The sequence below is a fragment of the Lissotriton vulgaris genome, chromosome 3_1 (assembly GCF_964263255.1).
Source record: "Lissotriton vulgaris chromosome 3_1, aLisVul1.2, whole genome shotgun sequence".
NCBI lineage: Eukaryota > Metazoa > Chordata > Amphibia > Caudata > Salamandridae > Lissotriton > Lissotriton vulgaris.
Window position 1 is genome coordinate 881,175,197 of NC_141689.1, and position 144,179 is coordinate 881,319,375.

The 144,179-nt window shown below is 46.2% G+C and overlaps 1 protein-coding gene across 1 annotated transcript; it reads left to right on the forward strand.

The window, feature by feature from the left end:
• The first annotated feature begins 1,466 nt into the window (after window positions 1-1,466).
• On the forward strand, window positions 1,467-104,152 carry AK3 (adenylate kinase 3). The gene is made up of 6 exons (XM_086961202.1): window positions 1,467-1,843; window positions 40,681-40,800; window positions 74,277-74,449; window positions 77,187-77,305; window positions 94,981-95,877; window positions 102,128-104,152. The coding sequence occupies exons 1-5, from the start codon at window positions 1,696-1,698 to the stop codon at window positions 95,102-95,104; spliced, it is 684 nt and encodes a 227-aa protein (XP_086817328.1). The 5' UTR covers window positions 1,467-1,695; the 3' UTR covers window positions 95,105-95,877; window positions 102,128-104,152.
• The last annotated feature ends 40,027 nt before the right edge of the window (window positions 104,153-144,179 follow it).

The following is a 144,179-nucleotide window of genomic DNA, read 5'->3' on the forward strand; positions in this document are numbered from 1 at the left end:
AGCGCCTTGAACATGGAAGCCTATCATCAGCAGGTCTAGGTCTGAAGCAGCAGCTTCCGTCCGGTAACGTCTTCAAAACTGGAATGAGTTGGCCGGGCAGTTAAATGCATGGAACTGAGAGCTTGTCACTTTCACTTTATAAATTTTCCCTTTACAGTATAAACTACTTCACAACTTGTGTAGCTCACATCTTCATTGCTTTAGTGTTTTTGAACTTCATAAATTATACATTGGAATTAAATCTGCCTGGCTGTGTATGAGTTGAATGGACGTTTCCCTCATTGTACTGATTTTACTGCTTGGCTGCGGGAATCTAAAGCCCAGTTCTTACATAAAGATGTATGGATATGTCAGTCAAAACTCTCTACACCGATTCAAATGTGCTTTGTTAAACCATGTACTGTTTAACAGTGTATTCCAGAGCAGCAAACTATAGACACATGTGATGACTACAGAACTTTCCACGTCCAAGAAGCTCCCTATGTTGTTTGGGCTCTATCCACAAGGTTGATCAGTTTCACTTATAACACACAGTTATGTGTTTATGACCCAAGTACATGATTCACTAGAACAGTAAAATGCTCCATATCCACAGTTATAGTCTAACCCGTGAGCAGTCAGTAACATGATTCAACTTGGCAATTTTTAAAGCATTGCAGGCTCTATAGAAAGTGCATAGACATTTTAGGGCCTTTTCCTTTTGGCAGTTTAGCTCGTTCACGTTTCCAAACAACAAAATATGACCATGATAAATTGAGCTTTGAGAAGCTTTAAAAAGAATCCAGAAAAAGTAACAAGCATCTCAAGATAGCTAAACTTGTGCTTGGTAAAGGTTCACCAGAAATTCTTCTCAGGTAAGCTAAGTGAAATCTGTTGCGTTTGCCCTTTTAGTTACTGACCATTGTAAGCTTGTTCACTGATAGCAACCCATTTTTTTTAGGTCTGTCTATCTTTAGCCACATAATTCCACTACACAAATACACTACACTACACCACACACAATTCCAATTCAACCCACATAATTCAGCTGCAAACCACATACATCCTCCAAACCAAAACACATGGGTAAAATAAATCATCTTTTACAACGCCAATAGGTATAACTCCTACAAATGCGAGACCAATTGTATTGCAAATGCTTGTTTAACGTTCCTATGGGGAGAGGGGGCAGGGGCGGCTACGTGACCCCGGGGTGTTGGTCGTGCTGTGATAAATAATGAGTCCTGCTGCAGACAACAGATAGGCAGGAAGACATCAACCGGGAATCAGATCGCGTAGGCGATGGTGCTCCCGGGGTTAGAAGGGTAATGTTTTTTTTAATAATATTATTTCCCGTCGGGGTACGGCTGGATTTAAAAAGGCATGCATTAATATGCATCGCGTGTATTCATTTCCTGGAAGTTTGCCAGAACAACACCGCCTCCCGCAGCGTCAGAGCGGCTTGAGGAGAGACGGGGCGGGTATAAGGGAGGACAGGGCGGGGATAACGCAGGAGAGGGCGGCGAGCGGGGAGGGGAGAAGAAGAGAGCAGGGCAGGCAGTCAGGAGGGAGGGTAGGGCAGTGGCGCGCGCCTCTTGACTAAGTCCTGCACTCTGGGCGCTGGGCCAGCGGGCAGATAGCTGAGTGCCGGGTGTTGCCCTCTTGTCCGAGCGGCCTTCTGTCCCTCGGGCCACTTCCTGGCCACCTTTTGAAGTCATGGCCACTCGCATGCTGTTCCGGGCTGTGATCATGGGGCCCCCGGGTTCCGGGAAAGGCACCGTGTCCGACAGGATCCTCAAGCACTTCGGGCTCAAGCATCTCTCCAGCGGGGACCTGCTGCGGACCAACATGCAGAGGCGCACAGGTGAGGGCTGAGGGTGAGCTGTGGACAAGCCAGGCCTCTCGGACTTTACTCGGGACCAGCTGCGCGCCACCTCCCCGTGCACCCCACACCTCCCCCTGCACCCTAATGAAAAGCAAGAGGCCTGATTACACTGCGCAACAGAATGACGTTGGCGAAGGAAAGCACGATTTTAAGTTCACGAAGGGAAAGGCTTTCTTTTGTAAGGAAAGTTGCCTGGGCGTAGGATTGTGCTGCTGCAGACTCTGAGGTTCACAAAGAGTTCAGATCGAGATGGCACAGGGTGGAAGGTGGCACGAGGTGGCACAGGATGAGAGGTGGCATAGGATAGGAGGTGGCACAGGGTGGGTGATGGCACAGGACAGTGAGCAGGGAGTGCTTAGGGCTATTGAGGCGATAGGAGAAGTTGGATATGAGAGCGACACTAAGTGGAGAGGAGTGTGATAGGCCAGAGTGAACTGTGTGAGATGACGGTGTGAGAAAAAGCACTGGGGAAAGGGTTAAGTGGCACCGATGCCCGAGATCGGGCCCTTCCATTCTTCCCCAGATGCGAGTAAACCCATACCCCCCCCCCCCCCCCCCCCAACACCCTTTCTATTTGTTGGGCTGAACCTACTGAGGGCGGTGCATCTGGACAGGCGGAGCGGAGTCTCGCAGCAGAGAGCATCCATGCACCTTTGACTAGAAAGGTCGAGGCGAGTGTCACCAAGAGGTCCTGAAGAGAGGTCACAGTATTGAAAACGAGGAACCGTGCTGCATGACACGTGGACATCTCTGCCAGGATGGAGGGAGCTGACCACTCGGCAGTTTCCGGTGGACTTCAAGCTAGTTACTGCTTTCAGAGCAGCAGTGAAAATTCAGCACTCCCAGTCAGGTCGCGGCCTCCTGCAGCGTAGGACCGGTTTGAATGTTTTTTGCCAAGGCTTGTTTTGGTTTCTAGGTTCTTCCCTGGGTTCTGCGTGCAGTATGTGGCTGCACGCTGCCATCTCCCGGGACGGGAATGAGTTTTGTAGGGGTAAAAAAAACATTTCCCTAAACCATAGGTTGCAAAATGGCCCCAGGAGCAGTAAGGGTCTGAAATCAACAGGTGTCAGAAAGCTACTGAAGTCTATGTAAACGTGCATCGTGTCCTGTACGTGGAGTGTGTTGCCTTTCTTCCTGTTATCACGCCAACGTATACGATTAGTGACTGACCCCAGTACAGTGGGAAGAAGCCAGGTGAAAAGACGAGCTATATACTTATAAATTATAACAAAAGTTGAACAGCAGGGGATTTTTATTAAAAAAAAAACGATTTTACAGATTACAATATGCAGGGTTGCAGGTGGGGGATAAGGACTCCCTTTAAGAATGGACGCGCATGTTAGAACTCCGCATAGATTATTTTGTTTTGCAGTTTTATATAACGTGAACTCAACCCGAAGATATTGGAGCGCTTTAAATGAGTACCCGTTACAGTACGCGAGGACACATTCATTTTTTGCAGGCACGGGGCGAATATTTGATTTGCCCAGAATCACAGGATATTGAGTCGATGCGGAGGCTCGAACCTTGTTTCCCAGGTCCAAAGTCAGCAGTTCTGGCTCTTACGCCACAACCTCGCTCCTTATTTCCGGCGTTGCATTTATAGTGGCCGCAGAAATACCACCATCATTTGGGAATAATGATGATTGCGTTAATAGCGGTCTGTATCATGGCGGAGGAGACGCATGTTCCACAGGCACCGATGCTACATATAATACTGTACTGGAAAGAAAGACTGTATGACATCACCTCCAGCCTTTGTAAGGCAATCTGTAAGAGCCACGCTGACCTCTTCCTTTCGTGGGTGCAAAAACATATAACTGTTTTCATGCACTTTCCCCCTGGGAAACGGTCGCGTCTTTCCACACAAACGAGTTGAACAGCTATGTGACGTTGCAGATGGCGGTAAACACGACGCTTTCTTTCACATTGCTCCTTCACAAATGCGTTTTTTTAAACCTAGGAAGTAATCCTAATCATTTGGTATCAGGTTGCACAGGGGCATATATAGAGTGAGGCAACCTGCTACCAAATGCAGGCCCAAAAAAACCACAAGGGGTGGTGCCCTTGTGAGACTAAAAGTTCAGTCAACTTTTAGTCTCACTAATACATGGACCCTTCTGGGTGCTGTTACTGTGTTGCTAATCTTTCCTTCTCCTTGCAAATTAAACACATTACAATAATTTGAATCGTTTTACAACAATTGCACGGGAGAAATCCCTCGATTGCAGTTTTCGTGAACACATCTTTTTACTCTACCAGCACTTGAATGATGTCTCTTCAGTTCTTCCGCCTTAACAGTTTCTGTCACAGTTATTTCCATTTTTTGTGGCCAAAGCTGCTTGCTTGGAAGAATCATCACATGTCTTGACCGCTCATATCTAGCGGCGTTCATGCTGGATCAGTCAATGGGCAGTAACAGTTGGGTCACTGTCATAGGGCACGCGCTTTAGGTTTCCATTGTATCACCTGTTGCACTGACGCTGTACCGTGAAATACATCGCTTCACTAAAATTCATGCATTTATAAAATTAACAGATCGATTCTCTGCTTTATTGCATGGGTCTCCCACATGGTCCGCATCTTCAAGATATGTTATGGCCAAGCGCTGATGTCTTCATCAATGGCTGCTCCAAAGATCCAACTCTTTGTTTGCCATTGAGAGTTACTCCGCAGCAGGTGAGTTTCCGTCAGTACATCCTGACCCCTCACCAGCTTCATTGACTAGAGCGTAGAAAAGGTATCCAGTAAGGATGGCGCGCTCATATGTGGCGGAAGATTTCAAGGCCTGTTATCATCCTGCTATGGGCTGATACGTGCATGTCCAGAAGAAGAGCTTCTGATCCTCCATGAAAGTATTTCATATTGGTCATTGACAGAGCAGAGACTTTTTGGAAGCAGTCTCTTAGGGATGTGATTTTCCAGTTGGCTCGTCATGGAACTTTCTATCACATTTTAGCCTCCTTTGCAAATTGGCATAAAAAAAAATCCAACAGAAAACAAGCATTGGAAATGCAATAGGTCTCGCATTAGGAAAGTTTGAGCTATTGGTATTGTAAATGACACTTTTTTTATTTATGTGTTGGTTTTGAAAGTAGCAAAATTAATAGCTTTGTCAGTTACAATGTCAATAGTTTTAACTTTCACAAATGTGACACCTATAGCATTTGTAATGCAATGTGTGTTGTATTTACGTGACTTAGATGTATTGATATTACAAATAACAATGGCTTTTAATTTTGTAAATAATTAATACTTAAATAAAAGTTATTGTAATTTATAATGGCAATAGCTTAAACGTTTGTAAATAACTTTTGTGAAGATTATGTTCAGTGTATTTTATTGTGACGAAAATCCAAGAACATTGCATTTGCACCTAAACACACACAGAGCCACACACATATAGATGTGGTGGATATGGTGGTGGTGGATGTGGTGGTGGGGATGGTGAAAGTGGTGGTGGATGTGGTGGTGGAAGTGATGGTGGTGGGTATGGTGGATGTGGTGGTGGTGGATGCGGTGGTGGATGTGGTGGTGGAAGTGGTGGTGGTGGATGCGGTGGATGTGGTGGAAGTGGTGGATGCGGTGGAAGTGGTGGGTGGATGTGGTGGTGGATGCGGTGGATGCGGTGGATGTGGTGGTGGTGGTGGATGCGATGGTGGTGGAAGTGGTGGTGGATGTGGTGGTGGTGGATGCGGTGGTGGTGGTGGATGTGGCGGTGGATGTGGCGGTGGTGGTGGATGTGGCGGTGGTGGATGTGGTGGTGATGGTGGATGTGGTGGTGGTGGATGTGATGGTGGACGTGGTGGTGATGGTGGATGTGGTGGTGGATGCGGAGGTGGTGGTGGATGCGGTAGTGGTGGTAGTGGTGGATGGGGTGGTGGATGTGGTGGTGATGGTGGATGTGGTGGTGTATGCGGTGGATGTGGTGGTGGATGCGGTGGATGTGGTGGATGTGGTGGTGGTGGTAGTGGTGGATGGGGTGGTGGTGGTAGTGGATATGGTGGTGGGTGTGGTGGTGGTGGTGGTGGATGCGGTGGTGGTGATGCGGTGGTGGTGGATGTGGTGGTGGTGGATGTCATGGTGGATGTGGAGGTGATGGTGGATGTGGTGGTGGTGGATGTGGTGGTGGATGGGGTGGTGGATGGGGTGGTTGTGTATATTGTCTAGAAGCCTTGTATCAGCAGAGCTGGGAATTATTGACATGACAGCAGTGGCACACAGGTGAGTAACATGCACGTGACCTGGTGACCCTGGAGGCGTGAGTGGTAGGACATTGTTACACCCCTACAGTGTGCGTCTGTGTGGTGTGTCCTGGTGCGTGTCTGTCCGTTTTCCCGTGCATTTGGAACAGATTCAGGGAATCCCTTAGTATCTGCTGCTATTAGTGGAGCCCACAATATTTGTAATCCAGCCCTGTAACTTCCTAACTTGAACGTCTGGTAAGGAAATCCAATACTTAAATATGTTTACTCACAAGTTAAGTAATTTCACTCCATACCTTCTGGTGCTAGCACATACAATTACATTAAGAATATTACAGTGAGTGGATTGATTTTGTTACGGTAATTTTAGCAACATATCATCTTCGAGCAGCGTTTTCACTAGACTTCAATGGAATTAACAATATTTGAGGATTCTGTCAATTATTCAATCGTTTTAAGGTCTGTTTCTTTCAGATGTAAACAACGAGAACACTAGCAAAGGAGTAAAACGTGATGTGTGCGAGTGATTAATCAATGCTTGTACTGCGTCTGTGTGGTGTGTCCTGGTGCGTGTCTGTCCGTTTTCCTGTGCATTTGCAGGCAAAGGGAGCTTAACCCCAAGCATGAGATGGGACCCGAAAACACTGGAATGAGAAGGGGCTGAAAGGAGCTAGTGACAGAGTTCAACTGGAGGAGAGGTGGGCAAAAACAATGAAAAGGTGGACAAGGGCGGAGAGAAGGAAAGGTGACAGAGAACTCCTGGAGGAGCAAAGAGGAGAAAAGAAATGCGACACGGCGGGCAGGGGAGGGGGCGGAGCCCGTCTGTGTGGTGTGTCCTGGTGCGTGTCTGTCCGTTTTCCCGTGCATTTGCAGGCAAAGGGAGCTTAACCCCAAGCATGAGATGGGACCCGAAAACACTGGAATGAGAAGGGGCTGAAAGGAGCTAGTGACAGAGTTCAACTGGAGGAGAGGTGGGCAAAAACAATGAAAAAGGTGGACAAGGGAGGAGAGAAGGAAAGGTGACAGAGAACTTCTGGAGGAGCAAAGAGGAGAAAAGAAATGCGACACGGCGGGCAGGGGAGGGGGCGGAGCGGGTAAAAAAAAAACAAGACGGAGGGAAGGCAGATAAGGGGAGGGGGGAGGAGAAATGCGACACAAACAAGATGGAGGGAAGGCAGATAAGGGGAGGGGGGAGGAGAAATGCGACACAGCGGGCAGGGGAGGGGGCGGAGCGGGGAGAGGGTGTGAAAGCAGCAGGGGCCTGGAGTGCGGCTGAGGGAACTGATGTGCACGCGCTTTTAAGCTCAATGCGCATGCGCATTGAGCTTAAAAGTCACGGGCACTGCAAGGAATCGCCACGATTCCTTGCAAGTTAGTTAAAGAGTGGTTAAGCCCCCATAGTCTCGCAAGCTCGATGCGCATGCGCATCGACAGGCGAGACCTAAAAAGAGCGTGATTCACTGGTAATTATGTTTTGTGGCTCCTATTAAATTATTGTTTTATCCTGTTGACCTTCAGATAGAACTGGATCTTATTGTTGGACGACAATCCCATGTTTCCTGAATGCTTGTGTGATGACATCAGACATTTTCGAATTTATTTAGGCGTTAGACCTTGGATATATTCTGCACATGACCATCCTTGGTTCTGAAAGGACAATCTCGTGGTTGAACTGTGAAAGCACTTTATGATAGTCATGTGCTTTTGGGTTGCCGAGGTCACTGCAGGCGGTTGCCGTGAAGTACAGTCAGACATGGCCAATGGGTCATGGAACATGAGCATTTCAGTGCATTTGTTTCTTCCTGCGCTTATCTCTCAAGTAGCTACAAGCTGTATTCTTCTTTTTTAATTTACATGAACCAGATTGGAGGGGACCCACTATTGAAAAAGTTCCTATGAATTTATGTGCTGGGAAAACTGTATCTCTGGGGGAGTGTTTTTTTTTCTAGTCTATCAGAAGAAATGAAGAGACAGTAGAAGGGTAGGTAACTAGGGGATTAAGCGAGAAAATATAAGAAAACAAAGTGAGTTTTGGATGAATATTAGTGAGGGTTTGTATGGATGCTGGAGCCAGAACATAATATCTATGTTGCTTGCACCACCAATTACAAAGTTTCCAACAATGGGCTTTTATGTGTCCACAAAATGCATATTGGGCATTGTAGTCTTGACGTGCTCCCGTTAACCTAATTACGAAAATACTCCTGGTAGCAATGATTTGTAGGTGAAAGGATCATGCTTGGGAACACTGTGGTGCCATAGGGTGAGGTATTCATCCTAATTGGGACACAGTAACATAGTTTGCCAGCGGCCCCTTCCTTAATTCTTTTATGAGGCATCTATGAAGAGTAATCAATATTTAATTTGGATGGAAGGCACATTACTTATTGTGTTTGAGTATGGAAAGTATGGCCTTTGGGACTTCATTGCCACTCGTAACCAGGTCTACCAAGGCACAATTTAAGTAGTGGGATTTCTAACTCTAGGCTTTTACTAATGACCGTTGCTAGGCTCTGAGGCATTTTGGTAATATTCAGCATTTCTATGGATGTCCTGTAGCCATGTTTTTTGGTTGTTTGACGTGGTCTGTGCATAAATGTTCTCGGTGTGACAGTAAATCTCATTCTCTCTACTTCTGACAAAACCAACTTTTCAAGTTCAATGAGTATCAGAGGTGGTCTGGTCATTTAGGTACAGGTGCTATCCTTTCTCCATGCAAAACCAAAAGAGTATTGTTTCTAAGAGGCAGCACATTACTTTTTAGTCCTTTATTGCTTGAAGTTAATACACGCAAGACGGACACTGATGTTTACATCGTACAGTTCTTCAAAACATTCTACTGCTCTTCTACCAGAGGTCAGAGTACCACCATACCCACAAATCCTACAGTGTGTATAACCCAGCTCAGTAGGAGCAAAAATGGAAACAGCCTATGGATTGTAAGGAGGGTGTTCGGATTGGCAAGAGAAAGTAAAATTTGGAGAAATTACGATTACCACAGAGAATGGAATGAGTCATTAGCTCCTTAGAAAATCTTTGTCCCTGGATTTGTTTCCATTAAGCTATGCTCATGGTGCTTGCTTTTGTCTCTCTCAGTCCTATGTACCAGCTACTTAAAATATTATTCGCCATGGGTAGATTCAAGTTGCAACTGTTTTTATGACACCAAATAGGAAAGAAAAGTCAAATTAAGGATCGTTAACTGCAGAAAGAAACTGGACCTGAAGTCTAATGGGCCCCTGTTCCCCATGTCCAGCCAGTATTGAAGGAGTAGGTGAGGTAGCTGCCCTACAGATGTCTGACAGAGATTGCACCATCCCCGTGGTTGGTGTGGCCGGAACGGATCTGTGTCTTCTTCTGCTTTGGCATAGGCTAGAAACATCCTCCTCAATTTCCATGTTATTTGAATAGAAGATTCAAAAACATTAAGTGTCACCGCAAAATTAGTTAAAATATGCTACATTGACAGTAAATTGGGTATTGGAAAACTTAGCTTTCTCTCTTACAAAAAACTGTCTCCAAGCTGAAGTCATAGGTTTTCCTCTGAATCTGTGGGCATATTTATGATTCCTGAAGGACGTATGTACCAAAACTTGAAACCGTTACCAAACTGATACTTGCTCGCCATCTGCCTTGTTAAGTAGCTCTTCTGGACAATCTTTCCGTATCTTACGTGAGCATGTCTTTGGGCTGTTACCAAGACACATGTTGCCAGAGACATTGGGTCAACCCAACAAGTGACACTTCAGACATAAACTTGGCTTTCATTTCCATCTCAGCATGTGATTCAAAATAGTCCACATTTCTTTGAAGAACAAAAAAAAGTTTTTGAAATTCCTTAACCAGTGATGATTGGGATATATATACTTCCAACGCAATGCCAGCGTATTATTTTGTTAGCAATGCCTCCATTCTTGTTCATTTGGTTTGTTGTGGTCTTCTCATCGTAGTTTGGCCTGGCAGATTGACCCGCATATGGTGGACCGGATATATGACGGTACCACGCGTACTTTTACAACGCGTACCGTTACAACGCTACTTTTACCACGCAAGTCGTTACAACGACTTGCGTGGAGGGGCGCTGGATAGTAAATTTTTTAATTTACTATTCCAACTCCAGTCCCCGTGGACTCTAGGGAAGGAGTTGGATAGTAAATTAAATTATTTACTATCCTGGAGCGCCCTCCAGCGCAAGTCGTAACGACTTGCGTGGTAAAAGTAGCGTGGTAACAGCACCGCGTTGTAAAAAATGCGTGCTAACCGCTGTATACCGGTGGACCAGGAGAGCATGAGGGAAACCTCATTTGCCACGGGTAATCGAGTGTTTAAACAGAAAATTTGGTCCGTGATCACATCAAGTACAGGCAGTTTAGGAGTGGAGTCAAAGTGAAACTGGCCAGTGCACCCCCACCTTGGGGGAGCCGCACAAATGGTGGTTTCGCTGGGGTGGCGTCTCCGTAAACAAAGGGGTCGGCAGCGCGTTGCACGGCCACCCAACAGCGTCAATCATGGCAATTGGCTACAGGCGGAGCTGAGACCCCGAAAGTCATATGTTTGTCTTCCATGGCATGTGTCAGATCTGATCTGACTGCAAAGCCCCACCCATAAAAGAAGGCGCACAGCGACCGTCAGGTCTTACTGCTCCCTATCATCGCCTCGGAAGGAAGGCGGTGAGGCCATGACTGGGCGGTCAATTCGGTGTTACCTTTCCTTACATTTACATGACAATGGGGACACAGCCCAACCTAAGGGGTGCTGGCGGAAGGTTGATGGGAAGATCCAAGGACACAGGGGGTTGCGAGCGATCACTGGCTCCTGGCCCTTAAGGCCAACCGCATGCGCAATAGGCATGCCTAGCTCTGGCCCTTGGGGAGGGGGGAGAAGTGTCCGGTGTAGGGGGTTGAGGTAGGTATCCTAGAGGGTAGACTAGCCCTTTATGCAGGCACACCCCCGAGGAGGAGATGAGGGTGGGGTCCTCACATAAGGAGGGACCCACCACATGTCAACATGTCATTGTGGGGAAAGGCTGGGCCTGGACCGGGGAGATATCACTGGAGCCAATGATGATCTCACTCAATGCAATTTGGGACACCCAGGAATATGTCTAGAGAGTGGCAGGAAGATGATGTCTAGTGTCCCAGTTAAGGTTAGGAGTTCATCACCTGTTGTAAATAAAGCTGTAAATATAAAGGGTTACTGCGTATGCAAACAAAGATGTTGTGTGCTTTGTTCTTGATAATGTTTGTAATATAATACAGCAGGGGTTTACTACCGCTAATCCAAGGAACTGTGTAGAGTTTGTCTTTCGGGGGGTGGAGTGACGGGAGGACGTGGTTGGTTGCGGTTTTAGGGCTGAAGGGCCTCAGCAATACCAGGTCAAGCGCAAACGGACTCGCTGGCACAGCGTCTCCTCTGTTGGGTGATACAAATTCATAATCTGCCTGGTCAACACAGAGGAGTGATATGTCTTTTTAATATATTTTATGATGGGCTGAGGATGGGTTCTGATTCTTTCTTCTCGTATTCATGTTGGTTCCATTACACTTGATCTCTCCACCACTTTAAGGCCGCTGGTAACCTGGCTGCACGTCTGTTAGACCCACTATAAGTTCTCTTACTGCCTGTAACTGTCCGTGGACATCTTTTAAAGCTATGGAGTCTCCTTGCCCAAATCGCCCTATTTCTAAAGGGCTGGACACTGCCTGCACATGCTTGACAGACACATTCCGTCAGGGAGCTTGGGGACACGCATGCATTGTAAGTCTGGATCTCCAGGAGCCTGCTCTTTGGGCATGGTAGTTATTCGTACAGGGTTGTCACAGGTGCATGCATACTGGATCCCACCGCTGATTGAAATGTGACTGCTGGATTGTCTTCTGAGTTATGCAGGCGCAAAGTGTCTGCAAACCCTCGATGGCTGAGAAAGCAGATAAACGGTATGCCTGCTTAGGTCTATGACTCCCCAACTTGCCATATCAGGTCTGGCTCCTCACCTCTGGGAGCCTGGGCAGAGAGATCAGAGAAATGACCAAGCAGTGGCCCAGGTAGGTAAGGACAGATTAACCCGCATGTACAGTCCAATCATCGTCCTAGTCAGTATGACCTAAACTGAGCAGGTAGTCTATTCTTTGTGACCAGCATGAAACCTTATACAAGCTGTGAACATGGGCAGCCTCAAAGGACCTACACGCTAGGCCACCGGGCCCATCCAGGATTTATGGACTGCTAGACGATGGCCTGTGGGCTCCCAGTCCTATTGCACTGGTGTAAGGGTCACTGCGCTTCCCCAGCACCTACCCCGAGTTTCTAATCCAGACTTATTTTTACACCCACTAGTGTTATCGCCAAAGCCTGTGGAAATATGGGAAGGGATTGTTTCTTTGACATTTCATAAGGCCGTAAAAACTGCACTCTGTGAATTTTTTGATCCAAGCGTTACCCAGCACCTCCAGGGAAACACCCGTCAGCCACAAAACCAGTACACCACAATGCAAAACAGCATAATACATTTTGCAGACAAGTACCCTACATCTTGCAGGTAAAATAGAGAGCCGACTGTCTCGCATACCCTTAAAACATGAGCATGCATGCCAGTTGAGCTACGTTCACCCCAACGCGGGCAGACCATGTGTCAGAACCTCACACACCCTACTATTCCCACATAAGTCGTACTACAGCCTCACACTTCTACAGCAGAACATTCAGGTGTGTCTGTATCATTAAGGCTACTTCTAGTAGTATTTTCCAGCGTGTCATAGGGCCTATTGTAAGCAGGAGATGCCCCCACGCCCCTCCGGTTGCTGCTTAAATTATAAAATACAACCATAATAAGGGATCAGGTCGTGCCGCGAGCCTTTGGGACCCGGTGTCACTGCACCAATAGAAATTGCGACATTGCCTGATAAAATATAATGCGACATTACCTTACTCCTAGAAGCTTCCATTGTTTACGAAAGAAATCCCAAGGTGTAATTGTGTAGGGACCTGAAATGCCTACCTAAATTGCCTACGTGCGTTGTTTGATGTTTGTTTTACCCTTTGGTGCGAAGTGTGCCTTTCACCCGCCAGTGGTTTGTTCCATGACGCTGTCCTCTAGAGCGGCTCTAAACTAGAAGCTGTGGAGGTATTTCTGAGGCGTCCGTGCCACACGTGTCTGGAGGGGGCAACTGGCCGCGTGCCAGGATCGGTGTGTGAGTTTCATTAACCGCCCGCAGCCTCATAAGGTTCTGCAGACGGTCGCCACCATGTGACTGTTCCTCGAGCCGCCCACTGTTGAAAAACGTGCTTTCCTTTCCAACTTCTGGCTTCCAGGCCTCTCTGCTCTGTCACGCTTTCCTCCCACTGCCCCATCCCCCGCTACCCTCTGCCCCCAGGAATCCTGACGGATTGTTTCGGGGTCTTTGTTTTGACATCTTGTGGTTTGAGAGCGATCTCTCTCCGGGGCCTGGCGGGCTTTTGTGGAGCCGGCTTTGCAGTTGAACCAGTCACTTAGCATTGCCCGTGGCCAAGCAACAGAGGCCAGCCTGCAACCGGAGCACCGCTGCTCCGACGTAACCCTTTCAGTCGGTAGTGATTGTGGGCAGTTGTTTTGTTCTTGTAGTCGACACTTCACGTTGGAATCTGCCCAGTGAATCTCAACCGAAATAGTGTGTTTTTTTTCATTCGACTAACTATGAAAAACCGAGCCAGGGTAGATTTATAATTTGGAGAAACTATGCGCCCAAGAAACATCTTCCACTAAATGCTTGCCTACCCATCCATTAAATGCTTGTCCTACCCAATTCTTTGCATTCTTAGACCCACTTAATTAATATATAGGACTTGCCCCTCAATGGAAAGTGTTGGTCCTATAAAATGGCGCATAGAAAGAAAGACCAACGCTGTATTTTTGCTGTAAACTTCACTTTCCATGGCTTTATTTACTTGCAGCACCCCCCTCCGAGCACCCTTCCCCCTCCACAGAGTTCTTCTGTTTGTGATGCAAACTGAGCCACCGGAGCAGCTCTCTGCAGCTGTGGAAACGGAGGGAATGCATGTGACACCGACCACGAGGGATGCTAAAATCAAGCCGTAGACCCCTGAGGGTGTAAAGAATGTAAACTCCCTAGTGAATGACCCGAGCACTTGTTCCGTTTAGCCACAAACACTCTCGCAAACGTTGTTTGGATTAATAACCCCGCAACCAGACACCGCGTTTCTAATGGGCTCGAATAATCACCTATTCATTATCTATATTTTGGTCACTGCTTGCGGGCGGGTTGGCCTGAGCAAAATTAAGGTCAACTATTTCCCGCCATTTTAGCCTATAGTTCAAGTACATGAAGGCACATGTAAACATGGTGTTTCCAGGTCTTGGCAGCCCCTGTTTAGCTGTTTTTTGGTAACTCCCACAAAAGCTAGGCTTATCTGGGTACTGTACATTCGTTCAGGGCACAAGTCCTAAAAAAAAGAAGTGGGGGGACTCTCCAAGGTAGACGTGGTCACAGGAAGTGACATCACGACAGGAAGTGACATCACGACAGGAAGTGACATCACGACAGGAAGTGACATCACAACAGGAAGTGACATCACATGTAAGACAGATCTATCATTTGCATATAATGCAAGATTTAACAATTGAAGCTGCTTGGTACTTAAGCCTGTGACTTAAAGTCCCTGTATGGAGGAATTAGCAGCCCAAATGTGGATGAAGTTTGGCGAAGGTGACATCAACACATTTTCAAAACACTACAGGAAAGTTTGACTGCAAGATTTTGTACACATTACAGGTTCCCAGAGAGGCTGCTTCCCACACTCGACAATGACTATTACACACACTAGGGCTCCATATTCACGTTATTCTATCGATGAGTGTTATATGTTATCTCCCCACCTATTGTAAACTAGCGACTCTGTATTACATAGTTTTGTCCCAGCTGCCTCTCTCTAGCTGTGGCTAGATTTATTTATTTTATTTATAAAGTTTTATATAGCGCGAACTTGATCCTGAAGGATATCAGAACGCTTTACAATTTGCAGCAAAGGTAACAAATCAGAACATTAGTCTAACATTGGGAATCTTGGTTGAAGACAATGGAGCTGCCGGGGCATTTACTTGGGTCAATGCCTAAATTTTAGATATATTAACTGGCCATTGTATTTATTTTAGCAGATTTATTTATTTCTATTTATTTTAGGAAATGTATTTAGTTTTGCTATATTTTAGTTTGACTCATTTGCCTTCATTTACTTCAGTGCAACAAAATATAAACATTGCTTTACTTTGTATTAATACTGTTTATTTTTGTGATAGTTCCTAAAAAAAGGGCCGATTATGACTCATGCATTGTAATGGTTGTTTCCCCCTTTACAGAGACTACTTACTATAAAATTGGGGTGGGCCTAGCTCATGATGTCATTTTGTGGGGACCGCTTGAAGAAAGCGGGCAGAACCTTTGCAAAACTTTGTGCCCCCCTATCCAGTAGTGCAATTATCCTAACACTGACAGGATTGAGCCTAAATTAAAAATATACTGACATACGTAATGCCAAGTCAGACGTCATCATGGAGTCATGTTTAAATGAACAATCCAGCGCCATCCTACACCTCCCCATTCCACAAAATTATATAATTCAGACCGACAACACAAACTAGAAGGGGGCGTTGCTGTCATCATTAAACATTCCATGTGGAAACAGCGACACACGGAAGAACACACAAGGGTACACCATCATACTACTTACATTTTGTAGCCTGGTGTCAATTGTTCAATGCAGGGCTTAATTTGTGCCAGTGCTTAGCGCCGGCACTTAATTGGCAGGGCCGGGTCTAGTGGTACTCTGATTCTACACGCACGAGGCGCACAGTGCATGTAAAATGTTTTAATTTAACTTACAGCACACTTGCTAGTACTAATACTTAATTAACTCCTCAAGTCTCGTGCAGCCGCATCGCATTGTGTTTAGTTTTTCACATCTCAGTTTACCCTTAATTGTTCACGATCACTTGAATAATTAAATATTCTGAGTGGGAGAGCTCTTTGGCAGCACTCTGCCAGGTTTCTCTCTCATCACTCTCATGCTGCTGTGTTAAAGAGCCTCGGTTCTACCGCACAAAGAATTAGGGTGACCAACTGGCATTGGTGCAAATTCAGGACGGTGAGTGTAAAAATTCAGGACAAAGGGGACAGGAGGTCAAAATTTAGGACAAAACTTCAGGACAATAGGTACGTTTTACAGACACATCAGAGGTCGCGCAATAGTATATAAGTAAGCCCAGCCATTTCCAAAAGTATTCAACCATTTGCAAACCTATCCATCATGTATCCTCCCATGTATCATTTCACTCATCCATCCCTTCATCCATCCCCTCATCCATCCTTTCACTCATCTCCATTATCCATCCATCTATCCACCCTTTCACCCTATCCATCTGTACACTTATCCATCCACTCTTCATCCCATCCATCCATTCACTCATCCATTCAGCCATTTACCCTTTCACCAATCCAGCCATCCTTTCACTTACTAATCCTTCCACCCATCCACTCTTTTAGTCATCCATCCATCCTCCCTTTCTCTCTCCATCGACCCTTTCACTTAGCCTTCCTTCCATCCATCCATCCACCCACCCATCCATCCATCTACTCATCCACTCATGAATCCATCCATTGCCCCTATCACTCATCCATCTATCATTTCACTCCTTCACACATCTATTCATCCTTTTTTCCATCTACCCTCCCTTTCACTCACTCATCCATCCTTACACCCACCCTTTCACTCATATGTCCATTCATTCACCCTTGCACTTATCAATCCATCAATCCATCCATCATTTCACTCATCCACCTACCCCCCATCATCCACCCACCATCCACGCACCCACTCATCCATCCTTTCACCCACCCACCGTCCAATCCACTGATCCATCCTTTCACCCATCCACCATCCACCCACCCACTCATCCATCCATCCTTTCACCCACCCACTCATCATCCATCCATCCATCCTTTCACCCACCACTCATCATCCATCCATCCATCCTTTCACCCACTTATCCATCCATCCATCCCTTCACCCACTCTCTATCCATCCATCCTTTCACCCACCCATCCATCCCTTCACCCACTCTCCATCCATCCATCCTTTCACCCACGCATCATCCATCCATCCATCCATCTGTCCTTCCCTTCATCATCCATCCATCCATCCATCCCCTCATCATCCATCCATCCTTCCCCTCATCATCCGTCCATCCTTTTCCCTCATCATCCATCCATCCTTTTCCCTCATCATCCATCCATCCTTCCCCTCATCATCCATCCATCCTTTTCCCTCATCATCTATCCATCCATCCATCTGTCCTTCCCCTCATCATCCATCCATCCTTCCCCTCATCATCCATCCATCCTTTCCCCTCATCATCCATCCATCCATCCTTCCCCCTCATCATCCATCCATCCATCCTTCCCCTCATCATCCATCCATCCTTCCCCTCATCATCCATCCATCCTTCCCCTCATCATCCATCCATCCTTTCACCCACCCCCTCATCATCCATCCATCCCCTCATCATCCATCCATCCACCCTTCCCCTCATCATCCATCCTTTCCCGTCATCCATCCTTCCTTTCATCCATCCTTCCCCTCACCCATCCATCCATCCCATCCATTTATCCTGCCCTTCATCCATCCATCCTTCCCCTCCATCCATCCATCCTTCTCCTCATCTATCATCCTTCCCCTCACCCATCCATCCATCCTGCCCCTCAGCTATCCATCCTTCATCCTTCCCCTCATCCATCCTTCCTTTCATCCATCCTTCCCCTCACCCATCCATCCCATCCATCCCATCCATTTATCCTGCCCTTCATCCATCCATCCTTCCCCTCCATCCTTCCATCCTTCCCCTCATCCATTTATCCTTCCCCTCATCCATCCATCCTTTCCCTCCGTCCCTCATCCATCTTTCCCCTCATCAATCATCCAGCTACCCTTCCACCCATACATCCAGCTATTTACATTTTCTCTCCATCCTTCCCCTCACTCATCAATCCATCTATCCTCTCTCATTATCTATTTATTCAATCTTTCATTCATCCATTCACCCTTTCACTAATTCATCCAGCCATTCACACATCCCTTCACTTACTTACACGCCCACCTTTCCATATTAATTTTGAGCTGAGCCCTTTTGAGAAGAGGCCCATCAAGAACTTCACCCTCGCTGCAGGGGACGTTCCAGGACTGGGATAGAAGCCACCCAGGGCGGAGACAGGATCCACCACGGGGGGGACAGGAGCCATCACAGGTGGGGGGTGGACTGGAGCCACAACATGGGGGGACAGGTGCCATCACTGAGGGGAGGACAGGAACCATCACAGGAGAGGGAGCACAGGGGTGGGCATGCAGTATTCTAGTATCATATTGGGCTCCTCTCCTGCACAAGACAACGAGAAGACAGGCTCTCTGTTCAAAATGCCATCCCCCACTGTGATGTACTGTACTTACAGGAGATACTCCGAGAGAACTGATTGAACTGATTGTCCTCCATACTTTGTTATTCAGTGTGGGTGCGATTGTGCCATTTCTTTATTTTCTTACATTATAGCCTGCATGTTTGAAGAACCGAGGTTTGCTTACAATTTAGTGACAGTAATTAAGCTATGTGAAGAGAACCAGTGGTGCCTGGGTGTAATCCGGGGTGTAATCTGGCCGAGTCTCGGATGTTTGGGGCCCTGGGTGGAAATGGAATGTGTGAGCCCCCCTCTAAATCGCAGATACAAGACGCATTCAGGGCTGTTTGCATGTGAATAGATGTTGCTGCTCCGAAGCTGCCGCCCTCCCTCTGTCACCTTCGAGCACCTTTTAACAGCTCATCAAGGGCTGGAGGTGTGAGGGTAGCCATCCCGCTGTGCCTCTACAGTGCTGCTGGGGGTCTGAGCTTCTATACAGTATCGGAGTCAAGAAGGGAGGTGGGGGCAAGCTGTGCCCGTTTAAAATTACGGACAAATGCGGGAATGCTTTATTTACTTTGTGCGCGCCGCGCTCCCGTTTTTTAATGGTGGACGTGGTTTTTATTTAGCAGGGTGGACGGCGTCCACCCTGAACAACCCTCGGAAATAAGTGGGGGGATGCCGTCCACCTGCGTGGTACCCCGACTCGTGCCCTGCATTCGTTCCTCTAAACAACCTCCAGCCAGGCTTTTTCTGTGAGTGCAGTGTCTGCTTTGGGGTCCCTCCACACTAAATGTTGCCAGTCCCCTACGTCGAGCATCCCAAGGCCTACTGGGGGCATCTTTTTGACTGGGACGGGGGTGGCGTTATACCCCGAAGTCGGTCACCTTCTTGCCTGCCACGCCTTAGCCTGCTCCTTCCCAGAGAGTTCCTTCTATTTCGGCCCCACTGTATGTTCTGTTGAGCCTGTTCGCACCAGGGCTCCCTTCTGTCGCTTCCTTGGCGCGCACTCTTAGCACTTCACCACCGTCTACGCGTCTGTGTAGCTCTTTCTTCCTAGTGGAGCGACACCAACGGCGAAGAAGTCATTTTTTTGTTCACCCTTAACAGTGGGCATGGGCCTTATTCCAGATTACGCCTGCACCCCCTTTCTTTCCAGCCAACACACATGCATGTTCTGCGCAGGCTGGTCCTTCCTGCATCTTTGACGTGGTACGGTGTGTGCATGTTCGGTCTGAGGAGCACAGTTTGTCATGGGAGCCTGCTTCCTCCATCAGTTCTGACGAAGCTGGACATAAAGAAGAGGGCGCTTTCCAAATTGGGTTATGGGTCAGCTGCCCTTTGAATTGCAACGCGCAGACTGTTTCAGTGGCGTCCAAAGAAGACAAACCAGCAATGGCAATAGATTTGGCCTTAAAGGAATGTGGTATGGTAATGTGAAGCATTCATGGCATGGGAATATATATGTATTTTTGTGTACACCAAGAACTGTAGAATCATGTTCGTGTAGGTTAATTGGTCAGGTGACAGTTGCACTGTCAAGCCAGACCTAAACACCCATGTAGGTTAACAAATGCCTTTCTCACACCTGTGCTCCTGCCAGAGGAAAAAACATACATATTCTAGTTACAAAAGAAACTTTAATAGGATTCTAAAGTCGTGTGTGCCCCTGAAAGTTCAAGCCTAGGAAGCTGAATAAATAAAATGATCACAACTGTGTGGAGGGCACACCCTTTTTTGGGGGGAAGCACACAACTTCTACCCAATCAAAACATGTACTCCTAGCTACCAACATGTGGGCGGAGCCAAAGCTCCTCTTTAGTGACGCTAACACAATTGTCTGGTGACAGCTGCACTATCAAGCCAGATGTTCGAAATGGAAAAAGTTTTATGAATTTGACACGAGTTGTGTTACGGGGGGATAGTGGAGTCTGGTGAAGGGCTGTCTTTTTCAGCAATCCAAATTGAATAGATTTTGGGTACAGCAGCGTGGGCTGGTCCAGTAATCCTTGCCTGAAAAGATGGTTGCACAGGCTTCCTAATGGAGGATTTGTTAGCGCTGTGTGTTGTGTATACTTTATTCAAGCTTTACCTTCAGATGAAGTTTGCCTTAACTGTTTTGTATTTTAGTATAATTTCCTTGTATAACGTTAAAATACTTTCAACTCCAAACCCCCTCTTGCTTCCTGTTCAGTGATACTATGACCCCAAAATCATTTTGGGGAAGGAAGTGACCTCAAATGCTCTTTGACAGCAGTTTGTTATTGCAGGAGCGGGCCTGACTTTGAATCTTTATGAAAGGCCTCTGTACATACTTAAAAATAACAGATTGAGTAAAACCCGGCGTTTGCAGAGCAGTCCACTGGGACAGCAAACGATGACCTGGGCGTGGCACCAACACCCTTGCATAATCACAAACGGCAAACATGATCATGGTTCTGCAACTCTCATAACTCTGAACAGCCAAAGAGCTCGTCTTTGCTGTAAATCACCTTTGAACTTATCTTTTGTGGCCCATTTACGAGGTATGATGTGTTTGCCATGCTGAAGATGGCATATATTTGAGAGTTGAGATTAAGACTGTCACTTTAGCCTCCGTCTGTCTGACGTGTACGAGCAGCTGCCGTTAGACTTTAAAATGCAAATTGATATTGAGTTGCATAATTTCTGTAAACGAGCCTTTATTTGAAAAATCTCTCTGCTTTTTGTTACTTTATATATTTTGTTTGTTCCAGGTCTTCCTCACATACAAATCTTGTTTCAGAAAACCACCTATTTAAGTTTAAAGTACTATTATTTTAAAGAACACCACTGCAAATAGATGAGTCTTGGCCTATATCCAGCTTTGCCTCATTTTCACACATATCCCACCAACCTGAGGACAAAAGAATGTCAGCCATACCAACCCTAGCTGTCATTAAGTAAATAAAAAAGAGCCAACCCCCTGCCATTTGCACCTAACAAGTACCCTCATCCTTGGAATAAGGCCTCTGCTCTCGAACTATTTCGAAACTCGTACCTTCCTACCTGACGCATCACTGCCACCCCATCTTTTAAGGCCTTAGGGACAACCTTGACCGTGCATAAGGTTTCCCTCAGTCGCAGTTAGCTCTTCACCCCTCTGCCAAGCCTACCTCCAACTTCTGCAAGTAACACTCCCTCAAATACATCCACCCCTTTCCATGATCTTGGACTTGTCCTCAAAATAAAACCATCTCCACAAAATCACCTTTGCCCCCCCTCCCCCACACACCACTCCCAGGAAACAAGCATTGGCAACACCAATAGGTCTTGCCTTTATAGTGATAGAGCCAAGCCATTGGCTTTTCAAATTTTTTTTGTAAGTTTGTTTTGTTATTTGAGGGTGGAACATCACACAAGGAAGAAAACACATATACTCTTATGAGTGCTGAATGGAAAAGAAAAAAATAGTTACAAGTCAGCCAATTAAAAGACGGGTGAAAAGGCATGGTTTAAGGGAGGGCCAAACGCAAGATGAGGATGGGAAGCAACCGGTGTGTTCTAATCCCATGGTAAGTTTCTTAGTATGGTCCTCTAGAGACTTTCGTGTACAGACAGCTTGGTATGCGAGACCTCAAAAACATTAAAGGGTTATGCGCATTTTGGTCGAAAGTGTCCGAGGGCGTGAAATACCACATTTTCCCTCAGTCGTTGTAGAAACCTCTTCTTACCTTTTCACATCACAAGGGATGTTCAGCCAGAGATTATTATGTGCATCACACGCATTCCTCACCTGGTCACTTAGCAATGATGAGTCTCAGCAGCTCCTGCTGCAGGATATCAGCCTGGCGGGCTCATTCTCACCATGAAGATGCAGGTATTGATCTGAAGGTTATTTACCTTGTTTTTAGGTCTCGCTGAAGCCAACGCGCATGCGTTGCTTCTGTGAGAGTATTGAAGGCGAAACAAACTCTTGAACAAGCACGGATTACGTGCAGTTCATGTGATGCACTCGTGTGAAACGCGCGTGCACAAACCCATCAGCCTCGCACCGCAATGGAATGCTGCCTCCCAAGCTGCTCCCCCGCCCCCGCCATTAGACTTCATTGCAATGCGCTCCCGCCCCGCACCCCCACAGCAATGCCAAGAGCTTGTTTTGTTCCTGCATTCTTTCTCCTCCAATTCTCCCTTATCGTGCTTTGCTCCATAGCTCTCATTTATTCCTTGTTTTCCACCCACATTCTCCATTTCTGCTCACACTTTCTCTCTCTCTACGTACAATCTTCCCTTCCACCTTCAAATTACCTTTCTCCATATTTTTGTTCTTCATGCCTTTTTGTAATTTTCTCTCCGATCTCTTCTCAATCAATCAAAATGTTATAAATCCTAGCTTTTTTTTTTTACAACTTTCTTCCTGGCTCGCTTCGTTACACCTCAAGAGCACCTTAACCCCCAACCACCTCTCTCCCAATATCCACCCATTTCCGGGGAAGAGGTAACACTGATGCAGGCCCAGTAAAATACCAGCAAAGAAGAAATTGTGACTAGGCGTTAAATCAACGTCAGCAAGGCACGCAGGCCCCACCCGCACCTCTGGGTCCCGGTGCAGCTGCACAGGATGAACCGCCGACATAGCTACCTACAATTAAAACAGAATGAGCACTTCAAGCACTTGAATTCAAGTCCAGATCAGTGCACACGCCTGATGCTCGGTGCACAGCGGTCCTGCTCTATCTAACCCGGTGTCACTCTTAAAACCTCGTAAAACCCGCCCGGGTTATGGGTCGCTTCCACTCCAACTTGCTAATGGCTCAAACAAATTTCCGCGGTGTTCGAAAGCGGCTACAAATTTCTGAAACTGCAGAAATAAAACGTTCGAGGTAATGAAAAAAGCCTTCCACTCGGTATCAGCAGGTTCGCACTAGTGACTCAGCACAAAACGCCATTTCCAACGGCAATAAACTCGAAGGCTGGCAATAAAAATGTCAGAAGGGTGGATTTACAGTCACGAGTCACTTGCTTTCCTCGGGTCACTTTTTATTCACACATACCTGGCACATCCAGTCTTACCAATTCACGCGTACTGATAATATGCAGCTTTAAAAGATGGATTTCTAGAAAAAAGAAGACCACACACATCACCACCCACATCACCACCCATATCACCACACACACAACCACACACACACAACACATACACACACAACCACACACACACATTCAACCACACACACATCCAACCACACACACATCCACACACAACCCCAGACACACACAACCACACACACAACCACGCACATCAATCGCCCTCAGTCTCTATCTATCTATCTGTCGCCCTCACTCTCTATCTATCTATCTATCTTTCTGTCTATCTATCTATCTGTCGATCTATCGCCCACACTCTATCTATCTGTCTATCTATCGCCCTCACTCTATCGATCTATCTATCTATATATATATCGCCCTCACTCTATCTATCGCCCCCCCGCTATCTATCTATCTATCTATCGCCCTCCCGCTATCCTATCTATCTATCTATCGCCCTCACTCTATCTATCTATCGCCCTTACTCTATCTATCGCCCTCCCGCTATCTATCTATCTATCTATCTATCTATCTATCTATCTATCTATCTATCTATCTATCTATCTATCTATCTATCTATCTATCCCACCACCACAGCATCACTCAGGGAAATCACAGCATCACGCAGGGGCACCACAACATCACTATGAGCTACCACAGCATCACTGAATGCCACAGCATCACTCGTCGCCACCATAACATCACTCGGCGCCACCACAGCTTCAATCTGTGCAACCATTCAACAACAACTGGTTCAAATATGTTCTCCCAATGTTTCAAGCTTTATTACAAATGTCACAAAAAGATGTTAATATTTCACTTCTGTTCTTGGATTTTCGTCACAATAAAATACACTGAACATAATCTTCACAAAAGTTATTTACAAAAATTTAAGCTATTGCCATTCTAAATTACAATACATTTTATTTAAGTATTAATTATTTAAAAAAAATCAAAGCCATTGTTATTTGTAATATCAATACATCTAATTCACGTAAATACAAAACATGTTGCATTACAAATGCTATAGGTGTCACATTTGCATATTGGCATTGTAAATGACAAAGCTATTAATTTAGCTATTTTCAAAACCAACACATATATAAAAAATGTGTAATTTACAATACCAATAGCTCAAATTTTCCTAATGCGAGACCTATTGCATTGCAAATGCTTGTTTTCTGTTTGGTTTAGTGTTCTATGTTATGGTAGATTGCGTGTTAAATTCTGATTGGGTACCATCTGCGTAGCTCTCTCGAGTTCCCTGTGACTGTCGGCAGTGGAGACATGTGGTACATTGCTAAATATTGTACGTGTGCGCCTAAAACCGTCCACGCCCTTCACAGAGGCAGGTTTAAATGCAGCATGGCTGGGCCTGGCTGATGCAAGGTTATTCACATTTCTGCAAAACGCCTCCACCCATGTCTTTCTTTGCACCTCACCCACCGCTTCAATTCGTGTAAGTGCCAGGGCCCAAAGTTTTACACAGAAGCCTAATGCCAAAGCAATTAAAGGCCGGGGTGCCGACTACTGAACTCCACAGACGAGATCGGTTGTGTATTTCCCTTCAGCCTTCCTCTTTGGTAAACCTCGCCTGGCTCTTCCTGGTGGGCGACCGCCTGTTTGATGTCCTGCTTTCGTCCGCGGCAGCAGCAGGCACGCTGCACAAAGTGTACCTTTTAAACAATGTTTCTTCTTAGGTTTTGTTCTTTTTTGATTTGGCCAGTTACTTGTTTGATGCAGTGTCCCGGACGCTGATTATCGTTTTTTTAATCTATATTTACATTGACCATGTTACTTTGTCTTTTATGCTATTTGCACGGAATTAAGCTTGAAATCAACATAAACACTTGTTTTTCCTTCTGATGTGATGGTTACCGATTTGTAACTGTACATAGATTGTATCCAATAATTTGTGTTTGCCGTTGCTTTTTTTATGATTGACTATTTAAGAATTAGAGACTTTGTTTGTGGGAACCGGTATGGTTTCAAACGTTTTGTTCTTTTCAAAATTATATCCAAATGATTGTAACTTTTTTTATTTTGTAGTTGAAATAAACTATTGATGGGATACACGTTTTATTTCCTAATGCCAGGGGCCTTAAAATCTGCAGGACGTTTAAGCATTTCTGCTGGATCGCCCGTGGCCCAGTCCCTCTATGGCTGGATTATATTCCCTAGAAACATAATGTAAAAGGGACTGCTTTGTACAGTCCAGTGTTATGAATATTTTAATTATAGATTTTCTCTTTAAGCTTACCCCAAACCAAGCTTCTTTCATACTCCTATTAGCTAATGTTCGTTTATTATTCTGCCCCACTAATGCTAATATGATCTAATCAGCCACAGCGTAAGAACCACTTTTTTAAACAATCCTCTTTCTTGGGCCCAGTGTTTCTGCATCAATTCATAGCAACACAGCACTTGGCTAATAGCAATGCAAGCGCTATGAATTGCCTAGTCCCATGTGGAATCAACTTGACATCGACCTGCAGAACAAAGACTAGCTGCAATTCAATCCTGCTTCCATTATACTTGAGGTGGTGGAAGTGATCTCATACCAGAAATCAAGGGTAAGCGGGCGGGACCGAGCCAGGTAGATAACCCCAGCATGTTTTGCCCAGCATCGTGGACAATGATGGGACCTAGCTGATCTATCCTGTGTTGGTTATTAGGAGTAAAAAAAAATCAAATGCAGTAACTTAAAAAGAAGCAGCTTGTGCTAAAAGTTCATGGGTATCATCTTGGTCTGCAAACAACAGTAAGCCGTTCTGCATCTGTCAACTCAGCCCAATATCTAATTCACAGGATAGTTTGCTATGACTAGGTCCTCCCACGCTCTGAGCAGATATTGCAGTATATAGTCTAGACATCCATGTTGTGGATCATGGGGATCTGATTATCTGGGTTAGTGGCCCGAATTCCAGCGACTCTTCTGGTAACCCTGAGATCACCTCTTCTCCAGTATCACATAGCCTAAAGTGAACACAGTCAGAGGGAGGGGTCACATGTAGCTTTATATTGCCCTAGTGTAAGAAATTGTCCGTCAGCATAGACGTGTCAGCCCTGGACAGTGTCTATATCACCCTATTTTCCTTGGAGAGTGGAAACAGCGGGGTTTGAGATAAGGGCATCGCTGATGAGTATAAAAAGGATGCTCCAGATCTTTGGTTTACAGAATTGAATGCCCAGTATATGGTAGCTTGCCCTTCTTGTTCTTGGCAAACCACTCCGCAGCAAGAACTCCAGTGGAGTATCATCTGTTTGTTCTTTCTCTGGTATAAGGTGAAGGAGCCTAGCAGATGGATGATACCACTGCATGGGAAGTGGCACTGCGCCATTAGATAATGTTTCCGGATGTGGCCCTTCAATCCCCACTCTCTCATATGGGAGCAGCATAACCTCCCCATTCATCCATGGTTGTCTGTCAGCCCGGATAAGTCTGGTCAGCAATGTTTGAAAGGTCTGAAAGAAACTCTTATTTAATAGAAGTGTGCTTGTAACCTGGTACAAGAATTTGGGGAGGACCACCATTCTTAGAAGTGCCACACAGCCAGCAAGCAATAGAGGCAGTTTTATCCAGGTCTTAATCTGATACATCAGTCTATCCACCTCTGGATCCTAGTCTCTGAGCTCAGGACTACCCATATGAACTTGACTAAATCTTCCAATTCAACTGATGTGTCATTCCACTGCTGTTTTGACAATGGAACCCATAAGAGGAAACCGTTTGGTTTTATCCCAGTTGATGGAAATACCAGGGAATCTGTCAAACTTGATTACCTCGTTTGTCATGGAGAGAGGTTATTAGTAGGCTTTTAGACTAACAGTTGGAGTTCATCAGCATACATAGAGAGGAAGAGGCATCCAGAGTGAAAATAGAGCCCTCTGTGTGCCTCTATCTGGTGAACCCAAGGATCCACTTGTAGGTTGATCAGCAGAGGTGAGGAGAAGCACACCATGGGCTCACGTCCTAAAAAAAGAAGTGGGGGGACTCACCAAGTTATGCAAAATGGGTGTGACATCACGGCGCATGACCTCACAAAAAGTAACGAAGTGACATCACAGCGCGTGACCCTGCATGTGGCAGCCAAGGAAGTGGCAACACAAACCATGACCCCACAAGAAGTGACATCAGATCGTAAGACCTCACATACGTTTAGCAGGTCTATCATGAGTACATTTGAGCGTATTACAATATATAACAAATTAGGTTTGTGCATTGGGGTTGTGCCAAAATATTGACACAACCCAACGCAAAATCTTGGCCTCAACTTATACATGTCTTTTTTAACCCTGCCACAAAGAAATTGGCAACAAGGAGAAACGTAACCGTACATCTGTTCTGCTGAATTGTTTGCAAGCTCTGTATTTTAAAATATCTTAAGGGGTTAAGGCACCTGCTGCAGAGTAGTTTGTGTGTCACCAAAATCTCAGGGAATGATATTGCTGGTTAGATAACTCTGGGGGAGAAATAATCTACTGGAAAGATCTGTATTTTGCCTAGTCCTAGTTTTGAATCAAAGTAGCATAGAGGGTTAATATGTCTCCTGCAAAGCACATTATGTAACATGCAGTTGACATATCTATATTTTATGTAAATGGGTAAGTGGGTTGCTGCTTTTAATACAGAGTTCCTTTTGATACTTGCAGTTCATAAATTGTAATCCTTCTAATATAGCACAGTGAGGTATGAAGGACAAGTGGCTCCTACACCTTGTAACCCTCACTGTCTTATGTAACACATCCTTTATATTGATGAACAAACATCATTTATTGTTCATGTATAAACTGTACTTGTGATGTAAAGCGCTCTGACACCCTGCACTGGGATGAGTGGTGCTAAAGCGGTATAAAATAAATAAAACAAAATAGTGGTATTTAAATTATTTGTGTAAATACTGGGGCGACCAACACATGTGACATTCTTACAGGATATGCATGTCTCTTATAAGCATGAACTGAACACATTCATAAGCATTTCTCTCTTAAGAACATGTGAAGTGATAAGATGTGAGCCTGTATTTCCCCTAAATTGTATCTAGGTGTGAGACTCCCACAATCTCGCAGCGATTGGGTACGATGGGCATTGAAGTCTTCAGTATGTATCTTCAACACAGGCTTTTTTTCTTCCTTCTGAGTGCGAATATGGGTTCGAGGCATCCAGAGTTAAAGTCGAGGAACAGGGAGTAGGTGGTTTAGGAGGCTTGTTTTAGATGCCAGAAACAGCCAGATCCGGATAACTCTGAAAAAGGCAAGTTGCTATGAATATTTATGAATCAGTCTGCCAAGAATTACGAACCTTTCCAGTTTGAGCAGAGAATAAAGAGCCTCCTAGGCAGGATTAAGGATAGTGGGAAATCTCAAGATGGAGCTGGCATTTGAAGGAAAAGCTGCATGCAAAGTGATAATGGCGAAGTTTCCTTTTGAAATAATGTTCAGTATCCATTGTCATGGAGGGCACTATGCACTATCCAGAGTGCGTGGCTAAAAGCAGCCAATCCAGTGCACACAGAGAAAATAATATGTGGTGCTATAAGAAATTTCGCTGTCTGTTTTAAACGCTCCATATTCTGCAAATGAGGTTTTTAAGAATGCCCATTGGCATAATAAAGTATTGGAAGCCCTATTGAAATGGCAGCGTGTACCCAATAAGCAATTTGTGGAAGTGGATAATCAAGCTCTACTTTCTAAGTAGACTGAAGGATGATTCAACTATAAGATTGACCTGTGATGCCAAGCGCATGCCAACATCTAAGGTAACTTCAAGATTTTTTTTACTGATGTCAAAGGTGTAGTTATAAAACTAGCCTCGTTAGTCAAAATGAAGGTACGAGGTCTGAAACAGAATATCAGGATTTCCGTCTTTCTTGTATCTAATTTTGGGTGATTCCTTTTTATATGTTTATGGTTAGAAGACAGGGTCTGAGTGCAATAAAGTCCTAGTCTGATAATGGTATGAGTTCTATGAATACCTGTTTTGTTGAAGGCATAGTTAAAACAAGAAATGCCAAATTACTGAATCAGTTAGGGACGTGGTCTGTAGCACACATTGGACAGGTTAGGTTTGCTGGTGGATGCTTGAGTGACGTTGGAGAGTACATGGCGAAGTTCCACCAACACTTTTGTCCTAGACATACATCATTGAGGATCAGGAGGAAAGTGGGATGTTAAATGCTGTGAACTCCTCTAGGATTAGGCTCTTTATCTCAAGCACAGGTCTCTTCGGGAGAGGTTTGTTAAGAGGTTTAGATGTCTTTTGGAAAAATTCCAGTTTTCAATGAGGTGCTATAAATAATTCTTGCAGCCATTGGAACTGGGGTGAAAGAGTAGACGGCAGTGTGTCTTGAAAAGATCTCTAAATTTGGGAAGTTGAGAAATGCTGTAGAAAAAGGCGGTGGGAAAAACATTTTCAGGGTAGCTGAAGAAGCCGATACTTGAGAAAGAGCAGATTTGTATGGTACACAGCATTCATCAGGTTTGTAAGATGGGTTTCTCTTCTGTGCTTTCATGTCGAGGTGATTAGCTATAGTGTTGCATAAATGTTGGGATGATGTCACTTCGTTTGAGCAGCATGCCATGTTTTGGGATTTTGATACACATGCGACATAAGCTGCATAATGGCTATTCTTTGCCTCCCAGTTGGTAGCCCTATAAAAGCAAAGGCTTTAAGTGTAGTATTGTGTGTCAGTGGCATTCAGTCCTTTCTTCCATTTCCGATTGTGGATTTGATTGAAGCAATTTGCTGGGATTTGAGCGGTGTAAAAAAGTGAAATGGACCACAATCAAAGGTTGGGTTATTGTTTGCAGTGTGGTCGATAGGCAATCCAATATGTCTCACCAGGTATTGAAATATCAAAGAGCTGTCTGTTTTGGTTGCCGTAAAAACACAGAATGCCTCTGCAAGTTCCTTGTTGTATGGAAGAGCGACAGGATTAAAATACCATGTTGAAAAGGTGCAACTTATCTGAAGAGATTGACTTCAGCAGTTGATAGAGCACAGTGGCTGCGGGTACTCTGAATTTTTGGCCAAATCCACGTGGCCTTTACTCTTTTTTTTAATTTATTTTTTATTTTTACCAGTTTCGTCAGGATTATCTTGTATCCAGAGCTGCTGGATTGAGGCAGTATAGGGATCCATCATGAGCCTGGTGTTAGCGATGAAAAGCAGATCTGGTTGCTTGCCAGTGAGTGTGTCAAAAGTGCTAACATTTTTTGTGGGCACAGATCTGGCATTGATGCGGATATATAGGGTAAGTAGATCAGAAGTGGGGGAAGAAGATGGTGACTGACAAGGAAGAAAGAGGGAGCAAAAGGACATTTGGCAGATTAGGAGGGAGTGACCATTGACAGATGAGTGTGCAATCAGCGAGCCGCAGAAGCATGAGAATAATTCTGATGAGCATGAGAGTAGGGTAAAAATAGAGGGGAATGCACAATCAATGTTAGCAATGAGAGTATCTTAGTCAAAGATGGGGCTAGGGTGGTTGGATTAAGGGCAGGATCAGCAGTGTCAGGTGTAAAAGGAGTCGATAAGGAGGGGTTAATGGAGGAGCATAAGATGAGTGGAGAAAGTGTTGCAAAAGGGGGGTGCAATTGTGAAATGCACGATTAGGAGAGTAGGATGTGGAGAGGAAGGATAAGAGAAGTAAGAGTGTAAGAGAAAAGGATCTGATGAAGACGGAAATTAAAGGGGTGTATTGTATGGAGTGTTTATAGAAGCAGCTCCTCAAGCATCTGAGGCTTAAGTAAGGGAAGCGACTGTGAAGGCGCAAGGGCAGCATTGGTGTTATAAGTGGACTGAGGCAAGCGGCTGGAAATCAGGATGCCTGGGAATTGAAGAAGGCTGAGTGAAGGAGGAATGAGTTCTAGGGTGCCGGAGGTCTCCGCTTGGAGACGTGATTTACAGGAATGGGCACTGGTGGGCAAACGGCACATTATACGCACCTGTAGGCATGAGTGTGCAGCTGACCACCTGGCGACGTGAGGGGAAATGATCCTGAAACTAGCAGAGCCCCCCAACTCCTAACTCAGAGTTAAGGGCATAACTGGGCAACATATTAGGGCAATTGTGGAATAGATACTAGAATATCTAGGCTGGACGGGGTTGGAGGGGGGAGTAATGAACAATGGGAAAATGGAACTTGTATTGCTTGTGACTTGATTGCACGAAAGACACCGTTATGTTTGGTTATGTGTTTTCTTTGGAAAGCAACTAAATAAACATATTTAAAAAAAGGAGATATTAGTGCTAGCAGCCAGAAGAAGGCTACAGTTTGTAGATCGCAGACCAAACTAAAAATACAGGAGAGTTGGAAAGCAGAGGGTATTGTGAGGCAGTAGTAGGAGGAAAGGTAGCAGTAGAGTTTAAGAGAAAATGATATCATCAGGAACGTAGTCCCTGGGGAATGGAACCTCTGGTGTTTGGACAGGGATTGATGATCAGGACTCTGGCTGCAGAAAGGTTTATCCGGTGCAGTCGGACTGGGAGGCAGATGAGTAGAACACGCAGGAGATTTCTTGATGCCCTAATTTGAGGATTTACTCGGACAGCCACTTGCAAGGTAATCTGAGGGTAGTAAGTGGGGAAAAATAATGGTATTTAGACTGCTGAAGAGCCTCGGGGTTCTTGTGCTTGAGTTGGGCCCAGAATCGTACAGGGATTACTTGGAGTGGTTGACGCCTGGTGCAGATCAAGACCCAGATGCAGAATACTGAGCAGGCGGAGGCAATTGGACCACTGACCAGCCAAAGGGGCCGCCCAGATGCAAAATACAAACTGTCTGATGATACGCAGACTAGAAACTCCAAAAGGACCAACCAATAGGGTACATAACCTCAAATTTAGGATACATACTGCCCTGGCTACTCACCTTAGATGTAGGATATAAATGGTTGAGGGCTGTGAGGCTATTAACCCCCATATAAGGACTATTATGTGGCTGTAAGGGAGTTGTGTACATGTAAGGAAAACTGCACATACAAATTGGTGCAGAATAAAAGTAACACACACTGACCAACTTGTGTGACTGGTGAAGGTGTAGTGCGAAGGGGCAGCTTTTCTAGGCCAAGGCCTGCCTAGGGCCAAACTAGGAGGGGAGTAAGGGAAGTTGCCATTTTCTTCACATGACCTCAACATAATAATCCTTATAAGGGAGCCAAGTAAATGTGACTGGACCATACATTCAAGATTCTTGCCAACATTTGGTGCCAATTTGGCAAGTAGGGCTGACAGTTTTTGGATGAGAAAGCAACAGTGTATATCTTGTATAATATTAGTTACAAGTGCTTGTTCAGAAGCATGAATGAATGTGATAACAGCCTATCAATTAGAAATCGCTATATGCAGAATATGCTGAAGGAATTCCGAAATTCCAGACCCACTTAAAATCAAGTTACTGATGTCCCACATTCTTTTCCTTGTTAGACAAAACTACAAGTGCTACCTTCAACAGATCTAAAATTTTACATTGGTTTGAGGCAGACTACATTTACTGTGTACTCCGTCTGAGGCTGCGGGAATAACTGTGTACTTCGTCTGAGGCTGTCTACTCTAGCGCCAGGAAACCAACCGGTGGCAGCGCGCTCAATAAATACTTTTTAACATTAACAGGAATATTTTGCTCTGTCCACCCTATAGCAGTATCTACCCGTTATTAAATAGTCAACTGTCTTTTGGAAGGATCACCCCAAATGATTGACTTCCTGGATCACTCGTAATGTCTAGGAGAGTTTCTTCCATGGATCTGGTGTGTTACTAGCCTTCAACTTGCTGTGGACAATGCAGATATTTAGGCCAAGATTATCTGGCATATAAATTCATGGCTCATAGTCTGTTTTATTTGAACCCTTCTCATGAAGGCTACTGCAGATGTGGTGATGTTGTAATTGACTTTAAGCATGTTGTCTGCTCTCAATGTCGTTCTTGCCATCAAACTATGGTTTATGACTGTCCCTCGTCCAGGTCCGACTCGGATAGAGGTATTAGTACAGCCTTGCATTATTCAAAACGTTTCTTTTGATGTCACCTTTTGCAGAATGGTCAAGCAAAATCAATCAAAAGTAAGGTTTTTTGTTTAGATCGTATTTCCTATAACTGTACCTCGGCACATACATTTCATTTAGTGTAGGTAGAAACCACAGAAATATTTTTGGGGGGATTTGTTTTGCTGTTGCAAATGTATAACAGAACCGTTTGGAAAGGAGCTGCGAGTAGCCATTCGGTAACATCCAATCGCTGACGTTTGTTGCAAGGGGAAGTTATTGCCCATTCAGCCGATGAGTGACCACGACTGACATTCCTCAGCAGGACTCGTGGCCTGTGTCGACCTCAACTGAGGGCAAGTCCAAAGAGTTCACTTTTCAGGAGTTTCCTAAACTTCTGGTTCCGCTCTTAAACTGGGGTTAACTAGTACCAGATTAACGACCATTGCGCAGGCCCCCATTATGACATGTTAGAATTCGTAAAGCAGTGCTATACAGCATGTTGGTGCAACATAGCAAGAACCAGTGACATTTATATAATCTGGACCGCAGTATATGTTATCTATATAGACCTCAAATGCTATGTAAAGGAGCGTACATTGTGCTAGCATATTACACCTGACAACATGTATTTGCCATCAAGGCTGTTATCCTTTACCTGACCCCTTAAACTGTGAACAGGTTGTGTTTGTAATGTAAAGATAGAGAGGAACCCCTTGAAGCGAACAAGGGAATTGGGGTGTTAGACCTAAGTCAAAGACAAATTGATTCCCTTGGGTTGTGTACAAGAAAAGCTAGAAAATTAGCTATAACAAAGTGAAATTATGCTCCTCAAGTTAAAAATGTAAACAACATTAAGAGTACGTAACAGTTTATTGAAACATTAAAATAGCATACAGTACATTTCTAATTTCATATTATTTTAGAAATGTACTGTATGCTATTTTAATGTTTCAATAAACTGTTACGTACTCTTAATGTTGTTTACATTTTTAACTTGAGGAGCATAATTTCACTTTGTTACAGGTTGTGTTTGTAACCAGTCCGTTGGTCTCACTGTCACTTGCCTTTAAAACCTACATTGACAGGATACAGGAGGGGAGGGGTGATGAAATGATGGCGCGCGGAACAGACCTCCTTATTTGAGTTGACATACATGTGGGCGAGGCCGCTGTCAGACTCCAGTTGGCGCGTTGATTGTATATTTTGACTGCCACGAGTTCTCTTTGGAAAAAAATGTGTCAAAAGGACTGTAGCACGAACGCAGTGGGGCGGGGCAGGCGCTGGCTCTCTCCTTATCGTGTTTATTCTTCATTCCTGTACGAAGCCTGCGTGCATGAACCTGGCACCCAGACGTGCGCTTTCACCCCATGACCTGACGTGACAGCGTACGATTAGATAAGCGACCTTGGTGAAGGGCTGCAGCAGACGCCCGGTGGTGATGTGGAAACAGCTTTTCACACGGCCTCCGGTGTAGGAAGCTGAAGGCAGCGCTAAAGTGTATATTCCTGTCGGGTCCAAACCACTCTAAATAAGCTACACTGCGCATGATTTTTTTTTGTAAAAATGCGACCAGTGAAAATTGGAAGGCCTTCAGGTGGTTTTCGTGTACGAAAGGGAGACCAAGTATTGTTGGTCTGGTTGTGCAGTACATACCCAGATGTGGCATGTATGTATGCACTATTTGTATAGCGTGAACCTTGCCGGAGGCAGCAGGGTGCTGCACAGGGCCAGAGGGAAGCATAGACTCAGTTAGTGATAGAGGTAGCTCGTGTCCGGAAGCAGAAGTGTGCTCTACTGCATTGTGACGTAGCGTTTTTTTTTAGAAGGGTGCGTATTTTAACTCTTTACCAAATTGGAGCAGTAATGGGCGCTCCTGCTGTATACAGGGATGTTCCAGATCCTGGAAGCATAGATGGAAAGGACCCACTACCTTGTTGCGTCTTTTTCATTACTCTTTTTAGTCTGCAGTCTGATGGTGTCCTGGGTGCAGGTGTGCTGAGAAGCACCAAAGAAGGTGAACTACACTGTAAGACGAGCAGGGGTGCTGATCATGAAAGCTTTTCAAACGATGCATCTGGTTTTGAAGATGGTGCTGGCTGGCAAGGGAAGCCAATAGACCTCCATCAAGCCTGGGCAGTATTATGTATTCCTTCAGGCCTGGGATGAGACGTGCTGCGGCTTGGCAGAGTAGACGAGAGGATTATATCACCCAGCTCACCCGTTTCCAAGACAAGGCCATGGTAGCTGTAGTGGAGTTGAGAGAGAACTATGCCTGCTAGCTTTTTGAAACATACAGATATACTTGAATACTACATTTAGGTGCAAAAATTCGCCTAAACAGTTGGTGCTATCTTTTTGCTGACATTTTGTACCTCAAATGCAGTTTGATGCAAGGAATGAGGAATAATACATACAAATGAGTTTTGCACTTGTTTTGCTCGCTTTCTTACTGATTTTTGCCAGTTTTGCATTAACTCAGAGCAGGTAGGTTTAAAGATATACTAGCAACATGGCTTCCCCTTGGTGTATGACAGTTCTGCACTGCTACAGAACTCAACGAGTTCTGTGGCGATCTGTCGGAGCGAGACTAATACTTTTTCACTTTTGTTTAAATATATATGGGGAACAGGCCTGATAAATCTGTTGAGGTAACCTTTCCAGTAATTTGCCTGCTTGGAACGGAATACATGAAAAACACATGCCACCTTTTCATTGATACAAGAGTCTGAGGTAGGCCAACAAACCATGGCCTATAGCGGGGTTCTCCAAAGTCTGTCTTGGAGGGTGGATCCGTGCCAGATATTCAAGATAACTACATTTATTTAAATGGGGATATGTTAAAAATCTAGCATGGATACGGCCCGCCGGGACCGTCTTTGGAGAACTCTGGAATACAGTGTGCCTGGCAGAGTAATCATTTATGGGAGGACTTACACCATCAGCATTTTGAAGAATAGATGTACTGCTGTGAAATGTAACCTGCCGAAGTCGGTGACTGCCCGCAATGGAGGAAAAGTCCATGTGCCCAAAAAAAACTACAAGTGCAAATTCCTATATTAATCCGTAAAGTGGATTTGCACGTGAAGGTATCTGCATTGGTATTGCATAAGGTGTCAACTAGTTGTCCAAATACCTTTGTAAATCGGGACTTTAAAAAGTCATCATCTCTATGAAATGCATTAGTTCACAAAATGATTTTCTGCGAGTAGCTTATAGCGATCTTGTAGTCAATAAAATGTCATATTTCAATCTCTACAAAAAAGTGACCGTGCATGAAGTTAAAACAATTTTGTAGTATCAGAACTATCTATTACACATATTAATTTATATTGAGGTTTCTTACCACTTTATTGTAATGTAAGATTTGCCTCGTCCTAAATGGTATTTAGTTTATATGCTAGGGTCCAATTCACAAACTGCATTTTTGTGGTGTGTAGAGCAGTATTATAGTAGCACTACTCGTGTACTACAAAATGTAATTCACAAACCTAGGGTGGAGATCTCTGCCTCTCCTATCTTTTCTCTGCATAAACCTCTGCCTCAGTGTTGATCTTCCCACACTTAAGTGTACTACCTTGTAGTAAATGTGGGAGAGATCTGGGGAGTGGTGGGAAAATGTGGTTTAATTACTGAAAAATTAGTGGGACTAAGGGACATTTAAGGAGGTGATTTGGACTAGCATGCCCCTTCCCCAAACAAACACCTCCAAAAAAGTAAGACAATTACAATTCACAAAGAAAAATTCTGAAGTTACTACTGTTGTAAAAGCCATGTCGAAGTGGGTCGGATCTGTGGGGCACAACGTGCCCATACTTTTTTTAAGTTAACAAAAACAGTTCCCCTACTTTTTTCTAGAATACTAACATCTCGGTGCGGTTAATTCAAATTGTTGAGCTGTCTTAGCTGAAATGGAAGGGAGGGCATCTCCTGTGCTGTTAAGCATTGGGAGGACAAACAGCAATTTGTTTAAATTTAATATTTATAAATAAAATTATTATATTACATTTTTATACTTGAAACACTTTTAATTTGAGTTAATGTGCTGTAGCTCTTTATGTAGTTCTATGTTAATAATAAATATTTTAAACAGTAAAAAAAAGATTAAACTTTATTACATTTCCACATACTTAACCACATGGAGGTCTCCACACCAGTGGCAGAGAACTCCACCAACAGGTGAGAAGTTTCTATCAATAACACTTGTAAATTCTGTTGTAGGAGGCTTCACTGCAATAATGAATATCATAAGGATGGAGAGTTACTCTTGCATGTTGTAGTAGATCTACGTGGGAGTGAAAATATACACATTTATACCTTACTGAATTGGACCCTTAGTTTTGATAATTCTAATAACTGCCCATTTTTAGTATATTAATCATACAACTTTTTAACTGTTCTGCGCCTTTCTTAGTCACATCCATCTTTCACGTCTGAGTCCAATTATCAGATTTCTAGTGTTCATCAACTTTAATCTTTAACTTTATCCAAATGCGCTTTTAAGTTGCTTACATATTTTCAGGCCTACTTTTCCATAGAACTGTGCCACCAACATCTAGCTCAGTACTTGATCTAGAGCCAGCTGAGTTGGTACCAAATTCCAGCACCAGACCTATTTCTCGAACAAAACGTAGAGACCACAGCGTAGCACTTCTGATGGTTATTGGAGGCTTCATGGGTGGAACTGGAAATGTTTTCTTCCTCTTAGAGCTAGAACTCTCGCTGCATCAAATCTACAGCTGCTCTAATAATTATCTGGACATTTGGAGTTCTTGGATTGTCTTGACTTTTGGAAGCCATTGGGAAGCAGAATGCATCACCCTAGTCTTCAGGATAAGTAAGGGAACCTGCACTCTTGTGGCTGAGGCAATTCTCTATCGAGTTGGCAAGGAGGATGCAAGATATTATTTAAGGTAGTTCACAGCTAAGGATTTTACAGTGAAATCCCTAGTACTACTTTTTGAGATTCTGAACTCCTGAAATGACCAGTGAGTCTTGCACCTTGAAATGGATCTTCCCAGTTTCACGATAGAGTTAAGTAAGGTAGAAAACTCTGATCCTGCTCCTGACTGGCTCCCAGCAAATGTTTACTGGATAAATGTCCTAATGGTGCCTGCCATTCCTGTTCACCAGGGCTCAGGTACCCTACATCTCCGATTTGAGAGACTTCTCTGTGAGCAAGAATGTTTTACCATCACCACGGTAAGGTCAGTTTCACTGCTTATATGAAGAAGGGGACAGTCTGTGCGCTGAAGCTCCAGGTAAACCGATAACGTTCTTAAAAGTTTCCAGTCTATACCTAGCATTGTGTGTAGTGTGCCTACAGGGTTTATTAGAACTTTCCATAGATTTATTATAATAGTGAATTATACAAAAGCAAATTTAGTACTGGCGGGCTCTAAACATGGTACATTTTTGACACAGCTTCAAACATGCACAGTCGACATGCTGCATTTCTTATTATCACTGTAAGCTGGCCGGCTATAGGGTGGTGTGTTCTTGCTTCTACGGTGCAGATTTACAGTGTTTCATAGTATGTCATCTACACCTCACATTTACAATTCTTGCCTAGAACATGAGCTGGAATGCAGCAGATAGATGGTTCTACCAAAGAAATATAAATTCCTGCATGGGATACTTGCATTACCCTCACCCCGTGGTAATATCTGCGAGTGCATGTCAGTCCATTGCTGTTATGCTGACTCTGACTTTACACGCGGAGGTCAATGAAGTAGATATCAGTCTTACTACCTGTAGGTGGTAATTCTATTGTATGGTACCACGAAGAGCATACGTCAAGGTTGTAACTACTTTGAAGGTGCAACCAATTATGAAGCCCCAGAAGGAAACAACCAAATAAACTAGACTGCAGAATTTTACGTAGTACAAGAGAAGAGTACTAACAGTGGATCATCAGGTAGAGCAGATCCCCTGTCCTCTGCTGGGGGATATTTTGGCTCTCACATTTCTCTCCATTTAATGTCTGGACTGCTTCCCTTCTGCTTCTTTCTGGAAGTTTGGCGGTGCATCTTTGCCTATACTACTTCTATGTTCTAAGAATGTAAATGTAAATGTAAATGTATAGGCATTTATATAGCGCACTACTTACCCGGAGGGTCCCAAGGCGCTTCGACCGCTGCGAAACCCTTCCTGGCTTCCCTGAGAGATGGTCCCTTAATGGGTATCTCCAGGGTGAGACCAGGCATCCCCGGCGGTCTGGTGGGGCCGTTAGTGAAGATGAGGCAAGCTAATTCCCAGAGTTGCCGAGTGTGAACGCTGATCAGAGTGGGCACCGAGGCAAGAGAATTATCAAGTCCGCTGACCCTGGTCCAGAAACCTGCCGCGCCGGGAATCGAACCCTGGTCCCGGGCCGTCCTCTGCTCTCGGGTCTGCCGCCTCTAACCAGTGAGCCACACTACTGTGATACACACATGCCCAAGCTCCAAGAACATGTATAAGGTTGCTTATGCTTCCAATGAGTGGGTGTGTTGCCTTGCTATTCAGGCTGACTGTAATGGAGCAGGACTATAGCTGTTTTGTAAGGGTTGCTTCCCTTATGGAGTAGCACGTTGGGGGTGGAGGTTAACTAAAATGCAGTCTGAGCGATTGTCAGTGGCTAAGACTTTAACCATCTTTGGACAAATCACTTTTTGTTGTTTTTATGGTCATTGTGTTTGTCAATAATTGGACATCCAATAGTGAACACAAACTAGAAGATCTGCCAACCCTCCGCCGTGCTGCAGCCTTCCCGCCATAATCCCAGTTAGTCTAAGGTATTTCTGGTCCTATATCAACCTCAGTCAGTTCATGGGAGCATCTTTAAAGCCCCTCAACTCTACTCATCCCAAGCAGCTAATTGTGCAGATCCACCAGTTCTTGTTTGCCTGATTTTAATATTGCTCGCCATTTGTCAGATGTATTTTTCAATCTTGGTGCTGAAATTGAACTTGCCCTGCAGTCTTTTGATCGTTGATGTTGGAAGCATTTCTGTTTTATTAGGGTATTTGTGTATTATTGGGCTGTATAGTTGGTGCCTGAAATCCTGCATGAGTTATCAGTTCTCTTGGATATTCACTGCGTTGTAGATCGATCATGTGAACAAAAGAAAGTTAACCCATCTTTGATGTTCTGTTTGCTTCTACAGAGTTTGGTCTAATCGCCAAAACCTTCATTGCTCAAGGGCAGCTTGTTCCTGATGACGTCATTACGCGGCTGATCCTGCACGAGCTCAAAGACCTGGACAAGCACCCCTGGTTACTGGATGGTAAGTGGAATTGTGTCCTCTTGAGGAATGGATCTGTGAGACCTAATGGAACACATTCTACAGGCGAAACTTGAGCCGCATTTTAACACTTAAGGGCATCTTATTATTTTTATTTTTTCTTAAACTTTGAGTTTTCCCATTGGTCACAGGGAGGGGCCACACCCAGAGCAACTATTGGGTCTGAAATGGGTGTAGCATTATAGAGTGTGAAACATTTCAACTTAATGCTCACTGATGGTATGTCGTAAGAGTGAAACAATGTCAATTAAAAGTTCAAGATTGAACTATGCTGGTGATATGAGTTCCATATCGAACTTAAAGATCAATTTTTAATGGATCAAACTGAGGATATTCTGCTCCAGGTCCACATATTTGTCCTAGTTACAATGAGGAGTCTCAGCCATTCCACCTCATATATTCCTGGAACAGAGCCTGCACCTCTCAGCCCCTCTCTGTCTGGCTCTGGATTGTATTTGTATTCTGGTGTTGCCCTAGTCAAGGTGCATCACCCCTCGAGTTGCTGTAGAGGGCTTAGAACTTGTCTCAGAGACCTAGCCCAAAAGTGTATGGCTAGACTGCCATAGGAGGGCTGATGGTGGGGTGTAGGGGTCATTAGTCTATTACTAAGATAACTGATGGATGCAGGAGAAGGGGAAAATAGGAATCAAAGACAAACATAGGTGCCAGTAAAGCAGGACACTCTGTTGATTATTCAGAAGAAAACTGCGTGCAAGTCTCCATGCTTCACATGCCTGATCCGGATCCATTTCGTATTGTCTCTCCGCTCAATATATTTCACAAGGTTTGCGGAATTTGCCTCTGTGTGACGCTACTGTCTTACTTTCTTTTTCTTGAAGTTTATATAGCGCAAACTTGACACAAAATCAGATATCAGCGCTTTACATGAGCACCGGTTGCGTTACATGAGGACACATTCATTTTTGTTAGGCACCGCCAGATTAAGTAATTTCCCTAGAATCATAGGATGTTGAGCGACGGTGCCGAGACTCGAACCCAGTTCCCCAGATTTGAAGTCCACCACCTTAATCGTTGGGCTACATCCTCTCCCCATTTCTGCAGTTTGGGTAGTATTTTCAAAATTATTCGAGAATTGAATTGAACTGAATGATGTTACTGTTTAACATCAGTTCAGCAACATTTAAAGAAGATCTAACTTCCATCTCTGAGTGGATGGTTGACAAATATTTGCAGTTGAACTCTACCAAATCCGAAATACTCCTGGTAGGAAGGGATTCTCATCTTTGGGGGAACCAGTGGTGGCCTCCTGCTCTTAGTGTACCCCCCTGCCCAAACATGTGGTTAAGAACTTGGGAGTACGGGTGGACATAGATCTCTGCTTTGAGACTCATGCCAGATCAGTGGCAGTCACTCGTCTCGGACTGTTACGCGGCCTAAAGCCAATCCTAGGTCTCCTCGACTCTCAAACCCGGCAGTTAATCATCCAGTCTACCATCATGGCTAGATTGGCTTATTGTAATGTGCTACTTTTGGGATTCAACATATCGGTGATCAAAAGGCTTCAACGCGCCCAGAACGATGCTGCCCGCGCTCTGTTTGCCCTTCCTAAACACTGCCATGTTTCCAATCTCCTCTGTCGGTTACACTGGCTACCCATGGAACAGAGAATACACTTCAGAACCCTTTTTGTACCATCTTCAAGATCTTTTCAGGCATATGCTTGGGGATCTTGAGCAATATGTGCTTCCCTTAGGTACCCTCCCTCGCCTAGCGCTCAGCATATCTGCATCTGGCCAGAGTACTGCGGATACGGAGGGCCAGAGCGGGTGGCCATTCGTTCAAGGCATTGGACCCCTCTCTCTGGAACTCCCTGCCTCTTTCTATTCGCAGCACCCATGATCAGTGGACTTTTAGAAGGATGGTGAAAAACCTGGCTTTTCTCCAATCACTAAATTTCTCTTTGACTCCTCTTTGACAGTCTGCGCTGTGACGCCCGGTTGCTGGGGCAGCCAAGCGCTTTACAAATATTATAACATAACATAACTATAATGTTCCACATGTTTCTGCGTGGATGAGCAGGAAACCCAACAAGATGTTACATTGGTATTACATCAAAACTAGGCCTTGGCCTCTAAAATACCCCCATTATATGCAGGCTGATGTCATAGTGTGAAGGGCGATGCAGTGAGTTTACATCACCTACACTCCGTGTGCACCAGGGTGTATGAGAAAATGGATCTTTTACCTAGAATAAGCGGAAAAGCCTTGTTTATAAGGCATAGACTCAAAAGCAGTGGAGGGACGAGAAAGGATGCCAGAGCAATAAAGGAACTGGTGTATGATCAAAAAGCAATGGAAGAGCGGAAAGGCAGAGGAGAGTAATGAAGGAAGTAGGGAGAAATCATTATGTACCCTATAAAGTTGGGCAAAAATATAAAATTAAACAGGCACACAAGTGAGCGAGACAACACAAAAGTTCTGACTATAAGCAGTGGAAGGATGCAACTCATCCAGTCAAAAAGACTATAAAACAGCTGTGCTTCAGTCAAGGAACAAACAGGAGTGGATGGACAGCCACTGAAAATGAAACAAGGTTATGCGAATGACCAGAAAGCTGACCAACGATAATTGGCTAACCTGCAGCCCACTCTAATTCTCTCCTTATGTTACGAGTTGGGTGGGAAAGGTTGGTGTATTTACCACGCATACCATTACCCCTAGCTGAGCTATTTTCCAGGTCTGGTAAACATTTCCTATTCCAAATTTCCCATACGAAAATGTGACATAACATGTAGTATTGTTTTTAACACACCAAATTACATGTTTTTCCATTTTCTAGGCTTTTCCCCCATTACATTTGAGCAGGTTTGATCTGCTGGAATTTATTGTGGAAAATTATCCACAATAATTATCACAAAGCATGTAATTCCAAACCCCTGAAGTTGTTGTGAGGACGAATTTACTGGTATTGTGTGAAATAGGTCTTGGACAACACACAGCTAAAGCTGTCTGTGGACAATGAGTATCACAACAGGAGCCACCACACTTAACAATACAGCAACGTTTGGGCAGCAGTGGAACTGCTGTATAGCATTGCAATCTGAGAGGAAATGCAGATCCAAACTTCTGGCCTTGGGGTGCCCTGGAAATTTTGGATGTTTGTGGTAAAGCAGGATATTCCAACATTTGTGATTGGGTTTGGGAAACTGTTTGCACTTGTCGTGCCTCTGCGGTTGAAAGTATCCCAGGTACGGTGTGAGCCTGCTTCATTGAAGGACACGTGTGCTGTGACTCAAGGGCGGTGTTATGGCCTCTGTGTTTGCGTCTCTCATAAATTGGCAGCGCTCTGTTTGACAGCCTGCTGGAAGGAGATAAGTGTATTAGCACAGAGTTAATGAGCCCAGTGTTACTGAGCAAGGACGTTTAACTGAAACAAGCAATCCAGATGTCAGAAGGACACTTTATTGGGCTGCTTAGCCATACTGCCAGAGGTAAGTACATGTGTGCTCAGGATCCTCCAACACGGAGTGGTTTCCATTTAATAAACGCAGTTGTTTTACGGCAGCTGATGGCTGATTGTAGGTAGCTGTTCACTAAGCTACTTTATTGCAGATGCAGTGCGAAAAGCTTAAAATCTATATACATATTTTAGACTTTGCCTTGAGACTGCTATAGCTGTCTCACCAGACTCGTGTATTAAAAAATATATATATAAATGCAAAAAAATACATAAATGATCTATATTTAATGTGTGTATTATATATATATGTTCACACCATTTAGTTATGATTTAGATGTTTCCACTAAAAAGGCATTTTTTAATTTTTCTATTAACTTTTGCACTGTGAAGGGATTTTGGATTTGCACGAAACTTTGCTGTCTACTTAGTTAGTCAGCAGAGCATTGGCATGCCAAGTTTCGTGAAGATTCATCAAATGAATAAAAAGTTAAGTGGTGGAGGGTTAAGGTTGAATGAAAAAAACAAATGATTTCCCATAGAGCTGAGTGCATTTCCACCAAACTTAGAGTGAAAATAGAACTTTACTCAGAAGGCACCACGTTTTAGGTCAAGCCTGGGCAGCGCATGCCCTGCTCTGCGGCATGCTATATTCGAGTATGGAATAGAAGCCCCACCCACTCATATTTTCAATGTCCTTCGTAAATCCTGGCTTCTTATTCGTTAATAGGCATTGTCATTTACAATGCTAATAGCTTAAACTCTCGCAAATGACAGGCCTATTGCATTGTAAATGCTTGTTTGGTTTGGTTTAAATCCGTTCAATAGTTTTTGAGATGTGTTTACAAAAAAAGGTCCAGAGCATCTTTGAAAGGGTAACTCTTTCATATATCTCTGCCGTTCTAACTTGTGCGACGTGACTTGCAAATCCTGTTGAACAATTTTTATTTTTTTTCCAAAAATGTTAGGCTAGATTATGGCAGATTCCCCCTCCCCCCCCCCCGCCCCGCCCCCCCCCCCACTATCTATAAAATTTAAAAGTTTCATGCTGTTGAAAAAAGAAATCCACATATGTTGGGGGCAACCACTAAGGTGGTCGAACTCACAGAAGGGTCAGTTGTACCCCGCTGCATGAAAAAAAATAAAACCACTCTAGAGGAAATCCGCTGCAAGTTGGATGCAGGACCTGGTCAAGCTGTGTAGAACACAGCCGAAGGCTGTGCGCAGTAAGGTTTGGCAGCCCATGAAGGCTGTGCAAAGGAGAAGTTGGAAATTAAATACATCATACAACAAAGAACTCATGGCTTTCGCCATGCACAAAACACCAATTTGCCAATGGCACAGGTACGCAAAAACAGTTAAAGGCAGAACATGGCGGACACTGAGTTATGATGTGTGTTGTGTGCTTTCATAACTATAACTCATACATTTCAGTGGTTTTATGCGTTTTGACCAGAACTGTAACTCTATTTTTAACTGTTTTTTCAGTGAATTTCAGAATTTTTAATGTAATATTTATTCACTGAAAAAAATAAAGCTTAAAGTGACGTTATAGTTAGATGTGGAAATAAGATAAAAACTAACAATTAAAAAACGAACACTGAAATTCACAAGTTAAAGTATACTGAGATAACAATAACCTGCTTCTCTGACATGCACAGCTTATGACTTCACTGATGATATGACTGATTACATTTTCCAGTCATTGTAAGAGCATTCTATAATGTTTGTAGACTTGAAGTAATTCAATAAGCTACGCTTGTGGCCAAGTTTTAACACCAATGATATGATAAAGGACATAACGTTCAATCCTATTCTGGACACATTTGTTTTTTTCTCATTTCAGCATCTAACTGTAACGTCACTTTAACCATTTGTTTTTTCAGTGAAATTCAGTTTTTTTTTATCCTATTCAAACTTGAGCTTATGTTCAACTCCCTGGGGCGATCTGGTGCCAATGCCCAAGATGCACAAGCCTTTTGGCCGTGTAAAGCAGTTTTTTTTTAACAGAGTTTTATATAGAGCAAACTTGACCCGAAACTGGTATCAGAGCACTTTACATAGCAGCGGTTGGATTATATGAGGACACATTCATTTTTTGTTAGGCACGGGGAGATTAAATGATTTGCCCAGAATCACAGGATGTTCAGCGTCATTGCCGAGACTCAAACCCAGTTCCCCAGATTCGAAGTCGACCGCCCTAGCCGTTAGGCCAACTCCTCTCCCAGTGAGTTAGCCGCTGAGCCTGGCCTCTATTTTTTTTTTTTAAGTGAAGCAACCAGTGTACATTAAATAAAAAGTTGCCCATATGAGGAGCCAACGCTCCCTCTGAAATCCACCGAGATCACTACCAAAGGGGAAGCTGTCCCTAGGGACAGCTTCCCCATTACATATCCGTTACCTCCACTGTCAGGGGTTGGTAACTGAATAAAGGTTTGCGATGGCAATTGAGGTCACAAAAAATGAAAACATACTTTGCAATTCATAAAGATGCCCATTTTACACGTCTTCCTAGTTGCGATATTAAAAGTGACATAAAAACCTCTTTTATGAGTCAGAAAGACTTTCCCACCTGTACAGGGCTTGTGTACATAGTAAAAATCACTTTTATGGTCACAAAGCGTGCGATTTTATGATTGCATGGTTTGTGACTGCAAAAGAGCCTTGTACTTCTGACTCATTAGGGCCTGCATGAAATAATGGAAACCTATCACCTGCTTTCTCTGTAGTCCCACAACATTTTATAAATTTGAACCATCCAATCTATTGGACACCAATAAAAATAGGTGGCACAGGACAACGCACTGAGGCCTTCATTACAAATTACGGTATTTAAGCTAGCGTGGTAACTCTGGGTGATGTATCCCAAGTTGTAATTGGAAGGTGTGTCTGGGTCTGAAATGATCACGTCCAAAAACGCCAGACCTGCGTTCTCTCTGAGATGTGTTCTTGATCAATTAATTGGTGCTGAAATAATTTTCACAGTGGGGTTGCTGCCATTGATGTTACATACTGAAGACATAGAGACTGTGAAAAATCCAAGCATCACGTAAAGAACAAGGGTAGCAAATTAGCCATGCCCATTCAGCAGGAGAATGGTAAGGATGTGGTATGTAGCCAGTGGTGCTTTTTAGAGCACGCTGTTGCCAATATATTACTACCACATGGTGTGGTAGCAGAAAGTAATTTACAGACAGCACATTGTCCATTGAAATGGCTACTAAATTTGCACAGACATTTTACGGACGAAACTATACAGGACACACACAAATGATTACATGTGGAGTGTCAGCAAATATTTTTCATTTGCACACCCTCAAATAAAGTGCCTTGATTTGTTTTAATCGTATTGAAACCTTTGTTTCCATCACACTTCAGAATTACAAAAAAATGTGCTTTGTTTGTGTTTTCTCATCAGCTGATGAAGTTTGTAATAATTGTAGAGTTCATCTGCGGACATTTACAGTTTTTGTTGTGTGTTACGGAAAAACTAGATATGCTACAGCGTTACTTTTCTCACTCTCTATACAACAGCAGGATTGTCCATTAGTTTACATTACAAAATCATCTCACATTGTAGTCCGAAAAAGAAAAGTAAACTCCATTCTGCGTGTTAAAAGAATAAGCAGCAGTTTGTCAGAAGACACAGCCTAACATTGGACCTCTGTCTTTGAAGGCAAGGCACATATGACAAGATTAAATCAAAGTGTGAATGCATCTTTATTGCTTATTTGCCTTCTGAACTACAGCATGGTTATTCTGGGAGTGCTGCAGCACCCCATCTTCCAGCGCCTGTGCCTTGAACACCCTCTAATTCCCAGTTTTCATGTTGCGCAGAGAGAGGTTCAGAGCACGCATGAAAAAAACAGAAAACACAGGCGACATTTACATGCCTTCAGGGAGATATTGACAGTTAAAGTGACTAAGTACATGTCTGCAGGGCCCGCAGTAAGAAGGGGCCAGTAGTGCCGTGCTGGTTTAGGGCTAAGCCCCTGCTGGGTTAGCTCTACCCCATTGTCTGTGATGACATCCATCCTCATTAGTGTCACAAAAGATCTAGCTGTACCGAGGTTTCTGCCTGTTACGTGACAGCTTTGGTGCTGCTGCTCCTGCCTGCCCTGGGCCTCCTAAATAAACAAATGCTGGCCATTCAAAGACCGTGCCACACCCATCAGTTTCACCGTGTGGGTGGAGGCTGTACAAAGGTTATCTCGCCTGAGCCTCTAAAAACATGCCCATCTGCTTGTCTCCTCATCTACTTGTCCCACCACCTGACATTTCTCAGCCCAAAGCAAGAGCCCAAAGACATTTCAGGTGTTTCTCCTTCGCATTCTGGCAATTGTAGCCTTGTTTATACCTTTATGAACATCAGGGTTTTCACCTGCTAAGTGACAGAGCTCATAAACATACAGGTCAGATTTGTCTTTTTTAATTCAGGAAAATAAAGAGCAGCAGGAGATTTCCACAGCAGTTGAAATTTCACGTGCACATTTTTAGATGCATGCAATGTAGTGCTGATGTACTGTTCATTATCCAACCCCATGCTTGTATAACCTGGGTTAATTTCAAGAGATTAAATGAATTAGAAGACCTAAAGAAAAGTAAATCACAAATCTTTTGTGACCTTTATTAGTCAGTCCTAGAGCTCTTCTCTACCCACACATTCATATGCAATTCTGTATGGCCGGCCCACGCACCCTTCTCGCACTGATGGTGATAGCACAGATTCGGGAAGTCGCTTACGTACTTACAGATCTGAAATAGAGGCAGTGATCTGGTTGCAATGCCCAGCATCAACTACTCTGTGGGTCCCAGGTAGACCACTATCTCGTGCCTGCAGGGGCCCATCAGAGTCACTCATAAATCTGGTTAGCCAGTAAGTGCCATCTAAGGTCCAACAGAATGGGGCAGCGCACTCAGATGCCCCCTTGCAGGCAGGCTTGAGTCATTCAACACAGACCTACTACCACTAACATCTACCAGTGCCAGGGTGAACCACTCATCAAGTTAGCCTGTCACACCACATTGCAAGATCCCACTTCACCACCTACTCCTGTGGATCAGGATACACACTGTTGAGTCACTCCCAGGGAAAGACAGCATGTAGAATAGCAGACAAGCAGCAAGCGCCAAAATGTAATTCTTTATTTATTTGTTTTTTTAATAGTGAAAACCTACATCCTGCTCCTCTAGCGTCAACAGTTTTCAGGTATGACAGCTCGCATTGCACGATATCTACATAATGGTTGTTCCTTGTGCCAGGGAAAGAGTGCCCCACATACATTGCAAGACACTGAGAAAAACAAATTAGGGGGACCATTGCTTCTGCCCTGATAATTCGAAGTCAACAGCCATCAGGCCTGACAGAGTTGCAGCATTTCCGGGCCCCTGTCTATGCCCTGGAGCAGTCCCTGAGTCAGCAGACATTGTTCCACCTGGAAGGCACAAGCGTGCCCTGCACCTTTGCTGCCCAATCCCACCAGCCCTCCCGCTGACACTTTCTACAGTGGCAGCGAGCGTTGCCCCCCTGCCAGTCTCAAAACGTGTAAAATAAAAAAGGGTTTATTATCGTTTTATTGTTCAGGTCCTAAGGGCTAGCGAATCTTGGGGGCTGGGGCTCTCCGAGGGCAGTGACAAGAGGGAGTGGTTGGCACTGCTATCTGTGCGCATGTCGGTTCTGGCCCGCCGTCTCAGGGCCGCCTAACCGACATGCGCACTGAGCTGTCTCCAACGCAGCTGCGTTGCTTGGTTAGAGACAGCAAGCACAGGCTCCCAGTCTCTCTGGAAGCGCAAATTCACAGCACCTAGGCCAGTCCTGATGCTGCTTGCGAGCATGAGAGCAGCGGCTGGATTTTCCGCTGAGGCCACTGGGAGCCTGTGTGCTGCAGCGATGACACGGAGCAGAAAAGCATCAGAGGGGCAGGTAAGTTCTCTTTTCCCTATTTTTTTTAATGTTATAGTTGTCTATTTCGCCCCACCTCCCTGCCGTCCATCGTCTCCTCCCCCCCCCCCGCATCGGCACTACGCCCACAGACCAGTTGCTACTGGTGTTCTGCATGTTCAGAACAGCCAGACGATGTCCACTTTTTTGCTACAATTGGAGTGGGGAAGAGAACTGCCCAATAAAGCACCCAGAAACTCTTAATTTGAGCAGTTATTACCCCCTTTGGGAATTAAGCTAGAAATTGCTATATTTTCCTGACCAAAGTCCGGCCAACTTGTAATGAGGGCCTAGAGGTATTTCAAAAGGCAGAAACAAACAGCAACACATTGCCAAGCCGTGCAGGAGCACAAAAGTTGGAGGGGTGCCAATGACACCTACTGTGTACTACAGTAAAAAACAAAGCTGCATTTCTCCCGATCGCAAGAACAGTAGGCCAACCACTACAGCATTTATATGCGTGAATGACAAATGGTGGGTGGGGGGTGGGGGGGGGGAGGGGGAGGGGCTTGATTTCATGTAATGCTAGCTGTCATTGTAGTCCTGCTAATGTAAACAAGAGCCGTGACTCAATCAATCAATCAAAGTCATTTATAGAGCGCACTACTTACCCGTAGGGTTTCAAGGCGCTGGGGGGAGGGGGGTGCCGTTACTGCTCGAACAGCCAGGTCTTCAGCTTCTTCCTGAAGGAGAGGTGGTCTTGGGTCAGGCGCAGGTCGGTCGGGAGGGAGTTCCAGGTCTTGACTCGTACATGATTCAATGATACTCTTTTTATTTACCTAGGAAGGCTAATGTGTAGACTTTAACTAGAAAACCATACCTGTGACCGACTGGTTAAACACACATAGTATTAGTAGGCACATGAGCATCAAAACAGTAATGCCTCAAGTCCATATGCGTTGTCCCCTCCTCAGTGGTGGTCCCCAGATCCTCAAAGCCCGTTCGGCCGCCAGATTACCATAATATACAAGAACTGGCTGACTGAATGCTCCCTTACCCCTAAACACTCTGCCATGGAGAAGGCAGCACATGATACCGACACCGACTGGTGTCTCAGACACTAAACCGGGTAGTACTGGCTTGTAGGGCAAACAGGCCGGGCCTGAAGGGCTGTCCTAACAGACCTGTCAGTGTGTGGGGCCGTTTTTGGCTGGTTGTGGCCAATCGTATGGTCTGTTAGGCAATCTTTTACTTTTGATTTCCCCGATATTAAAACAAACTTTGTACGTAGCAAGCACGAAGCCAAGCAGTCAGTCTTCCCTACCTTGAAAAAAACTTCTACGACATGTCTTTAGTTCAAGTTCAAAATTGCCCTAATTTGAAACATGGACCACTTTTTAGGTTTCGCCTGGGGCACGGAGCGTAAGCTCCGCCCCCTGAGAAATCTCTAGTCTTCAGTTAGGGGGACTTGAAAACGCCCCTCTGTTCCATTGGCTAGCTCCATAAATGGAGGCTAGCCATTGGAACAGAGATCTGTCCGTCAAGGCCGGACCAGATTCGGGGGCGTTCCCGACATTTTTTCCCTCTCCACCCACTTCTGTTCGTCATCACGGCGGTGGGTGGGTGTTATATTTTTTTTTGGAGTCCGCCTGTTTTCTTCTTTTGCTAAGTGTTTGTTGTTGGAGTTGGCTGCAAGATTCGAGTTCCCACGAGGCGATCAGGTAAGGAGCATTTTGTTTAGAAATATGCGTGTGCCGTGATCCTTCCCCCCCTCCCGCTGTCCGTGCGCCGTTCCCGCCCCCCCTCGCTGTCCTGTGCACGTTCCCGCCCCCCTCCCGCTGTCCGTTCCTTTCCCACCTCCCTCCCGCCGTTCGTGTCCTCTCCCGCCCCCCTCCCGCCGTCCGTGTCCTCTCCCGCCGTCCGTGTCCTCTCCCGCCGTTCGTGTCCTCTCCCGCCCCCCTCCCACCGTTCGTGTCCTCTCCCGCCCCCTCCCGCCGTCTGTGTCCTCTCCCGCCCCCCTCCCGCCGTCTGTGTCCTCTCCCGCCCCCCTCCCGCCGTCCGTGTCCTCTCCCGCCCCCCCCCTGTCCTCGTAGGTGCTTGTTTAATTTATTTGAGGACCAGTTGCCCAGAATAAAGCTCTGCCCCCAGGGCAGCCATACTAGGACACGAGGCGTCTTCCCGGGCAGGGGGCTGGTGACCAGTGTGAAGAATGAGGATCTATGAATCGCTAGACTCGAAGGGAGGGGTGTACATGTCCGGGACAGAACAAATGTAGAATGAGGATTAAGAGATCAAGGGCGGTCGAAAGCCCCCACAATTAAACGTAACAAAGTGAGTGAAGAAGGAGTACGAGTCGAAGCATTCTGCTGCCTTATAACACTGCAGGGATATGTTTACAAAAGGACACGTTCAAGATGACACACATCTGCCAGCCGATAAGAACTCTCCAGAGATGGAAATGGTGGAACGTCACACGCAATGTCTTTGCACCGGATTGGACAGGCAGATCGACCTCATTTGCATAGGGCCCTATGCTTGTCTAGTTGTTTTTTTTTATGCGCAGATTTGCATAGCGCCTACTTGACCCGAAGGTATTGGAGCGTTTACATGAGCACCAGTTACCTTACACAAGGACACATTCATTTTTGATAGGCAATGAGAGATTAAGCGAGTTGCCCAGAATAACAGGCTGCTGAGCCAACGCCGAGGCTCGAACCCGGTTCACCAGCTCTAAAGTCTGCAGCTCTGCCCCCAGGGCAGCCATACTAGGACACAAGGCGTCTTCCCGGGCAGGGGGCTGGTGACCAGTGTGAAGAATGAGGATCTATGAATCGCTAGACTCAAAGGGAGGGGTGTACATGTCCGGGACAGAACAAATGTAGAAAGAGGATTAAGAGATCAAGGGCGGTCGAAAGCCCCCACAATTAAACGTAACAAAGTGAGGGAAGAAGGAGGAATAAATATTGGTATGGGGGAGGGAGGGCAGATGGAAAGCAGACGGAAAGCGGACTCGAGAAAACGATGTAAAATAGGGTATAATAAAAACAATATGAGAGACGGGGGGCGGAGCTTGCCGGCGTCCATGAAAGACGTGTGAGCGCTGAGCTCCTCGCCTGAGCCCCTTTAATATCCGACAAAGCTATCCTTTTGGCACCTGGCTGGCCCTAGAAACTGTGGGCATCGCTTCAGTTGCCCCCGGTGTTAGTGGGGGCACCTTCCCCTGTCGAAATCGGTTGCGGTTTCGCTCCGCTGGTCGGCGGAGGGCGAGGTGGCGGACTAGGCCGCAATCCACGGACTATCCTAAGGGGCTGCCCGGCCTGCGTCACGCTGCGTGCGGCGCCGAAGTGGACTCGGACTACCGGGTTGGCGACTATCCTGTGGTTTCTTCTGGGTGACTTTAACCTGCGCTTTGGAGAGTGGGCATGGTCGCACTGCCCAAAGGGGTGCGTTAGCCGTGGCCCAACTGCTGTTGCCTGGAGGTGCGCCGGCGAGGCGCGGAAACCCCTCGGCGGGAAGCTACATACTCCCGAAGACACTTGTTGGCGGACGCCTCCACCTGGGACGCCTCGGGGGCTGTCGTGGCACGGTGGCCTGGACGTGTGTTGGAGTGAGTTGGCACTATTCCCTTGTCATCAGTGAGATCTGAACTGTGGTGCGCGCCCGGCGGCGGGCTTCGTCGTCCTCATCAACCGAAATTATCGTTCGATCAGCGGAAGCCGAAGGGTGCTGAAGGGGCGCCCCCGGAGACCTCAACGCAGCCTGCGACTGCTGATAGCTCGCTGTGTGCGGACATTCGCGAAATGCTTTGCACCATGGAGAAGGGCTTGCAGGACAGTATGACGGCGATTGGCTCGAAAATTGACGCTCTGTCCTTCAGGATGGACCGCATGTCTGAAAGGGTGGACAAACATGCTGAGCGGCTGGATATGGCGGAGGGGCGGCTGACGGAGGCGGAGGAGGCCCAGACGGAGTGGGATAAAGATCGCAAGCAGTTCAGCCGCCTCCTCCAGGTTATACAAGACAAGACGGAGGACCTGGAGGCCCGCTCACGGCGCTCCAACGTCCGCATCACGGGAGTGGCGGAGTCTACCAACACTGGCAAGATGGAGCTCTTTGTGGAGAAGTTACTCCACACGCTGCTAGGGGAGGACGTCTTCTCCCCTATGTTCATCGTCGAGAGGGCCCATCGCACCCTGGGACCGAAGCCGCAGCCTGGCCTTCCACCGCGGCCGATCATCGCAAAACTTTTGAACTACAGGGACCGTGACTTGGCACTGCGGCTGGCGAGGGAGAAAGGGAATCTACAGTTTGAGGGCATGAACATCTCCCTCTATCCTGACTTCACGGCGAGGGTACAGGAGGAAAGGAAGCGTTTTGCCCCGTATAAAAAGCAGATGAGAGACATGGGGCTAGACTACGCCATGTTGTACCCGGCGAGACTCAGGATCAATAAGCAGGGGCACTCGCATTTCTTTACGGACCCAGCAGACCTGAAAAAATCTCTCAAGGAATGGGCCAAGGAACAGCGCAACAGCCCGAGGGGTCGACGTGAAGACGAGGAGGAGGCCGCCTCTATGGACGGCCAGGGGTGATTCACTCAATGGCCCTGACCTCAGTCTGGCTGGGTCTTCAATGCGTGTCGTGTCACGACTACAGGTCCTATGAACCTACTTCTTTGACTTTGTGGAGTGTGGTTTTTGCTGCTTGGGACATGCTGCAGGGGTGTGATATTACTATGGTTTATTGATTACTTTGTATTGGGAGGTGCTACCCTAAGTCTGAGGGGCTTGTTATTTGTCACTCTGCTATTGCTGGGGCTGGGGGGGTGCCGAATGATACTAGGGGGTAAGGCGGGGGGGTTATTGAGGTATTTGGTTCTTGCTTGAGTGAATTGCTGTCTGGCTGGGAACCTCTGCCCCTAAGCTTTCGGCTCTTGACTCTCTAGAGCAGGGGTCTTCAAACTGTGGGGCGCGACCCCCAGGGGGGGCGTGGAGTAATACAAAGGGGGTCGCGCACTCGTAGTCACACTTCTGCCCAGACCCATCGAACTTTAATGGCTTCAGCCCCCCTGCTCCCTCCGTGTGTCTCAGCCGGGCTGCTGCAGCTGTGGGCTTGGCTGGGCAGTGTCTGGAGTCTTATCTCCGACACTCCCGAGTTTTTGACAGGTCGTTAAAGACCGTTTGCATATTTAAATGCCTTTCTAATGCTTACGAAGGCTTAGTTATTTTTTCTGGTTCCAGCACTCCCTGAGCTCCCACTCTGCCTATTCCTTACATTCAAACAGTTCAATGAAACGCAGCTGTGAATAAAACTACAGGAATTTAAGAATGTCACACTTCAACAACAAATTAAATTTACCAAGAACAAAAAAATCGTTTAACGCCCTAGCGCTCAGAAGTGACAGAAGGGTGGAATAGCGCTGTACAAATAAGTGAATAAATGTTCATACAGACTTCAAGTCTCGTGAGCAAATCACGGAGGGATTGCACAACCTTTCCTTCATCTGAGGTCATTAAACAGAGAGCCATTTAGCAGGGATCGTGTGCAGTAACACTTTTTTTACATGGTATTTATTGATAGTGCTTGTCTGAAAACAGCACATAAGCAAGTTTTCCGTTAATGAAACAGTTTATCTGTGTATTTGTAAAGCATCAAAATCCCACCTTTCATCTAATTCCTAGCGCTCAGAAGTGACAGAGGGGTGAAATAGCGCTGTACAGACAAGTGAATAAATGTTCATACAGACTTCAAGTCTCGTGAGCAAATCATTGAGGGATTGCACAACCTTTCCTTCATCTGAGGTCATTAAAGAGAGATCCATTTAGCAGGAATCATGTGCAGTAACACTTATTTTACATGGTGTTTATTGATAGTGCTTGTCTGAAAACAGCACATAAACAAGTTGTCCCTTAATGAAACAATTTATCTGTGTAATTGTAAAGCACCAATATCCCACCTTTCATCTAATTCCCAGGGCTTCATATATCTTAAAAGGTTTTTTTCTGTACACAAAGTGTTTTCCACTTTTGCCAATTTCTATTATAAGAAAAATTTCTCTTATAAAAACATTATATGCAAGTTCCATTGCATCTCGGCACTCCAACTTGTGAGAATTTGGTCCGGTGGATGTGCTGGAGTTGTAAAAATTTTAAAGCACTGAGTATGTAGGCTTAGGGAACCGTTTGTTAACCTGCGGCATTGGCAGAGCCATGAATCCATGCTTTTTGCCCACTCCTGCTCTGGGATCAAAACTTGTTGTGCTGCATGGACCAGAGCTGGAGTTTGATGAATATGCAGATTTATTTATATATTCTTGGTGGAGCGAAGCAAAGGAGGGTGCAAGTTCCATAACTGCGCGGTCTGCACCAAAGAAGTGAGACAGACAATTCATGCCATCCTGAACTAGGGAACAATAAGCAGAGTGGCACAGGCCGGGAGGAGCATACCGGTCCGACCCGTAAGCTCCGTGAGGAGAGATGAGAGGATGAGAGAGGACGCAAAGGTTAGTATTCGATTGAAGAGGTCAGGGATGAGGAGAAATGTGAAGTGCTGAAGGGAAGTGCGGACACGCAAGAAGTGAGTGTGAGCGAAAGGTGAGGGCTACTGTTAAAGCATGAGAGAAGATAACTGAGAGATGATTTGATGCAACATGGGCGAGAGACAGCAGTGATAGGGGATGAGAGGGATTACTGGGTTGGGTGCTCAGCAGTGATTAATTTGCAATAAAAAATGTGCCAGGGCCCTCACCAGTAGGTCACTGCAACTTTAACCACCAGCCCATTGCCTGGCCTGCGCGGCCACTGACCATACCTATGCAACTACCAACCATAACACTTGTACAAGAGTGACTATTCAGACTATTGAAAGCCCCCAAAGCTATAAGAATAGCATGGGTGTCAGGAGTTTATTGTTTTTAATGTATATTGAATTAATAAACAGCTGTTCTGCTCATCTCTATATTATACAGACAGAGCAGAGCCACCATGTGGAAGTCTGTCATAGTGCCAGTGAGCACAGTTAAGTGCCAGTACGGAGCACCGGAAACCACCTGCTCAAATTAGGCACTGGTGCTGAGGTAACAGGGGAGAGGGACGTTGGTTCAAGAAGGTGTGGAAGAACAAAGGGGAGATGTGAAAGATGAATGGGGGACTGGAGAGTTGTAAGATACAAACAGACAAAAATTTGAATTAAGAGACTTGAGGTGAATGGGAAGTGCTGAGGAGCACAAGAGGTGACGGGGCCAGAGAGGCGATGAGATAAATGCGATAAATGCGAGAGTCTGTTAGAGATGAGGGCAGTGAAAATACAGAATGGCAAGGGGTGATTAAAGGTGAAGTGAGAGGTTGCATGGGGAGAGTTCAGAAGTTGTAAAAAGGGGTGAAAGAAAATGGCCTGCTAAGTGAGAGAGGGATCCAGGGTTGGGAGATGAGAGAAGAGAGGGGTGGAAGGGAGGGGGTGAGAGGAAAGCAGTATTGGTAAACCGCTTAACTCTGCACAAGACCGCCAGGGTTCTAAGTTACCCCTGCTGCTCATGGCCAGGGCCAGGTGAGCTTCTAATGTAGCAGCATGTATTCCTGCAGAGTGGAGTGTATTTTGGTTATAAACTGGTACTGATGTGGTGAAATCGTTCCTCAGTGTTACTGTGTGTGAAAAATGTCAAAATAATGAAGCAATTCTATTCCAAAATACGCAGAATAACATAATATTATTTACGTTTTCTTCCCACACAATTTAGTCAAACCTGTCGCGTAATTTGGTCCTCACCTGCCTAATAATTCCAGTAGCCCGGCCTACAGGTTTAGACATTTTTGTCAGGAGGGGGTCCTCACACCTGAAAATGTTGAAAGGGGGGTCTCGGCATCCAAAAGTTTGAAGACCTCTGCTCTAGAGGGTCTTTGGGTTTGTAGTGTGTTGTGTTGGGGAGGGTTCGGGGTGGGTGGTGACGTGATCTGTCTGACCGGGTTGGGGTTGGTCGGCTGTGGGTGGGTAGACGTTTGCCCTATTCTTCTATTGTTGCTAATGCATTGTGGGAAGTTCGGGGACTGTTGGGGGGGGGGGGGGGGGGTCCTGTTTGAGCCAGCTACTGGAATGTGTCTACTGTACCGTCTGCTCTACTCTGATGCGCACTCTGTCTTACAATGGCGACTGTTGAGTCTCTAGGGCCGGAGAGCGGCCCAGGCTCTCTTCGACTGCTATCGTGGAATGTGAGAGGGCTCAATGATTTTCGTAAACTTAGGAAGGTCCTGGCCTACTTGCAGCGACACCAGATCGATCTCGCCTTGCTGCAGGAAACCCACCTGCCTTTGTCCAGTCCCATGTTGCAGACGAGGGGTCTTGGGAACGCATGCGTTGCTGCAGGGTTCACCACACATGCAAGAGGGGTGATCATCTGGGCTAATCCTAAATCTCAGTTGTCGCTTCAGCAGGTAGCTGTAGACCCGGAGGGTCGATATGTGATTGCTCGTTGTGTGGGGAAGGGACATGATTTGTTGCTTGTGAATGTGTATGGCCCCAATTATGACTCTCCTACTTTCTATGCCTCGCTGGCAGACAGCTGTAGACTATATGTGGGCTCTAGGATGCTGTGGGGGGGGGGGGACTTCAATTTGGTTCTGAACCCAGAATTAGACAGGTCGGCTGGTCCCCCCAGGTCCCCGGCTGCCTCGGCACTGCTCTTGTTAACGGAACTAGTGAAGTTGGACCTGCTGGATGTGTGGCGCCATAGGCACTCGGGGCGGGGCGGGTTCACCCATTACTCAGCCTACCATAACCTCCATACGAGGATTGACTATTGGTTCATCTCCCGGTCCCTGCTTGATTCGGTGAAGGGGTACACTGTGTTGCCTCGCACGCTGTCTGATCATTCCCCTCTACTTCTGCTCTTGGTTGCCCCAGCTAGGAGGATTCCCCCGTTTACCTGGAGATTCCCCCCATATTCCCTCCTGGATGAAGCCTTCAGAGGGGAGCTGGCCGAGGACATAGAGGTGTTTTTCTCAACTAATGTGGGGTCGGTGGATAGTGTCCAGGTGCTCTGGGATGCATTTAAGGTATATATCAGAGGGATGACGATGGCTAAACACTCAGGGGTGCTCAAGGCCATCAGGCAACGGTTGAAACTGCTTGAAGCACAGCTGGCTGATTTGGAACGGCAGGCGGGAGGTACGGGTTCTGCTGACGTCACGGACAAACTTAAGCCCCTGTTAGAGGAATTTCATGACGAGGCGGACAGAGAGATAAAACACATGGGTAAATATGCCACAGCGCGCGCGTATGGGGAACGAGACCGCCCTGGCTCCCTCCTTGCCAAACTGATGCGCAACAGCAGGCCGCCCTTAGTGATTGGGGAGTTGGTGACGGCTACTGGTGACGTGGTAACGGAGGAGCAGGATATCCTGGCAGAATTCCACACTTATTATACGGCATTGTACTTGTCGAAGTCCGGCCACCTGGAGGAGGAAATCGACGACTACTTGAGCTACATACAAATGCCCTCCTTGGCTAACTGGCAGAGGGAGTTTCTAATGGCCCCGTTCCAGAAAGAGGAGATTACGGAGGCGCTAGAGGGAATGAGGTCGGGTAGCGCCCCTGGGTCGGATGGCCTCACGGTGGCTTTTTACAAGGCCTTTCAGGATAAGCTGGTCCCGTACCTGATGCTCCTGTTTGACGATATTTGTCAACAAGGCAGCATGACGAAATCTATGAGGGAGGCGCTGCTCATAACCATCCCGAAGCCAGGCAAACCCCCCAATGAATGTGGCTCTTACAGGCCGCTTTCGTTGATTAACGTGGACGCGAAACTGTATGCGAAGGTTTTGGCGACCCGTTTGGCTCTTCTGGTCCCAGACTTGGTCGCCCCGGAGCAGGCTGGGTTTGTCCCGACGCGTAACCTCACCTATAACATCCGCACGGTGTTGGGCACTATTCAACATGTCCGGCAAGAAAATAAGGCTGTGGCCATTTTCCTAGATATGGAAAAGGCCTTTGACTCTGTTGAGTGGTCGTTCATGCTCAGAGTCCTCCGTAAGTATGGGCTCGGAGAACCATTTCTGCAGATGCTAGGGGCCCTGTACTACAAACCCACTGCGCGGCTCAAGATAGGGAATTTGGTCACTGCCCCGATCGAGATCAGCAGGGGCACTCGGCAGGGCTGTCCCCTCTCCCCGCTGCTGTACGCCATGGTGGCGGAACCCCTGGCCTGCGCAATAAGAGAATATCACAGGTTTGAGGGAATCAACTTTCCATCATACCAGATTGGTATCTCGACTTATGCGGACGACACTCTGCTGTATGTCCGTGACCCGGAAGCAAACCTTTCGGCGGTACTGCGGGAAGTGGTGAGGTTCGGGGCCTTGTCGGGCCTTCGGGTCAATTGGAATAAATCAGTGGCGTTGCCTTTGACTCCGGTAACGCTCCCATTCGACTCGGAGTACCCATTGCAATGGACCACGGACTCCATACGTTATTTGGGGATCCGCATACACACTGATCCTGAGGTCCTGATACGAGAGAACTACGGGGTTGCCTATTCCAAACTGGTGGACGATGTTGAGGTGTGGTGCAGGCTCCCGCTGTCCCTTATGGGTAGGATAGCGCTCATGAAAATGGTGGTGCTCCTCAGATTCCTCTTTCTCTTCACAAACATTCCTGTGGTCCTTTCTAAGGCCTTTTTTCGGCAGCTTACCCAAACGCTTATACGACTGGCGTGGGGAAACAGCCAAGGGTTCAATGGCAAACGCTCCTTCTTCCCTATGAACATGGGGGTCTTGGGGCACCGGACCTGGAACGGTACTATAGGATAGCGCAGGGGGCACATCTTCATACATGGATCCACGGGGATCCAGGCATCCCCCATGTGAAATTGGAACGCCTCTTTGCTGACCCTACACCTCTCCCGGCCACGATATGCCATCCAGCCGATCGAAGGGTCGGTAACCTGGATTCCATTGCTGCCACAAACCACGCTTGGCATGCAATGGTCCGCTCCCGAGAGAGTGAGCTGTTGTACTCTCCCCTACTGCGAGTGGAGTGGGCAGTATGGTTGGCCCCGCTAACGGAAAAGGGCGTACTGAAGGCGTTGCGGGAGTTGGGCATCGCCACGATGGGGGATCTCTTCTTAAATGGCACTATAAAGACGTTGCAGCAGGCTCTCCAGTCCTACCCTGGGGCGACGCTATTGCATAGCTTCCAATACCATAGGGTTCGTAAAGCGGCACTGGTATCACTGGGCCCGGAACTGGCAGAGTCGCAGGAAGTGCCTGAGCTCACGTATGTCATTAAGACCCCCTCTTCCCGTAAATTGATCACTGCTCTTAAGAAACTTGGTGATGGGCACCGGCAGTGCCCCCCCTCCAAGGCCAGATTGGCCTGGCAGGCCGACCTTCAGTCTCCCATCTCGGACGAGATGTGGCATTATTGCTGCGCGAACACTAGGAAAATTTCACTTAATGGCAGGCACCGCCTAATTCACTTTAAGTACCTGCAGCGGGTATATTACACGCCGGATAGGCTACACAGGTATGGACTGCGGGAGTCAGCGGAGTGCGAACGTTGCCATTTCCCTGTGGCTGATTTTCTACATATGTCCTGGACTTGCCCTGTTATCCATAAGTTTTGGGGAGAGGTCTTCATGGCACTTAGCTCTATCCTTGGTGTGGAGATTTTGCCCTGCCCGGCGCTGGCACTGCTGGGTTTCTCTAAACTGTTGCCAGTGGCATTGCGGCGACTTGCTGACATGGCGTTGCTGACGGCCAAGCGTTTGGTTGCGTTGTGCTGGATGAGGGGGCCAGTCCCTACTAAGAAGCGCTGGGAGGCGGATTTGATTTACTGCTGCACGCAGTCGGAGGTGTACAGTGAACTGCTTCCCCCTAAAAGCCGCCCCAAGAACTTCTGGGGGTTATTTAAGGAATTCCAGAGCGCGCAAGGGGACAGTGAGTCAGATCCTAAGGGGGTGGAGTTGGATGAGCTGCAGGAAGGTGGGGTGGGGATGGTCGACTTTGATGAGAATTGTGGTTGAATGTTTCCAGGCTGACGGTGGGTGGGGGATCCCGCCTGAGTCTTGCATGTGCAGTGTGCTGGGTGGACACCTGTGACGGCTGTATTGGGTGGTGGTTCGCATGGTCCCTCTCGGACTTTGCTCCGTTCCAATGGGCCCTTGGGTCAGTTGCTATGGGTCCTGAGTTTGACTATAGACGTGGTAGTTGGTGCGGATGGGCGAGTGGACACGGGTATAGGTAGGCTGGCTAGTTAGTAGGGCGGGGTTTTTTTTTTTTTTGGGTGGGTTTTTTGTGGTTTACTACGCCTTTCCATTTCTCCCCACCAGGAGACTTTATCCTCAGGTTTTCGAGAAGTTGGTTTAATATATGTATACAGACTGCATTTCCTTTGCACACCGAATTGCGATATGGAGTGTCACCACCAACGCTGCTAGCTTGGTTTCCTTTTCTTTTTTTTTTCTTTTTTCTTTTTTGTTATCCTGAGGTCAGGCATCAGCTGCTTTCATACTTCGATATTGTTTCACATTTCTTTCTTTCCTTTCGGTGCGCCGCCAGGCCTCCGGGATGTTGGCGTAGTGGCTGTGTGTGTGGCCTCTACTCAGGGATCTGGGTTTGAACTACTGATGCCGCCGGCCTCCGGGTTGTAGGCGATAACGGCTGTGTGCATATTTTGAAGGTGTAATAAAGTACAAATTTAACAAAAAAAAAAACAATATGAGAGACGAAATCCAGCTATACCATTAAATTAATACATATTCGCACTTTAAAGAGGAACAATGTAGGGGAAAATAAAGCTAACGAACGAGCTAAAGAAATGAAGGACAATGGATTAGATAAAAAATACACGGAGTGAGTTGGTGGTTACACTAGCCATGCATTCACACTTTCCTAAAGGAGAACCTTCGGGAGCCAGGGCGCCCATGCGCAGCGTGATTTGCTTGGGAGTCACATCGGATGGGATTTGGGCTGTCTGGTGCCGGACGCGTGTCCGCGCCTCGTCAGGGTGTGCTCTGAGCCCCGTCACACCAATGTTTGCTAACAGGCTTAGAAGTATTGGCAGGTGCCTATGCCCCCGGAGTGACAGCGGTCCGGCTCCTGAGCACATTGATTTCCACAGCCTCGGCCGAGGATTTGCCGATAAGCATCCGGGGCCGGTGAAGTTATGAGGGCTCGCGCCTGCCGAGCTGACAGTTCCTGTCACCGGCTTCTGCCTTACAACATGTCCCGCTGTCCGAGGGCAGCCCGCCGGTTAACCGAGGGGGTCTGTCGGGCGATGACCGGGAAAATGGAACATAATCAGGGAAACCGGTTCACAGCTAAACTGTTATCGTGAGTTAGCAGCCTCTACAGGGTACTGCCCGTACACGCACCTTAGCTGTGTGTGCACTGTTGCAGCCTTTGCGCTTCGATCGCTGTACACCTTAGCTGCAAGAACACTTTAGCAGTCTGTGCACTTAGATTGCTGTACACCTTGAGCTGCATGAACACTTTAGCAGTCTGTGCACTTAGATCGCTGTACACCTTTATCTGCACGAACACTTTAGCAGTCTGTGCACTTAGATCGCTGTACACCTTGAGCTGCATGAACACTTTAGCAGTCTGTGCACTTAGATCGCTGTACACCTTTATCTGCACGAACACTTTAGCAGTCTGTGCACTTAGATCGCTGTACACCTTGAGCTGCATGAACACTTTAGCAGGCTGTGCACTTAGATCGCTGTACACCTTTAGCTGCCTGAACACTTTAGCAGTCTGTGCACTTAGATCGCTGTACACCTTGAGCTGCATGAACACTTTAGCAGGCTGTGCACTTAGATCGCTGTACACCTTTAGCTGCCTGAACACTTTAGCAGTCTGTGCACTTAGATCGCTGTACACTGTTAGCTGCACGAACACTTTAGCAGTCTGTGCACTTAGATCGCTGTACACCTTTAGCTGCACGAACACTTTAGCAGTCTGTGCACTTAGATCGCTGTACACCTTAGCTGCATAGGACCTTTGTCTGTGCCCCTAACTCGCCTGCACTTTTCTCATGTATGTACACTTGAGCAGCCTGTACGCTTAGATGCCTGTACACTTTAGCAGCCTGTGCACTTACACAACAGTGCACCTCCGCTGAACGCTTAGCTGCCTGCCCTGGCCGGCCCTACGTGACGTCTTGGATCCTGTTCACTCTAGTGCCACTTGCGCCTTGGTTAGTTTCGTATTGCGCCCCTCCCAGCCCCACCCTCCTTTACATTCCAATTAAGACTCGTGTTCGCTTTCAACTGTTATATTTTAAGTTAAATTCAGTAGTCTATTGGAAAACTTCCATAACGACGCGTACGTTTTTGCATTTACCCCGCCCCATTGTTCTGCCAATATTCGAAGTCCTCGGCTTTGTCCCCGAGGCCCTTGAATCACAGCCCTGACTGACATCCGATCCACGAGGAATGACTGCTGACGTGAACCCAGTAGCTACAATGTAACCGCACTGTTACTGTTTGCAAGTACCGTGCTGAGTTGCAGGACCTCTCTCTGTCCTTCCACGTGTCCACAAGACAGAGAATATCCCGCGGGCTCGTGCAAGCAAAATGCACTAATCCCACGGTGTAACGAGAACACGAGAACCCCCAACGTGTGATAGCGTGGCCCGCTCTGCTTGTAACTGATATTCAGCCAGCCACGTGTAAACAATTCTCAGAGCCAACTACATGCGTTCAAAACTGTGATCGTCCACTTTAAAATGAAGCACACTTAAGCCCCCATATGTAAACATACACAATAATATGCAGCTTCCCTAGATTTAAACAAAGTCTACATCTCACTCTACGTATATACCTAAAAAAATCCACATGTATCTGCTGTGATCTTCAGTTGCACACACGATGTATACACCCATCGTACCACATGTACATACAATATATTCTATACAGAAACACTCACATTCCCACATACATGTCTCCCTGCATTCATTCTCAATATATAGATTTCTCCAGGTTTAGGCACAATGCACAGAGATGTCTCCAGACCACAAGTAAACACAATATACAGAACTCAACACATGCAGACACATTTTGCAGATCGTATGCAAATCTAGTATACAAAAACCTCCACGATATGTACACACACAGAAAGCTTAACAAGTGCACACAATATAATATACAGATCCCTTAAAAGTGTGTACGTGAGACAGAAACCTACATGCATAGACACCCAGACCACATGTAACCTACATGCAGAGGCACCCAGACCACATGTAAACCTAATATACAGTAACTTTCACATGTGCACACAGTGATCGCAGGACATGTAATCATAATGTGCAAATTCCGTCACTTGCAGACACAATATACAGATCTCTCAGACCACAAGTAAAATAAATGCACAGAAAACAAGACTTGCAGGCGCAGAATACTAATCCCTCCAGACCACATGTAAACGTAATATGCAGAAAACTCCACGTGCACACACGTACAGAAACCTTCACAAAGGCTCAGAAATAAATACAGAGCCCTCCACGTTTACACGTAAGACACAGAAACCGACAGCCACAGAGCCGTCTACACTACACAGTATACAGGCAACTCTTTGAGTAAACGTAAAATAAAGATCTCACCGAAATACGCGACCTATTGCATTGCAAATGCTATAGGTCTCGCATTTGCGAGAGATTAAGCTATTGGCATTGTAAATGACGCCATTTATTTATTTTCAAAACCAACACATAAATACAAATTGTCATTTACAATGCCAATAGCTCAAACTTTTCAAAAGGCGAAACCATTGCATTGTAAATGCTTGTTAGCTATCTAACTCATTAATGGTGGCCGTTTCTATTTTGGTGCCCGGGGCTGTTTTCTATCCCAGCTCGACCTTGATATTAGGCCGTGAATGGGACGTGGGTGCAGCATTTTCTGTATGGTGCCTTGCGCTTTGTGGCTTCTTCCGAACTGGACCTGAAAGTGTTATTTCTGTCGCACGGAAGCACAGGTCTCGTAGCCGAAATGCCATGGTTCATCTTGGATTGTGAAATGCTTGCAAAAGGGGAGCGCTCCAGAATCCAAGAAAAAATACTTTGGCTGCTGGATCTACATTTTAGACGGGTTTAAATAGGGACTTCTTTGTGAAAACAGCACCGTCCCAGTGCCTCGTTTTCCCCTCGCGAATGAGCAGATGTCGCACAGATGAGTGCAATTTGAGCTCCCTTCACAAGATCCAGCGTCCTCCACCCCCCTGCCCCCCCCCCCCCTCCACTGGGACTTCTTTATTTTCTGAAGCGGCCTAATACTGGTTGCAGGTCTCCGCTGCAGCGCCCTTCCTTTGCAAAGACTTGGTACGACCGTTTGGAAACACAATATTTAGCATTCAACTTTACAATGTGGAGAGTTGTTCTCATAAACACGGAAATCGCTCTGTTGCCCTTGGCCGTGGGCATATGTCTGGAACATCAGGTGACGTGTCAGATTCGGTTCAGGATTTCATTTTCTTGCCTTGTGAAACGAACCCCTGCATTTATAATAATCTAGCAGAATCAAATCACCCGTGACTAAGCCGCTGATGCCAATTGGTCTGGCCTTTTTTGTTGTACAAATTCTAGTTGAGCATGCACATATGTTTTATGGGGAGGAACAGTGCTGCGGGGGCAGCTTGAGTGATTGTAGTCCCATTAATGCGGCATTAATGTTGTACTTTGAGAGGAACGAGGGGTTTGAAGAGCTGTGCTGTGGGCGGGAGCAGGCTGGAGTTAGTTTCTTTCTAACACAAGTAAGTCACACCTTTCTGTCCGAGATAAACAGACTCCCCACTTATTCAACAAGTACACACGACCCTTAGCCAGGCTAAAGCTTCTGAATGAAGCAACGTTTTTCGTATCATCGATTAAAAAACCTAAAACTGAATTTGACTATCACATTTATTGAGCCATTATAATTGCTCGGTATTACGGGAAGATTGTTTACAACGGGGCTTATGTAAACATACTACTTTGAGTACAGCTGACTAAAAATTGTGCTTTTGAAACTCATCTGTCGCCAAATAAACAGTCACCTGAAGTGGTTTCCATCTACTCTTGACAACTCACGTGATTTAGCTTTATGCCCTTTCCACAATGCCTTTTGGTGATAATGGGCTCATCTCCTGAATACTTTTAAATATATATATATGGTGAGAAAAAAAATATATGTATATATTCTCCAAAATGCCACTGTTCCGACAGCCAAACTCTTCAGATTCAATAAATCAATCAATCCGAACATTTGTAAAGTGCACTACTTATCCTTGAGGGACTCAAGGTGCAAGGAGGGGGTGTGAGGGGTTTTCCTACTGCTCGAAAAGCCAGGGCCCTCATTTATGAAGGCCTTGTGCCACTGGTGCGTCACTTTTTTCCATTTTAAAAGTGACGCACCGCCGGCGCAAGACCTTCATAAATAAGGCCCCAGGTCTTGAGGAGTCTTCTAAAGGTTAGCAGGTCCTGTGTGTGCCGTAGGAGGATGGGCAAGGTGTTCCAGGTTTTGGCAGCGAGGTGGGAAAACGATCTGCTGCCGGCGGTTGCTCTTCGGATGCGGGGGACTGTGGCGAGGGTGAGGTCGGCGGAGCGGAGCTGCCGGTTGGGGGTGTAGAAGCTGAGTCATCTGTTGAGGTATGCTGGTCCGGTGTTGTGGAGTGCCTTGTGTGCATGGGTGAGGAGCTTGAAGGTGATCCACTTGTTGACCGGGAGCTAGTGCAGTCTCTCAGGTGGGGTGTGATGTGGCTACGGCTAGGGATGTCGAGGATCAGGCGTACAGAGGCGTTTTGAATGCGTTGAAGTAATTTCAGGAATTTGGCCGAGGCTCCTGCGTAGACGGCGTTTCCGCATTCCAGCCTGGGTGACCGTTCTTCTTGTTTTGCTGGGGATCCACCTATAGATCTTGCGGAGCATGCAGAGGGTGTTGAAACAGAAGGACGAGACAGCGTTGACCTGCTTTGTCATGGAGAGAGTGTCATCTAGGATAAAGCCTAGGTTGCGTCCGTGGTCAGTGGGTATTGGAGCTGTTCCCAATGCGTTCGGCCACCAAGAGTAGTCCCAGGCCGAGGGGGTGGAGCGAGAATGAGGACTTCCGTCTTGTCCGAGTTTAGCTTCAGTTGGTTGTTCTTCATCCACTCTGCGACGGCTTTCATTCCTTCGTTTCGGTTGGTTTTGGCGGTGATGGGGACCTTGGTGAGGGAGAGGTTCAGCTGGGTGTCGGCGTAGGAGATGATGTTGAGGTCATGCAGTCGGGCGACATGGGCGAGCGGTGCCATGTAGATGTTGGGCAGAGGGATGAGCCCTGGGGTACGCTGCAAATGATCTTGGTGGATTCGGAGCGTAAAGGGGGGAGGCGGACGCTCTGGGTTCTGCCGGAGAGGAAGGAGGTGGTCCAGTCCAGAGCCTTGGCTCGGATCCCAGCGTCGTGGAGGCACGTGCGTAGGGTGCGGTGGCAGACAGTGTCGAAAGCGGCTGAAAGGTTCAGGAGGATGAGGGCCGCGGTTTTGCCGTTGTCCAGCAGGGCCCTGATGTCATCGGTGGCAGTGATGAGGGCAGTTTCGGTGCTGTGGTTGCTGCGGAACCCGACTGAGATGGGTCCAGGATGTTGTTTTACTCGAGGTAGCGGGTCAGTTGTCTGTTGACGGTCTTTTCGATGACCATCGCCAGGAACGGGAGCAGGGAGATGGTCCGGAAGTTCTTGAGGTCCTTGGGGTTAGCCTTGGGTTTTTTGAGTACGGCGTTGATCTCAGTAAGATTTCAGCTCTCCGGGAAGTTTGCTGTCTCAAAGGAGATGTTGATGGCTTTCCGGAGATGGGGTGCGATGGTAGTGCTGGCTTCGTTGAAGATGTGGTGTGGGCATAGTTCTGACAGAGATCTGGAGTGGAGGGTGTTCATGATTTTGATGGTGTTGTCGTTGTTTATGTTGGTCCAGGAGAGCAGGGGGTCGATGCGGATGGTGGCCGTGGGGACGGAGGTCTCAGTGGTTGTCGGGACGGTCGTGCTGTTGAGGCATTGGTGGATGTATGAGATAATGCGATGGAAGAAGGTGGCAAGGGAGTCGCACAGGTCTTACGAAGGTGGGATGTCGTTGGTGTTGGAGCTGTGGTTGGAGAGTTCCTTCACGATGTTGAAGAGCTCTTTGCTGTTGTGTGCGTTTTGGTCTAGGCAGTATTTGAAGGAGGCTCTTTTGGCGGCTCTGATGAGGTGATGGTGTCTGCGGGTGGCGTTCTTGTGGGCTGTGTAGCTGTCCGGTGTCTGTTCGCGGTGTGGGATTGGGTGCCTCCATGAACTGCGAGATGCTGCACGTAGCAATACTTCCAACAAAAGCGCTCCAAAGGAACATTCAGGGGCACACAATGAGTACCAAAGAATGTTTTAATGTACCAGGCAGACTCGTTTCGGTGACCATTCGCCTTTATAAATGCTGGTTCCCGCCAGGGGTCTTGAATTACAAGCAGGCCTGGGCGCAGTTCATGGACTTTTGCTGTGCAAAACTCCGCGAAGTTACAAAAAAACTCAGCGGAGTTCCGCAAGTGGCGGATCGCAGTGCGAACTTCTGTTCGTGCTGGTCTTCCTGCTGCTTGGGTAGAAATTCTACCTGAGCAGCAGCTAGCGCTTGCGATCTTAGCATTCACGATCGCAAGCGGGGAAAAAACATCACTGCACTACCCGGATCACAGTTTTCTGTACTCCACAAGCTCTGCGGAGTGCAGAAAACTCTGCGAACGAAACATTCACCAGCCAGGCCTAATTACAAGTCCACTCATATGTGCACAGAAACACTCCCTTTGGAAGTAGGTAGGAGACTTTCACATCACCCGCAAAAAAGGCGTATGCATTTCGTCTTAGGATTAGCCTTCGTCAGCGCCACAGGTGTGAATGCTTCAGGTGGCGGTAATTTTCACTGATATAAATATCACGCTCCACCTGATTAGTCCATCGCTACTCCGCCCCTCCTGGCGCACATGCCAATCGCAATTGTCCCTGGTATATCGCATCATGTACCGCGACTACCAGTCCCAGAATGCAGTTCTCATGTTCATTACTTGTAATGGTTGCGCGAGGATGGGAAAGAGTTGTGATGATGGGAAACAGACTCCACACTCTGCTGTCGTAGAACACACCGTCCCTCCTGTCCCCATCCGTCTTAACCTCCGTATGTTTGGTGTCCACTGGGCGGGGGCAGGATGAAATGCATATCCTGCCCAGCGTGAACCCAAATGACTCCAACACACCTCCGATTTCTCCCAAAACCGGAGGTAGGCTCTGGCAAATCCCGGTACCCCAGGCAAATCCAAACGCCACCGAAGCAGCAGCCAGCAGGTCAGAGCCAACTAAGGTGAGACGGGGGCCTCTTTGCCCAGTGCTGGAACCCGCGCTGTAACATAGTTCCATCACCCCCTCCAATGACGAGAGTGAAGAGGCCAACACTGGAGAACGGGTGGAGGCAGCATTTATTCCATTCAAGTAGGTAGGAGATTTTCACATCACCCGCAAAAAGGCGTATGCATTTCGGCGTAGGATTAGCCTTTGTCAGCGCCACGGGTGTGAATGCTTCAGGTGGCGGCAATTTTCACTGATATAAATATCACGCCCCATCTGATTAGTCCAGCGCTACTCCGCCCCTCCTGGCGCACATGCCAATCGCAATTGTCCCTGGTATATCGCATCATGTACCGCGACTACCAGTCCCAGAATGCAGTTCTCATGTTCATTACTGGTAATGGTTGCGTGGGGATGGGAAAGCGCTGTGCTTATGGGAAACAGACTCCACACTCTGCTGTCGTAGAACACACCGTCCCCTCCTGTCCCCATCCGTCTCAACCTCCGTATGTTTGGTGTCCACTGGGCGGGGGCAGGATAAAATTCATATCCTGCCCAGCGTGAAGCCAATTGACTCCAACACCGCTACGATTTCTCCCAAAACCGGAGGTAGGCTCTGGCAAATCCCGGTACCCCAGGCAAATCCAAACGCCACCGAAGCAGCAGCCAGCAGGTCAGAGCCAACTTGGTGAGACGGGGGCCTCTTTGCACGGTGCTGGAACCCGCGCTGTAACATAGTTCCATCACCCCCTCCAACGACGAGAGTGAAGAGGCCAACACTGGAGAACGGGTGGAGACAGCATCTATTCCATTCAAGTAGGTAGGAGACTTTCACATCACCCGCAAAAAGGCGTATGCACTTCGGCTTATGATTAGCCTTCGTCAGCGCCACGGGTGAGAATGCTTCAGGTGGCGGCAATTTTCACTGATATAAATATCACGCCTCACCTGATTAGTCCAGCACTACTCTGCCCCTCCTGGCGCACATGCCAATCGCAATTATATATATATCTATCAAAACAAAACCCTTTCAGGCATAAAGTGACGCATAAATTATGCAAAAAAGAAAGAGAACTCTGGGTAGTTCTCAGTTTAGGTGGAAAGCAGCTCCTGTTAAAGCACTCTCAACACCAGCGACACTCTAGATCTGCTCGCCTCAAATGTCTGTTTTTCTATCAAAGTTTTTAAGCATAGGATTAGCAAAGTGCCATAAACGCTGAGATAGAAAAGGACAAAGTCTTTTGTTCTACAGCAAAGTTTTTAAGCATAGGACTAGCACAATGCTGTCCTTGCCGAGCTGTAAAATGACAAAAGCCATTTATCACTCCAGACTCAGTATTACAGCTCTGAATTGGTAAAATACCACCTCAAGCCAACCTGAAATGAGTAAAAGCAACCCCTAACACTGTGTTTCACTCTAATTAGAGCTCTAGAGAGGTGTAGCTTTGTCCAGATACAATGGGAGCACCCAGTATAAGTAAAAACAAACCCCTTTCAGGCATAGAGTGACGCATAACTTATGCAAAAAATAGAGTGAAAAGCATAGGATTAGCAAAGTGCCATCCACACCGAGAGAGAAAAGGACAAAGTCTATCATTGGATAGAAATAAAATACAGGAGTGATTAATTAAGGAGGATAACTAGAATTTGCACCCCAAAAAATTGACTAGAATAAAAAAAAAGTCAGCGAGAATTTAGAAGAAACATAAAGACAGGGTTTATGTTAGAGCTAGAAAAACATATTGGCATTTTCTTCAAAGCAGGGATGAGCTGAATTCCGTACTGCTTGATAATGATGTAAATTGATAATTTATTGTGTAACTTATAATCACAAATGACCAAGAAATTTTGCCTGGGGGAGCAGAAGCCATGAATTGGAAACGTGAGCAAGCTTGTCCACCTACCATAGTGCATTATTCATTGACCAAATTAAGGGTGAAGCTTTTTGGGTCACTAAAGTCCAATTATGTAACATCCATTTGCTACTGTTCTTAATGACCCAATTCACGCTAGTGACTGGCTTGTGTTATCCTATAAATAGATTTCTCCCTAACTGCTCAGCAATGCCAGGTAGTAACAATTGTTTGATAGTCTCTCTCCACCTGGTCCTACTAGGCTAGGGTGATGGCGAAGGCCCTCTAAAGGTCTTACATACTAGACAGCGCAAGTTTTCTGATTGCGAAATACTTATTGTTAGCTTACAGAGGGCTTAGAACAAGTCTATTGTTTACTATTGGTTGGCTTTGTCACTCTCATTTGCTTGCTTCTTATTTAATGGCTTTTCTTGTCCATCTTATCTTTCCCTTCCTGGGTTATAGCCTCTTTACTTATGTCCTTCCACAATTTTAGGAAACTATGTTTTTCTTTTTGTTTAAGCACTCCACAAGAGTGTTGTTTACCTCATTTACTTCTCTGCCCCCCTTCAGTTCTCTCTTTCTCACCTGTATCCTCTCACCTGTCTGCTTTTTCCCCACCAGCACCATGTTGCTCTCTCTCTCACCTCTGTGCTTCTCTTCCCCCCACCTGTGCTCCCCTTTGATCTCTTGTGCGCATCCTGTGCTTTCCCCACCCTCCATGTCGCTTCCGCTCCCATGTTTCCGTGAGCCCGTGATAAAAATGCTTTTGCATATTTTCTATTTTTTTTATTTAGTAATCCACCTTAATTTGGTAAATAAAAACAGAAACAAGTGTCCAGGTCCTTAACAGCGCAGTTACAACCATGATGTATTGTTACTAATTTCTTAAAATATATTGATCCCTCTTCCAGAAGGTGCATTCATTGCTATGCGCTAGTGGCTACTTTACATATGAAAAGTACACTCCAGCATCACTTTGTTTGTCATATTCTGTTCTTTATCTCCTTGATGCATTCTATTCAGAGAGCAATTGGTGTTTTTTTAAACTTTTTGCCAGATAATAGTGCAGGCATTAATGCCATATTTAGCACTTGTGTATGTATGCAATGCATGTAAGTCATTTGTGAATTCCTGTTTACATGCCGTTAGCACGTTAAAGCCAGATACTTTGGCTTTGCCAACGATTGTTTATTTTCCATCTCTCTTTGGCCTGCATTACAGCCCAAGGAGAGAGCTGCAGAAAGGGGTGGGCAAATGTTATAAAACAACAATGATTCTCCCAATGTGCTACTTTTTACAGGTGAGAGTGTAGTGGTGCATGTAATTTTTTTTAATTCTTTGTTTTTGTTGGGATGCTTTTGTTTGCCTTTTTTTTAAAATAATGCCGCTTTTATGACCCGAAAAAAAGAAAAATGGTGCCTTGGTATATGCACATTTGATGCTTACGTTTTGCCTTATTTGAGGAATGAAAGATTATAAATTTACCATAAATAAAAGCACTGAATAACTTGAGCCTTTAAAATGTAGTGAACTTTGTAGCGGGTTGAGAGGTTTTATGTGACCTAAATGTACTGTGAGAAAACCATGTTAGAGCCATGAAACCCTGATAACCCACGTTAAATTGCAAACTGACACCTTTTAGCCCAGTCTCCTAACGTTTTAAACACTTTACTTATATGTACATAAGTTTTCATAGTCCAAGTTTATTTATTACAAATTGGTCAAGCAGTGATAAAATGATCAAGTGCGCAAAGAGAAGTTTCCCTTTTGCAGGTGATGTCAACCTAAACTATTGGGCAGCATCTCTAAAAACCATTGCCAAGGCCAGAAGGTCCTAAAGGCGAGACCTGTTAGCTTTGTGAAAGATTGTTTAGGTCTGTTAAAAACATAGATAGATAAATCTTTGATTCCTAGTTTTAGTAGTATTTTTCAGAGAATGAATGTATGCATTTTAAATTGCAGTATACCGTTTTGAAATGTGAATCTTAATTCCCATTAAAAGGTTTCCCAAGGACTGTTCCACAAGCGGAAGCGCTGGATAAAGTTTATCAGATAGACTCTGTGATTGATTTAAATGTACCATTTGACACCATTAAACAGCGCCTCACTGCACGCTGGATTCACCCTGCTAGTGGAAGAGTCTACAACACTGAATTCAGTCCTCCCAAAGTCGCCGTAAGTACTTTTCATGAACCTAGCATTTAGTATAAATCGATGTGTGTGTGTGTATATTTTTGGGATTTTGCTTGTATCGCTTTAAATGTGCTTGGTATTACCTATTCACTACTTAGAGCATAGAAACAACACTGGAGCCATGTCTTGGTTTGCCCCACACTAAACTGTGAGCATTTAGGGAATGACCTCCTTATATTCTATGGGAACCACACTAGGGAGCCAAGTCACAAAAGCAATTCTGAGTATGGTACAACATACATCCGGGGAACCAGTCACGAAATGTCAAACATCCTACTAGTAAAAGTGCAAAGAATTACAGTTCTTTCTATATGTACTAACTAGCAGCCCGCCCCAGCGTTGCCTGGGGCAGAAAGGGGCTGGGGGCAGTACACCCGCTCCCGCCCGACCCCCTCCCGCACCGACTCCCTCCCACCCCGACTCATTCGCGCCCCCCTCCCGCCCGACTCATTCGCGCCCCCCTCCCGCCCGACTCATTTGCGCCCCCCTCCCGCCCGACTCATTCGCGCCCCCCTCCCGCCCCGACTCATTCGTGCCCCCCTCCAGCCCAGACTCACTTGCGCCCCCCTCCCGCCCAGACTCACTCGCGCCCCCCTCCTGCCCAGACTCACTCGCGCCCCCCTCCCGCCCAGACTCACTCGCGCCCCCCTCCCGCCCAGACTCACTCGCGCCCCCCTCCCGCCCAGACTCACTCGCGCCCCCCTCCCGCCCAGACTCACTCGCGCCCCCCTCCCGCCCAGACTCACTCGCGCCCCCCTCCCACCCAGACTCACTCGAGCCCCCCTCCCGCCCCGACATTTTCATTTACTGCTGCCTCCTTCTTTCCTCCCCCTGCATCAGTCTCACTTTCCCTTTCCTTACCTGTGCCGCCGCTCCTCACTGCACAGCCGCTAGTCACTGCACCGCCCTTCTCCTTCGTCGTCGTCATCACGCACGTCACGTCCCGGCCAGCGCTAGGTCCCAGCCGGCGCTACTTTCAGGGGACTACTTTATTTACAAACGTAATTTTTTTAATTTACTTTTTAAAAAAATTTATATAGCCTATGTCCATCTACACACCCTGACATTTTCATAGATGTATCGGGTGTGTAGATTGGCGCTGTGGTTCCCGAGTTTACCTGGCCAAAAGGTGCAAGTTCTCTCTTTATAATAGTAGTATAGATTGTATATGTATATTCCCATTACCTTATTTTCAGAGCCAGTTCACAAAGGCATAAACGAATACCTAAAAGACTACTACAGTAGTACTGCCTTATAGATTCGAAAAATGCCTTTGTGAACATGCTGCTAAATGTCACAAAAATACATTTACTTATGGTCCTTTTGGAAGGGAGTGTTAGAAGGGGCGGTCCCAGAGGCCAGGCTATGTCCACCCGACTTCTCCGTGACCCACCTCTCCTGCCAATAATGCTGAGTCTTAACGAGAGGTCCTCACCAGGGAGAACTTAGAGTATCGAATCGTACACACTGAGATCACACCACACTTCCGAACAGACACCACACTGTAGGTTTTCAGTAACAAGTTCTTTATGAACAGAAAAGGATTCAGCACTCTTATTTACAAGCGATCGAGGGATCGTAAAGTCTCAGATTCGGGTAAAAGGGAAGCGGGGCAGTCTTAGTCTTTAGGCCAGTACGAAACGTGCCCTGCGCACAGCTCGCAATCCTCGAGCCGGGGGGATATGGGAGATGGTATTCGTACTGGATGTCCTACTCACTTCAGGTCGTTCAGTTCGTGTTGGTAGCGCCGATGGTCCAGCCAGACCAGAGTACTCCTCGAGCCACGACGAAATCAGCAGGTTTCGATCCGGAGGATAGTTCTCGAGGAGCCGCAACCACGTCAGCAGGGCTCCGGAGGTTCGATGAAGGTCTTTAAGATTCAAGGTCGAGCCGCGACGAGGTCAGCATGGCTCTGATGTTCCAGTTCCGTAGTTACGAGGATGAGCCGCGACAGCGTCAGCAGGGCTCGAAGAGTTCCAAAGTTCAGTTTTCCCCAAGGGTAAGCCACAATCAGATCAGCAGGGCTTTCTTGTCCAGGATACAACTGCCCGCTAGTTCTTGGGCGGGCCTTGATATAGTCCAGTGGCCCTTTGATGTCCGAACCCTCGCAGGCGGTGGTCTTAGGCCTTGGGGGCTGGTCGTTGGTGAGGTCCGGCGGTTGGCCCTTTGATCTCTTTGAAGGTGCGTCCGGGAATTCCCAGACGCTCAGCAGGGTCTGGAGCCAGCACTCGGGGAGGCCAGAGGTGCGATCTAAACCAGCTCCCAGGGGATGGCCAGAGGTGTGACAGAAACCAGTCTCTCAGGGAAGGCCGGAGGTGCAATCGAAACTCCCTGTCTTATCTCACTCGGGGAGCCCTCACCCTCCCAGCGGGGGCTGGCGTGTCTGGAGCCTAAGGTTCGCTCGGGCTGGGATCATGCTAGGCCCAGGGAGTCAGGGATCTCGGAAAGGGAAAATGGCTGCCGGTGGGCCTGTGGGGCTTTGCAGGTTCTGGGCGCGCAGGGCCGGGGAGGAGTACGGGGGCATGCCGGGGCTGGTTGTCGGGGTTTGAGCGGACATGGACAGGACGACCAGGGGTTTCTGAGTGCAGGGCCAGGCTAACGGGGTGCTGAGGGACGGGGGGGAACCACGCCACGAGGCCAGGTCCAACAGGGAGGGAGAGTTTATTATTCCGTGTTCGAAATATGGTGTACTAAGATTTTGTTTAAACTATTTGAACAGGGTATTGACGACCACACTGGTGAACCTCTTGTTCAACGTGATGATGACAAGCCAGAAACGGTTATGAAGAGACTCAAGGCTTATGAGGTACTCACAAGACCAGTTCTGAATTATTATCGGTGAGTTCTTTTTTTCACTCTTAATATTAGCTACTGCATGGTCTGTCCATATTGCCACTCGTTAATATTTTAGAACTCGTTTACTTTAATGCCCTTGCTTTCTTGTGCAACTTTCACTAACTAAATATTGTAGTTTTGTACAAGTTCTCATTTTTTATAGGAGAACGGTAACGATGGGACTATTTTTTTTGTGCTGTTATCAGCAGCCTAAACCATGAAATGATGAACCTAAGGTTCTTGCCTTTGTTACAGACACTTGTGGGGACTGTGTGTGTCATTGTTTATGGTTAGACACCCTTGAAGTAAATACTTTTGTAGGGTTGTAGTTTTATCTTGGTTTATGTGTAACGTGTTTACTGAGCGGAGATTGCTTTGTCTTTTAAATTGTATGGGCAGTGGAACACTTAATTCTGTACCAATTAATGTCATGAGGAGCACCAAGTTGATGAGACTATGAGTAGGAAACACTTCAAGAAGAGACAGGATAAGAATAAAAAGTAGGCCTGAGAAAACTTTAATAACGCAGGCAAAATTTGCATAACTCCCGAGTATTTCATCAAGCGAAATTCCTCAAAAAGGTAAACATTTTGCATTGGTCAATTTCGCACAATTTTTGTACACTAGAGACTCCTGCGCGCAGAAATTATCTCACTAACAGACCCTTGTTTGTTTGAACGAGTATCTTACCGGTATCTCACAAGACCTTTTTATATCTGAAATGCACACTTGCATGGGAAAAAAGCATACTAGTAAGAAGGACAATTAAAGGGTTGTCTAAAAGTATACCTATTGGCATGAAGCTTCCAAGAGCGTTTATTGTATTCACGCTTACTCAAAACCTGAGTAACTATGAGGGCCTTTGTTATGTTTGTCAAGTGGAATCAGAGTTCACACCAGATCTTGCAGACATAGATGGGGTGGAAATGAACAGAGATCTAGGTTAAGGAGGTGAAGGAAGACAAGCATATGTGACTGTCAAATTGAACCCCAAGGTGTCTATAGGAAAGCAGGTAATGATGGAAGGAGGCTTAAAAGGCTATTGGTTTTAACACAGTGTATTGTGGCAAATAGATACATTAAGCAGATGAATGACGGCACCACGATTGCCTTTACCACAGATACTTAACAACAATGCCTTTACAACGCATACGTCTTTACCACATAAAATTTGACAATGAATATGTGTTTACCACAAAAATGTAAGTATGTCATATTCTGCAGGGAAGTATAAAGCCTTATATGTGTGTATGTGTGTGGATATATATATCTATATATATATATATATATATATATATATATATATATATATATATATATATATATATATATATATATATATATATATATATATATATATATATATATGTGTGCGTGTTTATACATAGCAAGGTTACTCTGTTAACCGAAACGCGTCATAGCTTTTATAATAAAGACCTGAAATTCCACGAAATCCTGGTGTCCGTAACTGTTTCTTTTCGTGACCGGCTGGAAGCTAAAGGAGGGGAATCCATATATATATATATATATATATATATATATATATATATATATATATATATATATATATATATTTTGGCCCTATGGTTGATGAGGCGTTGGGGACCCGAGGCTGCACCCTGTGTTTCACTCTGCGGTTACAGACGCTTTGCAGCGCACCTTTCCCTCTGCTAATTGCTTGATTATTTCAAGACCGCTCCACAGCCATACTCACCTGGGCGCCACTGCTGCATCCTGGGAGATGGAGTCCGCTGATCCACACGGACCCTTCTATTCGAGGACTTTTGTGCTGAGGGGCGGAGCCAGGACACTGCACCTATCACTGGTGGGTTGGGTGCCTTACTAAGCTGCAGAACGCCAGGACTTCCGCTTTCACCACCGCAGGCGCTGACGAGGCCACACCGGCCGAAATGCATACGCCATTAGTCTGAAATAAAGGTGCTGCTGCTTCTCTTCCCCACTGAGGCTCCTGCTTCTTTCTTTTGAGAGGAGGTGTTTTTATATATATATATATATATATATATATATATATATATATATATATATATATATATTCCCACAAAAGCTGCTCCTGTTGCAACGCGGTGACCCGTGGACAAGTGGCGTACACTCCGGCGAAGCAAACCGGAAAATCAATGTCCATCAACAAAAATGAAGTATAGTACGCTCTCAGGAATCAAAACACAGTCCAAGAGTGAAGTGGAACCTTGGTTTTAATCACACAACGCGTTTCGGCGACTTGCCTTGGTCACACGTGATCAAGGCAAGTCGCCGAAACGCGTTGTGTGATTAAAACCAAGGTTCCACTTCACTCTTGGACTGTGTTTTGATTCCTGAGAGCGTACTATACTTCATTTTTGTTGATGGACATATATATATATATATATATATATATATATATATATATATATACATATATATATATATATATATATATATATATATATATATAATCGATTTCTGACTTCCTCCTTTCAGTCAAAAACACACATATATATATATATATATATATCAGCAACAGCTCACAATATTTTCCCGCTTAGACGCGGAATCACGGGCGCAGACCAACTTTTTGTGCCAGCATTATTTTCTTTTCTTACATCCAGTCAAGACGCGTTTCGGCCGTCCAAGCGGCCTTGATCACCTGAGCATGCGTAATGACAAGCCCCAAATTTAAAGTGCAAGTGCATCAGAATCATCAGTCGACATAGTAGTATTTTTTCTATCTGTATAAATACATTTCGAATTGTCTTGCTATAATTTTCAAAAACAAGAATTATAATTTTGTACAATAACAGCTTCAATGCTAACAAAATAAATAATTCATCACAATTGCAAATTCCGAGAATAAATTGAAATCAAGACAAGCTTTTCTGCATAAATGCTGTTGGGTATTATCTCATGAACTGATAAGATGCAGTGTATAAATCCTTACTCCTTTGTGCTCACCTAAACGTGAAAAGAAATTAAACATTTGTATAGACTAAAAAATTCAAAATATATATATAAAAAGCCAAACTCTGGAGTCACTTTATAACTGTTTCTTCAACAGCAAGCATTCCATAGATTCAACTGTCTCTCACCAATTTGATACAAAAATTCATCATTCTATATGAATTACCAACAGAAGCAAAATTGCATATTAAAAGATTACATTTTTTTTATTTCAGGTCATTTTTATTGAAGTAGCAAACCAAAAGTAAAGACAGTACAAAAATTCTTCCATTACAAAAATGATACGATGCAGTTATTGATGGACAATTACAGAAAGGCAAATAGTAAAAGAAAATCAACTCTTGCTTGTCTCGTGTACATATACGTGCATAAACATGCAGAACACTCAATGTGTGGATGTAGCGGATAGGACTCTAGCATAGGATGAGTTATTAGCCATGGTATATAGGGTGAGAAATTACGGGCAGATAATGCCGCCTTGATTTTCAGGAAATCATAAAAATCCATCGGAGTAAGATCAAACTTTTGCTGCAAGGTTGAGAACGGGAGCGGATCTTCATCATCGTACAGATCTCTCGCTAAGTTAATGCCCTTCTTGGACCATGATTCCCAGAAGAGTCCATTGCCCTCATGCTTGAGGTAGGGATTTCTCCATAGGGACATAAAAGATGATTTAGTGAATGTCAGATTAGTTTTATGTGTTTGGTCAAGTCTAAGCAGGGCCCGCCTAGTATTTAGCATTATATATTTGGAGTGTGGTAAGTGCGACAGGTCCATAGTGAGCAAGGATTCAAGAGGAGCATGGCCCACTAGTGATTTCTCAATATTAATCCATATAGGTGTATAGATCGGGGATTTTGTTAACCATTGAGCACCTTGTTTACAAAGAAAGGCTGTTTGATAGTTCCTGAACGAAGGCAGATCCAGGCCGCCTTTATCTTTTGCCAATTGAAGCTTCTTTAGAGATATCCTGGCTTTCTTACCCCGCCACAGGAAGCTACCAAACAGCTGATCTACCCTAGTAACAAAGTTATTCGAGAACGTCATAGGGAGCATGCTGGCCAAATAGTTAACCAACGGAGTCGACATCATTTTGAGCGTCTCCGCCCTACCCCACCAGGAGAGGAATTTTGGAGACCAACCTTCCAGCAGTGTGGATATCTTTTTTAGAGTCAATTCTTCATAAATTTTTAGAGTGGAGACCAAATCTTTATCGAAGTCCAACCCCAGGTATTTAAAGCACTTGGGCTGCCACGTAAGACCAGAGTCCCCTATAATCCCTTTATTACCTATATTGTTCAGGAGTTTGACCTCCGTTTTGTCTTTATTGAGCTTATAGCCAGAGACCTTGGACAAATCCTCAATATCCGACATGAGTGCAGGTATGGCCTCCTCAGCTCTCTCAGAGAGAACAAGCACGTCGTCCGCATATGCTGTTAATTTGACCGTGCAGTCCCCAAATGGTATGCCTGCGATGTTAGGATCATTTCTTATATGATATAAGAATGGCTCAATTGCCAGTAAAAACAGTGAAGGAGATAGGGGGCACCCCTGCCTCGTGCCTTGCTTTAAACAGAAGGCAGAGGAGAAAGATCCACCCGCCCTAACTCTTGCGGATGGGCAGCAGTATAGGGACATTACCAGTCGTGTAAATGTTTCCCCTAAGTTAAATTTGTAAAGGACTGCTTCAAGGAAGGACCAGTCAACCTTGTCAAAGGCCTTTTCGGCATCCAACGTTATTGCCACTGTAGGCGTGTCTAGGAATTTTGCTTTTTCTAGCACATGTGCCAGAATCCTTGTATTATCACTAGACAACCTATTTTTAAGGAAGCCAGCTTGAGATGGGTGGACTAACTGGGGAAGGACCTTCTGAAGGCGGGCGGAGAGTATCATAGCCAGGATCTTACAGTCTATATTAATTAGTGAAATAGGTCTATAATTTTTCGGGAGCGACTGATCTTTCCCTTCTTTGGGAAGTACTGCGATTATTGCCTCTGCTAGAGTGCCTCTGACTTCACCTGAGCTATTTATCTCCTGAAATAGATTTAGTAGGGGTTCAACTAGTAGAGAGGGGAAGGTTTTGTAGAATTTAGCCTTAAAGCCATCCGGGCCTGGAGCCTTTCCTGATTTCAGACTTTTAATTGCATTTTCTACTTCTAGAGCACTAATCGGGCCGTTGAGACTAACCTGGTCCTCAGCAGAGAGCTGTGGAATATCACATTCATCCAAGTAATTCTTAATCCTGTCCTCTTCCACCGTTTTATTCTTTGCATAAAGGTCTTCATAGAATACCCTGAACACCTCTGTTATCTTGTCTGGTTCTGAGTGCGAAGACCCTAAGGCATCTTTCATAACGCTAATAGAATTCTTCTGTACCTTGAACTTCAAGTACGAGGCTAGGCTATTACCAGCTTTATTAGACTCACAAAGCTTAAATCTCCGTCTTTTGTCAAGCCAAACTCCCGCTCTGTCACTAATTATTTTATTGTATTCGTATTTTTTATTCGCCAAGGCATAAAGAGGCATATCATCCCTATCCCTCAAATGCTTACTCTCAAGGTCTATAATTTCACTCTCCAAAGATTCCAACTTCGCATTATAGTTTTTGTTCATTGCTGATCAGATTTTGATACATACCCCCTGTATGGTACTTTTCAAGGCATCCCATCTAATGAGATCAGTTGTGTCCCCCTCTTTGTTAATCTGTAAATAAGAAGCGATCGAAGCTTGTATTGTGGACCGGTGTTGATCATTACTTAGGATTTCATCGTTTAGGCGCCAAGACGTCTGACGAGGTGAGGATTTGACATTTGCAATGGATAAGGAGATGCAAGAGTGATCAGATAATACACGATGTTCTATGGTAGTAGACTCTATTCTAGGAACCCCGTTCTGTGTTATGAGGATGTAGTCGATCCGGGAATATGTGTTGTGTGGTGCAGAGTAAAAAGTGTAGTCCCTCCCTGTAGGGTTCTGAAGCCTCCACGCATCCACTAAGTGAAAGCGTTGACATAGATTGAGGAAGGCTTTATGAGATTTACTAGTTTTGAAGGGACAGTGGGAATCTCTATCCAACGTTGCATCCATCGGAAGATTAAAATCCCCAGCCAGTATGTGAACAACATTATCCGGGATATTTTCAATATGCTTATTCAGATCCTCCCAGAATTTGAGGTTATTGGCGTTAGGGGCATAGATGTTCGTAACAGAGTTATTATCCCTACTTAGTTTGGCCGTAACCCACCTCCCGTCGTCACTCACTTCGGAAGACAAAAGCTCTACCTTTGATTTCTTCGCAACAAGTATTAAAACACCATTCTTTTTGTGCACAGCCTCTGCGCCCACAACCTCATTGTAAAACTTATTCCTCAGGTGATAGAACTGCTTAGCCTCAAGCTTCGTCTCCTGTAGTAATACAATGTCACCTTTCAATCTCCGTATATAGTCTAAAAATTTTTGTCTCTTGACAGGTTGGTTCAGACCTTTAACGTTGAGAGATAATATCTTCAGTTTGTCCACATTACACACTCCCATTGGAGTACTAACTGTATTATGTGTGAACAGTCAATCGAAGCTTCATATTGATAATTATATCTGTCACTTGGTACCAACAGCAGCATGCCAGTGAGACAACACCCTGAGGACTGAAAAGGGCATATGAACGAAAGTAGAGTCCATAACCTTCCCCACCATCAAGCATAAATGCAGTAAAGAATATGCAAGCAAGAAGAAGAAACAAAACTAAAAAACATAGAACACACAACCCGACCCCTAGTCCCCTCAACCCCCCCACCCTTCCCACCCCACCTGTACGTAGTAGGCATGTTGATTGGAGAGAGAGTGCAATGCATCCTCCCCGTGCGTGAACACATTCATAAAAGTTTGGAACATATGAACAATTTCAGCAGACTCGTAATTTGCTGCTAACTAAGGTAACCAGGGTAAACCAGCATCTAGTAACCTAGCACATATATCGCGATTCAGAGATTTCTTGAGAAGAAGTGTAGGTATCATGGCTTCCTGCTGGTGTGTGCGAGTTACAAAAACAACAACATTACCAACTGACGTAGGCCTATATGATGAAACATGTTAAACGTAACAACTCGTAGTCAGAATCCCATTACTCGAAGATCGCTATACTAGTAGGCAATAGTAGAGACATTTTCCTTAGACAAAAGCTCGATAACAATTGCACTCATAACTAGGACATTCAATGGTAATAGAGTTTGAGCAGAGTCTAATACATTCAATACCCTTCCACAACGAGGAAGAGGAGCACATAAGAAAATTGTGTGAAATACGAAGATCCTTCACTTGTAACCTGAGGCCGAGGCCTGGTCTGTTGGACTTTCGGGATTGTTGGTCTCCATATCTAAGTCCTCGGGGCCATCTAGCATACATTTCAGTTTCAGGGGATCTGAAAAAATGTGTGGAGAACCTTGAATAATCACACGATACTTCGCTGGACCTACGAAACCATATTGGAAGCCCCTTTTCTTCAACAGCGGTCGGAGCGCCAAGAACGCCTTCCTGACGTCCACCGTTTCTTTACTGTAATCCTGCGAAATGTAGATCTTAGCAGATTTCCACAGAATATAATTGTTTTTCGCATGAAGGTGAGAATTTGTTCTACATGCTGGTAACGTAGTGGCTTACAAACAATAGCTCTAGGGCCTTTTTGATTTTTAGTTATCCTGCCAGGCACTCTATGGGCCCTATCAAATTCCAACGGGTGCAGGAAAGTTATGTTAGTAGCTTGGGTGAACCAGGATTCAAGAAAAGCCACACAGTTCCCATGTTGATCCTCCGAACCTTCTGGAATACTAAAAATGCGTAGATTCCCCCTTCTATTCCTGTCTTCCAACTCAGCGAGTTTCCGTGTCGTTTGGTCCGCAGCTATACATAGACGTTTTATGGCGTTGCAGGACTTGACTTCCATATCCTCGAGTTTGCTAATCCTTAACTCTGCTTCTAACAGTTTTGCGTTGGTGTCGCGATTATCTTGTCTGATCGCTGCTACTTCCTCTTTGGTCGCTTTCGCCAGATCCCTTACTTCATCTAGTCTGTTAAGTATCATTTCTATCTGGTCCGGATTGTCTTTCCTCCCTTTGCCGGGCGAAGGCAGATCAGACTTAAGCCTCTTTAAGCTTTTCGCTAGTTCTTTGTTATCTGCCCGTGGGGTAGACTGCCTGATCGTTTACAGTGGTCTTCCTGTAATTGTAGTTGACCTTTATGGAGTACTCGTAGTTGCCGGACTTCCCGTCCTTTTTTCTAGCCTGATACCAGTGAACGCCCAATAACCATTCAGGACCACCCAGGAGCCGGAGCGATAGTCAACCTATCTGTTTGCCTCCTGACCTTGTTCAGACACCGTGATGAAATGCGCGCTTCTCAAATTAGGGTGGAAGCCTGCATCGCCATTTTAGGAGCCACCACGTGCATGTAAAGCCTTGCACTAGTAGAGCCACTTTGTTGGTCTAGACATTGCTTTATCCTCAATAGCGGCGTGTAGTAGGCGCTAGCCCCAGAGACCTACATCCAAGCATTCACTGAAATTCCTTTTGTAGCCTCCTGGTGTAGCACATGGCTCAGTTGCAGATCACAAATCTCCAAATATTGCTTCCATCGCTTTTATCCAGCACACAGTACTTGTAATATACGAGTTGCAGTGATCACAGTCTTTTTAGCAATGCCGTTTCTGATTTGGAACCATGAACCTGCATTTTCTTCTAAGCTTGGTAATATTGCCAAATGCAGTCAAGACTTGCCAAAATTTACATTTCCCGGCCGCTACCACTCCTATGGGTGAATTTCCTTCACTTCCTTCCCCTCATAATATATGCCGGTAACAGCAGTGTCTGAGCCGATGTGCTACGATGGGGAATATCGAGTCACCGTTAAAATACACTAAGCCGCCATCTTGTGTGAGCGCGAGCAGCAATCACCCATCTGTAGTGTTCTTATTTTACCCGAGATCGGGTACAGTACTCACGATTCCCTTCGCGCTTTCTTTCAAAAGACTTGGTTTACCACCGGAGTCCTCAGTAGTCCGTCCTGACTCCGTTCAGGATCCTCACATTTCGTTCGCCGACATCCTGGGCAATCACGCGGTCCTTCGTTTGCCTTCGCTCACTGCAGCCCGGCAGCCACCGGAGCGGAATCCTCGGAGCAGCCAAAACTCGACTTCCCCTTCGCAGAAATCGTCGATCGTGCCCTCAATCTGCTCCTCTCACATTCCGGTTGCAGATTCTTCCGTTTGTGTCGGTGCTGGAGTGGTGGTGCTCATTCCAAGTTCGCTTTACGGCCTCCGTACGGGCAGAGAGAATCACAGAGCCGCCATCTCTCTCGGCGTCCAAACCACGCCCCCGCATATTAAAAGATTTAATGGACAAACTCATATGCACCTTTCCCTAGTCCTTATACTGTCTAATAAAAACAGTAATGCTAATGGAAATTCATTCAATTCATAATTCATTGAGGGAATTAAAGTGCCCTGGTGCTACAGTACTATGAATAAAGTGACTTATGCCTCAGTACTATGAATTAAAGTGACTTGTGCAAATTAAGTGCCAACAGTGAGATAATCCGAAAGGATTCAAGAGATATGCGCATTTTTACAAGTTATGATATTGCATATAGGATACTTTTAGTTTTCTAAGGAATTGTGCAAAGGGGGCAAAGCATGTATAAAACCAATATAAATAAGCATCACCCAGCGACATGCTTAAAACGATCGATAAAAAGACATATAGATAAAACCTACCCAAAATGTCTTAAAACCAATCATTAAAAACATCGCCCTAAGAAAACCTAAATACACAGGGTTCACCTTATGCTCGTCCAATTTTCAGCTGAGAACCGATTTTCATTCAAATCCAGTGATTCAATTCATCTATACATAATATTTATTACTCAAAACATAGTTGAAAGTACAGTTTCTAAATGTGTAGGAAAGGGCTATCCTAGAACTTAAGATCCTTCATAACAAGCACTGGCGTTGCCAATAGGTCTCGCAGTAGGAAAGTCTGAGCTATTACAATTGCAAATAACAATGCCTTTTATTTTGCATGTTAAAAACATAAAGGGCTTTGTCATTTAAAAAACCAATATCTCCAACTTTCCTACTGCGAGACCTATTGTGCACTACACAGTGTGTGTGAAAGTGGCACTGCGTGGCTGAGTGGCGTTGCGTGTGTGAGTGGCGTTGCGTGTGTGAGTGGCGTTGCGTAGTTGAGTGGCGTTGCGTAGGTGAGTGGCGTTGCGTAGGTGAGTGGCGTTGCGTGGGTGAGTGGCGTTGCGTGTGTGAGTGGCGTTGCGTGGTTGAGTGGCGTTGCGTGGTTGAGTGACGTTGCGTGGTTGAGTGGCGTTGCGTGGTTGAGTGGCGTTGCATGTGTGAGTGGCGGTGCATGGTTGAGTGGCGTTGCATGGTTGAGTGGCGTTGCATGGTTGCGTGGCGTTGCATGTGTCAGAGGCTAAATGTAGCACAGGGAGACCTCCAGTGGTAAGACAATCAAAAACAACTTAGAAAACATTTCACAGTATCAAAAGATCAAACTCATGAACGAGCGTGATACACCTCAGCTAAAAATCATGATAAATAACAACACACATTAGAAGTGAAACTGCAAGTACAGAAGGACCAGCTTTGCTTGTTTAAAACTCCCACTTCAGGCAGATGAGTGTAATGTGTAAAGCGTCTTGTGCACATGAGCAGATCGTGGAGTCTGGAAGCAAATACAAACAAGAGGAATGACTGAGGCGCATTGGTGTGAAGCACATCAAAGGGCTTCTCCTCCCCTAATTAGGTGAGGAGAAGCCGCCGGGAAACTGAAAGCACGGCCGGCCTGCGGCCGGCCATGAATAATTAGGGGAGGAGAAGCCCTTTGATGTGCTGGGCTGGCTGGCCCTGAATGCGCGTGCATGTTATCACGTGGTTCACGTGAACAGCATGAAAACCGAGTGGCTGAAAGCCCTTTGGTTTGAAGATGTTTTCGCCACATGAATTCTCGCTCCGCTCGATGCGCTTGCGCACATCGATAGGTCGCGAGACCTAAAAAGGTGTGAAGGTCCTCTGTTGCATTTAAACCCCCCCGGCCACTTAAAGTCGAACTCCAATATGTAGCTCGTCTCCAATCGTCTTAGACGAGCTTCTCTGCCCCTCCTCTCTTTGTCAAAGGTATGGTCTCTATAGCAAAATATCAGAGATATTGGAGGTTGCTGTTGTGTACAGCCTGAAAATGTCTTGCAACAGGATAGTTCTGATCTTTGTTTGTAATGGCCCTTAGATGTGGTAAAATACGCTTGTGTACTACCTATAAACATCAGCTGTCATTCGCATTCCAGGACATACGCACAGTCTCCGTTTTACCCTCGAAATGTTGTTTGATTTCTCTAGTAGTACCAGAGAATGCTGTCCTGTAGGTCTTAGTATGTATACCAAACTGGCAGGCCCTACAGGTTAAACATTTATAAAAACCCTTTCTGGAAGACAGCCAGGTATCTTTCTTAAAACTCTCCTGACTGTTTCTAGCCAGCGTATTACCCATACTCGTTGATCTGCGGAAAGTAATGGCAGGATTCTAGGGCATTAGGTAACCAATCACAGGATCATCCTGGATAAAGTGCCAGTTGCGCCTTATAATGCTCCTCAATTCCTTTTCCTGTTTAGAGTATGTCAAAATCTGTCGGACCGGCTAGCGTTTTCATTTTTAACTCCTTGTTTGGTCTTAACTTTGTATTTAAGGAGTTCTTCTCTTGGCTCCAATTGAGATTTTTTCATGGCGGCCTCCACTAGTCTACAGCTATATCCTCTGTCTAAAAACCTGTCTAGGCTCTCCATTTGCTTCTCCTTCGCGTCCAATGAGTCACTGCATATACGTCTGATGCGAAGCATCTCCCCATAAGGTATACTTCTTATTAAATGTGGGGGACCATTCGATCTTGGTTTGGCTCCTTTCTAGAATATCTGTCCCAGAAAATATTGCTGCATCCCCATATTTCATCTCTGCGTCCTATAGGGTGTGGAGTTCCCCAGGGCACGGCCTTGAACCCGGCTCTATTTAATATTTATCTCACCCCTTTAGCCCCGCTAATTGAACAGCATGGTTTAAGTGTCATCTCATATGCTGATGATCCTCAGCTTGTGTTTTCCTTCAGGGATTATTCTGAGGCAGCATTCACAAACTTTAAACAATGTCTGATTAACATCTCGGCCTGGATGATTGACAACTGTCTAAGGCTTAACACTGATAAAACAGAGGTTGTATTTTTTAACCAGCCATCCCCACCACCATTGGACCTATGGTGGTTATCTGAGCTCAATCCCCCCCCCCCCTCTCTCAGCCTGTGTCCTCTGCTAGAAACTTGGGATTCAAGTTTGACTCTGCCCTTTAATGAAAGACTCCGATAAGCCAGGTCTCGTCCTCGTGCTTTTGGAAAATGAAGTCCATACAAAGATTTCTCCATAGTTTGCCCATGAACTGTAGGAAAACAGTGGTCCATGCATCACAGCTGGAGTACGTAAATAGTTTGTACTCGGGTCAGCCAGACTACCTGACCAGAGAGCTACAGACTATACAAAATGCAGCCGCCAGGCTCATCAGAAATATCCCGGTACGACACCAAATATCCCACCATCTGCGGAGCCTGCATTGGTTACTAGTAAAGAGGAGGAGAGAATTTAAGGCTCTGGCTCTCGCATACAGAGCAATCAGAGAAACTGGCCCACAATACTTGAGGAAAAGACTCCGTAAATACCATCAGACAAGAAACTTGAGATCCAATCATCAAGACTTCCTAGTAACTCCCTGCTTTGCAAAAGCGAGGTTTGGTGGCCGGTCGTTCAGTCAGAACTACTTGGCTGTGTAACCCCTTACCCGAACATTTTAGGAAGGCTAATTCTGAATCTGTCTTTCGTGGACATCTAAAAACCTGGCTTTTTGACCTCCCCTAGCTTCTGTAAGCTCGCTGCAATATGCTTCCACCTCCTGTATCAGTTAGCGCCGGGACACCTCCGTTGGAGGTAGTTGTGCGCTCTACAAGCTCTAAATAAATAAATAAGCTGCAAAGGTTTCTTCTTGATTTTAGTTTTTCTATCCAATAAGCATCATAAAGTGCGAATAAGAGAAAAGACGGCTGACACGTTTCGGTGTTTCGGCATTCAGCTGGACCATAGAGTCCTAGCGTGAAGACAAGGCCTGTGTGTGAGTCCATCTTTGATTTAATTAAAAACAACTAGAGCAATCACGTTTCAACTTCGCTGCTCAGAAGCATACCACCATTTTTACCACTGAAGCGCAAAAAACGCCAACATGTTTTCAAGGTCTAGACTAAACATAATCATGTCTCCTTACCGTAAAGTACAACATTAATCACATTTCTAGATCTAAAACATTTTAAAGACTGAAACAAAACACTTTTTTTTACATTTGGCATGCTCGGGAACAAAACTTATGGCAGGCATTTGTTCTTGGTACTTTTTAGAGACTGTTTAAAGTGATGAAAAGAGAAAAACATTAAGAAAAAGATTTGTTTACAAGAGTAACTGGTAATATATCATGACCATGCTCAAGATCCACTGATTCATCCTTATAAGAATTGTATAGGAGATGATTTTCTGCGAAGAAGGGATATTTCAATGCATGATTACAAAAGTACATATTCTACATTTTAGGTTCATTATCCAAAAAGTCAGACTTTCCGGCCAGCACAACTACATATTGCCGTCAAAAAGTGATAATGCAAATAAGGGTACTTATCATCAATCACAAAGTTAAGCGCTTATTACATTCTTTAAATATCATTCAAAGCTCTCAAAACATTTTCAGTAAAGTGCATGATGTTTCAAGGAGGTACATTTATCATAAGAAGGTGGGGGACAAAAGGCAAAAAATCGCAAAGTTACAGAGTTACTACAACCTTTAAAAAGGTTTTGGGGATTTAAAAAGTTATTAATAATCCGTGCACACGAAAAGTTTCTCAAAATGTAATGTATAATTCTGCATCCAGATTATGGGCAAGAGGAACCTCTGTCCCCAATAATATTATCAGTCTCAATTCGTCCTTCTCAGAACCAACTCTTGGTTGCCTCCTCGTTCTGCAGCCTTTACATGTTTCACACCAAAGAAAGTTAACCCTTGTGTTTTTCCTTCGTGTTTCTCCCAAAAGTGTTTGGCAATAGGATAAGAAAAATTCAGATTTTTCTATTGCTCATAGATGTTGCAGGATTATCAGTTTTACTTTATTTGTTGTGCTCCCCATCTATGATATTCCGCATGTGCACTGTAGTTCTTAAACGACGCAACTGGTTTTACAGGTAATATGTTCCATAATGTTTTCTTCTCTTTTCATTATGTATTTTATATGTAGCTCTATTCACCCCATGTTAACATGCTTTACATTTATTACACCTCCAAAAGTCAAGTTGGTGTAAACAGGTTTCATTTTATTTTGTTTTATTTTTACGATCGATGGATGACTTTCTACCAGTATGCCTCCGAAGGAAGCAACTTTCCAGCATGTTATTTTTGGGTATTCTGATATAGTTTCTATGAAGGTATCATGAAATAATATAATTTTTCAATTACTCCAGAATGCATTTCTTATTTCTTGGTGCCTGACATTATAATCGATGGTCAACCGGGTTTCATTGTTCTCGTTGCATTCTTTCCTTCTTTACTAGTAATTCTTCTCTCCTTTTAGTTTTTGCTCAGTTTTTTTGCATTTAGTAGAATTTCCATGGAGTATCCACTGGAATGTGCAGTTTCTAAGGAATTTCTTCTTGCTCTTAGCATTTCTCCAAACAGGACACTCCACTTTATTGTATTAGGGTGTCCATAGTTGGCATGCAGTATGCTATTGATGGCAGTTGCTTTTCAATGAATCTTACTGCTTATTTTGAGTTGGCCTCCTTTATGTACACTTCAATGTCTAGGAAGTTTATTTTATTTGGACTGATTGTGTATGTAAACTTTAGACTGTTTGTGTTTGGGTTCGATGATAGAATGAATTCTTCCAGGCTCTTCATATCCCTTCCCCAGATCAGGAACAGATCTTCAATGAACCTTGTCACAATTTTGATATGTTCCAACGTAGCCCTATTTTTTTCAATCCAAACCTCCTCAGATTCCCAATTGCTCACGAGTAGATTGGCATACATTTGCGCAAAGGATGTCATCGTGACATCCCTTGATTTTGCAGACAGCACGTTCCACCAAATAGGAACACGTTGTTGGTTGGGCAGTATTCCAATATTTCTATTATCATGTTAGTGTTCCATATAAGTCACTAATAGAGTTCTTAGAAAATATTTACAAGACTCCATCACAATGACAATGATGACATATCTATGGTAGCTAATAGGTAATCTGCCTTACAATGGATGTCTTGCATTTTGTTGAGAAAATCAGTGGAGTTTCTCAAGTAAGATGGTAGTGCTGTGACATACTAAAAGAAAAAGGTGTCCACAAATGTGGCGTTCTCTAACCAGGATCCAATTGAACCCATGAAAGGGCGGTCTGGTGGATTTTCAAATTCTTTGTGCAGTTTGGGAAGGAAATAGACCATCAGTACAATTTGGTTCTCTGTTTTTAAGTATCTATATTCTTTATAATCGATCAAATCAAGGCCATGCCAATCTTGTAATTTTCCATGATTTTAAGTCCTCATATTCTTGGTTGGATTCTCACTCAATTTTGTATGATGTTTGTTTCTAAGCTGTTTGTTTGTCTCTGCCATATATTTATTTCGATACTGGAAGGCAATATTTCCACCCTTGTCTTATATGTATATATTTTTATACACACACATACATATGTATATGTAGATGTATGTGTGTGTGTGTGTGTGTGTGTGTGTGTGTATATATATATATATATATATATATTTATTTTTTTTTGTTTTCCTTATCGAACCCAACCCCTGAACCTGATACCCTCACCCAAACCTAAAAACGAAACGCCCCAACCCATGTGTGTGAGCATATATATAATATACTGTCTGCTAAAATAAGAGTGCTTGCTTTGTTTGGCCACTTGTTGACCCCAAAGTGTTTTTGTGGATATATAATGGCTTTATACTTACATGCGCAATACTTACATTTTCATGATAAAGGCATGCATGATAAAGGCATACTCTTTAAAGTTTGTGTGATAAAAGCAAGCGTGGTAAAGACGCATGTGCTATAAAGCCTGCATTGTTAAGGCATGCGTGGTTCTGACCGCATTGTAAAGGCTGTTTCCCCACACTAAGCTTTAGAGTTAAGCATAAGGTTTTTCACATTAATCAAGTGTGTATTAGGCACGCATGAACGTAATTTAGGGGTCTCCAGGGGCGCATCTGCGCCCCCTGGCTTGCCCCATGCGCCCTCTGGCACTGCCTGAGCGACCCTCAACCTAAGTGGTGGAAAATCTGTTACACACAAAGAGGAAAAGGAGGAAGTGAAATTATTTATCAGAACAACAACCTCGCAAGGAAAATGCAAGTTAAAAAAAAATGCCCTCCCCCGCTCATGGTGGAATGCTTCACATTGGGCGCTACAACATCCCTGCGCAAACACACACGTGGGATGGACAAAGGATAATGAGGAAAACAATACACACATATGGCGGGATCAACAGTGCAGCTCCTCCTTAAGGACATCGGTTGTGGCTTCACTCTCTTTATTTCCTCTCAATTACTTTTATTGCACTAATAGTGAAAAATGTTCTATTATTCACTATTAGTGTAATAAAGTCTTTAGTGAAATTAGCAGGAGTGACCTTCCCTGGCAGAGGAGATAGGCAAAAACAAATACTTTTAAATGTATGTTGTGTGCAAGGTTGCGGGTGAGTGTGTGTTTACGTGAGAGAGGTAGAGTGTGTGTTAATGTGTGTTTGTGAGTGAAATTGAAGGTCAAAGGGCATGTGATGTCACTTCCGCTACCCCAGGCATTTTGGTGAATTGATTTTCATGGAGGCACTGGCTTTGTCTTAAGTGCCTCAGTTGTGCAACCCCCAAATGTGGGAAATGCATTAGAAACATTAGTTTTAAACTAGAAACCGCAACAGGTAGAATGAATTGTTAGAACAATGTGCAAACAAGGTGTGGAACCAGAGTAGTCTTCATATTAACAAATGCCACAAAGAGGTCAAGGAGTACATGGAAATAAAGATTGGTATGTCAACAGTGAACAGCTGGCCACCTAATCCAGTGGAGGAGGTGATTACCTAGAGCAGTGATGTATGGTATAAAGAGAATGCATCTCAAAACCTAGAAATATTCTCTTTATGACCCTCTGATAAGGTTTCGTAAAGTTTTAAGTGCTTTTTAGGGATCTAACTTGTTGACAGGTATCCAAACTTTTTAACAAGTAGTATGTAAAAACATTGAATACGTTGTAATTGTTAAGGTTAACTGTTTAAAGTCTTAAGAAAAACCTTAGGAACGTTTAAAGAAAACATGTAAGCTTATTTAACCACCTAAAATGTGGATATTTCATGAGTCTAATCATAATGATATTTCGATTTCCATTATATCTGAGATGAAAACAAACTACCACAAACATGTGTTCAAGTTTTTGTTGTTGCCAATAAGGGTTTTCACAGGTCGAGTCTGTGTTATAAAATACACCCACCGATGGTCGAGATGTGTGGTTTTAGTGCAACAAAATGTTTGACAATATTGCTTCTGCTATACAAAATATTCCCATACCATGAGTTTCTTATCTCTCTGCTTTTTTTTTTTAGTAACAAAGGGGTGTTGGAAACTTTCTCAGGAACCGAGACAAACAAGATCTGGCCGCATGTGTATACTTTTCTCCAAACAAAATTACCAGATGTAAGCCAGAAAGAAGCAGCGAGTCAGAGATGAAGGTCATAAAATAATCGACGACGATAAACTAAGCTGGAACAAGCTTAAAACCTTCAGAACATTATGCTCTTGATGTGGAACATTTGAATACATTTCGCTATTAATCACCAGCACTATGGATTATTAGCTAGGTGCACCTTTTTAACCGTGCCATTTTAAATTGCAGACTTGGTCCCGCGCAAAACATTTTAAATCTCTTGATTTTTTTTTAATACACATTTCTTACAGATTGAAAGAACAAAGATGAGGAGTAGATCTGATTGAAGAGTAGCCTTATGTATATATTAATCCATTTTCAAAATATCCCTGAGCTTATGAATGTATTGAATATGCAAGCCCAAGATGTTTTAGAAAATATAGTGGAAGGTTTTCTTACTGTGATTTCAGAGAAACTATTGACTGTATGCACCTTTTCAAAAATGTAAAGCAATACCAACTGTGACTGCCATTTTGACATAAAATTAATGAATCTGCTAACATCTGATTAAAAAAAAACATGTTGGGCCGAATTCAGGAGCCAAGAGTGAACTAAAGGGATGCAAGTGTGCATCCACAAAGAAAAAATGACACCGACTTATTAAAGTTATGGCTGTCCTTTATAACTGTCAGTAGCAGCTAGGAAATGTAATGAGTGTGTCTTATGTTGTAGTTGTAATGTTGTCTGCCCAGGCCCCCTTCTATTTTCCAGTTTCTTTTACTCGGCTGTGTGTGCAAGAGGCTCCTGTATTATACCCTCAGATTTCCTGCAATGCTACCAGATCTCATAATATTAAGTTCGAGGCATGTGGGCTGCTGAATTCATATCTGTGCATAGTCCGCCACCTAGTGTTGGGTCCGGATGATTGCACATTGTTGTCCTGGAAGAGTCTTCGAAGTATCACGAGATAGGTGGCTCCTCCCCTGGACTACAGTGCGCATGGGCATCGCCTCCATCCCCAGATTGTTTTTTTCCGCCATAGGGTTCGGATGTGTTTCGGTTCCCTCCTTCGGAACCGATAGTTGTTCGATTTCACTTGAGACCAAAAGGTCTTTAGGCTGGGCGTCGGTATAGTTGCGTTCGGGTTCTCTTACTGACTCTCAGCTCCTATCTCCTACTGCCCTTCCACGTGCTTCGACGCGGACGGGCCTACACTACCGCATTTGCGATGGAGCGGACTCCATTCAAGAAGTGTCCGCTATGTCACTCGAAATATTCGCACCTCGACGTGCACCCTGTGTGCAACACATGCTTGTCACCGGATCACCGTGAAGACACCTGCATGGCGTGTTCAAAGTTTAGGAGTAAGAAAACTTTGAAGATTCGCCGGGCTAATCGACTCCAGGCACGGTTGTCGGCTTCGGCACCCCCACCTGATGACATCTTTCAGGAATCGATCGAGGAGGAGGCCGGCGTACAAGAGTCGGACTCTGGCCCCGCGTCCGAGGAAGAGGCCTACGACGCGGACGAGGAGGCCTGCGACGAAGTCTCCGGTGAGGTAGGGGACGACGAACTGATTTGTGCCGCGATGGGAGATAGCTCAGAGGAAGAGCATCCCCAAACGGACTCCGGGGTTTCCCCCCGTTATACGGCCCAGGTCGAGGGATCGCCTTCGGGCCTTACCCGAGATCTTACTATAAGTCCTACGTCCCCGCCTCCGGGCCCGGTCACGGACATTTCTGGCAAGAAAACGAAAGTGAAGCCAACCGGTTCCGCACCCTCGGATGCGAAAACGAAACAGAAACTGGCGTTGGTGCAGAAGGTTCTGGAGGCGTCAACTTCCACGAAACCCAAAATGGCCGACTCGAAGAGCCACGCCAAGATGGCCGACCACAAAAGCCGCGCCAAAGTGGCCGACCCGAAGTCTTCTGGGTCGGCACCGAAGGTGAAGACTTCCGACGCGGCTGCGTCGGCACCGAGAGGGGTTGCGGACCCGAAGACGGCTTCGAAGAAGCGTCACGCTGACGGCGCGGCAGGCCAGGGGGCGTCGGCACCGAAGAAGAGGCCTGCCGACGACCGGGCTCTCGGAGGCGAAGAGTCGCTCGAGACGGTTCAGCCCTCGGCATCCCTTACTAAGAAGGTGGGAGAATCCTTGAAGCGGATCCAACAGTCCACTGTGGTCCCCAGCCAGGACACTGTCGTGCCTAGGCCCACACCGAAGCCTGCCAAGGGACAAACGCCCATCCGTTTTACCCTTCCTCCCAAGTCGGCGCCGAAGGCCTTCGCGCCTAAGCAGAGCGGACATTCTCAGGAAGTATTGACGCCGAAGGCTGCCTTGGTGGTATCGAAGCTTCGGCTCCAACCCCTCGCGGTGGAGGAACGTCGAGAGGTGACGATCGACGCCAACACCGGAAAATTGTCGCTCCTCAAACGAAAGATTACGTCGGAGCCGCCATTGGAACCTTTTAGGATTCCACTTAAGAGCAAAAAGTACTCTGCGGACTCTTCGGCTCTGATGGAACCTCTGTCTCCACAAGCCATGGAACGCTCGCCGGCCCATTCCCCAGTGCCTGAGGTGGACGAGGAGAATGACGAGTACAACTATCCTGCGTACTCGGATCCGGACGAGGAGCAGGTGCCCTGGACGGCAGGAGGCGACACCGACGACCTGCAGTCAGGTCAGGACACTCATCTTTTCGCCACGAAGACGTCCCCGACGGAGGACTCGGCGGCGTTTAATGCATTAATAGAGAGAGCTGCAGCGAACCATGACGTAGAACTGCACTCAGACCCTGTGGATGCGGACTTCTTGGTCGACACCTTCTCGGTAGCCGAAAAGCAAGTCAAGACGCTACCTATGCTCAAAGGGGTGCTGAAGCATGCACAGGAGGTATTCAAGGAGCCCACCCGGGCGCGGGTGGTCAATCCTCGCATCGACAGGAAGTATAAGGCGGCGCCCACGGATCCCACGTATATTAAGGGACATTTGCCATTGGACTCCCTGGTGGTGTCCAACGCTCGGAAGAGGGCGAATTCGCAGACTACTGGTGATGCTCCTCCCCCAGACAAAGAGTCGAAGATCTTTGAGGCATCAGGCAAACGCATTGCTGCACAGGCAGCAAACATCTGGAGGATCTCTAACACTCAAGCCCTGCTTGCACGTTATGATAGGGCCCATTATGACACATTAGAGGCCATCCTACAACATTTGCCTGACCAATACAAGGAGGCGGGGGAGATGCTCATTCAGGAGGGTAAACTCATTACTAATGCATCCATCAAATGTGCCCTAGATGTAGCAGACACTGCCTCCAGGGCTATCAATACAAGCGTATTACTCAGACGCCATGCCTGGCTTCGAATTTCTGGGTTCAAGCCCGACATACAAACCACATTACTGGGTCAGACGGTGAATCCTGACCATCTGTTCGGCCCTGAGGTGGATGCCTCCCTAGAAAAAATGAAGAAAGATACCGAAACTGCCAAGTCTATGGGGGCTTTACAAAGTCAGCAGTTTCGGGGTGGTTCTTTTCGCCGCTCCAATTCAAGAGGCACCTCAAGAGGCCAGGCACCCCAGACCACGCAGTACTACAAGGGTAACACCCAGTCCTCGTATAACAACAACAAGGGCAGGGGTGGCTACAGAGGCAATAACATCAAGGGCAGAGGACGTGGAAACAACGCCTCCAGGTCCACCGCCTCCAACAAACAGTGACGTCTTGTCACTTCCCCCCGATCACACAACACCTGTCGGGGGGAGACTACAGCAGTTCCTGCCGGCGTGGAGGTCCATCACCACGGACAGGTGGGTGAGGTCTCTTATCCAGTACGGGTACTGTCTAGAACTTACGTCCATTCCACCGGACATACCGCCAAGAGGCCGTGCTATGTCCGACGAGCACTTGACCTTGTTGCAGCAAGAAGTACTAATCATGCTGCAAAAAGGGGCGATAGAGCTCGTTCCATTGCAAGAACGGGGAACAGGGGTTTACTCCCTGTATTTTCTAATCCCCAAAAAGGACGGATCACTCAGGCCGATCCTGGACCTCAGGCCCCTGAACTGGTACATCAACTCAGAGCACTTCCATATGCTCACATTGCAGCAGGTGCTTCCCCTGCTTCAACAGGGGGACTTCCTAGCAACGCTGGATCTGAAGGATGCATATTTCCATATTCCCCTGCATCCTTCACACAGGAAGTATCTCAGATTCAAGATCTTAGACCAGCATTACCAGTTCAGAGTCCTGCCGTTCGGGGTCACCACGGCACCGAGAGTTTTCACCAAATGCCTAGCGACTGTAGCAGCGCATCTCCGTCGCCAGCACGTCCATGTCTTCCCATACCTAGACGACTGGCTTATTCAGGCAAAGACGGAACAGCAGTGCGTAGACCACGTGTCACGCACCATTCACCTCCTGCACGATCTGGGATTCTCTCTGAACTACCCAAAGTCCCATCTCCAGCCCGCCCACGTGCGACAGTATCTGGGCGCGACGATCGACACTCTGGCGGCCACTGCGCAGCCGAGTTCAGTGAGAATCGCCGGTATCCAGGCGCTGATACAACGATTCAGACCCCAGACCTCGCTTCCAGCGAGGGTGTTCATGCAGTTGATAGGCATGATGGCCTCCTGCATCTCCATTGTCCCGCACGCGAGACTACATATGCGTCCGCTTCAGGAGTGCCTGGCACGTCAGTGGACTCAGGCTCATGGGCAACTGACAGACCTAGTGTTGGTGAGCGGTCGGGCGTACAACTCTCTGCATTGGTGGAACCCACAAAACCTTTGCAAGGGCCGACCATTCCAAGAGCCTGTCCCACAGATCATCCTGACAACGGACGCCTCTCTCCAGGGATGGGGAGCGCATGTACTCCATTACACGGTGCAGGGACTATGGACACTTCAGCAGAGGAAGATGCACATCAATGTGTTGGAACTGATGGCAATCTTCATGGCCTTAAAGGCGTTCAAAGTACATCTGTGCAACAAGGTCGTGTTGATCCGGACGGACAACATGACGGCCATGTACTACATCCAGAAGCAAGGGGGAACACACTCTCCACAGCTGTCTCATCTGGCTCAGAGCATGTGGAAGTGGGCCATTCAGAGGAACATCTTCCTCATGGCAGAACATCTCCCAGGCAAGGACAACCAGATGGCGGATCTGCTCAGCAGGCACAGCCATCAGATGCACGAGTGGGAGTTACATCCATCAGTACTCCAACCGTACTTCCAAAGGTGGGGTCATCCAGAGATAGACCTGTTCGCCACAAAGGAGAACGCAAAATGCCAAAGCTTCGCCGCCAGGTTCCCACACCCCCAATCACAGGGCAATGCGATGTGGATGAACTGGTCAGGCAGATTTGCGTACGCTTTTCCCCCAGCGCCTCTGATACCGCTGGTGGCACGCAAGCTCAGGCAACACTCGATGACGCTCATCCTGGTTGCTCCAACGTGGGCTCGCCAACCATGGTACACCACGTTTCTGGAACTCTCCGTGGTACCGCATCAACGGCTTCATCTCACTCCCAGCCTTTTGACGCAGAGCCATGGCGACATTCAGCACCCAGATCCGCAACAGCTCAACCTGGCGATCTGGCTCCTGAGGTCCTAGAGTTCGGCTATCTCAATCTTCCTCCCGACTGCATGGACATCATTCGGGAGGCGAGAAAGCCCACTACTAGAGCTTGCTATGCGGCTAAATGGAAGAGGTTTGTCGTCTACTGCGTGGAGCACAGCATTGACCCGCTAGACGCTTCCATTCAAAACATCATATGCTACCTCTTTCACCTGTATCGGTGTAATCTAGCGTACTCTTCCATCCGCATTCACCTGTCGGCTATGGCAGCATACCTCCAAAATAGACAACACCTGTCACTCTTTAAGGTCCCTGCTATCAAGGCTTTTCTGGAAGGGCTCAAAAGAGTCATTCCACCAAGGACTCCACCAGCTCCAGAATGGAACCTCAATGTGGTTCTTACAAGGCTGATGGGTCCTCCCTTTGAGCCACTACACTCTTGCGAGCTGCAGTTTTTGACCTGGAAGGTGGCGTTCTTGGTAGCAATCACATCGCTACGGAGGGTGAGCGAATTGCAGGCGCTCACCATCCAAGAACCTTTCTTCCAGGTACATGCCAACAGGGTGGTGCTCCGCACTAACCCTAAGTTCTTACCCAAAGTGGTCTCGCAGTTTCACATAAACCAAACAATTGAATTGCCGGTGTTCTTCCAAAACCCAGAGACGCTGGCGGAGCGGATGCTCCACACACTTGATGTGAAAAGAGCCTTGATGTATTATGTGGACAGGACAAAAGATTTCCGCAAAACCAAACAACTCTTTGTTGCTTTTGCCACACAACACAAGGGAAATGCAATCTCCAAAGCAGGAATAGCTAGATGGATAGTAAAGTGCATTCAGATATGCTACGCTAAAGCTAAGCGCACTCTCACTATCCCACCGAGGGCCCACTCCACTAGGAAGCTGGGGGCCTCTATGGCGTTCTTAGGTAACATTCCCTTAGAAGACATCTGTAGAGCAGCCACATGGTCTACCACTCATACTTTCACCAAGCACTACTGTGTAGACGTGCATTCAAAACAACAGGCAGCTGTTGGTCAGGCTGTTCTAAAAACGCTTTTTCAGACTGCTGCAGCTGGCACGGGCGGCCGCCGCTAATGGAGGGACTGCTATGTATTCTATGCACAGATATGAATTCAGCAGCCCACATGCCTCGAACTGCAAATGCTACTTACCAGTATGCATCTGTTCTTGGCATGTAGGGCTGCTGACATTCATATCGCCCACCCTCCTCCCCGGCGCCTGTAGCAGCTGCAGTATGTATTCATATACACACATATGCTCATAGCATGGTCATCACTCACTTCTTCACTCCATCTCTGCCTATGGCTAAAAACAATCTGGGGATGGAGGCGATGCCCATGCGCACTGTAGTCCAGGGGAGGAGCCACCTATCTCGTGATACTTCGAAGACTCTTCCAGGACAACAATGTGCAATCATCCGGACCCAACACTAGGTGGCGGACTATGCACAGATATGAATGTCAGCAGCCCTACATGCCAAGAACAGATGCATACTGGTAAGTAGCATTTGCATTTTCTTGATGGCCATATTGATTATAATGCGATCACTGCTATTGCAAAGCTGCAATTGAAAATATCCTAGAACAGGAGATGGTTTCTCTGGGGAAAGAAAGAGTATTTTCTCATGAATTAGCTGCGGGAATACAGATCTGTGAATATTTCATGCCAATGTATGCCTACATTTGAACAAGTCCTATTGAAAAATTACAGGCCCCCGGGTAATCCTATAGATTGTCAGTATAGACACTAGTGTGTAACAATGAATGATTACAAAGAAACAGAGCTCTGCAAGAGAGCCAGGGGATGCAAGGCGATGGGCAAATGTGATATTTGCATGTTATTTGTTATGATCTTATGAATTTCAGAGGGGGATATAATCCGATGAGGATGTTGGTGCATTTACACTCTTTGATTTCTGGCATTAGATCGACTTTCTTTTAGGTATCTTAATAGATAGACAACAATTTTGTTTTCTAGTGGTTGGTGTCCTTTAGAACATGTATTGATGAGAGCCTTCTGAAATAACATGTTTATCCTTAAATGTTCTTGCTGAACACCACTGAAAGGAAAAAACCCGCCTTCATCTATGATCTTTTCCCAAATTGTGCAAGGAAAGAACTTTGCGCCTGATGTACGAAAGGGTTTTATCCAATCTATCTATTTAAAAATGTGTTCGTACGTATGGGCAGTTGTACATAATTAGCCGTGTTGTTATTTTAATTACAGATTCATGATCTACATGAATGTAAGAAAGTGTCCTTAGTGGTAGATATTCAGTTAGCGAAACTGAACATCAATACAATTGTGTGCCTTGGCCTGTAACTTCAGAAAGAATTATGTTTGGTTTGCACTTTGATTCAAAACCTACAAAGTCTGCTTACTCTAAAACAGATAGAAATATTAATGTATGAATTAGTTACAGCTATAAACTGTGGCCTCAGTCTTTTGTACCACAAAATGAGAGGTGCAGAGCATGAACATTGGTTATAAGAGGCAGATTTGTATGGACCTATTTGGAAATTGTCATATGATGTTACACTGCCCCTAAAATAAGCTAGCATTTAAAATATATTTTTCCACCTATTCTTGCATCTAAAAAGTGAGGGCTGAAGAACAGATGGTGCATGTCAATTCAGGATAACTTTGACTTGAAGGTAGCCCACATCAACATTCTTATAGGCCGACTTAGGATGACTATATATTGTTTTCCCAGTGGCTAAAAGTGAACTTAATTTAAGGAATTCTTTAATCTTTCTCTGCTTTTCGATCGCTTGTGTTTCTTTTTGCAAGCAATTATGATTAAGGTATGGCAAGTTGATTGCTTGGTCTGATTTTCTGAATCTGGTACGTTTTCTTTTAATACTGATTTTTCCTGAAACAGCCACTTTAAATAGGTTTTTTACTATTATTTTTCTTCAACCTACAAGTGTTTTTACAAACGACTTAGGGGGGATGTTGCTACAATTGAGACACGTGGACAGAGATTCTGAATCTGGTATCTGATTTTTGTCTCCATTGTGAAATTAAAAACTGTGAATATGATGAACATTGCACACTAATTCTGCCCTGCCTGTTTTTGTATATGTAAAATATGTCTGAAATATTGTTTATCCAGATCAGTGTGTATGGAATTTATCGGAAGTCAAAAGTGCCTTCCATTATATACACTCACTTATTACAGGAGTATCTTAACCATACATTTCTAGCAAGGCATTGCTACCCGATTTCAGAATGTATTTTGTGTACATAATAAAGCACTAATTTATAATGTATATTTTTAATATGGTGCACACAGTATCAGAACGTCATGAAGAACTCATCCTACTGGCCCTGTTTTTGTAAACCAAATTTCCTACCTGTATGTAGGTAATCCATGTATTAGTTTAAAAAAAAATCTTTTTCAAAACATTACTGTATTTAGAAGGATTTACCATGGAAAGTGGATCGCATTTTATAAAGGAAAAAAACACATTTAATCTGATTGTGCAGATGAAAAAAGCTGTCTCAATAAAGATGGTACCGCCCATGCTTTCAAGCTTCATTCTCTCTTTCTCTAGTTAAATCAAAATGTCTTTATTCGCTACACTTCTGTAGCAAAAAAGCACAGTTAACAAGCATTTGCAATGCTATGGGTCTTGCACTTACCGGAGTTTGAGCTATTGCTATTTATGTCTTGGTTTTTGAATCTAAATAAAAGGCATTTCGATTTACAATGCGAATAGCTTAAACTCTTGCAAATGACCTATTGCATTGCAAATGCCTTCTTTTTTCGTATCAGAGGCTGGCCTGAAGAGGGTCTCATGGGGCGGTGCCATAACAAAATTCTGGTTTGGGCTGCCACGCCCAACAAGAGAAGTAGCACACCAAAGAGGGCACAAAAGCACCTGGCCAGTAGGTGGCCAGGTGATGTTTTGAACCCCCCAATGGGGGTATGACGCCACGGGCTGTATGAGGACAAAAGGGATTATATGCTACGTGCTACTTCTTCAGGGGCAGCGTGCACATCGACATTGGAAGCATAGGTGAGACCTTCCCCTTCGGCGTTGATGACTTGATCGGCAATGCGCTTGTGTCCGCAAAACTTTCTTGCCCAGGGGCAGCAAGGAGAAGCCTATCCTTCTGCAAGTGACCAGTGTGGCCAGAGTGAAGGAGAGGAACAGAAGAGCTATGTTATCCCAGTGAGGACCGCTGCAAATGTAGCATCAACGTAACTCTGCTTGGGGGCAAGGAATCGGCAAGCGCACTCCGCCCGCACCGAGTATGAGACATTTTTATGGGCTTAGCAGTAAGCGGTGTGGAGTGGGGCACTGCCTTAATGTCCTGTTTGTGCCACTTCAGAGATGACTTGCAGCTGGTGCAGTCCATCAGTGCAGCTCGCAGCAGCTTGATGCCAGCCGGAAGAAGAGAAAGCCTTTGGGGTCCCATTGCCTGCATGAGTGCAAATGTGTGCCAAAGCTTAAACAAGCTGCGTTGAAATGAGCTAGTCCTCATGTGATTAGGGAGTGGGGAGGTTCCGGTGAAGGGATGGATAACGGGAGGGAGGGCGGGGAGTAAACAAGGCAGGACACCGGGAGAGGGTAAAGAAAGCACCAACGCACTTGATGCGTGCAGTAAGAGAAACAGAATAAAGAAAATAGTGCTTTCAGTCTAAATAACACGTACCGTGTAACAACCGAAGTAAAGGGGCCAGTCGCCATGGGAGATGACTAATGAAGAGGAGGCAGTACTAAAGAGGGACTAACAAGCCTATTTACGAATCAGAAGCCAGCATTTAGGACAGAAAATGACACAAGCCGATGGCAAATATGGGTGGAGAGTGGGCAGGGCTTCTCTTCGGTACTGCACCACAACAAGTTTCGCAGAGCAGCGCATGCGCGCTGACTCTAGACTCGACCTAAAAACGAGAATACATTCAGTAATCATACTCCACAATGCAGGTTAAAAGGGGAGGCCATTTCAACTATGAGCATGAATACTGAAAAATTCTCTAATATGCAGTGCATAAAGATTTCATTTTCATTGCCATCATACCAGCTATCAACTTATTACACATAACCATACGTTAAAATGCACATCAAACTGTTATGGAATAACAGATCAAGGAGGAGTAGTTATTACATAAACATCAACACTAACAAAAAAGATAATTGCAATATTATTGCGCATCGCCATACATTAACCCTTTCGCTGTGGCGGCTATTCCGCCGCAGCACTAACGGGGCGGGCGGCAGCGCGGCGGCCACATGCTGGTGACAGAACCGCTCCGTCACCAGCCGCGGTTGAGCTGTGCTGGTGACGGAGCGGTTCCGTCATGGCCCGCCCCGCTCAATAGAACGCTCAGCGCAGGCGCGGAATTCGCGCCGCGCATGAGCGGTGGGCGGGCCATGACGGAACCGCTCCGTCATCAGCACAGCCCAACCGTAGCTGATGACGGAGCGGTTCCGTCATCAGCAGGGGAGGGGTTAAAAACACATTAAAATGTAATTGAATAACAGATCAAGAAGGAGTGGAGTTTTACATAAGCCTGAATGCTAATCAAAAAGATCTTTGCAATATTATTCTGCAACACCATACATTAAAAAGCACATTATAACGTAATGGAGTTACAGATCAAGGAGGACTGAAGTTATTACATAAACATCAATGTGAATCGAAAAGATGATTGCAATATAATTCCATACGATAGCAATGCACTTGCAATGTAGGGCCACCCTACACCCTTACAGCAAAGTACACACCTCCTTAGTTTTAAAATCTGCCATATAAATAGCGCCATAGAATAGCAGACCAAAGGACAATGCAGTTGCTGTAAAAAGAGCAGCGCTGGTCTGCACTGTCGATATCTTAAAACGTTGAAAAAGTGGCAAAATCAAATTTCTTCTAGGTCCCTCATAAAAAGGGCAAAAGAACACCATTTGTAAATTAGATTGAATAGATAGTCCATCACATGGGCAGGGATCTAAATCTGACAGGGAATAATAATTCGCTAGATAGCCCACCATGAGGGGTAAGTAATTTAAACAGAATCTAGTTAAAACTAACGGTGTTCTTGATTCTGAATCGAGGTTAGGTACGTTTGAAGACACTCTTGCGAGCACACCAATTTATAAAACAACACTGCAACTTTGTCTATCAGAAATGGATTTGTTTGCCGTGGCTTTCGCTAGAAACGACGATCTCAGCTTGGCCTTGCTACCATCCTAGCAGGAATTTGGAAAAGAATATAACTCTGGAAGCCCAATCTCTTCCAAAGTTGATTTCACATTAGCGAGCCAAGGTATGTTATGTACTGTGTGCAGTTGCTCATAATCCTCTATGACAAGTCAATTTGACGGTACAGTTTCCCTGGACCAAAATGAATGCCAAAGCAGGAGTGGCACTAATTTTATCCTCTGTGTAGAGAATACCCAACTCATCATGGCAAATACTATTCGGACAGCTAAGAGGGACTTCTAGAAGTTTTCAGAAAAGAGCATTTTCCACAAGTTGTATATCACGCGCATCAACCATGCCCCAAATGCCTGCCTCATATGTCGCAATAGCCACCGATTTTGCAGCATAGATGGTCAAAAGCTCTTTTCCAGGTTTGGAACACAATCTTTTACATAAATTCTGTAGCCCCAGAATTGACTTTTACAGCATGGCAATTCTATTTGAAATCAACGGTTTCCATAGACTTTTGCTATTAAAATGAATGCCCAAATAGGAGAACGATGCGGCCCCTCCTGCCCGGATGTTGTTAATGTAGTGCGCTGGTCTTTTCTTGGGGTTTCTCCCACAAGACCTTGTAAAGGTTTTAATTTGATTAACCTGTAAATCTAGCTCTTTCTTGGAGGTAATATAATCAATAATCAACCCTTGCAGTGCCCTCCCTATTCTTGCTACAAACACTGCGTCATCCGCATAGAAGAGTCTTGGAAGGGGACGGGTTCCTACTTGGCGAGTGTCTTTGGATCTCGGTATAAGTGCAGATTCAACTCTATTTGTGTATAATGAGAAAAAAGGGGCAAAAATGCACCCTTGCCTCACTTTCCAGTTTATTTTAAAAAGTTCTGTATTTTTCTTCCATAATGTACTTTTGCATTCGCCTCCTAATATAGCTCCCTTATAAATGTAATAATACCCTCCTCTATGCCCATCTTGGACATAATTGGCTAGAGTTTAGAGTGTGAGACACAGTCAAATGGTACTGTTAAATCAATGAATGCCAAGAAGATGGAGCCCTTCTTGGCAACCGCATACTTGCCTATTAGCAAACTCCGTGTCAAGCATTGGTCTATTGTACCTGATCCTTTCTTGAAATCATACTGGGTGTCTGCCAGAATGTTATTTGAGCTCGCCTTGTCCTCCAATCTGTGCAACAGAAGGCTTCCCATAACCTTGGCTGTGGCGCCCAGGAGAGAAATTGGCCTATAGTTCTTGAGCTGGGTCTTCTATCCTTCTTTAAAAACTGGGACTATAACTGATTGTTTCCAGGTGGCAGGGGAACCAACCTTCGCAACATTAAAAACATTTGTGATTAAGGGTCCCCACAAGTCCTGACAATCTAATAAGACATCAACAGTAATCCCGTCTGGCCTGGGTGCCTTTCCGCTACAGCTTTCCCCAAATGACCCTTATCTAATTAAAAAACGAAGGCAGTAGATTCAGCCCCATAGTCGAGAGAGGGATCGACTTCATCAGGAGTCCGTGAACTGTTTGAATAAATACTTGTGAAGTATTTAACCCATTTTGAATCCTGATTTTGTACATCTGTTGATGAGCCTGGAAATGCCCTAAAATAGGAAGTGTTTAGCACCCTCTACAACGTGACGCTATTGTTTGTTAAACTAGCTGTCTAGAGAGCCTCCCATGCATACTCCTTGATCTCTATTATCCTTGCCTCCGGGGCCTCTTTATATACTGCCCGCTCGTTCCTGATAAGTGCTCTGTCTCTTGGCACATTGCATAAGGCCACATGTAGCTTTGCAAAGGCTTTGGTTCAGGCCAAGTCAAACCAACCCCGGAGATGTGACTTTGCCTGGCAGGTTTTTCATGTTGAGGCTTGCCTTACCCTCGTCGTAATTTCCAAGAAAGCCACCATAATTTGTGAACTCGGCTTCTGTGTGCAAATATAAAGTGACCTCCGCTTGTATATCGTGGAGGACTGTGGGAAGAAACTTCACCATATCCCACTTAATGGTGAACCAATTTTTTCTTGCGGGCCTAAATCCAAATCTGGGATGGTTCTTGCTCACACACTCCACCTTCAGCCTAAGCACGACTTAGCATGGTCACTGAAGCCCATAAATTCTGATTCCAATTCAGAATTGTAGGCTCTGTTCGTAAAATATAATCAATCGTAGATGATCGTTCCATACACATGAAGGTAGAGGCAAGACCACCTGCTGACTCCAGCAACTCATTCCCCATTACATGCTTAAACTTTACCAAAAGGTTATTTAGGGCATAACCATAAAATAAATCCAGAGGAGAAACCACAATCTGGGAGAACCTTGGGAAAGATCCTCTTTTATTGCCTTAGGAGGTTTGAGACAATAAAGGGGCATTTAAAATTGTTGATGATACAGCCGCCAGGTATTGTCTTAAATGATGGCCCCACCCAGTTAATCCTCCTGGCCATAAGAAGTTGAGATGATGGAGAGTGAGAAAACCCCATAGACTTAGTTAGCCAGTGGAGACCTTTTAGGAGCAACTGTTCTGTCGACTCATTCTGGGCCACTTTAAGCCTAAGTACATTTGCCAGCATTAGTACATAGGGCATGCTGTCGGAGGTAAATGCAATATCTGAACTTCCCTACCACTGATCCAATGGAGGTTAGGTGCATTTATCGGGCCGTTACTGTGAACATGATCCCCCTGTCCTGCGTGGTCAGATGACTTGATTTTTAATGTGTAAAGCACAGCGTATGCCCAAAGGCGTCTCGACACTGCTTGTGAAAGAGAGAAAATCAGAAAAGAAACTAGAGTAGGAGTGTAAAAAGCCAAGTTTTGAGAAGCTTTCTAAAAGCCAGGAAGTTGGTAGAGCTCTTCAGAGAGATTGGCATTTGATTTCAGAGGTGAGATGTAGAAAGAGAAAAACATCTCTCTCCCCAGGAGACCATATGAATGCGAGCAGCTGACCGAGTCATAGAATTCTTTGACCGGCAAAGTCCTGATTGGGGTATACCTTGAGAATGTCTTTGTAAGGAGTTTGGGGCCTTGGGAATGCACCACTTTGTAAGCTATACACCAAGCTTTTGAAGCTACTCTTTTCTTTTTTTTCTTTTCTTTTACAGGCAACCAATGGAGATCATCTCTGACCACTGACTCTGATTTTATAATATTTGTCAAAACCCTGACTGCATTTTGTATCCTCTGGAGCCTGCTTAGAATTCACTGTTGGGCACGACCAGGAGTGCATTACAATAGTCCAGTTTCGATAGGACAAAGGAATAAACTACAGTTTTTTGTAACTCCAAAGGTAGAACAGAGATGATTTTTCTCAAGCTTGTTAATGTATAAAAACTAGAGGTGAGTTGGTTGATGTGATCCCTGAAAGACAGCTTAGTATCAAATATTGTTCCAAGATTCTTGGATTTAGACACTGAGCTGCGGTCTGGACCCAGATCGTCTGGCCACCAGGGTTGATTCCAAAAGAAATATCACGCCCAAAATGGAGAACTTCGGTCTTTGCTGCATTTAATTTCAGGCAATGGTTTACCATCCATTGCACAAAGGCACTCATGCATTTATTGAAATGCAGGGCCACTTCATCAGTATTGTTAGTTATGGGGACGATAATTTGGGTATCGTCCACATACATGATTGTAAGAAAAACAAAAGATCTTATCGATCCCATGAGAGAGGCCACATAAAGTTTGATTATGGTGGGACTTCTTGAGGAGCCCTGCGGGACTCCACAATGCAAGGAAAAGGATTCTGACCCAAAATCCCCTATACTAACAGACTGTTCTCTTACATCCAGGGCAGTACAGAACAGTTCAAAAGGCATACTATTGACACCTATGTCAAGAAGCCGCTGCTTAGGAATTGCATGACTTACCATGTCAAAGCCTTGAAAAGATCCAAAAGGACCACCGCAGCTCTATCTCCACGGTCCAAAATTGTCCTAACCTCTTACACCACTGACTAGAGCTGTCTCCGTAGAGTGGGCTTTCCTGGACCCAAATTGTGATTTGTCCAAGTTGTCATGTTCCAGCTAATGTGTGAGATAAGAATTAAGATGTCTTTCAAGTACTTTTGCCAGCAACCGCAGTCTCAATATTCTAGATTTTAAGATGTTGTTAAACATCAAGGAGAGTGGAGGTGCGATCCAATCAGCTATTTTGTGCAATTAGGGAGGAAAGGATCTGAAGGAACACCGGATTTAGTTTGTTTAAGAGGCTCTATCGTTTGGTCTAAGGAAATGGCAGGAAAGCTATCAAGAGACTGACGACCTAGATAAAATTGGTTAGTGACTAGTCTGCATGCTCCCCCCTCACTGTTAGCTAGCTCTAACTCACCTAGCTCCACTGCTCCCATCACTGCCCTGATTCTCCACAGGATCCCTCCCCCCAGCCCGTCTCGCAATGCCGGCCTGGTCCCACAGGTCTCTAGGGGTCTGCATCCGTCCGACCCCTCCTTCCCTATCCTACCCAGCCCTCCCAGCACGCCGCTCCATTTCCCAGAACCCCTTCCCTCAGGACACAGTCATTCACCACCTGCCCTTCTTCCCCCTCCCCACTCCATTGGAAGTCCGACTTAACAAGATAGCACTCTGCCTACAGCAACTTAAGGCAGAGGTTCGTAGTCTATTAAACATCACTGAGGAACTGTCAACTAACTCCAGGCTAAGTTGCTCCACTATGAACAATCGCCATCTCCGCTCGCTCCCATCGAGTGGGAGTACCTGGCACCATCCGCCTCCCTATACTCTGCGGTCACCATCCCACAGCACCCACACATCCCATTGTTCGGCCTCCGCTCCGCACCCTAACGACCATTCTCACCCCTTCAGATGTAGAGCTTCACTGTCGGATAAGGATATTAATTCTCTACCACTTTCATATGATCCAGCCAGGGGTGGCCTTAGGCATGGGCAAGCTGTGGACCTGCACAGGGCCGCCAAACCCCAGGGGCCGCCACGCCAATATATATCCTTAATATAATAATCCTCTGAGGATGGATCCATATTTGTGTGGCGGCCCCTGGCAGGGATTTGGCTGCCTCCGGCTCTGTTCCACTTCCAAACACCCTGACCCCCCTCTTCACTGGCCTCCGCGCCTGTGTTCCTCCGGGGGCCCCCTACTTACGCTCCCTGCCCAGGGCTGCCATGAGCCTAGAGCTGCCCCTGATCCGGCACATCCTTCCTACTTGACCTCAACCAAATCTGTGACAGCCCTACTCATATCAAAGGAGCTACCTTAGATCTTGTCATTAGTAAGCCCAACTCCATCCATCTGGATTCGATCCACCCATGTGATTGGACAGACCACTTCTGCATCACCTTCCTCATCTTGGGATCGGTAAGAGCCAATAGAGCCCAGCCTAAGAACCCAAAACAGCTGAAAAGATGTCTACGACACATCAAGTCCCAAGATCTGACTGCTTTCTGCGATAACATCCTGCCTCCTCCCTTGAACATGTCTGGTGTCCACAGCCTTACAGCCCACTATAACCACTCGATGCTTAATGTTCTAGGCTCGGTTGCTCCGCTACAGCTTAAAAGAATGTCCGCTAAACACTCCAAACCATGGTTCAATGATAGTCTTAATTCCTAAAGAAGAAATTTAAGACTTTCAGAAAGGTTGTGGCAATACGATCTCTCCCTTGAACATCTCTACCATTTGAGATCCCTGAGAAGCATATACAATAAACACATGAGATGCTCGAAGGCTGCCTTTTTCAGAACTCAACTAGACCAAGCAAAAAAAAGTTTTAAAAAACTGTTCGAACTCATCAAGTCCCAAGCCAAAAGTCAACCTAATCTCTCGTCACTGGGTCAAGGGACAGTGCCGAACTGTGAAGAATTCGCTGATTTCTTCATGGAAAAGACTATTGAGATTGAAACTGAATTTCGCTCTGCCCTTGATCACCTATCGATCAGTCCACTGAACTCCCTCCATCCCCCAGGCGTGGTTATCATAGACCCTGCTCAGCCCTACCTCCCCAAAAACAATGCATCATGGAGCCTGTTCCAAACCTTGGCACTATACGCAAAATGCTGTTGACCTAGAAACCTTCCAATCACTACAACGACCCTCTGCCATCTAACCTTTTTCCAGAAGGGATGCATTAACAATCATAGTCCGAAGTGTTACTAACACTTCGGACTATGATCGTTAATGCATCACTTTGGCAAGGTGCTATTCCAGATTGCCTAAAATTGGGTCAAGTTACCCCAATTCTAAAGAAACCCTCTGCTGATCCCACAGACCTTCATAACTTTCACCCAATCTCCAACATCCCCATCTTGGCAAAGCTCCTGGAGAAACGTGTGCTCGCCCAACTATGTAATCACATCAATCATTTCCAACTCCTGGACCAATGCCAATCTGGTTTCCACCCGGGCTATAGTACTGAGTCTGCACTAACAAATATTGTCCATGATGCCTTAAGAATGTTAGACCATAATGAGTTGTGCCTATTGATCCTGCTTGACTTTTCAACAGCATTCGATACTGTCAAGCACGATAACCTAATCGACCTCCTAGAACATAAAATGTAGCTGTCTGGGTCTGTACTTAACTGGTTCTCTTCGTTCTTCCAGAACAGATCCCAAAACTTCAAGGTGAACCAATCCCTGTCCCATCCTGCACTGGTTACTCTGGGGGTTCCCCCAGGTTCAGCACTTTCTCCCACGCTCTTTAACCTGTTCATGGAGCCTCTGACAAATTCTTAAATCATCCAGCATTCGTTATCACATGTATGCAGACAATACCCAACTATACCTGAAGATCGCCTCCCCCAAGGACATTTAATCCCTCAACTCAGTTCTGCTGGAAACACAAAGCTGGCTGACACGTAACCACCTGAAGCTCATTGCTCTAAAAACTGAAATCCTCCTAATCTCACCCCACAAACAATCTTCGGTCTTGGAACAATGGTTGAATCGGCTTACTGCTCTTAACTGTAGACCTCACCTCGTGGATTTAGCATCTTCTCTGGGTATTATATTAGACAAACCTCTTAACATGCAGAAGCACATCAGTTCCCTCACCAAAGGATCAAACTTCTAACTCAGCATCCCAAGAAAACTCAGACCCTATCTACCCGCTCATGACCTAAATGTTGCAGTGCAAGCATTAGTGATCTCAAAGCTGGATTATGGTAGCACAACAGTCTGCGGCTTGCCCAGAGTGAAGACGGTTCATCTTAGGGTTGCCCTCAATTCTGCAGCTAGGCTCGTAACTGGGACAAAAAAATTCAACCATAATCTCCAGACTTGCTGGCCCTGAATTGGCTTTCATATGAAACTCGGATACAATTAAAAATTGCATGCATGGCACACAAAGCCATCCACTTCAAGCCCGCTGTACCTCGCACAGTAACTGGAGCTCTCTTGTGGTTCTAGAGCCTCCAGAGTGCTAGTACCTTGCTCAAACCACCAAAATACAAGAGAAAAAAGACCTACAATCGAGCCTTCCACCTGAAGTCGGGGTGAACCCTTCCATGGTCCTCTTCAAAAAAGAAGTCAAAGGGCTCCTGATGAAGAAATGTACTCCTCAATCTGGCTTCTCCATTTGATTCTGGGGACATAACCGTTGATTTGTGGCCCAAATACCTGGCTCACGAGAATGTCTGACATTTTAAGACTGTGAATTTTTTGCTTTGTTTTTTCTGTTTTGTTTGCTTGAACCCTTCTTGTTGCATATACTGTAAAGCGCTCTGATACCCTCGGTGGTCATGTTTGTGCTATTTAAAACGTTCTAAGCAAATAAACAGTGACTTGTGGTTGATGGTTCAACCGTTTTCAAGAATGAGATCCTCATGAACCGCCTCAACTTTGTTTTTAAAAAAACGTGCTAGATTGTAGCAAAAGCACTGTATGGGCTTTTCCTTCCTTAGACAGGACAGACCAATAAAAAGAGGCGGTGGGCTGGCACTCATTTTCCGTAACAACATCACGGTTAAGATAGAAAACCATTATCTCCACTACCTGCAAAGCTTTCTTCTTTTCCGTAAAACTCACTCATTCTACTTGCTTTAAGGGGATTCTTCTCTACCGCCCCCGGAGTCCAGAACTAGCTTCCTTGCATTGCTGAACCCACTACTCGAACCAGTCGCCGCCGCACCATATTTTACTATCTTAGGAGATTTTAACTTTCATGTGGAAGCCAAAGAAGATGAGGACACCATCTCCCTCGTATCAGAATTAGAGGCAGTGGGTCTCTCACAATAAGTCGAAAATGCTACCCACTCGGCAGGTCATACGCTTGATGGAATCTTTACCAACAATGAGTCTATCACCATAAAATCCATCCTCCCCTTAACTTGGTCAGATCACTGTCTAATCATGTTTAACATTCAGATCGTCACTGTCCCTCCACACCCTTCTGAGTCACCGCCTAAGTCCTTTAAAGAGTGGAAGAGCATTAACACCAATCAGCTCAGAACTCAACTACATATTAACCCCTTCCATGCTCATGACGAGCTCAGCAGGTCATGAGGCACAGTGGAGCTGTGCTTATGACGAGCTGACCTTGTCATGAACAATGGGGTTCGACGAGGCTCAGCACAGGAGGGGAAAACCCTTAGCAGCCAAGGTGTTAATCAACCACCTATTGTTCGAGATCCGGAACAAGCCGCCATTTACTATAATGACTGGCTAACTAACACGTTTTCTACTTTAGTTTCTATAGAATCTGTATCTAAAAATAGGACCACTCCATCGCCCCTTGGTTTTCCGAAACACTTCGGATAGAAAAACAAAAATGTAAGAACCTAGAAAGACGTTGGCGACGAGATTATGATATTCTCATCAAAGAACTTTACAAAGAATCCTTGGATAAATACAAACTTCTCATTTGCGCTGAGAAGAAAACCTACTTTAGCAACCAAATAAACTCAGCCAAAAGTTCTGTAAAACAACTCTTCCAGACAGTAGCCAACCTATCGAGAATAGCAACCAAACCAACTATACCTCCTTCCCAAACCCTCTGTAATCAACTAGCAACTCACTTGGAGGAAAACGTAACTCAGATCTATCACAACTTTGCCTCTCTTCACAGTACGTCAGTTATCACTGTTGCCAACATGATTGGCCACTCACCCTTGTCTGAATTCGCCCAAGTCTCCCAAGATCAAGTTGCAAAACTAATTCTCACTACCAAATCGGGCTCCCCGGAAGATCCTTGCCCTCCATCAGTCCTCAAACTCATTCCAGAGATCATAGCCCCTACACTAACACACATTTGTAACACTATGTTCGTTTCAGGTATGTACCCTTCTGTCTGGAAAAAGGTAACGATTAAACCATTACAAAAAAAAAAACACTCTGGACTTAGCAGAGGTGAAAAACTACAGACCCATAGCTACCCTTCCTTTTCCAGCAAAAATAATAGAAAAACGTATTAATGTACAATTGACACAATATATTGATGACAACAAACTTTTAGACGAATCACAATTTGGATTTCGAAAGGGTCATGGGACCGAAACCGCTCTCATAAAAACAACTGATGAGATCAGAATCACTCTGGATCAAGGCGGTGCAGCAGTCCTGGTGTTGTTGGACCTCTCTGCCGCTTTTGACATGGTCGATCACGCCACCTTGATCGACCTTGTCTCGTCCCTAGGCATTAAAAAGACTGCAAAAACTCTGCTAGCATCATTTCTCACTATCTATTGCCCTCTGCGATTTCTCTTCCTCCACCTTCATGCTCCCATGTGGGGTCCCACAAGGCTCATCCTTAAGTCCGACACTATTTAACATATACGTGTCGGACCTAGCACAGATTATCAGAGCATTTGGAATGGGGTTAACCTCCAACGCCGACGACCCCCAACTTGTGCTGTCGGTGCATAGGGACGGCGGAGTAGTGGCAGCAAGCTTCCAAGAGGGAATGCTAGCCATCAGCTCCTGGATGGCACATAACTGCCTAAAACTAAATTCAGAAAAAACAGAAGTCATGACCTTTGGAAATCTCTCTCTTATTTGGTCATCTATTTGGTGGCCTGAGGAATTAGGATCTCCTCCCTGCCCAGTCACCAAGGTAGAAATTTAGGAGTGATCTTTGACGATAAACTCTCCTTTCTCCCTCATGTTAATTCTATTGTTTCTTCATCATTCCACACTTTAAAGATGATAACTAAAATCATACCGTGGCTCCCGACAATGTAAGCAAGACACTAATAAGCACATTAATGTCAAAAACGAATTCCTGTAATGCCCTCCTTTTAAACGCCCAGGAAAAAGTAATAAGAAAGCTCCAACTGGTGAAGAATGCTGCCGCAAGAATTTTATCAGGCACACCTAAATTCAGTTCAGTAACAAAAGTCCTTACTCAGTTACATTGGTTGCCCATAAGATCAAGAACCAAATTTAAGGCCTTATGCATTGCCTTTAAGGCCACCCGAGATCAAGGACCAGGATATCTAAAAAAAAAAGCTTTTTCTTTCTATACCCCTATTCGATTCCTCCGTTCTGCTTCAGCTTTCCTTTTGCCTGTCCCCCGTACTAACAAGGCCTCATGGAGTGACAGAAGATTTCTGGTCGCAACTGCTAAACTTTGGAACTCTCTTCCTTTTCATATTAAAACCAGCCCCTCTTTGCTTAGCTTCAGAAATTTTTTTAAAACCTGGTTCTTTACCCAATAAACTAACATGACCCTGTTGACCATAGTGCCGAGACACCCAAGGGTATTTGCGCGCTCTGTAAATTGTAAAAATAAAATAAATAAATAAATAATAAGTAGGCGGGACAGCTAGGGCTGATAAATTGGACACTGTCTTGAACAGATCACATGGCGAATTAACCGCCGATCTAATTTTTTTACTAAAGAAATTTGTTTTCTCGGCTACAATCAGGTTCTTGTATTCCTGGAGCTGTTTTTTATGTCTCAGTTTTTCCTCCGGAGCAGAGTTAATGCTCCATTTCCTTTCCTGCTGGGGACACATTTTCTTTTTTTGTCTTAATTGCTTGAAAAACCAAGGGGTTAACTAACTCTTTCTGTAACTGGTGATTTTCTTCAAAGGGGTAATTTATTTACCTCCTCATTAATCCAATTGGAGTATAGCGAGCATGCCATATCAGGGCTAACTGTTAACACCGGTTGTGCAGACTCAAGAGTTCTAATTAGATCTTGTTCATTTACTTTGTTCCATGGCCTGATCATCTTAATCTGCTATTCCAAGCCAAGGCCTCTCTTCGTCGGCTTGAAGCAAAAATCAAACTGGACAGCAATAGGAATAGACCAGGTAACCTGAATGATATCAAGTAAATGCAATTCCCGAAAATTTGTGAAAACACCATCTAACGTGTGGCCTGCTTGATGGGTGGGAGCAGTAACCAGTTGTTTTAAATTAAAACATAACCAGTTATCAATAAAAGAAATAGTATCTTTATTATTAGGCTCATCAGGATGAAAGTTAAAATCTCCAAGTATGGTGAAATTATTTAGAAGCACACTACTTTCCAGGTATTCATTAGGGCTTCTAAAAATGCTGTCTTAGGAACTGGGGCTCTGTAGACTACAAGAACATGTAACTTGGTTTGATTCCTCACATTACAACTAAAAGAGAGGGCCTCACAGTCCGTAATAAGAGCAGGATGACAGGATATCTCTAGGCAATTTTTATATAGGATCGCGATCCTGCCACCATTTTTTAAGGGCAATCTGGTACCCTTAAGGAAGGGCTGCTATGGTATCTGGGGCGGAGGTTGCAGCAGCCCAAGTTCACTGCATGTGCTGATTGGGTGGTAGATGGAATGGGAACATAAGGGCCAGATGCATATACAGCTGATGCATGCCTGCAACAGAGACCTGGCCACCGCCACCCTCCCCAGTCGCATACCCATAGCAACACTTGATTGAGGATAACAGTGACATCTAACTGTATTACCAGAACCACTCAAGTTTCTAGCGGAATTAGAAGGAACTAGTAATACCTCTAGGTGAGACTGGTATAGCAAAAGGTTAGCATTTTTTAAATGTTTGCATCTATGGCGTTGAGGTGGTCTTTTAATGGTTTTATATGCAAATTCATTGTAGTTTCCACTCTGCTACAAATTTCATCAGCTATGAGGTAGGGTGGCATAGAGAGCACATTGTACTGCATGGCACTGGGCCTCTTAGACACTGAAATGGGCTTCTGATGCAGTGCCCGTCCACTCTTCTTTTTAACAGGGGGTTCACTTGAAAATGAATTGTCAGCATGATCTATGTATAGGGTGACAAACCATCCGTATATTTCACGGACCGTCCGTAATTTGGATCTCACGTCCGTTGTCTGACATGATCCCTTTTACGGACACCTTTTGTCTGTACTTTTGGGCATTCAGGGAACGGCACTGTTCCCCGCAAGAAGCCTGTTCTCCCTGATGGGGCTGCCTTGCACTCTTCCTCTGAGCACAAGAGCAGCCCCACCCCCCCATTGTCATTCTGTATGCAGCTGATGATTGCAACATACAGAATGACAATGTGCCAGTTTTGGCTGTTACAGCATGGGGTGGCCTCCTCCAGCCTCGGTCTAGGGCAGGGCATTCTGTCAGATGGAAGAAATGTGCAAAATGTCAATGATGCTATGGAATCGGGGGAGGAGCTTCGCGGGCAACCAAGATGGCCGCGTGAGATCGGAGCTCCGAAGACCCTCCGATCCTCCGTACTAATCCTGTCACATATCCTCTCAGATTCTCGTGAAATATTGAAGATGTACCGACGCTGACACGGATTCCGTTGTCCGATTCCAAATCCGACGTTCCTGGGTGCAGTTACACCGTGTGGAAGTTCGCGGACTGCAGGGGGACCAGAACTCAAGCCGGGGCCTGTGATTGCGACATTGCCAGACGGAGGTGACGAGGCACGGATTTGGCTGCTCCGGCTCACAACGGAGCTAGCGTAGTGGCGGAGTGAGCGTCTGCTGGATGGAGTGCGGGATAGGTCGCCCGAAACGCAGGTGAACTGGTGAGACCCGTTGTATCGATGGGCGAGGTGGCCCGGGGACCAATAATGGCTGGCAAGGGTGGAGCTGATAAAACACTGCCTCGGGCCAGCAGGAAGACTACGTACTCGCAGTCGAACAACATGGAGCGCTACGCTCAGCCGAGGGGCTCGCCTGGTGCCTCCACAAGACCCAAGGACCTGCATCGGGAGGTGTCGCCTGAGGTTCAAGAACCCACGCTCCGCGACATCATGGGCGCCATTGAAGGCATGAAGGCCGAGATGCATCAGCAGCACGAAGTGATGGCGCTCAAGGTGGACACTCTGGCGATTGACGTCAACCTGATCAGAGCGGACTTGGGAAAAACGAACGAACGAGTCAAGTCGCTCGACATCAAGACCTCTAGCCTAACCACGGACGTCTCGGATCTGCAAACCGAGGTCCGTAACTTGAAGTCGACCAACAACCTTTTCGCGCGGAGGCTTGAGGATTATGAGGGTCGGGCCAGGCGGCAGAACGTCCGCATTATTGGTGTGCCGGAGGGGGCCGAAGACTCAGCTGTGGACCTCTTCGTTGAAGACCTGGTCCAGAACCATCTGGCCCCTAAAGGACTTAGTAAGTTCTTTTCCGTGGAGCGGGCGCACAGGATGCCTGGGGGTCGGCCGAAGGAAGGCGCCCCCCCAAGGCCTATCATCGCCCGCGTGTTTAACTTTTGGGACCGTGACTCCATTTTACAGGCCTCAAGGAGCGGTGGGCCTCTGCAGTTCCAGAACGCTGCCTTTCCGGACTTCACCCAATCCGTGCAGAAACGGAGGCAAAGTTTCATGGGAGTGAAACGAAGATTGCGGGACATGGGTATGAAGTACGCCATGCTGTTTCCTGACAACTGCGGATCGAACATGACGGCCGGGCTTTGTTTTTTGACTTGCCAGAGGTGGTGTCGGACTGGCTTGACACCTTGCCCCAGCGATGTGCAGACACCGAGGAACGATCGGAAGAAGCCACTGGCGGCCAGGACCGGCAGGAATGAGGATTGGCTACTGGACTCTTTTTTGGACAATGGGTCTACCATCAGCTGTTTGGTTTGGTAATCCTGCACTCGTAAGGGGGTTTCCCCTGTATTTTTCTATTTGGAGGGTGGGGGGGGGGGGATAGCGTCACCTCCTTTCTCCTCGGGGGCTTTTCGTAGATTCGTTTTCTAAGGGCGACAGGCACACTGCGAGTTGGGTGGGCTATTTAGTCTGATGCAGGGGTGCAGGGTGGGGGGGTGGACGGGTTCCTTGTTTTCGTTCTTGGGTTGAATTTTCTGATTCTTTGTTTCCTTTTTGGCGAGGCAATTGGTTGTATGATTCTGTTCATGTAATGGCGGCGCCCATCGAGGGCGGGATGGGGTGGGATTTCGATGATGGGGGGTAGGAAATTGAATGTTCTCAGCTGGAATGTCAACGGGCTGGGGGACCGTATTAAGAGGGGTATTGTACTGCAAATGTTTAAGAGGTGTGTGCCGGATGTAATACTGTTGCAGGAAACTCATTTGGTGGGGAACACATGCCATGCACTTAATAGAAAAGGTTTCAAGATGGTGGCACAATCGGGGTTCTCCTCACGTTCCTGGGGGGTGGGGATTATGGTACGTTCGGCCCTCCCCCTGGGGATTTATTGATCTACTGGGAGGGTTTAGGGTTATCCAGAATTGACCAGGCGCGCACCTGAGTAACCGCAAAGTGTAAGCTGCTAAGGAGTATAGAAATCCAGGCAAAAGGGCGGGCGGTAATCCCTCACAACCGCTCAAGGTTGGATCAAGAAGATCCACACAAATTGCACAATAACAACAAAGCCCCTGCACTGGACAAACAATAGTAATGTCTGAGTAATTTTGAGTTTCGTTAGGATAGATCAACCGTGCACATCGAGACTTTCAAAGTGAATAGAACATATAGTGCGGAAAAAAGAGTTCAAATGATGTAAAGACGGTCCTTGAAAAACGGCGCCGGGAACTACAGGAGGGGGAACACGAACAGTCAGGTGTATCCGCCTGTCATTTACCTCAAGCGCTACTGCTTCAAATCTTCTCCTCCCGGTTATGGCTGCCTTATGAATTTCAACAAGTAACTATCGACTACGCGAGCAACGTTTACTCTCTAAATACTTCGCCCTTCACGGGTTTGGCTACAACACCATTTCCGGTCCATTTTCTACGAGGCCCTGAAGATTCGCAGTCTGTTTCCCTGCGATGAAACACGTGTTGGCCAGTACAGAGTAACAATAAACCGGTGTTTTATACCAAGAACTTTACATCATTTGAACTCTTTTCTCCCCCTGGGGATTGACTCGAAGGTGGTCGATGAGCGAGGACACTACGTCGCAGTCACGGGGAGGTGGGAGGGGCGTACCTTGGCTCTAGTTTCGATTTATGTCCTCCCTGGATTACAGACGGACACCTTCAGGGATCTTGGGTGCGCCATTTTAGGTCTTCCTGAGGGGCTGCTTCTTCTGGGAGGCGACTTTAATGCAGTGGGTTCAGGGACATTAGATCGGCATCCATCCAGAGACCTTCGAGGTGCGCAAACCTGGCTCCCTGACTTCCTTGATACCTTCGGACTTGTTGACTGCTGGAGACTGTTGCATCCCACCCAGCGTCAATACTCGTTCCACTCGGGGGCTCATGGTAGCCTCTCCAGGATTGACTATGTTCTGACATTAGCAGCCCACGCTTCGGCGGTCTCAGAGGCCAGATTGATGGTGAGGGGCATTTCGGGCCATTCTCCGGTCTGGGTGTCCTTCGATTTTGACGTTGGAACGGTCGGGAGGGTGGCTCCGATAAACCTGTGGTACTTTCGTGATCCCAAGACTCGTGGACTCCTGGCCAAAGCCATGGCGCTCTACTTCTCCGAAAACACGGGCTCGGTTGCCTCCACTGTCTCCTTATGGGAGGCATTCAAGACTGTCCTGAGGGGGGAGGCGTTCTCCCTTATTGCTGAAGTGTGGAGACGCAGGGACGTGGATGTGGTGACTATCGAGTCCGATATTGCGACGATTGATACCCAATTGGAGGCCGGCCCGACGCCGGATCTCCTACACACTCTCTCGCTCAAACAGTCTGAGTATCGCGCCACCGTTACGGAGGCGGCGAAGGCCATGGGTAGGGAACAGCAGGGGCGAATTTATGAGGTTGGTGACAAAGCCGGTAAACTTATTGCCTGGCTAGATAAGAAGGAGAGGGCTAGCCGCGTGGTCCCGGAGGTTTTGGGGGAAGGTGGCGTGGCTGTCACTGACCCTAGCGCTATAGCTCTTGCCTTCGCGGATTACTTCTCGTCAGTTTATACCTCGTCCTCCGAGATGTCGCAAGAAGACTCTGGTGCCTTATTGCAAGACATAGAGGTCCCGTGCCTGTCGGATACTGATAAGGAAGATATGGATCGAGACATCGCAGTGGACGAGATCGCTCTGGCCATTCGCTCCCTGCGGTCCGGCAAGGCTCCGGGCCCCAACGGTATCCCGGTGGAGCTATACAAGATTAAACCTGACCTCGTCGCTTCGCCATTGCGGGCTGTGTTCCTTGAGGCGCGGGAGTCGGGTGCCCTTCCCCCCGATCAGAGGCTGGCCACCATTGTGGTCATTCACAAGGAAGGGAAGCCCATAGATCTGTGTCGGTCGTACTGTCCTATCTCGCTACTGAATGCTGAGCCCAAGATCTTGGCTAAAGTGTTAGCCAACCGGCTGGTTGGAGCGATAGCCGATTTAGTGCACCCGGACCAGTCGGGTTTTATTCCACATCATAACACCGCCCTCAATCTGCAAAGACTTCACGGGGCCCCTCGCGAGGGTCCGTACCCTTCAGGAGTCGGCCGTCTTGGCGTCCCTGGATGCCACGATGGCCTTAGACTCCCTTGAGTGGCCATATTTGTGGGCGGTACTGGAGAAGTTTGGGTTTGGCCCGGGGTTCATTGGACGGGTCAAGCTGCTATACGCTAACCCGCTTGCCAAGGTGGCGGTTAACGGCCGCGCATCGGCTCCATTTGCCCTTAGTAGAGGCACCAGGCAGGGGTGCCCCTTGTCCCCTTTTTTGTTTGCACTGGCACTGGAACCTCTGGCGGCGTGGCTGAGAGGGCATCCGGACATTAGGAGAATCAAGTGGTCCTCGGGCTTTGAAGATAGGGTGCCACTGTACGCAGACGACATTCTCCTGTACCTCACCTCGCCGTGTATGTCCCTTATTGTTGTGTATGACGTCCTGGGTACCTTTGGTAGATATTCTGGACTCGTCATTAACTGGTCGAAGTCTCATCTATATGTCCTGAGGGGTGGGGTCCCAAGACTCCCACGGGACTGTAATATACAGGTTGCGAGACAGGGGTTCAAATACCTGGGCATCTACCTCTCTACTGACCCCACGGTGCGATATACGAACAACTTGCTCCCCCTTCTTGCGCGTCTTCGGCGTGATGTGGAGGGATGGCGGAAGTTGCCGCTTTCCTTGCTCGGACGGGCGGCATTGTTTAAAATGATGTCCCTACCCCGGTTTCTGTACGTGCTCCAGAATACCCAGGATCTGGTCCCGTCGGGATATTTCAGAGAGGTTGAAGGCCTCCAGCGGGCCCTGCTCTGGGATGGCAGGCCTCGCATCGCTATTACCAAATTGACTCTCCCATGGTATGACGGAGGGATTGCGCTGCCTGACATCCGCAGGTATTATTGGGCGTCTCAACTGGTGGCCATTAACCACGGCTTTTATGGGCCAGCCGTTAATCCGGGCTTTGCCATGGACCGGTGGCTCCTGGGTGAGGGGAAATACTACAGGGCTCTGTACTCTAGGTCTCTGGATGGAAGAATGACAGGTCCCACTAAAACGTCGGTCCATATTTGGAGAGCGGTGACGAAGGCGCAGGGATGGAAAGGCAAACTCACAATGGTGACTCCACTCTATGACTCCGATTTGCTGGGTAACTTATGGCACACAAAGGGGTTTGACCACTGGGATTTGATAGGCATCTCCAGGGTGGAAGACATGATGGCCAGGGGACAGATCAAGCCATTTGAGGCACTTCAGAGAGAATTTCAGCTGGGGGAAAGGGAGTTCTTCAGGTACGCTCAGTTAAAACACGCCCTTCTAGTGGCTAAACCGGAAGGTGAACAGATCCCCGAATCTTCCTCATTTGCTGGACGGCTATATGCTGGACGGCTATATGCTGGTTGCTGGACGGCTATATGCCCAACAGCGCTATCTCACTGACCTATAAGAAACTCATCAACGTTCGTACGGACCTTCTGCTAGGGGTGCGAGATCAGTGGACCTGTGATGGGATTGAGTTGGATGACGAGGATTGGCAGTATGCGATCTCGTCTCCGAAGGAGGTGGCAATCCCGGCCAGACTGCGACTCGTGCAACTGAAAATCTTGCATAGGGTTTACGTCACTGGTCCCCGACTGGTCCACATGGGTCCCTCTGAGGATGGTCTCTGTAGACGGGGGTGTGGTTCCCTAGCGACATTCATTCACATTATATGGGAATGTAGGGCGGTGGCTGCATTTTGGAGGCGTGTACACGTAGTGATGGGTGAAATGACGGGTGTTGACTTGCCCGCTGAAGCCCGGCACTGTTCACTAAATGTATGGGGCCCCACAGACTACACCAGTTCACAAATTCAATGGGTCACCTTAGGCAACATGGTGGCTAAAAGGGACATTGCACAGAAATGGGGAGCGGCACTGCCCCCCCACAGTAGAGCCGTGGAAGGCTAACATGGACTGGTGCATGTTCCGGGAGAAAACTGTGTATGTTGCCAGGGGTAGGCCCAAAAAGTGGAATAAGATTTGGGAGCCCTGGAATGAATATAGAGGTGATATTTGCCTCCCGCCGGACGCAGCGCCCTTGGAGGAGCGATTGTCCCCTTAGCCCCTGAGTCCAGCTGATTTAGTCATATACATTGTCCTGTCACCACACTCCCTTCGATACCCATGCATGTGACCTGTTCCTGTATCCTATTCCATATACAGGCCCATCCTGCCCTGAAGTAGGGCGATGCCATACTCATTTCCTTTGCCTTGCCTTTTGCACCGTTATAAGTGCCTTTTTCGTTGTTGTACTGTTTCCTTTCTTTTCATATTATAAAATAAACCTCAAGTGATTCTGTATTGTATTCTGTGTGCACCACTTTACACTGCATAACGTCTTGCTGCCAAGCCTTCGGGATGTATGGCTGAATAGCTGTGTACTACTGTGTTGTAAATAAAGGTTTTCCAAAAAAAAAAATGATGCTACGGAATCCAGTTCATGAAAAGAAGCTGGTGAAAGAAGTAAAAAAAGAAGGGGCTAGAGTTCTTTCACAATCTTATCATTTTAGAACTGATGCATTTTCAATATTATATTCAACGAAGCCATGGTTGCTGCTTTTTAGGTCTCGGCTAGCGTAGGCTGCACACATGCGCAATCTCGCTGGCGAGATTTAATAAGTTAGAGTACGTTTCAATAGCGAGGTTATACCCCGCCCCTCTTTTCCATTGGCTGGCATCACCGTTCATGCTAAACAATGGCCAGCCATTGGAAAAGGAGTCCCAGTCAGGTACTCTTTTCTCGTTTAGAGCCGTCCCATTCGGACTGGCTTCCTTGACTTACCTGTGTGATAAAAGGTTTCTTATCTTCTTTATGGGGCCATCTGTTTTGCCCCATAAAGAAGATAAGAAACCTTTTACGCCAGCAGGGCAGTCCGTCCAAGTGGGACGGCTCCTGAAGAGAAATTTCTTTCATTTTAGTATAATCACGGCACCCGCGCTTTACTTTTAAAATGTTACAAGTAAAGAACGGGTGCCGCGATTATACCAAAATGAAAGAAATAGAAAAAACATCTATTTCTTTCATTTTGGTATAATCGCGGCACCCGCGCTTTACTTATAAAATTTTAAAAATAAAGTGCGGTGCCGCGATTATACCAAAATGAAAGAAATAGATGTTTTTTCTATTTCTTTCATTTTGGTATAATCGAGGCACCCGCACTTCATTTTTAAAATGTTACAAGTAAAGCGCGGGTGCCGCGATTATACCAAAATGAAAGAAATAGAAAAAAACATCTATTTCTTTCATTTTGGTGCCACAAAAAAACAATAAAACTAACAACATGTGTATCTTTTGCAGCCTATTGCAAGTAAAATGCTGTGAATTACCGAGCTCCCATTTAAGAAGCATGACATCCAAAGTCCACTAACATTTACTCTGTTCCTCAGCATCAACGTGGGCACTCTAGTTCTGTTGTATTAATCTGCAGCCGGGGCACGCCTACGATGAACTGCAACTCCCAGTAGGCTTTTGAACTTTGTCTCTACGGATTGGCTGAGTGCAGACCGTAGGCACGGCAAGCAGAAGAGTTAGGTGGCAGGAGCGGTAGCAGCGCGCGCTCTGCCACCGCCATACTGGAGAACTGGTCTGGGAGTGTGTGCGGGGCTCTTTGGTGAGTGTCTGCACCCGAGGGAAACTTACACGGCCGTCCAGCACCTTTTGGGGGTGCATTGGGACAGAAGGGGAGAGCACAGAGCGTATGGCAAGAAGAGAGTTGCATGTGGGCCAACAGGGCCTCAGGACGAGCTCAGTGCTTCTCAGAGACAACCACGTGCTTGGCCCTTCAATCTTATCCATGTTCCCGGGCACATCCAGGCGTGGAGGAGGGGGTGGTGACCGAGGCACTAGATCTTACAAAGGGTTCAGGGGTGCATAGGACCAGCGGGAGTCGCGACATGTAGAAGTGCAAAGAAGCAAGGCTGGGGAGTGATTGATGGGTGGAGTCTATGAGGAAGAGTTTCGAGAATAAAGAACTTTGGGGTGTGGAGAGTATGGTGGAATGAGAATTTGAGAATCCACAAGGGCGGGGCGATGGGGTGGAACCTGAATTACGTGTCGTGGTTATGGAACTGTTTTGGGGTTTCGAATCTGGATTAACTGGGAGAACGATCCCTTTTCTTTAGTGTTGCGTTCCCTTATGCAGAAGTTTCTAGTTTGCAGCCTCTCAGTTGGCTGCTTTCTGCTGCCCTGTTCAAGAGAATATCCTACCTTGAAGTTGACCTTTCCCTGCTGCAATACGTTACTCGGCTTCTAGCATTTTTGTTGCCAACCTCCAAGCAGCGTTTCTTTCTCATTTCCCCCCTCCTTGTCGCTGTCATTTACCTTGCATGGTAAATAGACAAGGTAAGTTCTTTCTCCTGCCCGCAAATAAACTGGGTATTTTTCTTTAACAATCAGTACATAGATAATTGTGCCACCATTGCTGTACCTATGTACAGATTGTTAAATAAAAATACCCATTTTTTTGGGGGGCAGGAGGAAGTACTTGAATTTTCGTCAATTAAGTACAAATTTATGAAAGCTCTCTTATTGGGTCCTTTTGTTCCTGAAAAGAAATCGCATCACAGTTGATGCCAGTTGTGTAGGGTTGGATATAGTTTTGACACAGCGAAGGGATAGCAGTGATCATACCATAGTTTTTGCTTCCTGTACTTTGAATGTACATGAACACCAATATTTGGTCATTTGGCAGATGCTCGCTTCTACTTGGACTGTTGAGATGTTCAAGTGCTATGTTGGGGTACAAAATTCTTTCTACGTTAGGATCTTAAACTCCTGGTTTCCATTTTGAGTGGCAGTAATGTTTATTCTACTAAAGCAATCACCAGACTGGAGCTCCTTAGCTCCAAGCTTTTGGAGCAACTCGTTGAAATTGAACATATAGTAGGGGGGAGAAATAAAAAAGGCATTGTCTCTCTCGATTATCTGTATTGGATGATGACCCCGATATGGAGAGCGAAGAAGGTAATGAATGTTTGGGTGCTAGTGTGTGTTTGAGAGCAATCAAGTTAGTGAGGCAGACTTGAGATATTAAGTTCTGGAATGTTTTGTTAAAGGGTGGCCTCGTGAGAATTCTCTAATGAACATTGTCCAACCTTGTAGCAAAATTCAAATGAAATTTCTATACAAGATGGTTTCATTTTGAGGGTGACAAAATGGTTCCTCTGGGTTCAATTAGAACAAGCATTAAAAATTCAATAGGTCTCGCCTTTGATTAAGTTAAAGCCATTTGCTTTGCTATAGAATACCATTAGCAAAGAAAAGGCTTTAACTTAATCAAAGGTGAGACCTATTGCATTTTCAATGCTTGTTTATTTTATGCAACTAACAACCATGACAGAAGAGGCAAAATACCAGTTGGGCGGTACACGATACTAAGCACAGATTTTTTAGCATAGGTGTTTTAAGCCATGCCCTTAATTAAATCGAACACCCCCTTTGACGATACCCCCAGTATTTTCATCCCACTTAAAGCCCTGGAAACAACAGCATGTCATAGTCTCCTCACGGCCTGGCACTGTGCATCATGCATGACTCATGACTTCCACTTTTTCAGATTGCCTATGTGCAGGGGCATAGTGAACCCTCCCCCACTCTATCTCTTGCTTTAGGAACTACAGCAGAGGTGAAATTCTTGATGGGCAGCTTCTGTCTGCAACTCTCCAGACAAAGGATCAGCTCATAATTAATAGCAAAAGGTGGGCGAGTAAGTAAGTGAAGGGATGGGTGGATGGCTATATGGATTAGTGAAAGGGTGAATGGATAATTGAAAGGGTGAATGGATGGATAATGAGAGAAAGGATAGATGAGTGAGTAGAGGATGGATGGATGAGAGAAAAGGTAAATAGATGGATGTATGGATGGGTGGATGTATAGATAAAAGGGTGGATGGATGAGTAAAAGGATGGATGGATGAGTGAAAGGGTGGCTGATGGGTGAGTGAATGGGAGGATGAATGAGTGAAATGATGTATGGATTGATGAATTGATAAGTGAAAGGGTGAATGGATGGATGAGTGAAAGTGTAGATGTAAGGCTGGATGAGTGAGTGAAAAGGAGGGTAGATGGATGAAAGGATGGATAGATGAGTGAAGGAGTGAAAGGGTGGATGGATGAGAGAAAGGATGGATGGAAAAGTGAACTGATGGATGAGTGATTGTGTCAATGGATGGATTCAAGAGTGGATGAGTAGATGGATGGGTGGATGGATGAAAGGATGACTAAGTGAAAGGGTCGATGGAGAGAATAAGGGAGGATGGATGACTGAAAGGGTGAATGGCTGGAAGGATGAGAGACTGGGTGGATGGATGAGTAAGTTAAAGGGTAGTTGTATGGGTGAAAGGATAAATGTATGGATGGGTGGAAGAGTGGATGGATGAATGTACGGATGGATAGGGTGAATGAGTGGATGGATGGATGAGTGAAAGGGTGGGTGGGAAGATGTATGAGTGAAATGATGGATATGAGGATATATGATGGATAGGCTTGCAAATGGTTGAATATGTTTGGATATGGATGGGCTTACTTATATACTATTGTGCGACCTCCTCTGATGTCTGTAAAACTTACCTTTTGTCCTAAAGTTTTGACCCTTTGTCATGAATTTTTACACTCACCATCCTGAATTTGCACCCATGCCAGTTGGTCACCCTGTCTATGTATACATTCTCTGTCCTGACTGGGGAGGCAGACAAGGGGACAGAGTCATCCAACACAAGGGCTCCCTGGTGATCAGCCAAACACACAGGAGTAGGTGACTTTCCTCCTCCAATGAGAGCCACTTTTCAGATGGTTCAATCTCTTTTAAGAGTGCCCCAGCTGCGCGCAACCGGAGTCCATTTTGACAATCGTGTCACCCGCTGTGGCACTGGATACAGTCTTCCTTTTCCCCTATGTTTTCAGGAAGAGCTTTCAACGAGTGATGGGCACCAAAACACAGGGCCAAGGGGGCAGGGCAGCCCGGCCTCTGCCGGCACTGACTGGCACAGATGGGTGTCGGGAGCCTGTAACGCGCTTTTAAGCGCTGGAAGGGGGTGTGTCCACCTCCTCCCCTGGTCTCGCGGTGGCATCTCCGGGCACGGTTGTTGATGGGGCTCAGAGTCCAGCAGGTACTCCTGGTTTGCTGTAGGTGTTTGACATTCTGGTGAATAATTGGATATAGTGTCATATTCAATGTCATAAAGTGCAGTAATAAGCATATATGCTGCTTTTTAAAATCGTATTACATTTGAAATGTTATAGTGTGTTAGATAATATTCAGCAAGGGGGATGATTTGATCCAGAACTTAACAATTTCACCAGCATGCCAAGGCCAGACCTATTGGCTTTGTCAGTGTTTGTGTATATATTGTGTGTTGCTGACTACTAAGCAAAAGTTCTTTAGGATTCAGAATGTTACCAATGCACCAGGCACACAAGAAATCGTTTTAACGCATGGGAGCATGTTTAGGATTCTGAATAAGTGAAAAATCAGTTTCAAGCTGTATCTCAGCTTCACGTTTTCAAATGTGCTTGTGTGAGAACACTGTCCGCAAATAAACACGTTTGCCACCTTATCTGATGTAAAAAGGATCCATGGCCAGTAATTTGTAGCTTAGAAAATTAGTTCCCACAGTTCAGCATTTCTGTGGAGGTCTTCTAGTGTGTGGGCATGGTTCTATTTCTTTCCTTGGAACAACTAACAAGTTGAGTTCTATTTCAGAGCAAGGTATTTAAAGTTGGTAGATACATCTATGTATGTTTGATAGTGTCGTGGGTACTCTGCGCCCTCCTATTGCTCAATCTTTCTACTGTAACTTTCTGTGGTGCACTATAAAATCTTAAGCAGACAATGCTCTACCGCCCTCTCCTGTAACCCCCATGCTTGATTAAGCAGCCATGCCTCTATACATGACTATTCCAATATTCTGTTGAAAAATACCTCCTGTAGCCAAGGTTTATCCCCACCCCATTCTACAAACGTATCTATTGAAACCTGCTCGCTAACGATTCATTCCCACCACCCAACACTTTCTTCCACAACTGCCATCCATAGGGTAAACCCACAAAAACTATTGGCCTTATTTATGAAGCCCTGCGTCACATTTATGCTGCTGTTGCGTCACTTTTTGTGATGCTGCCCCGTTGCTCCATATTTACAAAGTGACGCATCTAGGCAGATGAGTCACTTCGTAAAACCCTGGGCTACATTATACCTGCGTCAGGTATAATGAAGCCAGGGTGGGCGTTCCCCGCATCAAAGCCTCGTAGAAGTGGCGCATTGAAATCTATAACATTTCAGTGTGCCACTTCTAGGATGCCATTGCGTCAAAACCTTACGCCTGCCTCATGGCAGGCGTAAGGGTGACGCATGCCCCATGTGAAAGGACACATCGCTGGAGTGGAATCTGTATTCAGACACACCCAAGCAATGTGGCACGTTTGCGCCTACAGATACGTCCGTAATACGGACTTATCTGTAACTCCTTGCAACATAATGCGCCGCACCGTAAATACGGCGCATCCATGGTGTCGTAAGGAGGGTGCACTGAGAAGTGTTGCATCGCTGCTTTGTCACAGCGATGCGACACGTCTCAAAAATAAGCCTCTATCTTCCCAAACGAGATGCAGACTTGGCTTCCACCAAGCTTCCTATTTAGGCAGTTAATCTGCTGCTCAATTCAGGAAATTCCTCCGAATTGCCTTGTGTCCTGCTTTTACACATTCCCAACATGGCTCGAATACTAATTAGGCATTAGTTCCTTCCAGATTTATGAATGCTCACTCGACTTGTGAGCAGAGTCCACACAACCCTCTTACAACCTTCTACTCTGTTTTTCTCAGGTCCTTGAAGTTCACGGCCAAATGAATCCCCACATTCTTTGAATAATATGCTCTGCTCCAGTCTTTCTCGCTATCCCAGTCCAAGTGTTAGTGCAACAACTAGACTATTGTGGACCTGAACCTGATTAACAGCATATGTCAAACTTGATTGGCTTTTAAATCCACAATCAATCAGGGAAAACAAGTCTTTTTTTTAAATACAAGACCAATATTGTATTGTAGATTTGTATTGGTCAGTTGTGTTGTATTCTCAGTTATTTCACCAGCTGTGGATCATTAGAGAGCCGTTAAACCCTCAACAGCAGGAATCGAGATGTAGCAGACTTTATGTCTGTCTTCGCAGGTCTCAGTTTAAAATCCAACCTCACCACCTATGTCTTATTACATTTTGCTTCTCTATGTGCATCCATGTAATGTTTTTGTGTCTGTATGATGTGCCAAACCTCCTTGCATCATTTGGTTCAATGATGGTTTGGTCCTTATGTCAAGAGCATTATGTCATTCTGCCAGGTATTCAAGGACTGGCAGGTGCCGCTTGATTCTAGCGGTTGTGTACACTTGCACCTGCTTTTTGTGCACCTTCCACCTCTTCTGAATACCCTTGTAGTATGGATTTAATTTGCACTCACCCAGTGAGTGCACATTTTTCTGGGTGAATGGTCCCATGCAAATTAGGCAACATATTTGCCTGTGAGTCTGAACCAAATTACTGATGTGGATGCTGGGGCAAAGGGCCTCACAAGAGGTTTACTAACTATGTGCCAACTAGGAGATCCTGTACAGTTAGCATTCCTCCTCCTATGTAACCGCCCTTTGGAAAACGGCATCCTCTGCAAATTGGCACAATTCTACATGCACACCTTTTGAGGAATGAGGGGTCGCCACCCATTCTGCCGTACCCCACCCACCCAAAAGCAGGCAGTGTCTGCCAGCAATTAAATACTTTCTTTGCTTCACGTTATACAGCGCAAGCTCGAATGTGGAGAATTTGTGCCTACACCGTAGCGATAAATCCTTTAAAAAAAAATAAAAAACACTTCCTTCTGCTTTGCCATTTGTTCACAGAAGGAGGGTGTGCACCGGTGCAGACAGGGAGCATGTTCTCCATGGGGGCCAGTGTGGAGTCTAGGAGGCCATGGAGCAGGGTGGTTGCACCACCTAGCTGTTCAGACTTGTACTATTGCATATGAAAGGTGCCAACATCCCTCCTTCATTGCCTCCCAGACTCCTGTGGTCTGCTGCATATTACTAGTTTGCATGTTACGATGTCCCCTCTTATTGTTATTTATGGTATGGAATGTTAATATTGTCATGAACCTCTACCTGGTGTAATTCTGTATCGGAAAGTGAGAGCACAGAGGATTAGAACGTCTTATCGGTCAGTTGGTGCTAACCCTCTGGGCCCGATTGACTTGCTTACCAGTCTTGCCAAATAGAGCTTCTCTTCAAGACTGCATGCTGTGGACCCCATCTTTTCATTTGGCGACGATCTTGGGATCCAGAGCCAGCTGTCTTGTGGCGAGCTGATTCTCCATTTCGAGCGAGCTGGAGCAAGCTGAATTTTCCTGGCAAGTTTCCATTCACCCTGTCCTCGATTCATCAAAGTACTGTCTCCTTGTTCTGTATCTCGGGCCCAGAGGCGTTTTTAGGTCTCGCCTGAGACAGCGCATGAGCTGTCTCTTCGAGACATTTAGTAAGTGGCTTTTGAAAGTGCCACCAGAGGCTTTTGCTGGCCTACAGAATGCGTTCACAAGCTAGTGCACATGCACAGCTGCCATCTGTGATTTTATTGCTGTAATCAGGCTCCTCAGCTTGCACTACCCCCTCCCTTTTCCCCCTCCATCCTGGTCAGCTTCATTTGTGTCTTCTAGCTGTGAATCACGCTCCTCTGCTCGCACTCCCCCTCCCTTCTCCCCCTCCTCTTCATCAGTTTCATTTGTGTCTTCTATCACTGTGAATGCTCCTGCTTCCACCAGGGACACACACCATCAGTCGGCAGTGCACGCTTTCACCAGGCACACACCACCAGCTGTCAGTGCACGTTTCCACCAGGCAAACACACCACCAGCTGTCAGTGCACGCTTCCACCAGGCACACACACCACCAGCCATCAGTGCACGCTTCCACCAGGCATACACACCACACATACCACCAGCCGTCAATTCATGCTTCCACCCAGGCACACACACCACCAGCCATCAGTGCACGCTTTCACCAGGCACACACACCACCAGCCGTCAGTGCACGCTTCCACCAGGCACACAAACCACCAGCTGTCAGTCACGCTTCCACCAGGCACACACACCACCAGCCGTCAGTGCACGCTTTCACCAGGCACACACACACCACCAGCCGTCGGTGCACGCTTTCACCGGGCAAACGCACCACCAGCCATCAGTGCACGCTTTTACCAGACACACACACCACCAGCCGTCAGTGCACGCTTCCACCAGGCACACACACACCACCAGCCGTCAGTGCACGCTTCCACCAGGCACACACACCACCAGCCATCAGCGCTCGCTTCCACCAGGCACACACATCACCAGGCGTCAGTGCACACTTTCACCAGGCACTTACACTACCAGCCGTTACACACTACCAGCCATCGGTGCATTCTTCCACCAGGCACACACACACACCACCAGCCGTCCGTGCATGCTTTCACCAGGCACACACACACCACCAGCCGTCGGTGCACGCTTTCACCGGGCACACACACCACCAGCTGTCAGTGCAGGCTTCCACCAGCCACACACACCACCAGCCATCAGTGCACGCTTCCACCAGGCACACACACCACCAGCCGTCAGTGTATGCTTCCACCAGGCACACACACCACCAGCCGTCAGTGGACGCTTTCACCAGGCACACACACACCACCAGCCGTCGGTGCACGCTTTTACCAGGCACACACACCACCAGCCGTCAGTGCACGCTTCCACCAGGCACACACACACCACCAGCCGTCGGTGCACGCTTTCACCGGGCACACGCACCACCAGCCATCAGTGCACGCTTTCACCAGGCACACACACACCACCAGCCGTCGGTGCACGCTTTCACCGGGCACATGCACCACCAGCCATCAGTGCACGCTTTTACCAGACACACACACCACCAGCCGTCAGTGCACGCTTCCACCAGGCACACACACACCACCAGCCGTCAGTGCACGCTTCCACCGGGCACACACCACCAGCCGTCAGTGCACGCTTTCACCAGGCACACACACACCACCAGCCGTCAGTGCACGCTTCCACCAGGCACACACACACCACCAGCCGTCAGTGCACGCTTCCACCAGGCACACACACCACCAGCCGTCAGTGCACGCTTCCACCGGGCACACACCACCAGCCGTCAGTGCACGCTTTCACCAGGCACACACACACCACCAGCCATCAGTGCACGCTTTTACCAGACACACACACCACCAGCCGTCAGTGCACGCTTCCACCAGGCACACACACACCACCAGCCGTCAGTGCACGCTTCCACCAGGCACACACACCACCAGCCATCAGCGCTCGCTTCCACCAGGCACACACATCACCAGGCGTCAGTGCACACTTTCACCAGGCACTTACACTACCAGCCGTTACACACTACCAGCCATCGGTGCATACTTCCACCAGGCACACACACACACCACCAGCCGTCCGTGCATGCTTTCACCAGGCACACACACACCACCAGCCATCGGTGCACGCTTTCACCGGGCACACACACCACCAGCCATCAGTGCACGCTTTCACCAGGAACACACACCACCAGCCGTCAGTGCATGCTTCCACCAGGCACACACATCACCAGCTGTCAGTGCATGCTTCCACCAGCCACACACACCACCAGCCGTCAGTGCACGCTTCCACCAGGCACACACACCACCAGCCGTCAGTGCACGCTTCCACCAGGCACACACACCACCAGCCGTCAGTGCACGCTTCCACCAGGCACACACACCACCAGCCGTCAGTGCACGCTTTCACCAGGCACACACACACCACCAGCCGTCGGTGCACGCTTTCACCGGGCACACGCACCACCAGCCATCAGTGCACGCTTTTACCAGGCACACACACCACCAGCCGTCAGTGCACGCTTCCACCAGGCACACACACACCACCAGCCGTCGGTGCACGCTTTCACCGGGCACACGCACCACCAGCCATCAGTGCACGCTTTTACCAGGCACACACACCACCAGCCGTCAGTGCACGCTTCCACCAGGCACACACACACCACCAGCCATCAGTGCACGCTTCCACCAGGCACACACACCACCAGCCATCAGCGCTCGCTTTCACCAAGCACACACATCACCAGCCGTCAGGGCACACTTTCACCAGGCACTTACACTACCAGCCGTTACACACTACCAGCCATCGGTGCATACTTCCACCAGGCACACACACACCACCAGCCGTCCGTGCATGCTTTCACCAGGCACACACACACCACCAGCCGTCGGTGCACGCTTTCACCGGGCACACACACCACCAGCCATCAGTGCACGCTTTCACCAGGAACACACACCACCAGCCGTCAGTGCATGCTTCCACCAGGCACACACATCACCAGCTGTCAGTGCATGCTTCCACCAGCCACACACACCACCAGCCGTCAGTGCACGCTTCCACCAGGGACACACACCACCAGCCGTCAGTGCACGCTTCCACCAGGCACACACACCACCAGCCATCAGTGCACGCTTTCACTGGGCACACACACCACCAGCTGTCAGTGCACGCTTTCACCAGGCACACACACCACCAGCCATCAGTGCACGCTTTCACCAGGCACACACACCACCAGCCGTCAGTGCAGCAGGCAGGCTCTTCTCAGAGTTTCTTGGTAAATATGTGTTCGATGCCTGGGAGGGAGTTTGCATGTTACGATGATCCTTCTTATTGTTATTTATGGTATGGAATGTTAATATTGTCATGAACCTCTACCTTTTGTAATTCTGTATTGGAATGTGAGAGCACAGAGGATTAGAACATCTTACCTGTCAGTTGGTGCCAATTCTGTCAGCCCATTTGACCTACTTACAAGTCTTGCTAAATAAAGCTTCTCTTCAAGACTACATGCCGTGGACCCCATCCTTTCAACTCCACTCTTGCCACCCCCCCCCCCCCCCCATTAAGGGCATTCTACTTGCCACGTAATAGTATTGTCCAGACCACTCTCTAGATTATTTGACTCTTTATATCAGCCGTTCTTAGCTTGTGGTCTGGGGAACCCCTAGAGATCTGTGACCCCTACTTGGAAGGTAGGCGACTACTTAGAAAATTAAATAATATTAACAGATTACTAAAGGGCACATACATGGAGAGGTAAAATGTAAAATTAAGTTTAAATGATCTGTAAATGTGAAGAAATTAGTAGCTAAAAATTTGTGTCACGCAAACCTCCAAGTCAGATATTGAAAGCCACTGCAAGGTTTGAGTGGTTCCAAAAATCTGGAGTAACACAGCGCAAATTGCTGCATTGCGTTACTCTGCCCTGGGAAGGCAATACATGGGTGCTTCTATGCAACTCCGATGGATTTTGACGCATCCCCAGATTTATAAGAACTTGTAAACCAGGGTGCGCGCCAAAATCTTACACCTTCCCGGGGGAGGCGTAACAAGGAGAAATATCTCTCTTTCGGGCAAATTTATAAGAACTGATGGATCGATGAGTCAGATTTCTTGTGCCTGCCACAAATGCACCATGAATACGCTGTATTTACAATATTTAAAATACAGGGCTCCATGACGTATGGAATAACGGATGCGTCAGAAATTCTAAAGCATCTGTTAGCAACAAAGTGCTGGAGTTGATTGTAAGACTTGTGCAACTCGCAATGCGTCAGAACACAAAGTCGAGTCCCATTTTAAAAGCCCTGCGTCAATCCTTATGCCTGTTTTGAGAACACATAGGGATTTTGATGCAGCCAAGTCGTAAAGTGACGCAGTGAACAGTTGTAAATTTCATGGCGTCAGTTCTATGTGGCTTTTAACGTGGGAACGCCTACCCTGCGTACAATATACCTGGCAAATGTAAAATTTGACACAGGCCTCTATAAACTGACGCATTGGGCCCAATACGTCAGTTTGTATATATGGAGCAGTGTGGAGCACTGAATGTGCTGCCACTGCGTCAAAAAAATGACGATGTGGGGGCGGTAACTCCTTGTGAATATGCCCCCACCTTTGTAAAGCACAGTTGTTCACTGTGTTATATTTCCTGTTATACCACTAACCGTGTTAGGGGTACTAAGTCCTTCAAAGCTCAATCTCTTATAACCTACAAAGAGTTTTTTTTATAAAGTGCAATGGCAGTAACTTTGTTCAACTGACACCTGCATTGGTACACATGGGCACGACAGTGGAATTACGCTGACACTATTTGCTGAACTTTTTTATTTACTGATCTAAGACAGCAGACGCATCTGCGATTGGTAAATTAAAAAGAATACATTTTAGTGTCACCTAAAAAAATTTTTTTACTGCAGGTGTTGGGGGATGAGGGAGTAACGCAGAGAGCAGGTGAAGGAAACTGGAAAAGCAGCACATTGGAAGGCAGGGCGGAGAATCACAAGAGGGAGACAGCACCACAGAAGCACATGGGAAAGGGAGCAACATGGAGTGGAGAGTGGGGTAGAGAAGCACAAGGACGAGGCAGAGCTGCGCAGGGGAAGAGCACATGGATGAGAGACGAAATACGTTGCGGAAGAGGGGAGAGAAGCAAGGGAGGCAGCCATCAAATAAGAAGTAAATAAATGAGAGTAACAGTGAAGTCAACCAATGGCAAGCGATGGGAGGGCTTTACGCTTACTGTAAGTTCTTGGCAAACAGACAATTGGTCTTTTGCAGCCAGAGCGCTTGCGCTGTTTGTAGACTCAACCCAAAAAGGTGTATATACATAGTAGAGTTACAGGAAATGGCGGCATGGTTTCTTCCGAAAGAGGAAAAAAGCACAGTTAGTGTTAATTGCATGCCTTGGCTCTCTCTTTGGCCCCAGTCCATTAGCTGCAGCACACGGAAGCACTTGGTATAATAACTGGTACGCAATACATTATTTACTGATAATTACTTATCCGAGCTGGTAGTGGAAAAGAACATCATAAATGTCAACCCCAAGTAGTTGCAGTTCGCTGCGGGGGGTGACCATTAGCACAATTGGTGTGCCCTGACCAGTCACGGGTCATCTGTGCAATGTCACTGGGTCAATCATGGCCGCTTTGAATTCAAGCCTAATCCTTCCAGGCTTTTTGCTCCTCCTCTCCTTTGAATGCCTGTACTTTGTTTGACCTTTCACTTCTCTGAAACAAAAGTCTTGAACACAGCATGACACCCTGTGCGTCTTAGACAGCATAATGTGACTGCAGGGGTAGAGAAAAGTGGCCAAGAATAGGGGGACTGAGACAAGGCCGTAAAGGGGGATGGCGCTTATTTTGTATACAAATCTGTATCTTTTACCACCGTGTTGTACATAGCGGTCACTTTCATGTTTTCCCATGTTGCTCTAATATTTGTACAACATCAAAGTTCGAAGGCAATCCTTTACGACCGCAATCGGTAAACAGAAAATAACTTTTCGGCACTCTTTATGTTACACCGTTTTAAAAAGACAAATGCATGTCGCCCATACCGTTCTTTGAGCTTTGGGGGCCTCTAACTCTGAATTGCCTCAGTTAAAGCAGTGTAATGGGTAGTAGTAGTGTAGGTACTGCCATTGGTAGCATTGGCAGGTACTATGGGTGGTGCGAGCTACAGCGGCCTCTTGATAAGGTCCCTGGCACATATTTTTTTTTTTTTACAAATTAAGCACTGCCAGTCTGACCCTGCCTGCCACCATCAGTTTCCTAATGCACTTTACTTACATGGTTCTGTCAGCCAGACATTAAAAAGTGCAACTATCACATCCGTTGTCAGCTTTCAAGACCCCAAGAATGTCCATTCTTTCTAGATTTCTCCCTCAAGGGACATCCTGTGACCTTGAAAGCTACTAAACAAAAATATGCTTTACCTGAGGGATAGTCTTTTCAAGGTTATTTTTGGCAAAACTTTTTTGCATTGAAATTTTCATAAACTGAACTTGGCACTGAAGAAGTCTTTAAATATTTTTTTTCTTCTCTTTCTCACCGTATCAACTTAATCATGAGTTCTTGCTCCTGCCTTTAACATTATTATGCCACTCCTTTTTTTGCTCTCGGAAACAAAATGAAAAGCACATCTCTGAATACCTTAGAACAGACCAGAATTTACAAAACAGGCAGGCGATCTGCCACCCAGTTCCCACAAATTAGGCCGGCAAGGTTTATTCATTTGATTATGTGCGGATTATAGTCCCATTTCCTTTTTGGGGAGCTTATATAAAGGTACATGTGTGTAGCCCGTATGCCTGGTCAGAGGTGGATTTTACTTTACTGGTTAAAATGCTGCTCTAGCTATCAAATAATTAAAAAAACCTCTCAGAGCAAACTGGGCTGTTTCCTAGCCATTCTTTTGACTGCTCGGTAGTTGTTGCCCCAGTGAAATATTCAGATTTACGCGTGGCTACAAACTTTGCGGCGTAACCTATTTACCACTTTAGTCTAAATACTGATCTTCTCAGTATTACATTCTGGCTTTTTGTCCTATTCCCATATACGTCACCAGCGCACAAAGTATTTCTAGGCAGTTAGTCTGGCCTGTGCTGCATCTGCCTTGACTCTGTAGCACCTTCAATAGTATATATTTTTAGGTCTCGCCTGTCAATGCGCTTGCGAGAATATAGGGGCTTATCCAGAGCTTAACTAAACGGGCGATTTGATGCTGTGCCTGTGAAAAGCAAGCTCAATGCGCAAGCGCATTGACCTAAAAAGCGCGTGCACATCACTTCTCCTCCCCTAATTGCTTTTTTTCACGGCCGTGAGCTACATCAAAGGGTTCGGCTCCCCGCCCCCTGCTTCACGGACGCAATTCATTTCTCTTTTTCGTCTCCCTTCTTCAGTGGCCGTCTGTCTGAGTGTCCTCTGCTTTCAAGGCTTTCTCTCTGTCTGCCATCTGCTCCTCATATCTGGCTGTCTCTCTGCCTGTCCTCTTCCTCAGTGACCGTCTGTCTGAATGCCCTCTCCTCTCCTCCAGGACTGTCTCTGTTTGCCTTCTGCTCTTCATTTCTGGCTGTCACTTAGTCTGTTCTCTTTCTCTTCTCTCAGTGACCGTCTATATGAGTGTCCCCTCCTCTCCAGGACTGTCTCTCTGTTTGCTCTCTGCTTTTCATTGTCTGTCCTCTTTCTCTTCTCTCAGCGGGCATCTGCCTGCCTGTCTTCTGCTCTCTATCGTCGCCGTCGCTTCTCTGTCTCTCGACAGCTTGACAGGGCCTACTCATTGACACTGTCCCATCATTCACCATTCCCCAGTCTTTCAGTCGGCTCACAGTGTTGCCCCAACATGGCACTTTGACATCAGCCTTACTAGTGTGCCCCTAGGCTGCCTCTCCCTTTTCACCTTTTTTCAGGACTCCTTTTTTCCGAGGCCGACAGCTGATTCTTTGATCCTGTCGAACGAGATAGTTCCCCAGCCTTTCTCTGGTCCGGCTCTGTTGGACTTTCCGCCTCTCACGACTGCCTCATCTTTAGTTCTGATGAGGAATCTTAAATCTGGTTCACCATGTGATCCCTGCCCGGCTAAATTTTTAGCTAGAATGGCCGATGTTGTTAACCCCTTAGCCAATCCTATTCTTAACCTGTCCTTGAGTCAGGGAGTGCTGCCTAATTCCTGGAAACAGGCTATGGTGATACCTCTTCTCAAAAAGCCCAACCTTGCTCCGGAAACCCCGTCCAACTATCGACCAATTTCGCTCCTTCCAGCACTGACTAAAACCCTGGAAAAGCACGTTCATAACGTGCTATCCAACTTCCTGGAGTCGAATGAACTACTCCATGCGTCTCAATCGGGCTTTCGATCCAACTTAAGTACCGAGACGGCGCTCTTGGAAGTTTCAGAGATTGTAAAGGAGGTGCTGGATGACGGAGGCAGGGTGATGTTAGTCATGTTAGACCTGTCTGCGGCTTTTGACACCGTCCCCCATGAGGATCTCCTCATAAGACTACATGACATCGGTCTAGGGGGGACGGTGCTCAACTGGTTTCGCTCCTTCTTAGCCAACCGCCGACAAACGGTCTGGGCCTCTTCTGGATCTGCCGAAATGCCGCCATTGGGAGTCGGAGTCCCCCAGGGCTCAGTATTGAGCCCTACTTTATTTAACATCCTCATGAACCCCCTGGCGACTCTGGTGGAGTCGTACGGGGCCCAGATCGTCTCATATGCTGACGATACCCAGCTCCTTTTCATCTGCCGTAAGAGCGAAGAATTCGATGGGGGAAGTATCCGTGAGTGCCTTGGGGCTGTTTTCAATTGGTTCCATCTGAACAGCCTCAAGTGCAACTCGGATAAATCTGAGATACTTTTCTTTGGATGTCCTTTGGAACCGGAATGGCATGGTTGGTGGCCTGCCGACAAGTTCCCTCCAGCTCAGGCTTCTAAATGGGCTAAGAACCTGGGAATTAAAATCGATAATGGGCTTACGCTCAAATCCCAGGTGGCAACCCTTACAGGGACCTGTTTCGGCATCCTCAGGATGCTTCGAAAGTTTTTTCCTTTGTTGTCCGAGGAACATCGGAGAATAACTGTACAGGCCCTCATCGGATCCAGATTGGATTACGGGAACATTCTGTATCTGGGTCTCCCAGAATACCTTTTACAGCGTATGCAGGTGACCCAGAATGCCGCAGCACGAGCTATTTTCGGCCTGCATCGTCGAGCCAGTGCCTCTAACCTGCTGCAATCCCTCCATTGGCTCCCCATTCGGAAGAGGATAATGTTCAAGGCCTTGACATTAGCCCACAAAGCACTACACGCACGGGTGCAAAATACTTACAGAAGAGGCTGGCTTTTTACCGGGCGACACGATCTTTAAGATCGGAGTCCTTAGCACTTGCTGTAGTGCCGCGTATAAAGAGGACACGTCTGGGAGGTCGGTCCTTCAGATTCCTGGCCCCTCAGTTGTGGAATTCTTTACCTTTGTCCTTACGGTCCACATCCAATCTGCTTGCCTTTAGGAAGGGTCTTAAGACCTGGTTATTTTCTGGTTAGAGCTCTGTTATCCTGTTCTCTGTTTAACTTTTTTGCTGTTATGTTTCTCAGTCTGTTTTCCGGGTCTGTAGCACAAAGCTCCGGGACACTCCTTTGGAGTAGCCGTTGCGCTATACAAGACCCATAAATAACATAAATAAATAACATAACCTTTACTGTGGGCTCATTGGGAAGTGAAAATAATAAAGTCACCCCACTGCCTGTGGGTTGCTGCTCTCACATCACCTCTCCCTTTACCCCCTTCATTCACCCGTGGCCAGCCCTTCACGCTTCCCCAAACATGTCCCTCCCTGCATCTCTGAAGCTTCCCCAGCATGCGCTGGGCCTCAGGCATTCAAGCGTGAAGGTTCCCAAGCGCGCGCTCAGCCTCACTTCTCCTCCCCCTAATTCACCCCTGCTGTTGCTGCCCATGGCTGTATTTCACTTTAGCTCTAGCTCATTATGCCGAGAGCTTCACTTCAAAGGGGTCTCAGGATGGCTTCTTGCAGTAAAAGCAAGCCCACCTTTCTTTGAAGAGGGTAGACTGCGCTGCCTGTGCAGAGCAGTTGAAGCCCTTTCGTTAATAGCTCGAAACTGCAGGCATCGATTTGTGGTAGTCCTCTCGACCCAGATGACTAGTAAAGCCCTAGAAAGTTCTCACCCAGCCAAAAAGCTCCTCTCTTCTCCCCTTCCCTCCCCCATGCCCAGTGC

Bases quoted from the DNA above. Each gene is read 5' to 3' on its own strand.
- AK3 (XM_086961202.1), top strand. From the start codon at position 1,696: ATGGCCACTCGCATGCTGTTCCGGGCTGTGATCATGGGGCCCCCGGGT. The intron at 1,844-40,680 runs GTGAGGGCTGAG...TTGCTTCTACAG, and splicing joins CAACATGCAGAGGCGCACAG to AGTTTGGTCTAATCGCCAAA. The intron at 77,306-94,980 runs GTGAGTTCTTTT...TTTTTTTTTTAG, and splicing joins CCAGTTCTGAATTATTATCG to TAACAAAGGGGTGTTGGAAA.